At 38.5% G+C, this 124,820-nt stretch overlaps 2 protein-coding genes across 5 annotated transcripts; both read right to left on the bottom strand.

Moving 5' to 3' along the window:
* Positions 1-12,948: 12,948 nt before the first annotated feature.
* Positions 12,949-50,885, bottom strand: usp25 (ubiquitin specific peptidase 25). 3 transcript variants are annotated; one of them, XM_051684784.1, is made up of 26 exons: positions 50,522-50,885; positions 46,348-46,425; positions 43,721-43,865; positions 42,620-42,743; positions 41,975-42,137; positions 40,346-40,432; positions 37,238-37,375; positions 36,917-36,990; positions 36,580-36,653; positions 35,337-35,488; positions 34,517-34,644; positions 34,122-34,217; positions 33,669-33,833; positions 33,255-33,478; positions 30,553-30,623; positions 26,081-26,309; positions 24,725-24,949; positions 23,992-24,131; positions 23,108-23,281; positions 22,400-22,495; positions 21,033-21,211; positions 20,285-20,363; positions 19,506-19,585; positions 19,091-19,214; positions 15,458-15,653; positions 12,949-14,418 (listed from the first exon to the last, which is right to left on the bottom strand). In XM_051684784.1, the coding sequence occupies exons 1-26, from the start codon at positions 50,561-50,563 to the stop codon at positions 14,240-14,242; spliced, it is 3,462 nt and encodes a 1,153-aa protein (XP_051540744.1). In that variant the 5' UTR covers positions 50,564-50,885; the 3' UTR covers positions 12,949-14,239. The 3 variants fall into 3 exon arrangements, with proteins under 3 accessions (XP_051540744.1, XP_051540743.1, XP_051540745.1); XM_051684783.1 differs by having other exon boundaries at positions 36,917-36,993; positions 50,522-50,884; XM_051684785.1 differs by lacking the exons at positions 22,400-22,495; positions 23,108-23,281 and having other exon boundaries at positions 36,917-36,993; positions 50,522-50,875.
* Positions 50,886-63,945: 13,060 nt separating this feature from the next.
* Positions 63,946-99,320, bottom strand: LOC127433121 (nuclear receptor-interacting protein 1-like). 2 transcript variants are annotated; one of them, XM_051684788.1, is made up of 2 exons: positions 99,049-99,320; positions 63,946-68,221 (listed from the first exon to the last, which is right to left on the bottom strand). In XM_051684788.1, exon 2 carries the CDS (start codon positions 67,971-67,973, stop codon positions 64,761-64,763), a length of 3,213 nt encoding a protein of 1,070 aa, XP_051540748.1. In that variant the 5' UTR covers positions 67,974-68,221; positions 99,049-99,320; the 3' UTR covers positions 63,946-64,760. The 2 variants fall into 2 exon arrangements, with proteins under 2 accessions (XP_051540748.1, XP_051540747.1); XM_051684787.1 differs by lacking the exon at positions 99,049-99,320 and adding an exon at positions 91,366-91,615.
* Positions 99,321-124,820: the final 25,500 nt, after the last annotated feature.

Raw genomic sequence — 124,820 nt, 5'->3', positions numbered from 1 at the left:
ATGGGGCCTGGGTAGCTCAGCGAGTATGGATGCTGACTACCACCCCTGGAGTCGCGAGTTCGAATCCAGGGTGTGTTGAGTGACTCCAGCCAGGTCTCCTAAGCAACCAAATTGGCCCGGTTGCTAGGGAGGGTAGAGTCACATGGGGTAACCTCCTCGTGGTCACGATTAGTGGTTCTCGTTCTCAATGGGGTGCGTGGTAAGTTGTGCATGGATCGCGGAGAGTAGCATGAGCCTCCACATGCTGCGAGTCTCTGTGGTGTCATGCACAACGAGCCGTGTGATAAGATGTGCGGATTGACTGTCTCAGAAGTGGAGGCAACTGAGATTGTCCTCTGCCACCCAGACTGAGGTGAGTAACCACACCACCACGAGGACATACTTAGTGGTGGGATTTGGGCATTCCAAATTGGGGAGAAAATGGGATACAAATAAAAACAAAAATCCTGTTTTACTCACATTTCACAAGTAAAAAGGGTTGCAAACAGTTTCATGGCGACTAAGTAGGTAACTAATAAAAGTATTTATCAAAAATAAATGAAACAAAGGAGGAAATGTGTTCAGTGTTTCAGTCACCTTTAGAAGCTCTTTAAGTGTAGATATGAGTTCCTGTGCTGGCTGGGTTATCTGAGGAGAGCCAGTCTGAGAATGTGGAGATTTCAAATCATGTTTAATGAGACTGTGGGTCCTTTCACACACAACAACAAAAAAGCTGTTAAATTCCTGACCAAATACTAAGGTAGTATTTTATAACATTAAATAAATGCCAAAACATTATATAGGCACTGGATTTAATTTTAAACGTGTGGAATAACTTAAAGGAGTACTGTTGTGATATTAGTAAATATGGCCTCTTGCAGGCTTCTACAAAATATATGGTTAAGAGATAGTTCACCCAAAAACGTAACATTTCTGTAGTCATTATTCACCAATTATGTTGTTCCAAATCAATATTACTTTCTTTTTTTCTGTGGAACACAAAAGAAGATATTAGCCTCAATCACCATTCACTTTCATTGCATGGAAAAAAGAAGAGCAGCTTCAACATTCTTCATGTTGTTCTTCCTCTGTTTCTGTTCTTCTTGATCCTTTAGATCCTTCTTGTTGATATAAATTCCACCTAAACAATTCTCTACACTAAAATTATTTACATCTAATATAATGTTGAGCATGTGATACATTCATATTAAACCCTTTTAACATTACAGCAATATAATGCTGCACGAATTTTGGCCAAAACATTCTTAGAATGATTCCAAAATGTCAAACGTGAAACATTACAGGGAGGTGAATGAATATTCTGGCAGAAAATAGCTTGGAACTGATGGTCACTATTGATGTGGTTCAATTAAAGACACCCAATTCTTTGTTTTAAAGAGAAAAGCAGGTGCTTAAAAACACCATTAACTAATGCATGTAATGGTGTATTTTGGCACAAAAACAAGCACCATTATTCATATGGACATATTAAAACCATTTCCAAGACTACAAATGATTGAGTCCAACATGTACAGTGCATCCGGAAAGTATTCACAGCGCTTCACTTTTTCCACATTTTGTTATGTTACAGCCTTATTCCAAAATGGATTAGATTCATTATTTTCCTCAAAATTCTACAAACAATACCCCATAATGACAATGTGAAAGAAGTTTGTTTGAAATCTTTGCAAATTTATTAAAAATAAAAAATGAAAAAAATCACATGTACATAAGTATTCACAGCCTTTGCCATGACACTCAAAATTGAGCTCAGGTGCATCCTGTTTCCACTGATCATCCTTGAGATGTTTCTGCAACTTGATTGGAGTCCACCTGTGATAAATTCAGTTGATTGGACACGATTTGGAAAGGCACACACCTGTCTATATAAGGTCCCACAGTTAACAGTGCATGTCAGAGCACAAACCAAGCCATGAAGTCCAAGGAATTGCCTGTAGACCTCCGAGACAGGATTGTATAGAGGCACAGATCTGGGAAAGGGTACAGAAAAATATCTACAGCATTGAAGGTCCCAATGAGCACAGTGGCCTCCATCATCCATAAATGGAAGAAGTTTGGAACCACCAGGACTCTTCCTAGAGCTGGCCGCCTGGCCAAACTGAGCAATTGGGGGAGAAGGGCCTTAGTCAGGGAGGTGACCAAGAACCCGATGGTCACTATGACAGAGCTCCAGCATTTCTCTGTGGAGAGAGGAGAACCTTCCAGAAGAACAACCATCTCTGCAGCACTCCACCAATCAGGCCTGTATGGTAGAGTGGCCAGACGGAAGCCACTCCTCAGTAAAAGGCACAAGACAGCCTGCCTGAAGTTTGCCAAAAGGTACCTGAAGGACTCTCAGACCATGAGAAACAAAGATTGAACTCTTTGGCCTGAATGACAAGCGTCATGTCTGGAGGAAACCAGGCACCGCTCATCACCTGACCAAAACCATCCCTACAGTGAAGCATGGTGGTGGCAGCATAATGCTGTGGGGATGTTTTTCAGCAGCAGGATCTGGGAGACTAGTTAGGATTGAGTGAAAGATGAATGCAGCAATGTACAGAGACATCCTTGACGAAAACCTATTCCAGAGCGCTCTGGACCTCAGACTGGGGCGAAGGTTCATCTTCCAACAGGACAACGACCCTAAGCACACAACCAAGATAACAAAAGGAGTGGCTCTGGGACAACTCTGTGAATGTCCTTGAGTGGCCCAGCCAGAGCCCAGACTTGAACCCGATTGAACATCTCTGGAGAGATCTGAAAATGGCTGTGCACCAACGCTCCCCATCCAACTTGATGGAGCTTGAGAGGTCCTGCAAAGAAGAATGGGAGAAACTGCCCAAAAATATGTGTGCCAAGCTTGTAGCATCATACTCAAAAAGACTTGAGGCTGTAATTGGTGCCAAAGGTGCTTCAACAAAGTACTGAGCAAAGGCCATGAATACTTTGTACATGTGATTTTTTTTTTTTCCGTTTTTTACTTTTTATATATTTGCAAAGATTTCAAACAAACTTCTTTCACGTTGTCATTATGGGGTAATGTTTGTAGAATTTTGAGGAAAATAATGAATTTAATCCATTTTGGAATAAGGCTGTAACATAACAAAATGTGGAAAAAGTGAAGCGCTGTGAATACTTTCCGGATGCACTGTAAGCTGATTAAAAAAAAAAGAAAAGAAAAAAAAAGGGGTTTCAAGGATGACAAAATTACATTTATGCATTGTAAAATATTCAAGTGAAAAGGCTTCAAATTAAACCATAAAAACCAAGCATTAGGGTCCTTTGGGGATAAAAGAACTGAGGTAAGATGGGAAGAGAAATGAAGGAGTTTGTTTTTAAATTAGCAACTTTATCAATTCAAAACATTTTTTTTTTTTTTTTTGTCTGCATAGCTGATGGTACTCTTGAGTCAGCACCTGGAAAGCACAAAAGTGAAAAGCAAAAATCCACTAGTTACTTGCTGGCAGTTCATTCAATTTATCTAATCCGGTTCAAGGTTGCAATCGCAATTTACACAATACAGGATAAAGTCAGTGGTGAAGGAGATATTCTAATACTCTTCAACACATTTTCAGCTAACTGTTTTGTTTAAAAGATGGACATTGTCACCTTTGTCAAAGAACACCTTTGCCCTTGTTGAACACCTTCATACCAGCTTCTAAATTAAAGATGTTGAATTTTGTAACAAACTTTTGACAGGTTTGCTGTGCTTGAATTTAGCTTAGACTTTAGGCAAGACTTTCAAGCCTTTATTTATGATGTTCAATGAAGGACAAAATGTAGGAATTTTGGTTGTGGTCGACCGATATAGATTTTTCATCGGCTGATGCCAATGCTATATCTAGAGAGCATGGTGGTCTTCTGTAATAATAATGATTTACATAATACAACAATCCAAATATTTATTCAAAATTCAGAAACTTTTCTTTGACATGGCTGCTAAAAGATTTAGAAACTTCTGTTAACCTGCCAAATGGGTGCAGATATCGACGTCAATCTCAAAATATTTTTGAGACGCCAAATATCGGCCAATTAATCAGCCTCAACATATTATTTGTCTATCACTAATGTTCAGCATAGAATGTCTCGAAGTTCTCTAGTGTTATTTGGTGAAGAATCGATTGCCATACTGTATATGCATCTGAAAGAGAGAGAGGGAGGGAGGGAGGAGAGAGAGAGAGAGATTGACGGGATGTCAGAGGTAAGTGAAACACTGGAACACATCCAGGGTTGAAATGACCTAAGAGCAATTCATCCATCGCATGGCATATTTCCTGTAATCAGAGAATTACGGTGATTGAAAGTGATTGGCCAGGGTCGGCACAAATGCACAGTAAAATCAAATGCAGATCTGGGAAACAAGGGGCCGATCAAAAGGCCCCAACTGTGCAATCCCGTAACTCAGAAAGAGATCACCCTTCGTCAACAATGTCACTAATTTGGAGAGCCGATATGGCTGAGAGAAGCTTTTAACATTGAAAGAAATTGATTATTCCATGATGTCATAAAGGCCCCTGCACACTTCCAATGAAATCGAAGAATGAACGCATGTGACGTCGTTTAGAACAAAATCTGGCTAAAAATATGTTTTTGAGTTTGTTTCTGTTGGTTCGTAACAGCTCACCAAGGTGTATTTTAAAAATCATACCAGCTGCATCAGTAGGTGTGACACTGAGTTCCGCCTACAGTACTTCGTGGAGTCAGTTAAGATAAGTCAACATGAACACACTAGCATGCAGAGCTATTAGTGAGTTGGAGCAAACCTTCAACTTTACAATCGTTCAGGTAGAGACATTTTCCAAAAATAGATCTTGCGAATTTTCTGTTCAATTAATTTACAAAAGGAATCAAATATCCTCAAATACTCTTAAGTGCCCATTCTTTCATGTGCTTTATGCAGTGAAAGCCACTTATACATCTGCTCAAAGTAAGATATGCCTATCATCAGGGTTGGGGAGTAACGAAATACATGTAATGGGAATACGTATTTAAAATACAAAATATAAGTAACTGTATTCCACTACAGTTACAGTTTAAATCATTTGGTAATTAGAATACAGTTACATTCAAAAAGTATTTTGATTAATGAAGAGATTACTTTGCATTTTATTGTCATTTGTTTCATTTAATATTTAGTCCTTTCAGATGGAAAACATTTATACATATAAATGATGTGATCCAAAGTGCATTTGAACAGCAGTGAAACACTTTCTCATGATGTGTTACATTCATACGAGCAGACAGAGAAGTAAGTTTGAAGTAAGTTTGGAGCAGAAGAAATAGAAATAAACCTTGTGTAAATTGTCAGCTTTACGCTAAGCTAAAATGCTATTTCTAGCCATTTTACATGCACGTTACCAGGCACGATCATATTTTTTTTCAAGAAAATTCACGTTAGATCATAATTTCTTTTTTTCTAGTAAGACCTTTGATATTAGGGCATAAATCATATTCTTGATAATAATTTTTGTATTGTTTTCCTGTAAAAATATCTGAAAATCCTTAAAACAAGATCAGTTTGATTTGTCTTGTTTTAGAAACAACACTGCATAAGATATTTAAGTTTTTCAGAGAATGTATTTTTAATGTGTATTTTGTCTTACTGTACTGGCAGAGTTTTTATAGTCAAAACAAGTGAAAAAATCTACTAGTACTGAAGAAGTAATCCAAAGTATTTAGAATACATTACTGACCTTGAGTAATTTAACGAAATACATTACAAACAAATTTTACAGCATGTATTCTGTAATCTGTAGTGGAATACATTTCAAAAGTAACCCTCCCAACCCTGTATATCATAATACTTTTGTCTGTATTCTACCTATTAACACTCTTTTATATACTCATCTTTGCAGTTGTATTAGTGTCATCATAAATTACAATAACAGAAGGTAACCGGCGCATATTATGAATGCAGAAAGTTAACATGACAAATGACACATCATCTATACAGGTCTTGGGTTTCGGGCCGGGTTCGGGTTAGTTTTACAAGTATGATTCGGGTCGGGTTCAGGTTTGTAAATAATGAAACAATAAATCGGCCTACCATATTTCGCACATGCGCGAACAGAGTCACTGGCACATAGTCAGCAGAGCTGAGAAGATGTTTTTAATTCATTCCTGTGGGAGCTGAATGCCACGCTCATGAGGAGGATTGACAGAGAGGGAAGGATAAAGAGAGTGAGTGATTTCGTGTTCGGGTCGCGTTCAGGTTTAAAATCTTACGGTACCGATCAGGTCGTGTGATACTTTCTTGGGTATGGGTCAGTTTTGGGCCTCCTTTCAACACCTGTGCAGACCTCTAATTATCTAGGCCTACCACAAATATATTACTTTAAAAATTATTGAGTAGTTAAAACAGCTTCTTTTACTGATCTCATGTGAATTCTACTCATAGAATGAGGCATGAAGTCATTGATAACACATTTTAATGTCATATTAGTTGTTTTACATGTAGTCTTGAGTGTCCTCATATTTAAATATTCCTCTAAATGCCTCCCCCAGTGGTGTGGCCGGTGTCTGAATGTTCGCAAACAGTATGTCATTGCCCAGCTGTTTCAAACTTCTTTTTACCTCTGAACGAAGAACGAAGAAGAACTTCTATGTAAGTGTGCTGAGGCCTTAATGCTTCACATCACCGAAGCCGGTGATTGGTCGAAGGAAAGGGTCATTTATTGAACAGGGCGTTAGGGTGACGCAGTTGGCTGTGGGCTCCTAGCAACAGCAAAGCAAAGAGCCCGGTTTGTCGACTAATGGGAATCTTGTTCCACCAGCTATGTTTCCATGGAAGGGGCACCTTGAGAGGGTAACAGCTCCACCTACTTTGAGGCTGATAGCTAATTCCCGTTCAGTCAGTTAAGATAAGTCAACATGAACACACCGGCATGCGGAGTTAATTGTGAATTGGTGCAAACTTACCAATTGGCTGTGGGCTCCTAGTAACAGCAAAGCAAAGATAGAGCCCGGCTTGTCTCTTATTTGTCAGCTGATGGGAATCTTGTTCAACCAGCCGCGTTTCCATGGAAGGGGCACCTTGAGAGGGTCCCGAAGCCTCCCCAGCCCCCCCAAACTCTCGCAACATGACTCCCCCTGTTCTGACCCATCTCAATATAACTACACCCCGCTGGGCTGCAATGTCTGGACTAAAATCACAGTCTCTGACACCCAGATGTAACCCAACGAAACAGAATAATTAAACGTGAAGAAAACAGATGGCTGGCAATTTCAGCGTATTTTTCTCATTTTCTTTTTTTATTTTCATCTGGAGGTGGGGTGATTCTTTTCGCAAGCTTTAGCACACTAAAGAGACACCCGTTGATTGATATTCAGTTCAAGAAGAAAAAAAAAAACTCCTGAACCAAAAATATTTCCACTGAATAGCTTTGAACAGAATGTCCTCTGAAGCTTTTGCTCGCTGGGTTCTGAGAGAACAGCCATTGGCTGCCTCAAGGGACCAGGAATATGTTAGTAGCCAGTTTTGCTCTGTATCCGCTACTGGTCTTGCATACATCAGACAACATAATTCTGCATAGTTCTGAAAAGTTTTTATACAATGATAATGCCTCTAAATTTTTCGGTACCAAAATATAGACTTTACCAGTAAATCACGCAAACACCTCCAATCAAGTTCTGCACAAAGCGACCAAACACTGGGGACTCAATGCAGCACAGCAGCCATTTTTGTTCAGTTCTTGCTATTACAGCTGATTTAGAGCGAGATCATTCAGCAAAACTTAAGAAAATTCTACTTAAACAGTTCTTTTAGGTAAGAAAACAATAGATTTAGAGCAAGAGAGTGGAATAAACACAGTTGCTGGTTGAGTTACACCTATAGTAGTTAAAGGAATAGTTCACCCAAAAACACATTTGTTTAGTGAATATATTTGTTTTTGAACAAATATTAAGCGTAAACCAACCAAATTTGTTTCAAATACGCCATACAGAATTGTAGTTAAAATACAAGTGCTAATTTACACTCATTATGTCAAAATGAACCCTGACATGGTGATCTGAATGTGGAAGAGTCTATCACCTTAAAGGGTTAGTTGACCCAAAATTTACATTCTCCCATCATTTAATCACCCTCATGCCATCCCAGATGTGTATGCCTTTCTATCTTCCGCCGAACACAAATTAAGATTTTTAGAATATTATAGCTCTGTAGGTCCACACAATGCAAGTTAATGGGTGCCAAAATCTTGAAGCTCCAAAGTAACACATCATAAAAGTAATCCATAAGACTCCAGTGGTTAAATCCATATCTTCTAAAGTGATATGATAGGTGTGGGTGAAAAACAGTTCAATATTTAAGTAATTTTTTACTATTACTCTCCACTTTCACTTTTACATTCTTCCTCTTTTGTTTTTGGCGATTCACATTCATGCAGATCGCCACCTACTGGGCAGGGAGGAAAATTTATGGTAAAAACTAACTTAAATAATTAACTGTTTCATAAAAAACAATTACATCAAAATGTGTAGCCTATTAAGAAAAACTTGATTTTTAAATAGTCTACTTGGTAATGCAGCAGAAAAAATTAACAGTAAGTCAGTAAAAAAAAAGAAGTCAGTTCTTTTTAGACATTATTTCAACTTGTATCTGGACTTTTTTTTTTTTTTTTACTTCAATTTTAAAAAGATATCGGTCCACTTTTCAATCACACAATTATTTTTGGAACCCTGTCATGGTAAATATTATTGTAATTTAATATAAAATAAGAATAATAAAATAAGAATAAAAATAATTCTTAATAACAACAGCATCAATCATTATGATATTAATAATAATAATAATAACAATAAATAATTTTATTATACAATAGTATTGTATTACAGTTGTAATTTCTTAACTTTAAAATCCTGGGGCTTTTGTTTTGCCAGAACATTCCAGAAAGAGGGTTAGTCTGTTTGTGGGCTAGTTCAATGCATCTTATAAGCAAACCAAACTACTGAGCATATACATCTGAGATATTGTTCCTTTGTAGTGCTCACATGTTGCATGCCACTCTGAGAGCTGAAAATAGTAGTGCATTATCAGCCCACACATGCTATCTATGTGTGTGTGTGTGTGTGTGACACAACAGAGCACCGCTCATTTACTAAAGCGCGCTGTGCATGCAGACTATATATTTATTTATTAAACACAGTCTTTTGAGATTATTTAAGCTATCATATGTCTTCAAGAGACTTTAAATAAAATGCATGAGTCATATGGACTACTTTAATGGTGCTTTTTTGGTTGTTTTATACCATTTTTGGAGCTTGACAGTAACAACGATCACTAACATGCAGTACCGGATTTGGATTGGGCTTGTCGGACCAATAACTCATCCGGTTAAAAACATCAATATCAGAGCCGGTGCATCCCTACTAGTAGTCCATCCAAAAATGAAAATCATGTATTATTTAGTCCACGGAGGGATGCCAAAAGCTAGTTGTAAAGCAAGTTGTTTTCAGATATACAGGCTGTAATCCAGTGAAAAGGAATGCATATTTTATAAACTGTACCCCCCAACCCAAACCCAACCATCAGTGGAAAATGCATTGTGGAAAAATACAATGTCCGAATTGTGCTTGTTACTGATTATGCAAACTCCCTTTTTTCAATGTGGGATGTAATCGCGGGTCTCCCACGCTGATGGCGCAATGCACATCCCGTCTCGCCACAAGAGAAGGTAAACATGCTAGAACCGATGCAAAAATGTCTAATGGAAGATGCCGGTTGTCAGTGAGTCCGCATCTGGAACTGGAACTCTCAGAAACAACCTGCCGACTTCTTGTGTGATCATGCTAGTTTCATTCCAAAAGAACAAAAATGTAAGCAGTCCATATGACTCGTGCGCTATATTCCAGGTTTTCTCACACAATACAATAGCTTTGTAAAAAACCAGACCATTGTCAAACATTGTTGTTTCTTGCATGTCTTGTGACTAAACCTCCTTGATATCAATGGCACCATATTTGTTGTTGTAAAAGATGCCATCTGGCTTCAGAAGGCTTGGAATATAGTGCATGGATCATATAAACTTCTTTAAGCGTGCTTTTTGTGGTTTTTATGGTGTTTTTTCTGCTTTTGCTTGACAGACATGTTTAATGTGTCCTTGACATGGTCCACAACTACCTTTCCTTGTTTGGAAAAGAGCTGCATAAAAATTCTTCAAAAATCCTCTTTTGTGCTCCATGTTAAAAATAACAGCATATGGGTTTGGAACAATATGATGAGGCGTAAACAATGACAGAATTTTCATTTTTGGGTGAACTACTTTAACATTCAAACACTGACAAAGATTTGAGCTTCTGGTGAAATCCATTCAAATACAAGGGGACAACCATGTCCTTAAATAAAACTATCAAATTGTCCCCACATTATTTAAAGGAGTAATAATTTAAACAGACTCATCCATTTTGCAATATATTTGGTAATGTCTCTGTGGACCTACAAAAGCAATCAGAAGAGCAGACGCAGAGGGCAGCTGAGCCTTCGATTTTTGACTTGCACGGCCAACCGCGACCCCCGGGCTCGTGTCAGGTGTCACCAAGTGTCTAGACAGTCAGACAATGAAATATCACTAAGAAATGAGCAGGCTGTTATCAGTGGAGTGTGACAGTCAACAGTTGGGATGAGTCATGTTTAACAGATACTCCGTCTGACCTTTTGAAGACAAAACTAATAAAAAAGCCCCAACAGGCATCAGAAGGCAATGATTCATTGAAGTGAAGAAAAACGACAAAGACACAAAAGCTTAATAACTAGGCAAGTAGCAGTTTTGCTTGTTTGGACTGGTTAAATAATGACACTTAAGCAGATTAGAAGGTACCAGTAAAACTTCTCTGCAGGAAATGTATATTATAGACTAATCTACAGAGGAAAACACCACCTATTCATGCAGGATTGAGAGGAACAAATGTAATAACTCAAGAATCTACTGCTGAAAATGCCATATTTAATCTACAATGAATTTAATGAATATTGAGGGGGAACGTGTCTCTCTTGATGACGATGTCCATGGTGCTTACGGCCCTGGACTTCTATTTTTAAAAAGCCAATGCGGAAAAAAAAAAAAATACAACTTATAAATGTTGGTTTTTTCTTTGTTGTTGTCATTGTTAGAGGAGCAATATGTAACACTGACATCATGCATTTAAAATGGGTACTGCAGTCCAAATTCAAAATATCGGCCTCCTCCTCCCCAGACTCGAAGCTCACGTGGGTTGCCAAGTTGAGGACACGCAACAGGAACGAGCAAACTGACAATGGCAAGCGAGGAGCCTTACACTGTAAGCTGATCAGCTAATGTATTAGTTTGCAATGTTTTTATTGTTTGCAAATTATAAACCAGCTCATGTGGATTTTTTATAACTCTGTCAATGTTAGATACATGTATTTATTGCTGGCTTCCATGGCTGCAGCGCGCTGTGTTTGCCTGCTAACTTGTTTCATATCTGGCAACACGGAGTATCGAAATACTATTGGGAAATGGGCAGTGGGCGGGATCTCACAGGCCAAAACACAAACAGAAATTCCGGCCCGAACATTTCAAAGTAGAATATACTGGCTGTAGCATTGTTTTTGGAGAAGACAGTATTTCAACTTAGCAGGTTTGCTAAATCTCTGATAATATATGATATTTTTTATGCTTTAGTACAGTAAATATAGTACATATGGCACCTTTAAAGAATAACGCTTATTTGTTTGTGATTTAACGTCATGCCAGCTTCCATGGTTATTTTCATGACAAAACCAGGTTAAAATGCAATACAAGGTGTAGTAATTAAAAACCTACATACAGTTTTTAAAATAATGAAGGATCTTCACCTGATTGTCAAAATGTATATGAAGTGGCCAAATCATGCAAATAAATACTGGATAATAGAAATGCTTAATTTTCTTTAATAACATAAACAAACAGAATATAATGATTTAAAGAGTTTTTGCTAATGTACATTCAAATAGTCAGAAAGGACAATAGGCTAATCTCTGCTTAATGTTTTCATATTTATATTTGAATGTATTAAGCACTGATCTGTTAAGCATTATGACATGGGTTTTTATAGGCTATTTGTGAATATATATTTATAAGAGTTTGTATTTTAGAAGGCTTTTAAATGAAATGCATATTAAGTATTATAATCACATTTAAGTATGCAGTCACATGCAAGTATTTCTCTCAATTCAGATTGTAAACAAACGACAAATTTCGCTATTCACCTATTTGTACAAACCTTCATGACATGTGCAGGTCAGTCAGAGCAGGAATGTCCATCCATCACTACGACTAAATAGTGTTCAAACAAGGTAAACAACCAAATGTTGTTCTAAAAAATAATCACAAACCTCGTTAAAGGTGAAAATCAAGAACTATCGTGACTTTAGCGAGGTCAAAGCGCTGGCTTTTTCCGCGGCCCGCCGATTACAGTGTTTGGCACCAAAATGACGTCACTGGCAGCGTTCCCTACCTTCCAAATTTGAATGCCCATCTCTGGCAGCTAATGTTAATTTGATTATGTGGATATGTAATACCTCTTGTTCTTGTGGCATTGAATCAATAAAGCATTAAAAAAAAAAATAATAAAAAAAAATAATAATTTTTTTTTTTTGAATGCCCACAAAAAGGATCTTCAAAGCGTAGGAGCCCTGTATATTGCTTTACTAAAACAGATGAAGTTTATTCATCTCAAATTGTGCCTTCACATTAGTGAAGTAATCTGGGTTTTTCATGATGAATGGGAGTAATAGATTCCTGTAGGCAGCATCATTTTTTTGTTTAAAAACTATTATGACTTGTTTTCTAAAAGATGACTAAAAACTGTTAAGAGATTAACTGTATCATACACGTATTTGCAGAATGGGAAATTTGAATAAAGGAATGGGTGTGGTCAGAAGAGGAATGGGTGTGGCTGTTGTCAGACACACCTCCCCCAAAGTTCTCACTTGTGAAAGCGTTTTAATTCAAAGAGAATCATGCATTTATAGAGGGTTTTGTTTTCTTTATTTGTGTCAGCTTTAAGAGCTTTTTAAGTCAAATGCGCTGAACAAGCCGCTCTGACCAAAAACAGAAAATAAAATGATCACACTCTTTGACAAACATAAGGGTTTAGGTATGTAAAATGATAACACCCATCCAGGAAACTTCCACCAGTGTTGAAGCTAAAATCTCAGATCTAGTTGATGCGTGGCATCAAATCCCCCTTTTCCTATTACACTAGTGTGAACAGCTTGAACAAACTTAAAAACAAAGCATTTTAACTGCACATTATACAATGATTGCACAGCGATGGACTGTTAAATACAGATTTATATTACTGTATCCTAATCCATTTTCTTTGGGAAAGCAGTAGTTTTTGTGCCTTTTTACTTAACACCTGTCTATTTCTTTTTACATTAAATGTCTTATGGTAAACCAAACTCAGGAAGAATACATAAAGGATTTAGGTGCAACCAAATCTATCAAAATGTATGGAGAAAACATACTCTGTTCTCTTTGAGATACCAAAAGCAGCACAGTTTCATTCAATGCCAAGTTCAATAAAGATTAGGAACATTTAAAAAAATATATATCTGGCCTAAAAGAGCCATAAATAAAACTTTATTCTCTCAAAGTATTAACAAGCCACAGTATGTCCCATGGCCGGCAACCACAGCACTTAAAACTTGTATTGAAGTCCCAGTCATCAGATCAACAGACCTGTTTGAGAACCTCCAGCGTTTTGTTTCATCGTCCATAGGAAAAAACAGCAAAAAAAAAAAAAACAATGCAATAACACTGTAACAAAGTGAGGGCAGAGCAGTAAGTTGTTCAGCCCCTAATGTGAAAAGGATTGGTGGGGGGCAAAAATAATAACATTTAAATAAAACTAAATATTCAAATGAATCCTAAACCTCGTTTCACAAAGCTAAAGCTGCATGCTCCAATGTCACAATTTCAGTCTCCGCGTTAAATGGATAGTTCACCCAAAAATGAAAATTCTGCCATCATTTGCGAGTTAGGAACAACATGAGGATGAGTAAATGATGATAAAATTGTCATTTTTGGGTGAACTATACTTTAAATACTTTCTTCTTCCACTCTGCTCAATTTCACACCTTTATTTCTGTTGCATTAGCTTTAAAATATAACAAAATTCTCAAAATAATATTAACAATACAAGGAGTAAGATAAAATCTCTAGCAGCAAAAGATAGAGGACAGGTTGGTGGGTTTGGGAAAGCCCTGCTTTAAGGAAGGCATATTAGTGGAGGGAGAGGACAACAACACAGCTCATCTGCCATCTGCAGGGGTCCGACTCAGGGTGAGCGTCATCATGACCCGGCTGTAACGCTCACACAGCTCCAGCGTGGAGTAAGACGGCAGTTTGGGCGGGTCATGAAAGCTTTTGATCTCAGTTGAGCAGTCGAGCAGCTTGGGAAGAAAGTCGGTCAGCTTCTCCTGGAGATTAGCTGGGGGAGAGCGGGAAAACAGCAGGAGAGAGTTTGAGCCGATGTCACAGTGTGTGGTACAGTGTGGATAAACAAGCACCTGTTCTCTCTGCTGAGGCATCAAAAATAGCTCACATCCTTACATCTACTTAAAGGAATAGTTCACCCAAAAATGAAAATTTGCTGATAATTTACTCACCCTCAGGCCATCCAAGTTGTATCTGAGTTTATTTCTTCATCAAAACAGAATTTAAGACTTTTAGGATTTCATTTCAGTCCTCCTCCTCTAAACAATGCAAGTGAATGTACTCCATTTTTTGACGGTCCAAAATGCATATTTAGGGTGCATCAAAATAATCCACACGACTTAAACTCGAACAATGACGTGCTTCCTGACTCCTCCTCCACGTGATGCGTGACCTTAACAATGAGCTTAAGTCATCCCTCTCATGAGCGTGCGTCACAGAGATGTACAGAAGCGAACATTTGTAGTTAAAAAGTATGTAAGTATTGTTTTGTTTCTCAAAATAATCAATCGTTTGCGTTCAGAAGAACTTTATTTGTCGACTGGAGTCGTGTGGATTATTTTGATGCACCCTAGATATGCATTTTGGACTGTCAAAAAATGGAGTACATTCACTTGCATTGTTTAGAGGAGGAGGACTGAAATGAAATCCTAAAAGTCTTCAATTCTGTTTTGATGAAGAAATAAACTCAGATACAACTTGGATGGCCTGAGGGTGAGTAAATTATCAGCAAATTTTAATTTTTGGGTGAACTATTCCTTTAACATATCTTATCACTTAACATAAACTATCCTCTATGACATTCAAGTCTCTGTTTTATAGTCCGCTTTCCAAAAATCTGATCACTTAAACATGTAAAACACACCTCTCCTCATCAGACCCCATGATTTCAGGTAACATTCATGTCGGTAGTACAAATGAAGTAAAACCAATAGTATTAGTGACGCTTACCTTACAAAGCATTCTACGGAAGTGTGTTGTGAATGCTACTTTACATACCAGCTAGTCTATGCCTGTGATTAATGTAGACTTACGTTCCATTTCCTGGCCCAGATACGAACACCATCGGTTCCTCATATCCTCCACGGCCACCATGTCTTTCTCCTCCATTTCGTCCACCAGCAGCAGTGGAATACAGGCCACCACCAGCTCATTCATGATGGTAAGACCAGAGTTCACCTCACTCTCCTCGCCGGTCTCAAAGAGGGCGGCTGCATGCTCGTTCAACTTCTGCAGGACAAACACAAAAAGGAAACAAAAGTTACATTCACTTTAGACGTGGAAGGCGACATGGGAGAAGGAATTCTAAGCAGAGATCATTTTCACCGTTTGTTTATTTTAGTCATTTTTGGTCTTTTGATGAAAATGTCCTTTAAATTTAGTCAATATTTCATAATGTCATATTCATCAATTTTAGTCGAATTCACTTGTCATTTAATTTTAATCAACAAAAATCATATTTTAGTTGACAATAATGTGCAAAATGACAAATCAGTATCAAACTGTAACAGAACAAACATTAACAAAATATTCATTATAATTTTAATAAAATTTAAAAGATTAATATGTTAAATATGCAAGATTATACAACACAGGAAAACTGTCCTGAAAACATGTGCTCCTGAAATAAAAAGTATATAATTAATCTACTGAAGTATTAGCCACTTTTTAGAAATTGCTCTGAATTCCTCAGGTTAAAGGGATAGTTCACCCAAATATTTAAATTCTCTCATCATTTACTCACCCTCATGCCATCACAGATGTGTATGACTTTTTCTTCTTCTGCCAAACACAATGATTTTTAAAAAGAACATTTCAGCTCTGTAGGTACTCACAATGCAAGTGAATGGTGACAAGAACTTTGCAGGCCCAAAAGGCAGAATAAAAGTAATCCATAAGACTCCAGTGGTTAAATCCATTTCTTCTGAAGTGATATGATAGGTGTGGATGAGAAACAGATCAATATTTAAGTCCTTTTTCAACTGTAAATCTACACTTTCACTATTACATTCTGGTGTTTAAGTGACTTTCACTTTCACATTCAGCCACCAACTGGTTGGGGCTGGTCAAAGGTGAAGATTGATTGTAAAAAAGGACTTAAATATTGATCTGTTTCTCACCCACATCCATCATATTGCTTCAGAAGACATGGATTGAACCACTGGAGTCATATTGATTACTTTTATGCCTCCTTTCTGTCATTTTTGGACCTTCTGAGTTCTGGTCACCATTTACTTGCATTGTGTGGACCTTCAGAGCAGTGATATTCTACTAAAAAAAATCTTAATTTGTGTTCTGCAGAAGAAAGAATGTCATACACATCTGGGATGGCATGAGGGTGAGTAAATGATGAGGGAATTTACATTTTTGGGCGAACTATCCCTTTAAGGATATTGCGTTATGTGCGTTACGTGTAGCCTGTTTTTAAGGAAACAGCATTAAAACACAAGTTTCACATTCAGTAAATTTGCTTCATTCGTTTATGTTGTGGATATAGTGGATTAATCTCAGATATATAGGATGTGTTTGAGTAAGCTAATGAACCCTTTAGTCAAGTTCCTTGTACAGGTATTCAGCTCTTTCAGATCACGCAGCTCAAGCAGGGAAATCCCAAACATACTCTGACTGAATTCCTGAATCAATTCTTTCTAGATTTTTCTTACTTTAAAAGAAATTTAAAATGGTGTCAGTGCACTGTTAATATTTTGCAGTATTATTTTTTCTCATTTATTTCCTTCAACAGTAAGCTTTCATTTAAACCATGTATGTTTGTCGGGACCTGGGTAGCTCAGTGGTAAAGATGCTGGCTATCACTCCTGGAGTTCGCTAGTTCGAATCACGTGCTGAGTGACTCCAGCCAGGTTTCCTTAGCAACCAAATTGGCCCGGTTGCTAGGGAGGGTAGATTCACACGGGGTAACCTCCGCGTGATCGCTATAATGTGGGGCGCATGGTGAGTTGTGTGTGGATGCCGCGGTGGATGGCGTGAAGCCTCCGCGGTAACGTGCTCAACAAGCCACATGATAAGATGCGCGGATTGACGGTCTCAGACGCGGAGACAACTGAGATTTGTCCTCCGCCACCCGGATTGAGACGAGTCACTATGCCACCACAAGGACTTAAGAGTACATTGGGAATTGGGCAAATTGGGAGAAAAAAGGGGAGAAAAATCCCTTATATGTATATATGTTATCAAAAAATATCAATCAACAGCCACCACAAGCCCTTGTCTATTTAACAGTGTCATCCATGTACAAGACTGTTCCAGACCATTTTTACTCACATAAAAGCTGATGTTCTTGCTGAAGCACATAAACGCTCTGAGCTTAAAGAGCACCTATTATGGCTTTTCAAATATTACCTTTCATGTAGTGTGTTATATAGCTATTTGTGAATGTAAAGAAGTCTGCAAAGTTTCAAAAATCAAAGTGCACGACAAATGGAGTTATTGACTCCCAAAAGAAAGAACCGATTCTGAACACCTGAAATGAGTCGTTAGTAATTCCAGACTTACTTCCTGAACTAACCTATGTAATTTGCTAACAAAAAACCCACCTCTGGTCTTCATTGGCTGCTCGCGAACAGCTTTGACCTGCCCTCAAACACTACACTAAGCGGTAGACCAATCACAACAGACTGGGACATCTGACCAATCACAGCAGAGTAGGCTCTCTGAAAGGAGGAGTTTAGAATGAATCCTTTAGAACGGATCATTGAACGAGTCATTTTTGACACTGGGGGGAAAAAAGGTAATGCTGCAATTTAAATTATGAGCAAATTAAAGTGTTTTTTGACCTTGGATGCAATTTAATCTATTGTATGAGACCTTTAAAACAAAATTTGGCATGTTTAAAAACCATAATAGGTGATCTTTAAGAAGAAGCAGTAAACTCACTCACTAGCTACAATGCGCAAAAACATTGCAGTATATTAGCCATGTCAATGTTAGCAGTATTTTCAATTAAAAGCAAGCAGAGGGTAAACAGCACAGCTTGAGAAGTAGCCAAGGCCTCTGCAGTGCTCAGAAAAGGTGAATCAAGGACAGCGATGTGCTTCCCACTAATGTGTTTACACTCAGAGCGCTGCACGCTTCCTATTCCAGGACTGATGATTACATTATGAGCACAATGGCTGTGTGGGGGTCACTGGGTGCAGGGAAGAGGTACTAGACATAGACACTCATACAAGGAGAATGGCAGTAGATAGGAATCAAAACTTTGAAAATTGATTAATGTTGATTCTGTGACAGCAACAACTGGGGCTTTTAAAACCTTGACTTTTAGATTTTAAATCTGAAGTGAATCTGAATGGCATTATTCAAAAGCTTATGAAAAACATTTCCCACAATCGAATGTTTGGCTGGAAATGAAAAGTGTTTGGACTGGAAAGATAAAATATTTATTCATAGTTGCATTACAAAACTACACATATGCAAACTATTGCCTCTAATGAACACATTAGCTATCCAGATTTGTCACTGGTGCTGCATGAAAAACACTAGTGTTTACAGCAAAGTGAGTGCAGTGGTTGCAGAGATTATACTTTGTATTGTTTTAGCACTGATTTGAGTGCATTTTTATTGTTTCTCTAATAACTGTTGGGAACACAATTTGAGCTGAAACAGTTGGTCATAAATCAGGGCAAATATGGGGTGGATAATTCACTCACCAGCAGGCACTCTCTGCGGTAATGGGCGATCAGTTCCTCGTCATGGCCTCTGTATGGCCCTTTTGCCAGGAGCTCTTTGTTATACTGATAGGTGTAGATCAGGTACATCAACGCTTCCATGTAACTGCAGTGAACAGAACAAGAGCATCTTAATACTGCACAACACTGATTCGTAATTTAAATACAAACAATAAAAAGAGGCAATTCATTCTTTTCCAATAGAATAATGTATACCAATCATTAAAAGGTTAGTGTTGTAGGTTTCTTGAAGCAAAATATGCTTTGAAGTGAGGGTATATTGCCATCTAGTGGTGATATTACAGACAAACTGTGTTTGATTCTTCAGTTTACTCATTTTCAAAGAGAATGAATGTCTTCTAAGGCAAGTTTAAGAAATAAAAGACTAAAGCTTCACCTTTTCTTTAGGAATAATTCCAGCCCAATCAACAGGAAAACTGTCGTCTCACGGAAATTCCTGTAATCCTGATGCCACATCTGTTACCAAGAAAAGCGTAAATGATATGTTTAATTAAAAAGAAATTAAGAGGAAATCACTCACTGTCTCCCTCCCTCAAGTCAACATGAAACAACATTTGCAACCCATTTTTCTTACATAATGTGACATATTTCTCAGTTAAATGTATTCAACAAGAAAAATTGTCCTTGCAATAACATGCACCAATGAGTCCTTTACAATAAGATCAGGAACATGCATTGAAAAAGTAAATCAATTTTGGGTCAGTTTCGATTTTATGTTTATAATGTTTTTTAATATTATGTTTTTATTGCAAATTATATTGTCAGCAGAACAAATTTAAGTGCAATTTTTAAATGAAAAATGTAAAAAATGTGCTTTTTTTTTTTTTTTAATGACAGCAAGCACCCGAGCTAGTATGGACTCTGCAAACCTGATGATCCATATTATCCAGCACGATTTAAGAATGTCTCAAAGAGCATGTGTGCTTCAATGGAAGCAAGGAAATCTGACCTTTTGTATAAAGGATTTGATGTGCTCATTTGATTAGTGACCAAATAAAATCTTGTTCATTTTATCTGATAAAGTTTCTTTGTTTTAAACTGTTTAAAATCCTAAAACTTGCTTTATTTCCCAATTTAAATAAGATTTTCATTGTGGTCTCAGACTTTTGCATCCCACTGTTTGTAACCTCTAACCATCATTAACAAACTGCTCACCTCGTATTCCTCCATGTTCACTTCATCAGGCTTAATGAGCTCCAGTTTAGCACGTGCCACCTTCATGATGCTCTTACACCTGCAGGGAACAACAGGGCCACCACATTAGAGCTCTGGTGTGACTCATGAGCTGCTCTAAGAGACGAGACCCGGAGCTGCATCCTCACAGGCCATGGCCATGAATCATACTTTATTACCCAAAACAAAATGGAAAAACGCTCTCTGGAGCGTCACATCTGAAGTCGCTCTTGCATCAATCTAATTACGTTGCTCAAAATAGAGGAGAAAGAAATCAATGTGCTTATGAATATAGATCATGTCCCACACTGGGGCGTGCAGTCTGCTCTGGAGATGCACAAGACTGTGTACTGAGACAAAAGGCTGTCGGGTGAGCAGACAGGAACCTGTTCGGTAACACAATGATCAGAAACCGCAGCGGACGCTTTGACGAACTGATAATGACTGGGACTGTGTTTGTCTGGAAATTTCAACAACAGAATTGGCCTTTAGAAAAGGACACTGCTCAAAACAGGTTCCCTTTTAAGGTATAAGTAAGCTGTTCTGTCAAGCTATGGCATTATGTGTGGCTAATGCTTGCCAATGTGGTGCTCAGCTCAACTAGCCGACATTATGGTACAAATTCAGTTCATGAGCAGGCAATTAACGCAAATGTGACAATAGCCTCAAAACAACCATTTAATTTAGTTTTGACTTTGAGAGATGGTTTGTAGAGAGATATAATTTGTACCTCTCATCAAAGCCCAGGTTTCTGTCTGCAAACTGCATAAGCAGAGTTCTCTCCAGGATCTTTTTGGGTGCCTGGTTCTGTATGAAGTAAACAATGACGTGCTGTAGACGGTAGTCCTTCTCAGGGGGCGTGTCTTCCTGAGCCAACCTCAGTAAACGAGTGTACTCCACTTTCATTGCCTGTTAGAGACAGAGGGAAAGACAAAGAAAGCAAGAAAGAGATAAAGAGAGAATTAGAGATGTGGAGAGACAAAAACATTAAGTAGTGAACAGAACAGAGCAAGAAAATAAAAAACCTCATAAATTCAATCTCTTAATCCAGACAAGATCATCAGAAAACTACATTTAGTGCACCTCAAATGTACAAATGTGATTCAGACATGGTACCCATAATATGTGGTAATATTCAGCTAATATTCACAATTGTGGTGAGAAGAATAGCATCTCAGAATGCTATTCTGATATGCTGGTTTGCCCTGTTTTGGCAGCACGAGGGGGACATACACCATATTAGGCAGGTGGTTTTAATGTTGTGGCTGATCGGTGTATGTGTGTATATACATATGATTGATATATAATGATTTTGCCTGATAACCGATAGTTCTAAAAAGCAACTATCAGCACGATTACTCTGTAAAACCAATATATCTACCTCTAGTTTGTATATTGTGTAATATTGCATAGCCTACCAACCAATATTGGTTGATAAGTAAAAATACTTCATCTGATAGTGGATGGCGACAGTACTGCCCACAGCACCTTGAGGTGTGTTTGTCCTTTTCAGCAAAACATTATAAAGCATAACTCAAACACAACCCCACACACACACACACACACTCCAAAGTACTGTGGATAAAAAATAAATAAATAAAATCAAACCATTACTAAAATAATAAAACAAGACATGATGAGTTTTATGCAACCTGCAGACAACAAAACAAAAAACATAACAGGGTCAGAAGTGTTACATACAGTTTTTCAAACATAGTTTATTTGGTTGGCTGGTAAAGTTAAAAGATAACCTGGCATAAGACTGGAATATCTACTAGAATAGTTAGCCTGCAAGCAAGCAGATTTAAGAAGCTGGATATGTTGATAAAAAGCTGATAAACTGGGTTTAGGGCAAGTTATCCTGAATCCTATCCAGCTAACCAATTAATCCACGTTCGAATAAGTAGATTCTTGTGGATCTCTGGTGTTTATAAAAAAAAATACACATAAAAACATATTCTCCAACCTTCTTCAATCTGAAGAATAAAATAGTGTAAAGGTGAGCTCACAGATATAATGAGATGCTCAAAGGGAAGGGGTGTGGTCAAAGAGCTAATGAGATGCACAAGTGGGTGCGGCATGCAGCAGATCTTGTACCTTGAAGAAGGCTGCTTCAGGCCCACACTTGTCATAAACACTCCTGGATTTGCCAATGGCCATTATGACACCCTGCATGTTTGGGGTCATCATTGCCTGCCCAAGGAGGGAAGGATGTTACTACACCAACCACACCTCCAAAACTCTCACTGGGCAGTCCGCGGGCCAATCACACCACAGCTAAGCCACTAGTCAATAAATGCATCTCTCACGCATACGTAAGCCAACCCAGTGAAATTAAGGAATTAGCTTCCAATAGAAAGGCCAATTCTTCGTCATGCCCACAGCACTTAAATCTTCAAACAAACCTCAGAGAATCATGCTGCATTATTGTGCCTTGTGTTCCTTTAACACAGTTTTCAAAGTTATATTTAGCTGTGCAGTTGTGAAAATAATTAGTATAATGATCTGATGCTCATGCTACAAGCTAATGCTGTATGAAGGGGAAAAAACTAAATTAGGCAAAGAGAAAGGATGTTTCTTATTTTTAAAACATGGGGCTTCTCTTATCTTAAAGTCATTGACATGGCATGACTGCATGGAAAAAAGAAAGCACAGTTAGTAGTTTGGGAGCATCTTGCAAATATTGTTATTCTGAAATGGGTTTGGCGTGTCAAACCGGGTCATAAAGGTGATGCTGGGAGTTTTAGGGCTGCACAGAAACTCATGACCAAACACCCAGGGGCTTTGAGCCTCCAGGACATCTACCTCATCATCATAACCTCCCTCCTTCGACTGAATGACGAAGGTTCCTACATTAGGAATGGCCACCTCCACCACCCGCTGGGCTGCGGGCGGAGCAGAGGTGGAGTCCTCTTGCTCAAGGTCAGGGGGAGGGCAGGGCTCAGAGGACACCTGGTGGTCAGGATGAGATGACGGAGACTGAGAAAGACAGAGAGAGAAAAAGAGAGGGGGAGCTCGCCGGGAGAGAAAGTGGAGCAAAAGAACAGAGAGCAAGTGTGCGTTCTCATGGGGAAACAAATCCAGTTCATCTTCCTCAGCACAGAGTAAGCTTAACTTTATTATTATTTCAATTATATTATGACAAATATATATTTTTTTTATACCAGATAAACTAATTTGTTCTGGATCTGATTTGGTGCTATAAAGATAATAAATGAGTTTCATCCGGATGGAGAAAGGAAAGTGCAAATGTTGCTTGTGATAAACTCTCGGAACCACAACGTATCCAACAGAGGGGAAAATGATGACATGCTGCATGGACAGAGAGCTCCTTTTAACATCTCTAAGTGATCAGAATCGAATTTATCCAAAGACAAGGACGCTCAGTAGACAAATGAAAAAGCATGAACAGCGTGAGATGACAAGCAAAGTTCTTATTTCACATCCTGAAATCTAAAGAAACAATTTCTACTACCTGTAGACATAGAAATGTACCATATATTGCAAACTAATGAAGAGCAGAATGTTATAAAAACACCTCTAAAGACTCTCACAATTGAGAAAGTATGTTTTTATGCAAAACCATTCAAAGTGTTTTTGGGTCTTCCAACAGTGAAAGTGATCGCCAAAGAAATTGACCCAGACCTGGTTCTTCATACACACTGTAGAACAATGTGAGCGTGTCTTACTGTGTTGAGTAGTGCCTCTGGGCTCTTTTCATCATGTTCAGCTGCTGCCTTGGAGATGGCTCGCTCAGTGTCCTCCTGCAGGTGTTTGGAGTCTCCAGTGGGTGACTGCTGCTCCATGTACTCTGGGTCTTGCTGGATGGCTGTCAGGGAAAGCAAGGTATAAGTGAAAAGTGCATTTTATTTTTTACTACTTATAATTTTGGTCAAGGTTTCATGCACCAAAACCCATGACCATTTTCCCCTTAGAATTAAACAGGCTGCTTTTGCCACTCCTTTATGTAAAGACCTCTGTTATGATTGGCCAACCTCTTTGCATGTGAAATGACCTAGTTTTGTAGTAACAATGCCCACACCAAGTAATTGAATACTGAATAAGAGTTGATGTGCAAATGTCAGCAGAAATACGTTGATGTGTCATGGTTGTGACATATCACATGACGATTTAGGAATGATCAGTTTTTGCTGCTTAATTTCTATAAAATGTTTTGAGTGGACTGTAGAATCCTTTCATTGTGAACATTAGAATATGTCTACAGAGTACAAAGTTTCATTTTAAAACCCAAATTTCTATGAAATGTCTCCTTTAAAACCTGAGCTGCAAAATACACAGCTCATGAACACACTCTGAATACTGAGGATTCAGACACCCTACATGTTTGACATACTTCTTTTGGCATACTATATAATAGTGAGGTATGCATATTCGGACGTGGGGTGAGATTAAAAAGCTCACCTGTGTTTTCTGGAGGGCAGGGCTCTGTGCTCATGGGCTGGGCAGTCATACTGGAGGCTGCAGCTAGAGCCAGCTTCTCCTGCAGGAGTTTACGGGCCTGTAGAGCATCCCACTCCTCTATCTCCTTCTCAAAGAGCTTGTTATCTGCCTGCACATACTCCTTCAGGTCATGAGGGAGCTTGTCCAAACCGCTGAGCATCTGCCCTGTCTCTTTATCAAACTCCTCTGAGAAAACGTAAAAGGACAGTCAGCAATTCACACATGCACATTAACTGATAACTTAAAAACAAGAAAGATTCAATTAAAATGGACCCCATTTACATTCTTAATAAATGTCTCGTCTTACTGTGCATGATTCATCAAAAAAAGAAGAAAAAAGTTATTATAATCTTTCATCACAATGTAATAATCTTTTATGCCTCTGAAACAATTTTTATATTCTGCTGATGTAACCAAGGCCAAGTGGGCAGGGAAAAATAATATTAATAACCAATCCAATAAAGACCAATGGATATAATGAAGTCCCATACTGCATTAAGTCCCACTGAAAATTCTGTCACTTGGAAATGTGAAATAGCATGCATGATAGTTCACCCAAAAATGAAAATTCTCTCATGATTTAATCACCCTCATGCCATCCCAGATGTGTATGATTTTCTTTCTTCAGCAGAACACAAATGAAGATCTGTAGGTCTAGAAAGTGCAAGTGAATGGGTGCCAAAATTCTTAAGTACCAAAATCCACATAAAGGGAGCATAAAAGTAATCCATATGACTCCAGTGGTTAAATCCATGTTGTCATAAATTCTCTTCCCTGCCCAGCAGGGGGCGATATGCTCGAAGAATGTGAAACACCAAAAATAGAAGGAGAAAGTGAAAGTTACAGAAAAATGACTTAAATATTGATCTGTTTCTCACCAACAACTATTATTTAGCTTCAGAAGACATTGCTTTAACCATCAGAGTCATCTGTTGCCCTTATGTGGATTGTGGAGCTTCAAAATTTTGGCACCCATTCACTTGCATTGTATGGACCTATAGAGCTGAGATATTCTTCTAAAAATCTCTGTTTGTGTTCTGCTGAAGAAAGAAAGCCATACACATCTGGGATGGCATGAGGGTGAGAGTGATGAGAGAATTTTCATTTTTGGGTGAACAATCCCTATAAATGCATTGCCAATACAACTTCAAAATGTCTTTACACATTTCACATCAAACCCACTCAGCCCGAAATGTTCTGTAAACTGGCTCGAGGAAATAAAACTTGTACATTTCACTACTCGGCTCACTAGCTGTGCTGACATCGCAGAAGAGACAATAATTAAAAGAGCAAATTAGCATATGCAGATGAAGTTACCTTCGATGAGGAAGGGTTTTTTATCGTCAATGTACATGAGGCAGTACGCGCTGGCATTGCGATATCCACCAAACGAGTCTCTCACCAGCTCCTCCCAGGATGATTTTGTAACAGAGATGTCATTGTACTTCATCCATCGCCGGTGATGTGGGTCATAGATGTACGCCCAGTAGTGACCTGCGTTTGCCTGACCCTCATGGACCAAAACTGCATGCAACCGGTACGGCACCTGAAACAGAAAACTCAGAATGAAGAGAAATTTGTCATTTCTGTGGTGTAATTTCTAAAATGGTTGGGACTATATTGGGGATCTCATAATCAGAGTTGGGGTACTCGGACTCGAGTCCAATTTTGAAAGAACTCAGACTTGTCATGCACTCGGGTGAATTTGTACTCTGACTTGACACGGACTTAGACATTTTGGACTCGGAAAATATTCCGAGATCAGTCGAGTCCGCATCATGTGTAACATGAAAAGACGAAAAAACAGCAAAAAATTACCACAGCAGTAGCATCTTCTTATGCTTGCAGACAAAACACACACATCACACACTGGATCGCAATGCGTGGCTAGGACGATGTCTTCAAAGTCAGCGATAATTTGTTTTGCTTATGAAAATCATAAAGAATTTATTTGCAAGACATCCGGTAAAAAGAAGCACTCTGCGGATTGCAAATTTTGCAAATCAACTCTTACTGAAGTGTCTGGCACGACTTCAAATTTCTACCGACATGTTCAAAGAAAACATAAAGAAAGGTAAATTGCTTATTATAAACTTTAATACCAACTTAAATCCAAATAACATTATTAGGGCCGGGCGATATGACGATATATTGGCTTTCAGTGCACACACTTAAAGTGCGCGGACAGAAATGAGGCCGCCTCATCGTGCATCATCAGTAATGAATTATCTATTGGCTTATGCTTGGACGGTCAAATAAATTCACACACATCATGTCAAAATGCAAGTCTGGCCGAGTATTCATGTAAACACATATAAGGTTATGTCTTAAGTGAAAGTAAATAGTTGGGAAAAATCGTCAATACAGTATATTGCACCTGTGCATTAGGTCTTAAAGTGACAGCAGTCCAATAAACCTGCTGCCGTAATGTTAATCAAACAACAAAAGACAAAGAGAAAACCACCCACTCACTCACTCTACTGATTAACTTTAGTAAATGTAATAAGAATAACTGTATATGTCATACAGTGAAGTCTGTTTTTTACATTTAATTGCTTTATTCAATTTCTGTAGTATTTCTTCTTACTTGAATACTACTAACAGACCTACTTGAGAAAACGTATCGTTATGGTGAAATAAGATTTTCATATCGCCCACCCCTAAACATTAGCATTTGGTGATTCCAGTCTTGAATTTTTATTAAAATGTTAAATGTAGTTCTTAATGTGGTAAATATCATAAACCCTGTTGATTGGGACTTTTTTTTTTTTTTCATTTTAGTAAGGAAATTAACATATCACCACAGAAATGCAGTCCTTTTAAGTTTAAAATGTGATGTGCTCTAATGTAATGTAATTATTTTCATTTAATTACGTAATGTGTTCTGAATTGCAATAACTAGTTAAGTAGCTTATACAAAACTTTGGAAAAGTTTTAGGCACATTAGATTTGTTTTACATTTACCTTCTGTTTTTGAATTAGTAAGCATTGCTATTGTCAATTTTTTTGTCCACGAATAAGAGAGTACCAAAGACAGCAGCAACCAGCAGATGCTGCTCAGTCCAGCATAGCAGGATTTGCAAGACCCAAATTGGCAAAACAAGCAGTGCAACTTTATGATGCAAATTCTCCAAGACAACAAGAAATTCATAATGCCATCATTAAGGATCTGTTCATTGGCTGCACTTTACCTCTGTCAATTGTTGAAAATCAGCATTTCAGGCATTTCTTGAAAGTAATGGCTGACAAATACACTCCCATTGCAAGGAAACCAATCACTGAAAAACACATTCCCTTGTTGGTTGATCAGGTTAAGGATTCAATTAAAAGAAAGCTCCAGACCCAGTCATCTGTGTCCATAACAGCTGACATATGGTCTGATCGAACCATGCGGTCCTTCTTCGGTGTTACAGCCCATAGATTAAACCAAAAGGAAAATCAGCTGGAGTCCTTTCTTTTAGACTGTAGGAGGTTTTGTGGCAGACACCGTGGAGACAACATAGCCATGGCATTTGACGAGATCATTGATGAATATAACATAGCAAGTAAAGTCAGGTACATTATTACTGATAATGCAGCCAATATGACGTGTGCGTTCAAAGTCAAGCTACCACAAGAAGAGCAGCACAGTGATGGCAGTGATGCAGAAGATGGAAACTTAGATGATGAGAGTCTTTGGGAGGATGTGACCTGGGAAGACGAGACTATCCTGGTGAGAACAAGACAAAGGTTGTCATGTTTTGCACATTCTCTGCAATTAGTTGTGCATGATGGAATGAAAGAAGCCAAGGCCTTTTCTTCCGCACTTGTCAAAATTCACCTCATTACTTCACTCTAGTACTCAGTTTAAAGAGCGATTTGAGGCTGCATTTGGGACAGACAGATCAATTCCTGCAGCTACATCCACACGCTGGAACAGTACATTCAAGCAGATACAGGCCCTTACAGCATTTGACCATAGGACTCTCATACAAATTTGCAGTTCAGACTTTCAACATGTTCTTTTTTCAGTTCGTGAATGGAATCAACTGAAGGATTTAGGTTCTGTTCTCTTTTCTTTTGCGGAAGCAACAGACCTTACAGAGGGTGAGAAAATGGTCACTATTAGTATGGTGGTCCCCACTGTACTGAACTTAAACACTCATCTGCTCCAAATATCAGAGTCAAGAAGTCATTGCTGGCCATTAGCCACAGCCCTTCAGCAATCATTTTTAAAGAGATCTCAGAGATCTTTGTGAGAACCAAAATGGTTGAGCAAAATGGGAAAGAGGACCAGTTCAACCATAATGTCTATTTCTTGGCTACAATGCTTGATCCTCAGTTTGGCCTTAACTGGGTTGATCTAGATGTAGCCAATGGTGAGAATCCAGATTCGGTGAAGAAATTCAGAGAGGATCTGAAAAGATCACTTATAGGTAATGCATTTTATTTGCTTTAATAACTTAACCCAAAATTATTTGTCTGCATTTTATTCTGAAGCAATTTTCTTATTTGTCCACCATATATGCTGTATATTGCAGAGCATAAAAATATGCAGTAGGCTTACAATAATGGTCCTTAGGTCCCTAAATCCAAATAATGCATTTTAACGTGTTATTTGTGCATGTTTAATTTTTTTCAGATACTTTGAATGCAGAGGTTGAGGCTACAGCAGATGGAGACATGCTGCATTCTGAAGTTAACAGTGATGCTGATGCAACCACAGATTTTCCTCCTGGCAAATGCCCATGACTTCTAGCTCGCTATCGAGCCCACAAGCACCCGAGCCACTCAGCTAAGGACGCATGCATTTCAGCTCAGATACATAAGTACTTTGATGCCATTCAAGACACAGACACAAATACAGCACTTGAATTTTGGTCTACAAACAGGGAGAGATTCCCACAGCTCCACTCTCTGGCAGTAAAAGTACTATCTATACCAGCATCCTCTGCACAAGTAGAACGTGTCTTTAGCAAAGATGGCCTCATCATGAGACCACATTGTGCACGCTTAACTCATAAAATGGTCACAGCGCTTGTATTTTTGAAAAGCAATATGGTCCTGGTTTAGTGCTTGACTGTGTTCTACAGCACATTGCATTTTCAGTGTGATTACAGCTCATGTTACAAGATCAGAGCTGTGTTCAGAAATGAGTTTTTTGTCATTCATAGACAGATTAAGCACAGTAATAAAGATTGAAGCTCATTGTTATGACTAGCTGATAGATTTAACTACTCTGAGTACTCTCTCATCCTATATAAATGTGGGGGAGAGGCATTAAATAATTGAAATGTCAGCTTGAACTGGAGGACACAATATAGTGATACAATAACAAAACAGGTTAATTTGTATTTTCATACACTTGTAATATAATAAAAGTTCTGCATATACCTCTATATCCCTTCTTTTCTTTGAAACCATTTTTTGATAGGAAACTAGTTGAGGTTCTGTTGACATAAAATAAAAATATTAAATGGCAATGGCAAGATGTAATAGTGGTATTTTATGTTACATTTTTATATTGCCATTGGTTTAATGGGTTGAAAGGTTAAAATATTAATGGAAGGTTAAAATTTACAATAGCAATTTCAAATCATTTTTCAATTGAATTACTTTCTGGACTCAGGAGGACTCGACTCGGACGTTAAGAACTCGGACTTGAGTCCAACTCGGCCCCTTTTGGACTCGGACTTGATTTGTTAAGGACTTGGTCTTGACTCGAACTTGACAAAGGTGGACTCGGACCCAACACTACTCATAATATGTATAGTGTATTTCAGCAGTAATGCTACTCTAACATTTCTCACCTGCATCATGGACTTGTCAGAATACATGAGTTCGATAGTTCTGTGGATTCTGGATATACTAGCTTGCAGATCTGTAACAAACACACAAAAAGGGTGGCAATAAGTTAATGTACAATGCCTAAAATGATGGGAAAGAGAAAACAGGCTGTACTGCAGTTTAATTTTGTTTACATGATGAGCATGTGTTTTAGTTTGCATGCATGTGTAATGACATCTACAGGTGCATCTCAAATTAGAATGTTGTGGAAAAGTTCATTTATTTCAGTAATTCAACTCAAATTGTGAAACTCGTGTATTAAATAAATTCAATACACACAGACTGAAGTAGTTTAAGTCTTTGGTTCTTTTAATTGTGATGATTTTGGCTCACTTTAACAAAAACCCACCAATTCACTATCTCAAAAAATTAGAATATGGTGACATGCCAATCAGCTAATCAGCTCAAAACACCTGCAAAGGTTTCCTGAGCCTTCAAAATGGTCTCTCAGTTTGGTTCACTAGGCTACACAATCATGGGGAAGACTGCTGATCTGACAGTTGTCCAGAAGACAGTCATTGACACCCTTCACAAGGAGGGTAAGCCACAAACATTCATTGCCAAAGAAGCTGGCTGTTCACAGAGTGCTGTATCCAAGCATGTTAACAGAAAGTTGAGTGGAAGGAAAAAGTGTGGAAGAAAAAGATGAACAACCAACCGAGAGAACCGCAGCCTGATGATTGTCAAGCAAAATCGATTCAAGAATTTGGGTGAACTTCACAAGGAATGGACTGAGGCTGGGGTCAAGGCATCAAGAGCCACCATACACAGACATGTCAAGGAATTTGGCTACAGTTGTCGTATTCCTCTTGTTAAGCCACTCCTGAACCACAGACAACGTCAGAGGCGTCTTACCTGGGCTAAGGAGAAGAACAACTGGACTGTTGCCCAGTGTTCCAAAGTCTTCTTTTCAGATGAGATCAAGTTTTGTATTTCATTTGGAAACCAAGGTCCTAGAGTCTGGAGGAAGGGTGGAGAAGCTCATAGCCCAAGTTGCTTGAAGTCCAGTGTTAAGTTTCCACAGTCTGTGATGATTTGGGGTGCAATGTCATCTGCTGGTGTTGGTCCATTGTGTTTTTTGAAAACCAAAGTCACTGCACCCGTTTACCAAGAAATTTGGAGCACTTCATGCTTCCTTCTGCTGACCAGCTTTTTAAAGATGCTGATTTCATTTTCCAGCAGGATTTGGCACCTGCCCACACTGCCAAAAGCACCAACAGTTGGTTAAATGACCATGGTGTTGGTGTGCTTGACTGGCCAGCAAACTCACCAGACCTGAACCCCATAGAGAATCTATGGGGTATTGTCAAGAGGAAAATGAGAAACAAGAGACCAAAAAATGCAGATGAGCTGAAGGCCACTGTCAAAGAAACCTGGGCTTCCATACCACCTCAGCAGTGCCACAAACTGATCACCTCCATGCCACGCCGAATTGAGGCAGTAATTAAAGCAAAAGGAGCCCCTACCAAGTATTGAGTACATATACAGTAAATGAACATACTTTCCTGAAGGCCAACAATTCACTAAAAATGTTTTTTTTTTATTGGTCTTATGATGTATTCTAATTTTTTGAGATAGTGAATTGGTGGGTTTTTGTTAAATGTGAGCCAAAATCATCACAATTAAAAGAACCAAAGACTTAAACTACTTCAGTCTGTGTGCACTGAATTTATTTAATACACGAGTTTCACAATTTGAGTTGAATTACTGAAATAAATGAACTTTTCCACGACATTCTAATTTATTGAGATGCACCTGTATATGCCTCTATGTGCAAGTCTAAAATGGAAGTTGTATGAGTCTAAATCAGGGGTTCTCAATGGGAGCATTCAAAGGATGCCAGGGGGCGCTGAGAGCAAATTAGTAGAGAGGGGGGCATTAGGTTACAAATGGGGGGCGTTTATCAGTCATAATAATCAAACCTCTCATCAAGTTCCTCTTCGCATTAAAATGTTTATCTAGACTTGGAGTATATCAGTTGGTTCTCAATTATACGGGTTGGTACGCATTTGTACCGCGGTTCATCTGATTTTGAAGTCTAGCTACGCATCTGAAGTATCTGGTTTAGCAGTGTCAAATACACAGGTGGAGGCAGAACCTCGGCTAATGCACCTGTATGGCTCTGTAGATGGATACGGCTCAATGGACAGAGCAGCGCGAGCGCAAAGCTCTTAAAGCTCGAGCTCTTAAACTCGCAGCTTTGTGAGAATCAGTGAGAAGGCGTGAGAAGCGGAAACCATTTGAAATCGGCACCGAATTCTACATCACCACCCTTGAATTTACTATAGTAACAATAACTGTACTTTAGGTAGAAATAGATTGATAATAAATATTATGATATCACTACTTAAGCTCTATTAAATTTGTCATAGGCTACATTATGGGAGTGAGGGAATATCAATACTTTTTGTTAAAACTTTATATATGTTTATATTTTGTATTTATTGTTTTTACATGTGTTTAGAGTAGTTTTGTGTTTTATGTTTTTTTGGTACAACAAAGTCTCCGCTCTCAAATTAAGTCACATAACTGGGGGGCTGGGGTAAGGGAATGAAGTAAGGGGGCGTTCATCAAAAAAAGGTTGTGAACCACTGGTCTAAATAAACAAAAGTGTTTGTATATATACACCAATCAGATGTGTATATGTGCATGTGTGTGTTTGTACCCCTGGTGTCATTCTCCACTTCGCTCCGCCAACGGTGCAGACAGCCCTCCAGCACCCTCAGCTCCTCCTCTGTGATGTTTCGTGGGGCTGGGTGCATGGGCAGGTCCGGCGGGACACGGGACTGAGTGAAGGGTTTATGGATTGGCACCCGCTGCTGCTGCTGTGTCTGTGGACCGGTACCAGAGACCTCGGCAGAGGCACACCCATCCGGTTGCTCCCCTGTGCTGTTAAATCCAAACAGAAAAACTCATGTAAGCACTACGATATTTCAAAAAGGTCAAAGGCAACAGAAGTAGTATAATTGGGCTTTGTTTTTTTTTATGAATTTCATTTAGTAGATACTTTAGTAGAAAAGCAACAGTGTAGAGGGCTCAACGGATATTGGAGATATTGAAAAAATTAGCTGGTTCTTGCCTTGCTGCAGGTGGCAGCTGAGCAGTTGTGCCGCCAGGTGGTGCTGTTGTATCAATGTCTTCTACAGGCGACGTGCATACAGGCTTGCTGGATGCAAACTCCATGGCATACTGGAGAACATCAGCCAGAGGAAAACGCTTGGGCCCTGAGCCATAGCTGAGATACCTACAGAAGTATCACAAAGAATATTTTAGGAAATACTGATTTCAACTAAGACAGAGGACTAGCTGGCAATAGACCAAATGCACAGAAATGAAAGAGTCAGCCAGTCTCAGTTTTAGTCAATCTTTAGGCAAATTACAGCCAAATTCCAGACAGAAAACGCAGCATGCGACTTTCACCTTTCCATTAAAAATATAAAAACTTCTTTCATGTCTAAAGCTGAGACATTCCTGTTATGTTAGTTGAAAGCAAGGTCAGCAAAGATCTGAGCTGAGGATAGAGTTAACAAACCTCTCCAGTCGCTGCTGGAAGACAGTCAGGTGCTCCTTAAGTCTTCTGATCTCCTCTCGTTTTATCCGGGTGATATCTCTGTTTTTGTCCATGTACCTGAAATCAATTGAATTCTTATGGTTTGATGTTAAAACAACTTGATTATACTACAGACAAAACAAAAGACAAAACAAAAAATAAACAAAACCACAACAAATACAAAACAAACACAAAAAAATATATATATATATATAAAAACAAACTTGATTGAACAACAAACAATATGAAAAAAAAAAAAACATTTTTACTTTTATTTTCATAATAGACTTGCACTGGCTTTTTTACTGTGAGATTCCATAAGAAACCTTTCACCAAGAACACATTTACAAATGCAAACAAAAGCGGACCACACCAACCTGTCCATGTAGAGCATTGAGGGAAACTCCAGCTTGTTGTGGATCTTCTCAGGTCGGCCTAAGGCTTGATTAAACTCAAACCTAGACAGTTCAAATGTTAAAACCGGTGGGAGTTCTGTAAACCAGTGCTGAAAAATAAATAATAATGACAAATGTCTCATTGGCTTGGCAAACCCTAATGTGCACACAGAGTCATAGAGTTAAGACTCAGGGTTAGGGGTTTGTTCAAATCCCTAACCCTAAGTTTGAGCAATTAGTAATAAGGATGCTTAGCTTAGCCATATCACATAAGTCAACCTGTTTTAAAGTGGCACCTGAATTTCCCAAGGCATTTGTTTTATTCCACAAATCCTTCTTTAGTAATGTTTTTTCCCCAACATGCTTCATGAGAAGCCCGTCCATGTGACCCATCCCAGCTCCGCCAACTTTGCCGACAGCTGGAATGAATGCTGGTGACCTGCCTCTGTTGAGCAGCTCACTTTCAGAGCCCTGAGAGAGGCTTTCATTAAAACCGCAGGCTGACTGGGGCGGCTGGTGCTCAGAATAATCTACACCAGAGAATCTCCTTCTTTATTTGCACTCAACCGAAGTAATTAGCAGGAAGCAGCTGCGTAGGGACCTGCCCAGGGCAGCACTGATGAGTGAAAAGCCATTATGTAAAACCTTGGTCAGAGGTCACATGTATTTTTTTCCCCTCCCTTAAAGATTGTGATTGGCTGGCAAAGAAAGGATGATCTTAAAGAAGGGACATGTTTTAGATGTTTGAGGTTCAAATTGTGGTGCAGTGGGGTGGAAATAGAGAAATGACTTCACTACAAACCTCCTGCCCTGATTTGGCAGAATTCTCAGCAGAATGCAACGACTCAATCTCGCCCTCTATCATAGCTGCCTCTAAACACTCGTGTAGATCTTTGAAGCTGTTCACCTGAAGAGGGTACTGCCCAAACATCTCAGTGTTCTCAAATTTCTTTCCTGTGAAAAAACAGTGACACACACATTCACTTATGTATTCTTTAAATACTCTCTATAATGTGCTCCGTACAGTGACAATCTTGTTTTATGAGTGTAATCTCTAATTTAGTAAGCACCATATGTAAGCAGCAAAGTGAAAGTGAGTCATGCACACTAAATCTGACCAGCAGACTTGGACCAGAAACAAACTCCATGAAAGTATACAGAACAAATGCAGATTTGCTTGACCAAAACATCTCCACTAAACCAGATGTATTATTATTCAGGTAGCTAAACTGCAAAACTGTTGTTACACCATTACAATAGTTGACCTGATAGAAACACAAATTTCCCATAATAGACAACAGTTTAAACTATTGCCCACTATGGCGCCCCTTGAGGCAAAGTTGAGAATGCAATATGTACTTACATTGTTTTGAACTTTATTCTAATACATTTCCGAATGCAAAGACATATGAAATGGAACTTGCGTAGCTTGTCCATGTACTTGGATAGAGTATGTTTAGGCCGAGGCTTTAGACTCAGTGACGTATTTCAGAGATAACAGGCTATTCAACAACAAAATAACATGTATGGAGGGAACTGCTCTTATCTACTGGGCATTGATGGGATTGTGAAAAGTTGTTTCAATATGACAGGTGCTGTCAAAGGGAAATTTAAGTCATTTTAGGACAGAGCAAGTTAGCAAGTTTTAATGAAAATTTACAAAGACAATATTTGGGGGGGTGGGGGGTTATGCGGAGCAAGGAATAGTTCACAATAAGTTGAGGAACATGTACTGGAATTAAGAAAGTAAATAAGGTCAATTTAGATTTTATGTTTACTAAAAAATTTAACAAAACAAGAACATACAAAAGGAATCATCTAAAGAACGTAGAAAGGTCACCAACTAACAGTATCTACCCAGCAAGCATCTAACCAGTTATGATCAGTGCTGTCATATTTAATAAGCACATCATCACTCCAACATCAAGGTCTGGGTAGATCAATCAGAACCCCAGTTCTCCACATTACATTAACGCAAAGTTACTTTTCATTAACTGGGGGAAAGACTCTCGCTGCAAGTGGACAACCCTCCCCAATCTACTCACCCTCCAGAACGCCTACAGCCAGAAACCGCCCATAGAACAGCTCAACCATAGGGTTCTTTGGATTCTCTCCCTCCCTGTGTGGAACAAGAGCAAACATGTGAGTCACACCAGCATGGAACCACTCTGAACTAGAGGAGTCAGTGTCCTTTGGCTATTCGAGTCACACTGGGACTGTCTTCAGTGGGTGTTTCACCCACTAAACACCACTAACCATTAATCATTGTTAATGTTGTTCCAACTGAATATCTGGTGTGGTCATACATAATTCTATCTGACAGAGAAAAAAAACACAGAAACAGAGGAAGGCCATGCGAAATGGCTGTGTTTAAGGTCTCACCTGTCCTCCTCTGCCTTAATCTGAAATGCATCTTCCAGCCAGTCCAAGAGTTTGTGAGTGAACTCGCTCACATCCTGCTGTACATACAAACACATACCTATTCAGATTATGAACAAATGTGCTCTTTTTTTTCTTCTTTTTTTTTTTTAAACAGGTCTCAACTTGTCTTGTTTTCATTCTTTCTAAAAGCAAAGTCAATACTTTGATTAGAATATAAAACAAATATTGTCTATAAATATGGAGTGTAACAGATTTACCCTTGGCACAAATATCCAGAGTTAGCTTTTCTATAAATAACAGCAGTGAGGTCCAGAAGCTTACCTGTTGAGACTCACTGGACTTGAAGGCATCCTTTAGGATCTCCACAGCTCTGGATGGGTCCACATACTTCCGCTTGGAACCTACCAACAACGAGAAGAGGCGCCTCAGCTCCTGCATGAAGGGGAGGTTCCTGTGCTCCTGCAAAAATGCGGATGGAGACTAAATTGAAATACTATTAAAACCAGAAAAAAAAAAAAAATACTGTGTGAAATAGCAATTATTAAATAATCGTCTGATCGCGGTTATTTGAGATAACCGTGATTATTGTGCACTTTAAAGTCCAATCACATTTTATTGCCCAAATAAGGGAATTTTAGAGGCTTGTGTCTCTGCAGAACAAAAATAGGTGTTTTCCAATCAATGGGCGTTTTTAAACCGGGATGGGCGTTTTTCAACTGCTTTAGACAATTTGCCTACTACACTAAGATTCCTAGTTTCATTTGATAGTTCAGAAACACCCATCCTGGTTTGGCAAAGCCCACTGATTACTACACTGAGATTCCCTACTTTCATTGGATAGTTGAAAAAACGCCCATCCAAATTTGATAACACCCACAGATCGAGAAACGCCCATTATTGTTCCGCTGAGACCTATATTTCAGATTTTAAGCAAATATATAAATGCCATCAACGGCACGTTTGTGTTTCATTCAGTTAAACTCCGAGCGTCACCGAGCCGCAACGTGGATGTCAAACAGAGCAACTCTGTCTGGAAGAGCACGTGAAATGCTTTTCAAGTGCTGATGTGCGCGCCGTCAGCAGAAGCTCGCGCCAAGCTCCCGCAAAATTATAAACGAAGAAATATAAATGTTGATAGTGAACACAAAGCGCTCCAGCTTCAATTTAAACTATCGTCTAATGAATAGCCTGATTCATACACTTTAAATGCGTTAACGTTTTATAAATGCGACCAAAATGTTTTATAATTTTTGGTTTTAAATGATATGTTTAAGTTCACACAGTACAAGACAAACACTATGTCTGCATTGCTAGCGATTTACCAGTTTCAGTCATCTTTTCTTTCTTGTTTGTGCTGTATCGAAGAAAATACTATAATTTGAATCATCACTGATATATCTGTAAAATGACATGACATAAGCTGGCTAGCAAAAAGAAAATGCACAAAATTATTTACTGTCATTAAGTTGTCCCTCATTGTTTATTTCCCCTCACAGAATCTTAAAACAATCTTTTCTTCAAGAATCCTAATGCTGCTCTTTTCCATACAAAAACAGTTCATATGGACCACTGTTGTCAAGGTCCAAAGAGAAAATAATCATCATGAAAATAACATAAAAGTAGTCCATATAACACAAAGCTGTTGTATGGCCCCAGAATGCTTGGAATAAAGTGCACAGGTCATATGGACTACTGTTATGATGTCTTTATACTGAACATTTAATAGTGCTTTATAGCATTTCTCCTTTATGAAGCTTGACAGCTCCTGCTCACTATAAACTGTTATACTGAATAGAGCTGCTTAAAATATCTATTTTTATGTTCCAAGAAAAAGTAACAGCGTATGGGTTTTGAACAGCATAAGCGTCAGTAAATGAGTGAATAAAAGTAAATTTCCCATTTTCAGGCGAACTACTCATTTAACTGGTGGCTCATCCTCAAAATAAAAGGGTCTCTTTTAAAACTAAAAGTAAACTTTTGCATATTTAGTTAGATACATCTTACATGACACTAACATTCTAAATGTGAACTGCTTGCTGATGCGCGGCGCTGGGATAATCCACGAGGTTCCCACTTAGCATCTTAAACTTGAGTCCCGCCTTCATGATTGGCTCTCTCAAATGACACTTACGAGCACGCTAAAAATTTGTTATTCCTGCAACAACTTAATGACAATTATACAGCAGCACATAATGGACTGCAGCAGAACAGCAACAAGGATATCAATTATTGAGGGGGACAAATTGGCCATATCTGATTATTGGGGGGCTTTCCCCCCTCAATGTATATTGCGGTTACGGCCCTGGCAGTGTTAATAACACGCAGTGACACAGAGGAAGATATGAACTCTTACTCTATATCTGTGGAGTGATAAAATGATTAAATGAAATCTCAAAGGTTTTTCTTCATGAGAAGTAAGGGCTTGTGGGTTTAATCAAATAGCACTAAAATAACGTATGAACGTGAAGAAATTAGGACAGAAATATTTTACTATTGCATAAATAAAGCCCTAGAAAGACGTCATAATCACAATTATTTGTTTGACAATTAATCGTCATAATCACAATTATTTGTTTGACAATTAATCGTCAGCCAAATATCTTAATCGTGACAGCCCTAGTGTGAAACGACAAAATCATAGCCAATCAGAACATATTTAATGTTTAAATACAAATGTAGAGATTTCACTGTGAGTAAAGCAACCCAGCATAACGCAACAAAAATAGAAACAACTGACAAAATGTCTAGTTGCATAACATTTTATTAGATGGAGATTGGCTGGATCTGTCCCCTTTCAGGTAAGGAGATCTTTGCCAACACACTGTGGGTCCGAGACTTTCATCAGCTTACTTCGGCTAGATTTTCTTCCTCATAGGAGCTTTAATTGACAATCGATTAAAATCTAAATCCTGCAAAAGTTCCAGAGAGGAAGAGAAAGACTGATTAAGAGAAAGAAAGAGAGGGAGTTTAGATGAATCCAGGGCTCTGCGGTCATCTAACAGCAGATGAGGTTAAGCTCAGATTATCGCCATGTCTGCTGACCCCATTCACAAACTCAGGACCCAAAAGAGATAGACCCAAAAAAAGAAATCATAGAGATCGCAGCTGGCCTGCTGAGCCACCGTCCAGTAAGCTCTCACTCTCAAACCAGGTCTGTAGGAAAAGGTGCCAATGTCACAAATTTAACAACCAGAATAAAAAAAACCTTGAAAAAGCACTTCATCTGGTTCACCTCCCCTGGCCTCAGGCCAATGAGATGGGTGAAAATCACTGCTCTCAACAGCAGGATGATGTCACAGCATGCAACTTTGGCTTTAACAGTTCCAACAAGGTCACTGCAGCTGAAAGTGTGTCTCTGAGAAATTGAAGCTATTATGGCATGTTGAGTGTTGGTGAAAGTCAGTGGAGGCATTTGAGGGGTGATCTTACCTTCTGATTGCGGGGCAAGTCCTGCATTCGGGCAGGGGGCGAATAATGCAACACCAGCCTCTGGAACTCCAGCAGGTTAAAAAGAGACTGAAATAAAAAATAAATAAATAATAATAAATAAATAAAAATCACTATGAGAACGGTGTACCAACTCTGGATGTCAACCCAGCCTTGCCTGATACATGAGAAACAGCTCTCAAATGTTTTTGGCCTTTTTTTGTGCTTAGCCAGTATCACTATAGCGTCATAACAGTTTGTTTTGGTGACAGAATCACACATTTAGAGCCTCTTCCAAATCTATAAACCCACATAGATCAGCGTGCCTGCGGTTCTCACTTGAGCAGGGGCTTCTTCAGGAGTCAGATTACACACATGGAAGTAAACAGCATGTGACAGAGTGCTCAGCGATCATTATTCAGGTGTCTACATGGTTCATGTTCTCACACCGTGTAGGAGAAACAAACAATCAGCTTGCAGTAAGTCCTGAACACCACTGACTGACTGCAGTTCCTCTCTCTCAGTATTATGCTTATAAAATTATTATTCATGCATTTTGAATGGTTTGAGCATTATAAAAACAAGTAATAAGAGTGTTTAATAAGCTATACAAAATTTAGGGATGCACTGATACAAAAATTGTGGCCTATACTGATATACAGATACTTACAATTAAAAGGTCCAAACATTTTGAAGTTCCAAATATCCCACAAGTCAGCATAAAAGTAATCCATAAGACTCCATTGTTTAAATCATTGTCTTCAGAAGCAATATGATAGGTGTGGGTAAGAAACAGATCACTTTCACATTCTTCTTTTCGTGTTTTTGGTGATTCACATTCTTCATGCATATCGCACCCTACTGGGCAGGGAGAAGAATTTCTACCAGAAAAGGACTTGTTTCTCGCCCACACCTATCAGATCACTTCTGAAGATATGGATTAAAACACTAAAGTTGTACTGATTACTTTTATGATGCCTTTATCTGCTTTATGGAGCATCAAAATGTTGGCACCCATTCACTTGCATTGTATGGACCTACAGAGCAGATGTATATTTTTCTAAAAATCTTAATTTGTGTTCTGCAGAAGAAAGTCGTGCACATCTGGGATGGAATAAGGGTAAGTAAATGATGAGAGAATCTTAATTTTTGGGTGAACTATCCCATTAAAGGAACATACCAAGTCGAATACAATTTAAGCTCATCGACAGCATTTGTGGCATAATGTTGATTAACTCATACAATTTTTTCGAATCATCCCTCATTTATAAAAATAAAAAAAATAGCACAGTAAGACACTTACAATAGAATTAAATGGGGTCAGTCCATAAACATTCATATACACACTGTCAAAATGTGATAAAAATGCCTACTAACCTTATGTGTGTAAAGTATCCAATACCAGGAGTATTGTTGAAATTGTTTTTGTGGTAATCAACATTATGCCACAAATGGTGTTGATTGAGCTTACCTTTTATTTAACATAGAACATTCCTTTAAACTGTAATATTGACTGATACCAATTACAGTGTACCCTGAACAAAGGTCCAATGCAATTTAACTGCCATTTGTGGTTGTATTAATATTTTGAATTCATAATATTGCAAAGCAGTCACAGTGACTGATACTGACCTGTATAACTGCACTGAACCAACATGTGTTGCCCACGTTCTTCAGCCCTACGGGACAGTTCTCCTGCCTCTTCCTGTCATAAGGATTGGCCGAATCGCTCCATACTTCTGTGTGAGTCCGCTTCAGGCTGGCCTTGTTCTCTGCAATGCTGGCCTCTAGGACTCTACAGCAGAAAAACACCAAACTTCAGTCTGGTCAATCCATTATGAAAAGATTCCAAAACAACTCAACTGGTCAATGTAATGAATTAAATAATCTGCCTGCCATACAATAACAAAAAACAGACAATAACATAGATATATTATAATGCATCTCAAGCTTTTCATCATGATGTCCAGAATACTCTAAATAAAACCCAGCAGCCTAAAGGTCAAAGTACACTTTGGTTGTCAGTGTTGCTGATCGGAACACATACAGTTTGCACAATACAAATTCCGTCATCAGCACAGTCTGCACGGACTGGCTGCAGAGTACCACAAACCAGTCGAAGTGTGCATATGTCAAACACGTTTGTATTCGCTCGCGGTCAAAAGACTTTTAAAGGCTGAGCGCTCAGCTGAGTGCAAGGCGACCCAGAACACGGAAACACAAAGTATACCTGAGCCTTAAGGGCTAAAAGGCAGTCCAGAGAGCAGCAGACCCCACCTGCTAATGGCTTGCTCTTCATCAGTGATTCCAGTCTCCCTGAAGGCCCTGTTCGACTCCTCCAGACTGAGAGCGATGGCACGCTGAAGGTCATCTTTATCATCTCCAGTGAGATCAATTACATCTGAAACAACAAGTCACTTTCATATATCGGGTACTGACAAATGACAACTGTCTTTTGAACTACCACAACACACTTACAATATGGCATTTTTGGGCCATAAATTATGAGACCATATGCATCAACTATGATGCCCAAAAGTGTTGACCAGATAGGCAGCTCGCTATGTTTTGAAACAGCCATAGTGACAAATACTAAATATCTCTTACTAAAATCATAAATATACATTTTATGCTCATGCCAAGAGCAAAAAATTAAAACATGGGGCAGCATGCCAAACTAACTTTCTCAGCATTTTCTCAGCACTAGATTTAGAGTTTGAGTCATCATCATTAAAACAAGCTGGGAGGACAGGCAGGAGCTTTCAGATGAGTGTGCGTGAATATGTGTGTGCACGTATTTATCAGAGTGCTGCCAGAACTCTACTGTTGCGAGTTACATGATGCTTCATTTGAGTATCTCTTTCCTAAATAGGAATTTCAGGACGACTTATGCCATGCTTTTTCATTCTCAGATTTGACACAGCAGTGGCTAGTTCACTCCATTTGTGTTTAAGGCATTTAGAAATTAATGAATCAGCCCTTTAATCCCTCTTATCAAAGTATAGGCACTAAAATCCATGGTGAAATTTAAAAAAAATAAATTATATATATATATATATATATATATATATATATATATATATATATATATATATATATATATATATATATATATAGTTACTTCCAGAAATTACTTAAAACATTAATAAGCATATCAGGAAATCTCAGCACAATTAAAATAAAGTCTTCCCTACATCCTTTAAAATTGCTCAGAAAACAGTATGACTCAGTTTCCTGGCTGGAGTTAACAGAGCATGTGCACCTGGTTCTACAATCTGTTTTCATTTACGTCATGGCATTTCATTGCACTGCGTCACAGACCAGTGTAACCTTCCCCTATATTCCAGCCAATCATTTTTCTGAGATTTAAATACATACTTGTGTCAGCCTGGCTGCCCACGCTGATGTATCTATCATTGGTGATCTGGGCTGTCTGGTAATATGTGGCTTCATCTTGCTGTGGGACCTTGGCATTCTTCTCCGTGAGATAGGCAACCGCCTCAGCTAGGTCACCGTTACTAACCTGGACACACACAGATCACACAGCAATCAGCGAACAAACATCTTTTACATGCACAAAAAACTAAACTACAAACATTCGTTTAGTGAATATATTTGTTTTTGAACAAATATTAAGAGTAAACCAACCAAATTTGCTTAAAATACGCCATACAGAATTGTAGTTAAAATACAAGTGCTAATTTACACTCATTATGTTAAAATGAACCCTGACATGGTGATCTGAATGTGGAAGAGTCTTGTATTACCTTAAAGGGTTAGTTCACCCAAAAATTTTTATTCTCTCATCATTACTCACCCTCATGCCATCCCAGAAGTGTATGACTTTCTTTCTTCTGCTGAACACAATCAATGATTTTTAGAAGAATTTCTCAGCTCATTAGACCCATACAATGTAAGTAAATGGGTGCCAAAATTTTGAAGCTCCAAAATCCACATAAGGGCAAAATAAAAGTACTCCGGATGACTTGATAGGTGTGGGAGAGAAACAGATCAATATTTAAGTCCTTTTTTTTACTATAAATTCTCCTCCCTGCTCAGTTAACTTCCACTTTACTTTCACTTTCTCATTCTTCTTCTGTTTTTGGTAATTCACATATTTTGTGCCTATCGCCCCCTGCTCGGCAGGGAGGAGAATTTATGACAAAAAATGACAAATATTGAACTGTTTCTCACCTACACCTAACATAACGTGTCTGAACACATGGATTTAACCATTGGAGTCATATGGATTACTTTTGGCACCCATTCACTTGCATTGTATGGACCTACAGAGCTGAAATATTCTTCTAAAAATCTTAATTTGTGTTCTGCAGAAGGAAGAAAGTCATACACATCTGGGATGGCATGGGGGTAAGTAAACGATGAGAGAACTTTCATTTTTGGGTAAAGGGGTTTATTTTGCAAAAATGAGCGACAGACTGTACATTATCTAGCTTATTACACTGCTAATTACAAAATACTTAAACAATTGGACATCATGAGTTTCAATTATTTTATTACGTGAGAAGAAACAGACTGTCAAGTGCTACGAGAGACAATTAACATAAATAAGTACATTATAGGGCCACTATAGCGGTCATTACCTGAAAGTATTTGACCGTATTCAGAATCAAGTATTCCAGAGAGCTGTGTAGTAGTGCCTGACCGAGTGTGCAACGAGCTTACAGCTAACTAGCTAATCACGTTGCTACTTTCATACCTAGTTAGCGTGTAAATACGTATTCACCAAACTGTTTTGTTCAGGTTTCACAGTTTGGTACCCCCTTCAACCGAACAATTCCAGTCGTTGCATTTATAAAATGTAATATTTAAAAGTCTGGTTTTCCAGACATTAAAATAGGATATGTAATAAAAGTGGATTTAATAAATAGTATATTTGCCCTGTGTAAATAATAATATATAGGAACTGTACCTAAAGTAAATGAGGGGTGATAAATACTAATACAACAGGCTGGAAAAATAGACATTTATTAATTTTAATATCCTATATATATATCTTTTGAATGTGTTGAAACTTGACACCGGGCGACACACCCTAAAAACGGCACCGTTTCATGGTTTCATGCTGAAGAGCCACTTATAAGTAAGTTTTTTCTTCTCTCTCGTAAATATAAATGAGTGTAAATGCCAACATCATCATATATGTCGAAAGGACTGAAGCCTGTCAACCAAAACATGAGCTCATTGATGTCATTAAGTGATTCTGCTTTTTTATTCCATCAGTTACTCCTGATCGGAGGCTGCCATATATATTTAGTTTATATGTAGGGTTACGTCCTACCTAAATTTATTGGAGCAACGCTCATATAATTAGTAGAGCGTAAATTGTGACTTAGTGCCCATTTACGCCACAACTAGGCTAAGTTGTAACGTACGTATAGCTGGTGCAACCGGCCCCTGATATTTATTTAGTTATTTATTGTATTTTTATTTATTCTTTATTTTAATGGTGGGCAACTGACTTATACTAAACATACAGTACTGATGTTTATTTAGCTATTTATTGTATTTTTATTTATTCTTTATTTAAATGGTCAACACTTGACTGATACTAAACATACAGTACTGATGTTTATTTAGCTATTTATTGTATTTTTATTTATTCTTTATTTAAATGGTCAGCAATTGACTTATACTAACAGTACTGATGTTTATTAAGTTATTTATTGTATTTCTATTTATTCTTTATTTTCTCAGTGTTCATTTCTAGAATTTGTTGACAATGTATAATAATAATGTCAAATGTTCTTTGATAAAAACTTTTAAGAAAGCAGACTTCTGAGTACCTTTGCATAGTCATATCGGTGCAAAATCGGTGCACAATCCACATCGAAAAGGTCTGTTTTCATTCCAGCTCAAAAATTAGCTATATCGGTCACCATATCGGTAATCGGTATTGGTCTCAAAAATCCCATATCGGTCGGGTTCTACTGTGTAGTAAAGCTCAATTTTAGCTGGATAGCTAGTTAATGAAACTGATTCACCTGCAGTGCCTGCTGTAACAGCTGAACATCTGTAGTTCCAGTGACTTCCCTCAACTGGTTTAGTAATGTCTGCTGGTGCTGTGGAAAGAACACATGACTAGTTACACAACAGAAAGCACATTTTTAAATGCAACAGAAAGCAATGGCAGAAAGCCATTTCAAAATGTTCAAAAAAGTGTCAAGAGCTTTCTAAAAAGCACAAATTACAATCTGATTAGCTGGCTTTGCACTATTTCCGGGAGTCAAGGTGAACAGGTTTTCATCGGTCTGCCGGAAACAAAACTGACAGGCTGCTACAATGAGCATAAAATTAAGAGCAAGTCACATAATTTGCCAAAGTGTATGAGGCTGAGTTATTTAAGCTTTGAAAGACATTTAAGAGTTTTGTTTGGGGCAGTTAGCAACAAGGAAACAAGATACCCTAGTTGGCACAACAGAAAGAGAGAAATATCTCACACCTCTGGGTGGGAAAGCACAGAGTACAGCCCTTTATCTCATTCCTGGCTGTGATCAGGCACGGCATGAGTCAAAACACAGACTGTTCCAAACTTAAGAGGGTGGAACAGCAACTCCTCCCAAGACTGAATTCCAGGCTGAAATTATGGCTGATCTGTTTCTACTCATCTGACCATTTCAGTCTGAACATTGTGTGGAAGTCGTAAACTTCTGCCATCCATGTTCCATGCTGTCCTGTGCAAACATTCTTCTCCTTGCCTCATATGTTTTGAGCAGTCAGCACCAAATTCCAAGACTGAGTTACATCATTACATAACTAAATTGTTGCTGGGGGGAGAAGATGCTCTGCATTTCTTTTCTTTCCGTCCATGATATGAGAAGAAACACTCACTGAGGCGGCGTCCCCTCCCTCCCTGCCTCTGATATGGATGCACTCAGCTAATGTAATGCACATTTCACAACAGAAATATAAAAAAGTAACACAAACTCAGGGCTGATAAAAGCCAAACTTGTGGTGTACTGCCTGTTCACTTTCAATTCATTTGAAACACATAGCTTTCGGTTCCCATCTATCTGCTGTAACTCTCAGCAAAATATCAGGCTCGAAACTCACCCTGTTTCTCTAAGTTAACAAAGCCACTTTGTTTGTTACTTTTAATGCATAATCAATATATTTAATTGAATAATTGGTCAGACTGTATAACAAGCCAAATGACCCCTCAGTGTTTACTAAAGCTGTATTACATTAAACAACCACTGCAAAAAAGACTCATGTACACTGGCGGCCAAAAGTTTGGAATAATGTACAGATTTTGTTGTTTCAGAAGGAAATTGGTACTTTAATTCACCAATGTGGCATTCAACTGATCACAAAGTATAGTCAGAACATTACTGATGTAAAAAACAGCACCATCACTATTTGAAAAAAGTCATTTTTGATCAAATCTAGATGGGCCCCATTTCCGGCAGCTATCACTCCAACACCTTATCCTTGAGTAATCATGCTAAATTGCTAATTTAGTACTAGAAAATCACTTGCCGTTATATCAAACACAGTTGAAAGCTATTTGGTTTGTTAAATGAAGCTTAACATTGTCTTTGTGTTTGTTTTTGAGTTGCCACAGTATGCAATAGACTGGTATGTCTTAAGGTCAATATTAGGTCAATAATGGCAAAAAAGAAACAGTTTTCTCTAGACCAGGGGTCGGCAACCTATACAGATCTGGCACGCGGAGGGGTAATCACTGGCACGCCAGCAACAGGGAGAGAGGAGTAGACTGTTTTATTTAAATGAAATTCCGCACCTGCATTCCAATCTACATCTTGATGTAATCCTTCCGCATGTTTTCATGAGCTGAATTGGAGACTAAACAAAAAGTTAAAATGTGACGAGACTGCAGTGTACCCAACAGACTCGTGCAGCGCATGCAAATCATTCGCACATCACGAGCCGGCAGCGCTTCACGGTTAATCACGCGAGTAAACGCGCCCACTTCGACAGCCTACATTCCATGTTTCATTTGTTTCTTTTTGCTTTCAGAACAACACGTAATGTAATAAGGAAAAAACCTCTATTAATCCTTGAGATTTCCAACCCAGCATCAGGTACACCCTCCTAAAACCAATCACACTCAAAATTACATTAAAAGATTAAAAGAGAAAACATAAAAATCTGAGTCTAATCAAAATATAAATTAAACCTGGAAATAAAGTTTTAGAATTTTGGAAGTGTGATTTCACTGAAAATGGCTAAATAGCTGATCGGCTTGTGATGCGCCAATGGCTTGCACGTGCAGCTCGAGTCTTGTCACACTTTAATAGTGTTTAGTCTCCCATTCAGCTGATGAAAACACACTATGTGATCATGAGGAAGGATTACATCAAGATGTATATTGGAATGCAGGTGCGAAAAACTTCATACAAGTAAAATAGCCTGCTCCACTCTCGCTGTTGATTGCGTGCTAGTAATTACCCCTCTGTGTGATTTTGAAAAAAGTCGGCACGGCCATTAACCAGGAAAATTAAAAAATGGCACTCCATGTCAAAAAGGTTGCCAACCCCTGCTCTAGAGCCTCGTCAGTCAATCATTGTTTTGAGGAATAAAGGCTATACAATGCTTGTAATTGCCAAAAAACTGAAGATTTCATACAAAAGGTGTACACTACAGTCTTCAAAGACAAAGGGCAACTGGCCCTAACAAGGACAGAAAGAGATGTGGAAGGTCAGATGTACAACTAAACAAGAGGATAAGTACATCAGAGTCTCTAGTTTGAGAAATAGATGCCTCACATGTCCTCAGCTGACAGCTTCATTGAATTCTACCTGCTCAACACCAGTTTCATGTACAACAGTAAAGAGAGGATGCAGGCCTTAAGGGAAGAATTGCAAAGAAAAAGCCACGTTTGAAACAGAAAAACAAAAAGAAAAGGTTAGAGTGAGCAAAGAAACACAGACATTGGACAACAGATAATTGGAAAAGAGTGTTATGGATCTTAACCCCATTGAGCTTTTGTGGGATCAGCTAGACTGTAAGGTGCGTGAGAAGTGCCCGACAAGACAAACACATCTATGGCAAGTGCTACAGGAAGCGTGGGGTGAAATGTCACCTGAGTATCTGGACAAACTGACAGCTAGAATGCCAAGGATCTGCAAAGCTTTTTTTGATGAGAACACTTTGAAGTAGTTTAAGAAGTTCTGAATTTTTTTTGTCAAATTGTAATTGTAATTTTTCACGTTATTAATGTCCTGACTATACATCGTAATCAGTTGAATGCCACTTTGGTGAATAAAAGTACCAATTTCTTTCCATAAGAGCAAAATCTGTACATTATTCCAAACTTTTGGCCACCAGTTTAAATAAACAGCTTAAAACTCTTTGATGATCCAAACAAAAAAAGAAAAACCTTTTGCTTAAAAACAGATAAAAACAAACCCGCAAAACACAAATGACGCGAATAATCAAGCAAAATGTAATGTTTACAACAAACCAACAAGCCAGTTTACAAACTGATTAAAGTATATATGAAAAAACACAAGTGTGACACATACTACCAAGAAAAGCCTGATGTTTACAGAAACATAAACGACACACACCACCATGAAAGTGAAGTGCAAACACTCAATAACACAAATATGCGGCACGAATAACAAGAAAACCCTAATGTTTACGAACAAAATGGCACAACAGCGTGAATACTTAACAATAATAAAGCTGCGGAGTGTCAAAACATAAACAAACCCACTAAACCGAACAAAAACTCACCACGAGTAACCATAATACTTATTACCACTCAAACAGAGACTTTGCTGAGGATTTACTGAGATTTCCGTAAGATATGAGTGATAACTGAGTGATAATTTCAGTGTGTTTTGCAAGGGAAGTTTAGTAGCTCTGTTAGCACACACGCGACAGTTTTAGTCGCACTCGCAGCTTTAGTTTAGCTTTACGAGCGCGTGCCGTTTTATTTTACACTGTTTGTGATCCTAACCCTTTAAAACTCTTTCGTGAACTAAAAACTAATAAAGAATAATTTATAGAAAAACAAACACCGAAACGTGTGACGCGGCTAATGTGATGCTAACACAAGGCCGCAACAATCAAACTGACCTACAGAAACTTATAACGCGCCCGAAAACCTCCTCACGACACCGACCGAACCGAGTCCAGCCGAACAGGACCGAACTGGGTCTGTGTGTTCAGGCAGTGAGCGTGCGTTACCTTCTGAGAGTGCTGCTGCAGGACATTCTGCTCTACGGTCATGGCCGGTTCCGATCCAGGCGAGATGGACTCAGATTTGCGGGTAAAACACGGAGCAGATAGGAGTTAAAAGAGTTTCAGACGTGAGAGGTTAAAAAATCTCATCCGTGCTGCAACGGCGCCATAACGAACAAGAGCAACACAGACACATCTGACATCCATTAGCTGGGTCTGGATCACACACACCCTCACATACACAAGCGCATACGTCACAGTCGATGAAGTAAACACACACAACATAAAACATGCGCAAACAAAACAATACACACACTCTCTTACATAGCCTATAAAGACACATACAACAAACAAAACAATACACACACAAAGGTGCTTGTCCATACTAAAAACAAAACAACAAAAACAACACAGCTAAAACAAGCCTATGGTTGTCTGGTCTTAGCCGGTTTAAGTTGGTCTCAAAACCTGACCAGCAAAAATGACCCAACCCCCTCTAAAATCAGCCAACAGTGCAATCAGCTTAGTCACGATCACCAAATGTTTAAATGCAAAATGTTTAAATTCAAGTGAAACATATTTGTCTATCAATACATTTTGGGGGGAACGGCCCTGCAACCACATAGACACATGCATATGGTTATATAACACCTGCGAGCACACAACACACACACACACACACACACACACATACATGTTGGTGCAGTTATCCTTATGAGGACTCTCCATAGACATAATGATTTTTATACTGTACGAACTATAGTCTATCCCCTAACCCTAACCCTAAACCTAACTTTCTTTTTATATAAAAAAAAAAAAAAACATAGTTTAGCATGTTTTTTTAAGCAATTTGAATCATGGGGACACTAGAAATGTCCTCATAAACCACATTTATAGCATAATACCCTTGTAATTACCAGTTTGTAACCTAAAAAAAATGTCCTCATAAACCACATAAACCACATAAACCCTAACCCTAACCCTAAACCTAACTTTCTTTTTACATTTAAAAAAAAACATAGTTTAGCATGTTTTTTTAAGCAATTTGAATCATGGGGACACTAGAAATGTCCTCATAAACCACATTTATAGCATAATACCCTTGTAATTACCAGTTTGTAACCTAAAAAAAATGTCCTCATAAACCACATAAACCACATAAACCCTAACCCTAACCCTAAACCTAACTTTCTTTTTACATTTAAAAAAAAACATAGTTTAGCATGTTTTTTTAAGCAATTTGAATCATGGGGACACTAGAAATGTCCTCATAAACCACATTTATAGCATAATACCCTTGTAATTACCAGTTTGTAACCTAAAAAAATGTCCTCATAAACCACTTAAACCTGCCCCCCCCCCCCCACCACCCCAACCACACACACACACACAAATAGGATAAAGTCATCTGACTTTGAGTTCTGTAACATCAGTGAAACGAAAATGAAAGTTAACAGTCACAATAATGATTTTTTTCTGTTTCTATTGTGAGTGACAACAAAATTATGACCAGGCCAGATGGAATTTTCCCTCAAAATCAGTGCAGAAAATGAAAAAAACAAAAACCCAGCTGACTGTTTATGTTTTGGTGGTGGGCAGTCTGGCTTGTTCATTTTTATATTCATCCTTATTGTTTCTTTTTGATTAATATGAAATAGACATATAGATGTTCACCAATTAAATACTGGCATGATATAGTATCAGAAATTAATTGCCCCCTGTGTTTTATTTTTTTTATTTTTTTTTGGACTTTTGTTTATATTTATGAGGTCATATGTTTTCTAATCATATAAAATATATTTTAAATACTTCAATGCAATACATTTATTTAGAAATTATATCTTATATTTTAAGCAATACTATGCATACTTATGCCTAGAATATAATATTATATGTCACATATAAAACACACACAAAAAAAAAAAAAAAAATCCATGAGACCCCGTTAATTTCTGACCCTGGAATGATATAAAAGAGTTTTGTCAGCCCATTTAAAACAGTTTGGTAGAGGTGGTGGGGGTTGTGCTATAGTTTTAAAAGAATAACTTTTTCTTAGAATATACTGAATTGTAATGTAAAAACATCTGAAATACATTTTCACACAAGATTTATTCTCAACCTCAGGACATTTATCTGAGAGGTACAACCACACACACAATAGAGAAAGAGAGAGGAAAAGGTGATGTATTTCAAAGAAAGTGTTTTGAAGATGATGTGGTTATTTTTAATATATATATATACAGTTGTGCTCAAAAGTTTGCATACCCTTGGAGAATTGGTAATATACAGGTGCATCTCAATAAATTAGAATGTCATGGAAAAGTTCATTTATTTCAGTAATTCAACTCAAATTGTGAAACTCGTGTATTAAATAAATTCAGTGCACACAGACTGAAGTAGTTTAAGTCTTTGGTTCTTTTAATTGTGATGATTTTGGCTCACATTTAACAAAAACCCACCAATAAAAAAAACATTTTTAGTGAATTGTTGGCCTTCTGGAAAGTATGTTCATTTACTGTATATGTACTCAATACTTGGTAGGGGCTCCTTTTGCTTTAATTACTGCCTCAATTCGGCGTGGCATGGAGGTGATCAGTTTGTGGCACTGCTGTGGTGGTATGGAAGCCCAGGTTTCTTTGACAGTGGCCTTCAGCTCATCTGCATTTTTTGGTCTCTTGTTTCTCATTTTCCTCTTGACAATACCCCATAGATTCTCTATGGGGTTCAGGTCTGGTGAGTTTGCTGGCCAGTCAAGCACACCAACACCATGGTCATTTAACCAACTGTTGGTGCTTTTGGCAGTGTGGGCAGGTGCCAAATCCTGCTGGAAAATGAAATCAGCATCTTTAAAAAGCTGGTCAGCAGAAGGAAGCATGAAGTGCTCCAAAATTTCTTGGTAAACGGGTGCAGTGACTTTGGTTTTCAAAAAACACAATGGACCAACACCAGCAGATGACATTGCACCCCAAATCATCACAGACTGTGGAAACTTAACACTGGACTTCAAGCAACTTGGGCTATGAGCTTCTCCACCCTTCCTCCAGACTCTAGGACCTTGGTTTCCAAATGAAATACAAAACTTGCTCTCATCTGAAAAGAGGACTTTGGACCACTGGGCAACAGTCCAGTTCTTCTTCTCCTTAGCCCAGGTGAGACGCCTCTGACGTTGTCTGTGGTTCAGGAGTGGAATACGACAACTGTAGCCAAATTCCTTGACACTTCTGTTTGTGGTGGCTCTTGATGCCTTGACCCCAGCCTCAGTCCATTCCTTGTGAAGTTCACCCAAATTCTTGAATCGATTTTGCTGGACAATCATAAGGCTGCGGTTCTCTCGGTTGGTTGTGCATCTTTTTCTTCAACACTTTTTCCTTCCACTCAACTTTCTGTTAACATGCTTGGATACAGCACTCTGTGAACAGCCAGCTTCTTTGGCAATGAATGTTTGTGGCTTACCCTCCTTGTGAAGGGTGTCAATGATTGTCTTCTGGACAACTGTCAGATCAGCAGTCTTCCCCATGATTGTGTAGCCTAGTGAACCAAACTGAGAGACCATTTTGAAGGCTCAGGAAAACTTTGCAGCTGTTTTGAGTTGATTAGCTGATTGGCATGTCAAAATATTCAAATTTTTTGAGATAGTGAATTGGTGGGTTTTTGTTAAATGTGAGCCAAAATCATCACAATTAAAAGAACCAAAGACTTAAACTACTTCAGTCTGCGTGCATTGAATTTATTTAATACACGAGTTTAACAATTTGAGTTGAATTACTGAAATAAATGAACTTTTCCATGACATTCTAATTTATTGAGATGCACCTGTATGTACCATTTTTAAAGAAAACATGAGTGAGCAGGCAAACACATTTCTTTTATTTCTTATGGGATTCATATTCAACTGTAGGTTATAACAGAATGGCACAATCATAAAACAATACATGGCAACAAAGAAAAAAATGAAATGACCCCTGTTCAAAAGTCTGCATACCCTTAGTTCTTAATACTGTGTATTGCCCCCTTTAGCATCAATGACAGCGTGCAGTCTTTTGTAATAGTTGTATATGAGGCCCCAAATTCTTGCAGGTGGTATAGCTGCCCATTCGTCTTGGCAAAATGCCTCCAGGTCATGCAAAGTCTTTGGTTGTCTTGCATGAACCGCACGTTTGAGATCTCCCCAGAGTGGCTCGATGATACTAAGGTCAGGAGACTGTGATGGCCACTCCAGAACCTTCACCTTTTTCTGCTGTAACCACTGGAGGATCAACTTGGCCTTGTGCTTAGGGTCACTGTCATGCTGGAAAGTCCAAGAGCATCCCATGCGCAGCTTTCGTGCAGAAGAATGCAAATTGTCTGCCGGTATTTTCTGATAACATGCTGCATTCATCTTGCCATCAATTTTCACAAGATTCCCCGTGCCTTTAGAGCTCGCACACCCCCAAAACATCAGTGAGCCACCACCATGCTTCACAGTGGGGATGGTATTCTTTTCACTATAGGCCTTGTTGACCCCTCTCTAAACATAGCGCTTATGGTTGTGACCATAAAGCTCTGTTTTGATCTCGTCACTCCAAATTACAGTGTGCCAGAAGCTGTGAGGCGTGTCAAGGTGTTGTCAGCCATATTGTAACTGGGCTTTTTTGTGGCATTGGCGCAGTAAAGGCTTCTTTCTGTCAACTCGACCATGCAGCTCATTTTTGTTCAAGTATCGTCGTATTGTGCTCCTTGAAACAACCACACTGTCTTTTTCCAGAGCAGCCTGTATTTCTCCTGAGGTTACCTGTGGGTTTTTCTTTGTATCCCGAACAATTCTTCTGGCAGTTGTGGCTGAAATCTTTCTTGGTCTACCTGAACTTGGCTTGGTATCAAGAGATGCCCGAATTTTCCACTTCTTAATAAGTGATTGAACAGTACTGACTGGCATTTTCAAGGCTTTGTAAAATCTTTATAAAGTTCCATTACCTTGATACGCAGGTCTTTTGACAGTTCTTTTCTGCTCCCCATGGCTCAGTATCTAGCCTGCTCAGTGCATCCACGTGAGAGCTAACAAACTCATTGACTATTTATACACAGACACTAATTGCAATTTAAAAAGCCACAGGTGTGGGAAATTAACCTTTAATTGCCATTTAAACCTGTGTGTGTCACCTTGTGTGTCTGTAACAAGGCCAAACATTCAAGGGTATGTAAACTTTTGATCAGGGCCATTTGGGTGATTTCTGTTATCATTATAATTTAAAAAGGATCCAAACAACTATGTGATAATAAATGGCTTCATATGATCACTATCCTTAAATAAAAGACATGATCAGTCATATTTTCAAAATCAATGCTAAAATTTCACAATTTCTGCCAGGGTATGCAAACTTTTGAGCACAATTATATATATACATACACAGAGATAACAACAACCCCCCCCCCCCAAAAAGGGTTGTTGTTATCTCTGTTTGCTGTGGACACGGTTTCATTGAAAGTGAGGTGACAATCCATGAACATACCATCTTTGTCTCAATCACCAGTAATAAATAAATAAATAAGTAAATAAACAAACAGACAGATAGATAGATAGATAGATACCACATTACATCTGTCAGGGTCAGTGTGCAGTATCCAGGTTCACATGTGAAACCTGAACGCTGCCAGCAGATGGCACTTTTGTAATATTTTCATATTTTCAGTCAATAGATAGTTGCATAAGCTCTGTGAAAGGGGCCAAGAGGACACCATAGAAGTCAACAGAGAAGGTCAGAATGTTTGTACGACTTTTTCTTTTTTTTAATCACTTCTTATTTACTATTTATAGCAAGCTATGAATAATTGTGTATCTGAGAGTTACTATTCATATTCATTCTTTTTAAATGTATCATATTCTCAGTTGTGGGAAACGCTGAACACTGAACCAGTGATACAAATGAGAGCATGTTTTAAACAGGAGTGTCTTCATCAACAGTTTTATTTCAGGTGTCATTTTACTAACAACATGACACTGAATGAGGTTTTTTGTAGCCTTGTTCAAATTTTTCTGTGTAAATATGTTGTGTGGGATGTGATGTTTTAAAGTGTGTGCATATATACAACAATAATGCAAGGAATTTGAAAACGGTTTCTTGTGCAGTAGCCTAAATAAACACAGCTCTCTCAGGTTACATATGACTGCTCTACTTTACATTTACAGGTTAGAGGTCAGGCAAATCTAATCATGAGACCATCCAGCCCTACCAGAGGCACCCACATGTGAGTTCACGTAACAGATGTAACATCAAGACAGAAAGCAGATTTGATAAGGTTAAATAAAAAACAACACACTTAATACACATGCCATATTATACATAGATAATGCACTGAGAACTTATTGTCTTTATTCTTAAATGAACTAAATCCTAGAACATAAGAAAAAGCTGCCCCTTGCCCCCCATATCATCTCCCAGCTCTCTTAGCATTTATCTGAAGTGTAATCCAAAGGTTTCATGGGTAAGTCCAGGGAATTCTCCACAATATCCTGTTCAAATGCATTGGGTACAGGGGCCATTTGCTGACCTTTGGCCTTAGAACCAATAGTTCTAATCTCAGTGAGAGTGCTTGACACTAAAGCGCCCTTTCACATTTAAGAGTGGTTTGAAATGTTTGCACTGAAAGTCCATGACCCATAAAGTTGGCTTTGAGCTGCTCATGTGTAGAATATATTCAAAGAAAAACATCAGGTTTTATTAGCACTTTACAATAAGGTTTAATGCTTTAACAATCAACAGTCATATTTTATACCATTTTATATCCTTGGTTAATGTTAATTTATAAATATACAGTGCTATTATTAATTGTTTATTTATAATGCCTTAACCAATGTAAACATATACAATTTTAATATTTAAAATGTATTAGTATATGTAGAAAATATCACAAACCAAGATATTGACCATTTTAGTTAACTATTAACTAATGTTAACCAACACAACTTTACTGTAGTGTTGCAAAAAATCTTAAAAATCTGTAACCACAAATTTGTTTTTAATGTTTAATACACTGCATAATATTAATTATATATATATATATATTAATTATTTAAGATTTTATTCATTTATTACTGAATATATATGTAATACAAAAATATAATTCAAATAATGAAATGCTCAGTTTTCAGTTAACCTTAAAATACAATGACAATGCAATATCTTGTTAAAAACTGCATTCATTTTAAAATACAAAAATTTCTTCCATGAAAATTAGGAAATGACAATTTGAATTAGTGAAAGTAGGAACTTAAACAAGAACTAGTAGCCTGCATCAGATCAAATCTAAGTTTTCTCATATACTGTAATACAAAACCTCATATTATCAGAGGTCAGAAGGCCACATTGGTTACAGCATTGAACTTGGAATATCAGCTCATTCATTGTTCCATTAACCCATGAAATGTTAACTCCTAATATAAGTTAACTGTGAATCTTTTTAAAGCTCTTTTATGTTCAGTGGCAAGAGGTCAACACATTACCAGTTGCCCGTGATCAACAACAGGGCTCAGTGAGTGCTCTCAATGAAAAGAAAAGTTCTTCTGCCAGCTGTCACGTTTCACGTTTCTGGTGGCCTTTGAAAAAGGGGTTACCGGGAAATGGAAGAGAGGTGGGGTCACAGCTGCAGGGCAACTGCAGATCAACCACAGTGAGTTGAGCTGGAGATGTCAGAGGGAGGCAAATGTCACAACCCCTGAGGCACTGGCACAGACTTCAAGAAGCTCACCTTTTCAAGCATCGATCAGAGGAGTGGGTCTAACAATAAAGAAAAACAAAGAATACCTTAAGCATGCAGCACTGATTAAAGCAATACACCACTCGAGGCTGTGCGTTAAAGAGATTTTATCACTGTTAAAGGGTGTTGTTATGCACAACAAAAAACAAAGTGCCTAAAAACCCCTTTAACCGTGGGTCATACCTTAAAGGGTTAGTTCACCAAAAAATGAAAATTCTCTCATCATTTACACACCCTCATTCCATCCCAGATGTGTATGGCTTTCTTTCATCTGCTGAACACAAACAAAGGTTTTTAGAAGAATTTCTCAGCTCTGTAGGGCCATGCAATGGGTGCCAAAAATTTGAAGCTCCAAAATCCACATAAGGGCAACATAAAAGTACTCCAGACGACTGGTGGTTAAATCCATATCTTCTGAAGCGATATGATAGGTGTGGATCAGAAACAGGTCAGTATTTAAGTCCTTTTTTTACTATAAATTCTCGTCACTGCTCAGTCAATCTCTACTTCACTTTCACTTTCTCCTTCTTCTGTTTTTGGTGATTCACATTCTTTGTGCCTATCGCCCCCTACTGGGCAGGGAGGAGTATTTATGGTAAAAACTGACTTAAATATTGATTTGTTTCTCACCCACACCTAACATATTGTGTCTGAACACATGGATTTAACCACTGGAGTCATATGGGTTACTTTTATGCTCCTTTTATGTGGATTTTGGAGCTTAAAATTTTTGGCACCCATTCACGTGCATTGTGAGGACCAAGAGAGCTGAAATATTCTTCTAAAAATCTTAATTTGTGTTCTGCAGAAGAAAGAAAGTCATACACATCTGGGATGCCAGGAGGGTGAGTAAATAATGAGAGAGTTTTCATTTTTGGGTGAACTATCCCTTTAAATGCATATGTGGATCGAAAAAGACCCAGGTGAAATCTAGATGCTTATTAATTATAAAACCATTAATTTTTAAGGAAAATCAACTTTAAAGATAATTTAATTTATTATTTACATTTTTACAAGGTTTATATACTTTGAAACTCTGAAGAGTTTCACATACATTGATCATGAAATAGGAGTTTTGGGTGATAGCGTAAAAAAGGCTGTAAAACAGAAAATTGGACTATTTCCATGTTTGGTGATAAAATATATAATGTCTCAACAACCCTTTTCATATTGGATTCATTATGTTTATGTCTTGTAGCTATACTTTTGAAACAGTGAACAGGCCCCATTCACTTTCATTGTAAGTGCCTAACTGTAACAGCAATTTTTGCAGCTTCTTACACAATTATTTCCTTGTCAAAGAACAATTTTGACACCAGCCGGTGAGAGTCATTATGCCAGATAAGCACTAAGATGTAGTTAAGCACCTGTGAATGAGTGTTTTCTAAACCAACTGCTGTGGATGGTGATGAAGTTGAGTTAAACATTGACCCACGAGACTGTGCTTAATGCAGGAAATACACAATGCAACTTCAACTCTCCATCTCAACCTGCTGAACCTTGCTGACCTGAGTCCTTTGTCTTCCTGGAAGGACATTACTTTTGTGTAGTGGTCTGTAGTGAAATTGTAAGTAGCTTTCTGGGCTGCCTCCAAACCCCCTCTTTCCACAATCAAAGTCCAGGATATCGGAGGATATAAGACAGACAAATGTCCGTTTGTGCGCTCTAAAATGCTGTCCTCGGGTTAGACGTGTGACTTGTGCATTTGCCCTCTTCTCTGTATTGAAGTCATAAAGAAATCAGAGGTTATTGGCAGTTCAAGCATGATAAGAATCTCTGGATGGAGAAGTTCACATGGAGGAAAGGTTATTGGAAGTTGAAGGAAAGAAACCTCATTAGAGGATTAATAAGGGGGGAGCTGGGAACTGAAACAGCACTCTGTGAGACGAGGAAAAACCCTCTCCTTCGAAAAGCCTGGAATTAGACACATGCAGCTAAAGAAAAAAAAAATCACATTTGTTAACTTTAAAGGAACATTCTGGGTTCAATACAAGTTAAAGGGTTAGTTCACCCAAAAATGAAAATTCTCTCATTATTTACTCACCCTCATGATATCTCAGGCGTGTATGACTTTCTTTCTTTACCAGAACACATTTGAAGAAAAACTGAAAAATTTCTTAGCTCAGTAGGTCTTTAAAGTGCAAGTGAATGGCAATTTCTATTTTGAAGCTCCAAAAATCACAGACAGGCAGTAAAAACTTCATCCATACGACTCCTGCTGTTAAATTAATGTCTTCTAAAGCGATACGATTGCTTTTGGTGCAAAAAAAAAAAAATATATAAGTACTTTTTTACTCTCTCGTGTGACGTATTCATGTTGCCAAGATACAGAGGTAATCTCACGTTCTCCACTCGGTTGAGACATCCAGGATAAGCTCACAAACGCACCATTGTGAGTAAAGAAACAGATCAATACAGATCTAAACCAAAACCAACTAAGCTACTGTACAGCATTCCTCCACCTCATTTGAAAACAGCGCTGCTCTTCCGGCTGTGACGCACGTGCGTCACTCACGTGTTTCAAATGCCATTGCGATTACGTCTCACGTGCATACCACTGCAGAACGGAAGCATGATTTAGAGTTAATAAAAGTACTTATATATATTTTTTGCACCAAAAGCAATCATATCGCTTTAGAAGACAATAACCGCTGGAGTCGTATGGATGATGTTTATGCTGATTGTCTGTGATTTTTGGACCTTCAAAAGAGAAATTGCCATTCATTTGCATTTTAAGGACCTACTGAGCTAAGCCATTTTTCTATTTTTCTTCAAATGTGTTCTTGTGTAAGAAAGAAAGTCATACACACCTGGGATATCATGAGGGTGAGTAAATAATGAGAGAATTTTCATTTTTGGGTGATCTATCCCTTTAAGCTCTATAACCATCATTTGTGGCGTAATGCTGATTACCACCAAAAATTATTTAGACTTGTCCCTCCTTTTCTTTAAAAAGGTTACAGTGAGGCACTTACAATGGAAGTGAATGAAGCCAATTTTTGGAGGGTTTAAAGGCAGAAATGTGTAGCTTATAATTTTATAAAAGCACTTACATTACATCTTTGGTAAAACTTGTGTATTATTTGAGCTGAAAAGTTGCTTAAATTGTAATTTGTACGGTCATATTAGTGTTTTAGGTTTTAAAGTGTTACGTTTAAAGTGTAAATCATGTTAACACTCATATTGTTTAAGTATTGTGGCTATACTTATGAAACAGGGAGTGTTTTAACATGTACAGATTAGCCTACAGAATCTCAAATGAAGTGGTCAATGTTTCTTGGCCACTTTTGAAATCAGTAGTCAAAACTGGTCCAAAGATTATTTTAATGGATATTTTAAGTCAGTTTCACTCAGTCGCACAGGTATGTTCAAGCAGAGTAACTTCCAGTGTAGCTGATAACACTGATTATGTACATATCCCAATAACAATCAGACAGTGTCCAAATATTTTTTGCCTTAATATTAAACAGTCTATCTATTGTTTCATATTGTACCATTCAAAATCTAACAAACTTCTTTTTGTGAAATATCTTTCCTTAAAATAAATGCCACTTGGTTTCATATTTTGTAATGATATTCACACATTAAGCTTGGTTAATTGTCTGTCCAATTGGTGGTTTTAATTAAATTCTTTGGGCCACTGTACATGTGAGAACAGGGAAATGTTATGTAGTCCTTTGGAACATGCAATCCAACAATTGTCTAGATTCTAAGATGAAATGTTTATTCTGGTTGTTTTAAGTGGCCAAGAGGAAGTTCAGATTTGAAATCAATGTGTTTCTCTCACAATGGCTGGATAAGCCACTTTTCAAATGGAAGCCAACAACCTGTTTTCCCATAATTATAAGACAATGTTTTCCAAATCCTCCTTACCATCTCTTTCCTGCCATTGTTGAAAATGGGCAGAAATGCACATACCAGATTAGAAATTTGGAATCGGTTCACGATTGGAATCTAAGACACAAAGTCGATTTTGGGGGGGATGGATGCACATGAAAGCTGGCAGTTAAGTATTAGTTAACTTTCACAGGTGTAACCATCTCAAACTAAGCTACCTATAGATGCTCTATGTATATAGTAAGCAGGGTTTCCACATCTTTTGACAGACACTTAAAAAAATCCGTCTATTCAAGTTTTCATAATTGAAATTTGTTAAAGATAACTCAATTCAGTGTGATGGAAATTTGTTAAACAATTGAAATGTGTAAATCTTAAAAATAGACAAAAATTTTTGAGTGACTTTTTTTTTAGTTGTTTGTGGTTAAGGATTTTTTAAAGATTGAGGACAACATTTGTTTGTCCAACCTGGAATTAAACGATGTAGATAACTATAATTTTAAATGTAGAAATGTCTCAAATTAAAGAACTTGGATTCGAATGTGAAAAATATGCATATTCTCTCCAGAAATGCTCATGACATTTGCATGACTTTAAAGCCTTGACTTTTAAGATTTAATAAATTTCCATTACTTTTCCAGACCTGGAAATCATAATTTAAAAATTCCCTGAATTTTCCAGGTTTTCCATGACTGTAGGAACCCAATAAGTAACCCTTATAAGGTTAAAGGAACCTTGTAAGGTTTTTAATTTTGCAAGCTTTCCCACCACATTTTAAACTTCGATGCATAAACTAAGTAAAAGGAAAAATGGCAGATATTATGTTTTGTGTTTAAATATTTTATTATGCCATCAGTGCAAATGAACACCAAAGACAGAACATAAGAAAACCAAAAAGCTCTGAAAATAACAGGTGTTTATGAAAAGTTTTTGCCACAAATGTGTCTCTTAGACTCACAATTGCAGAGTGACTCTAAATTAAACTTGGAACAATGATTTTTTAATTATTATTATTTAGCTGCTTTTTTTAAACAAGAGAAACATAAAACCATTCAGAAAATGAACATATGTCCTTAAGATTTGAGCACTGGCTCAACAGTCTAGGACTGCATTTGCACAGATTATGGTTTAAGTACCCATCTCTCCATGATAAAACATCTATTTTAAGACTTGACATTTCCCCATACACAGGGACTTCCCATGCGTTTGCATGCTACAGGCTCTGCAGAGCCTCAGACAGAGCAGTAGTTGTGAACAAATATTATCATTAGCCCATGACAAAGACATGCAGAAAAGTGTGTACTCCAGTACCTCATGTACATTACATATTTTATATATACAATGCAATACAATGTTAAAAACTATTTTTCTGTTTTGAACAATACAAAATAGTCATCTTTCATCATGAAAGCAATATTTACATAAATGTATCTACTCATTGTCAAAACATATGCATTGTATACAGAGAATGCGGAATAAATTCTGACATTTTCTAGGATCCTTTAAGACTTGAGAGTGATGGGCCTTTATCAGAATAAAAACAAAACAGACTTTTCTTTTTTTATTTGAGTTTTTTAAATAAGATGAACTTCAATTAAACTAATAAAAAAATCAAACTGGATTGCAATCGCTTCCCACAGTAGAGCATAGGATTCACACAGCATCCTGAACAGGGATGTGTTTCCCCTGTAAAGACATCTTTGTATTTTATCTTAATTCATAATACTTAACCTGCGTGACTTTGGTGGACAAACTGCATCATCTCTTTCAAAATGTTCTATTCAACATAATTCTGGACACCATAAACCTGTAAAATGCTACATATAGAATATCTGGACAAAGTAAAAAACAAATTATACAAAACTGTAAAAAGATCAGTTTTATTGGCTAAAAATATGACACTCGGGTTTGTTTGGATTTATTTTTTGTCATGCCATTATCACCACATAACACCTACAGTACAGTTTCATTCCAGATTAAATTTAAGCAATGTAGATCTGACTAAGCTACAATTATAGAGCATTCCAGTAAATGCCCTTTGAGCACTCATTCATGAACATGTGAAAAACTCTCTTGACCTCAACAAGCTTTATATGAAAGATAGTTGATAACTTGCACTGTCATTCCTTCAAATTCTGCTATTAGAAAATATACTTTATTCCCGTTATAATTAGACTTTCAATGCCACAAATCCATTATCCGTTATGGTATTGTGCTTAGACCATAACATTTTCTTTGAATCAAAAAACAGAAAGGGTCCTGATTTGGCTGTAGATAAGTACAGAGTAAAATTAACAGTAACATTTCTGGATTCATCAATAATAAACGTAATTGGATGTTCATCATAAATATTTCAGGTACGGGAGGAGGAAGAGCTTTTTCATGGTGAAAAGTTTACATTGTGCTGGACAGTTAGCTCAGCATACACACTACATATCCATTCATTAGAGATGCTGAACGAAAGACGTGTATGCAAAATAATTAAATCATGGAGGGCCAAGTGACCATCTCATTCTGACATAAAAACAAACAAACAAATGAATCCATCAAATATACAAACAAAATAATTTAAAACAGTGGAAAACAACCAAATAGTCTTGGTTTCATAATATTAAGGAAAAAGAAAAAAAAGAAACGCATGACCATGCATCTTGCTGTTTTTGATAGTAAAGATCTACCATTTCTCCACTGAGCCATTCAGATTCTCCTCTCTCTGGCTGCTAGTCTGTCTGTGGGCCAGAGAGTTTATCCTGTGCTCATAGTCATGGTTATCACGACAAGGTTCCACATTTGCACTTATTGCACAGTGGGCTGGCTGTACCTGATCCCGTATCTCAGTTCTGAGCTGGCCATTTCCTCGCTGGAGCATGTAGTACAGAATTGGATTAGACCTGGTAAAAGGGGGTGTGTCTGGACTGGATCTCTTCTCCCTGCTAAAAGTTTCTCCAGGTGACCCCTCAGGTTCTTTTTTAACAGGTTTAGAACTGGCTATGGGAGAGCCCTTAGCCCAAAGTAGGGACCCCCCATTGCTATCACGAGATGTTGGAGTGGACACTGATTTGGGGACATCAGGGCCTGTACTGAGAGAATAGGGGTACCATGGCAAGTTCGATAACTCATGAGAGAAACCAGACTGAGTTAGGTTCCCATTGGCTGCAGGGAGGAAGGTATTCGGGGTACCTCTGGGTTGGGATAACTTCTTCAGACAGTTTTCTGAGAGGAGGAGTTGCTTGAGAACATTGAATCCTTGGCTTTCTCTGGACGGAGGAGCTTTGCTCCTTGGACTCCCAAATAAAGTTTCCTCCCTTGGTCTTGTCAGCCTTCTACCACTGTATTCAGGTGTTCCGGACACCAGATTGTCACTAGTTGTATCTCCTGATCTTTGACAGAGCTCATTACTCAGATGCTCTGCCAGCTCAATGCACAGTTTTCTTTTTTTAGGAACAGGGCTGTGAAAATCCAGAGACTCCTCTTTAACAGAGTTTACGAGGAGCTCAGTGTGTGGCTTTGAAAGGTAGGTAGTGTTCTGCTGTTTCAAAAGCTTGCTGAGAAGTCCAAATTTAGCAGCTGTTTCTTTAGGACATAGCTCAGATTTGATCTTGTCCTGTGCTTCAGAAATGGGCGAGTGTTGCTCTGATTGTCTCTGATGCGACACAACATCAACAGAGCCGTCTGATGAAAGATGCTCTACTGGTTCCATTTTTATCTTTAGGTCCAGTGAAGACCCGTTTAAGTTATTACAGTTGGCTGAGGTCCAGTGAGGCTTCTCCAGCCCCCCTGATGTAACTTCCGAGACTCTGTGCACACTGGGTCTTTCCTTGTGGGAAGCAGTTCCCAGCAGATGCTGCAGTACAGTGCGCTTCTCTAGAAGGTTTTCTATCTGTGTTGATGCCAAGGGTGACAGCTCATGTTTGTGAGGTGTGAGAGTCACAGGGGGTCTATCCAGCATGGAGATTCTGTTCTGTTTGACTGGAGCGACAAGCCGATTCAGAAGAGCCTGTGACTTGTCAAGCTCAAGTTCTGGGCTTTGCCTTCTCCTAGTTGACTTTTGAGTGTGTAATAGAGGAGGAGAGGGGGACAAGAGTTTTACACCACTCTGTGCCAGATTCTGTAGCAGTTTGCTGGCACTGAATGAAGGCTCCGCTGTCTTCTCACTAGAGTGAGCTTTAGACTTGCACAGATCAAGAGGGCTAGACTGGGCACGGGGAGATAGGTAGGAGTATGAAGGAGAGACTGAGCTGAATGTAGGTAAACCTCCACCTGGCTGCCAGTCCAGAGGGCTCCATGTCCTGCTGTCCTCCAGCATGCCAATCTGTCTAAATGGGCTTGCAGTCAAGCTGCTGATGGCTGCGTCAGGCCACAAACCAGGATTATCTGGATTTTTGTTTACCTTCTCGTTATTTCTGTGCTCCAGCAGTAACTGCATTAGGGTGACCTTATCATGGGATTTCACGTCTGGGCTGGCATCCAGATCTGTGACCTCATGGACCTTTGGCGTAGAAGGTTCTGGCTTCCATTTGTTTATGAGAGACTCTGTGAGCTTGTCCAAAGAGGAGGTTATGGAAGAGCAGGCCTCTGATTTTTGGTTAGACACTCTGCCTCTCATGGAGAGGTCGATGGGGGAACAGCTGGAGAAGCTCTCAGTATCACTGCTGTCTTTGGTTAGACTATTCTTGTGGTTGGAGTAGTCACTGTCAGACTCTAGGGAGGAGGCCCGGTTTGGGAGGATGTCGCGATCGTCCTCTAGGTGTCCGTTCATGGTGAGCTGCTGCTGGGCATTGTGGTTGTTGAGAAGCAGGAGTAGCAGGCTGCTGCAGTTCTGTGGAGGTCGACTGTGTCTGTCGAAGGGCCGTCTCTCTTTTGGGGATTTTGGGGAGGAAGAGGGAAGGCAAGGGCTTTTCTTGCTGGAGTTTAATGCTGGTGGGGGGAGTGTTCCATTTTGAACATTTAAGGAGCTTAGCATGTCTGGGGAAGTTGACGGCTGCCCCATGCTGGGAGGCCTCTTATCCTGTGTTTGCTGTGTGGCCATGGCAGCTAGCTTCTCGCTCGCTGATCGACTGATTAATTGTGCTTTTAAGGCCTGCTCTCTGGAGTACTGCTGTAGATGAACCTCGCTGGACAACAGTAAAGCCAGCTGACTGCAGGCTACACTGGGCTTAGGGGAAGTGGCGGGACTGGACCTGGTCCGAACTATGTTAGCCACAGCCTTTAGCCGCTGGGTGCAGGGCATGGATTCTGATCCTGTGGGATGGGCAGAGCTTTGAGTGGAACGAGGGGACTCCGAACTTCGGTTCTGGTTGCTTTGACGACAATAAGGCACAGTGTTATGGTTCTGCTGCTTGCTTTTCCTCATGAGGCTTTTGAGGCGGCCTGACGCTGTGCCGTAACTCTTGTGGGTTTCCTTATCAACAGGAGCACTTTCACTACTCTTCCTGTTGAGCGGTTTGTGGCTCTGAGAAATGTGCTGTGACAAGGCGACACTCTGTAGCTGAGAGCTGAAGGACTGCAGCAGAGAGGACAGCAATGTGCTCTCCCCCTGCCCAGAGCCATCCAGGCCTCGTCCATTAACTTCCACCACATCTCCAGCCTGTTTCTTGCTGTCATCTTCACTCCATGCCCCTGAGCGAAGCAGTCTGGCCTTTTTAAGGTGCTGCGAGGTTGCACTAGGTGGGCTGCCCTTGTCTGGTGAGGGGGAGCCATGGTTGGGTAGTGGAAATGTCCTAGTCACCTTGTTGGCATTTTCCCCGCCATTGTGGTCAGACTCTGATCTCTGTGTGGCAGTGGCAGCTGGCCCAGTTGTGACCGGATGCATTAGCAAACCCTCCAGATATGTTAAAGCAGTGGAATCCTGTTGAGTTTCAGGGCCAGACTCTACCCCATGAGTCATGTTCAACAGTAAGACACCCTGATGTGTTTTTTAAAACTACTGAAAATGTTTTAGTAGAATCTGTGCCATGAATGAGGAGAGCAGCAGGGGTTTGGATTGTCCTCCTTTTCCCATCAAAGAGTTTTATATACAAGACCACAATGCATTTGTAAAGTCAATGAAAGTTTGACTCAATCCACACTAATTTAGATTGATGCTGTGAGCACTGTCAGAGGAATTAGGAGGTTTCTCTGTGGCCACATAGGAACCTGCAACACAGGTAAAGAAGGCACTACATGAGTGACATGTGTTAACATCAGAGCATCACCACCACAACCACGGGACCTTTCTTTAAGTCTCTGTCAAAGCTAATTATCACAAAATAACAAGAATGAAATTTAGCAAAAGTAACAAGTTCTCAGTAGTCAGGCAAGCAAAAAACCACAAAAAAAAAAAAAAAACCTGAAACCACAAAAACCTCTTTTTGATGTTCAACTCCTAATAGTTTTAAATCCAGTGGAAACACAAGGCTGTTGAAAGCAATTGCCAATCAAACTGTACTGACACCCTGTTAGGATTTTGCTTTAAGGCTTGTCAATGTTTGCTCTCAAATGTAAAAAGGCCTTTAAATGTCCATCACTCCCCATGCGGCCAAGCACTTCTGAGAATAATCACCACAGATCACAGCAAATGGAGTGTAAATGGACAGCTTAAGGGTTCCTAAGTCTAAGGAACTTACTGTATAGGCAGCAGAGGTGGGTAGCAACGCACTACATTTTCTCCATTACATTTATTTGAGTAACTTAAAAATAAAAATAAAAAACACTGTTAGAGTAGGTTCAAAAGTGGGTACTTTTTACTCTCACTCAAGTACATTTCTAATGAAATTTTTTACTTTTACTTCGTTACAATGGGCAGTGTTCCTGTCGTTACATTACTGGGTTTAATTTTAATTAATGTGTAACTTATTGAGAGATTATTGAATGGGACTTTTACGACAGAGGAAGTTCACATAGCTGTGTGCGCTGTCACAGACTGTCACTCAAGCCAAGTCTATCACTGTAGCATCAAGCTCTTCAAAGTGAAACACTTTCTTCGCTCCGCACAGCGAAAAAATAATAGTTTTGTCATGCAATGCCTTCTTTTAACACCATGACAAGATTAAAATTGAAGCTCCAACTTAAGGTAGCACTCTGAGGTAAGTTGTGGCTCTAATGATAATGCGGGCTTTTCTGTGACATGGTGATGATAATTTTCAGGGTTATTCTATAAATATTGGCTCTTGAGACATCAGTTTTTAAGTGTAAATTTTTAAATCAGTGCAGCAATATATCAGTGCGCTTTGTCCCGCGTGTCATAAGCAGTATTTACGCATTTACCCCACGCCCTCGCAGCAACCCTGGCAACTATCACAGCTACTTCAGGCTGATTAACTGAATAAATCCATGTAAACATCCAAGTTAAGTGTAAATAAATGCCTTCTGCTCTGCCGTTCATGTGACTGACAACTGGAGTGCGAACATACAGCATTTCTGCGCATGCACAGCGAGGTGCGTAGGGCGCATGCGTGAGAGATGTATGGGCGCAAGGCAATCGTATGGCGAAGAGAGTAGCTGTGTCTGAAATCGTTCACTCAATCACTCATTCACTATTTCCTATATAGTGAATGGCAGTGAGTGCACTATATCTCAGCAGTGAGTGAACGAAATGAGTGAATTCGGACACTGACGTATATACTAAGCGTCAGAGCAGAAACAACGTCACATATGAACTTTTAAAATACTTGGACCTTACTTGTTATTCTTATTAAATAATATTTTAAAACAATAAATCTTCATTCTGTTTGTCATTTTTAATATATATATGTTAATATAAAGAGTAAACACATTTTATCACATGTACATTATTGTATTTATTTGTTATACTTAAGTATCTTTAAACTCCAATACAAGCTGGATAGGGTTTCTGGGTGCATAGCGCCCTCATCTGACCACACACAGCATCAAAGTTATCATAACCTACATGTTATAACCAAATATTTAAATCATCCACAGAATTATAACCTCAGTGAATTATTTAGTAAATAAAGAATTCTTCAGCTTAATGACAAAATTCTGTATAAATATAAATAGAGTACATTTTAAAATGTGTCTATGTTTTGCCTCTCTTTACGTTGTTATTTTAAGCAAGTAATGATTTGTCAAAAAGTAATACATTCAGTATGAAATACAACATTGCAGGACTGAATGAAGCAATAAATTGGCATCTCTCTCTTTTGCCCGCTCACGCTCACATTTTCACCATAATAATTACGAGACAGAGAGGTTTGGAAACCTTCTTATTGACAAATTCATCCAGATCTGGCAAGAGCCCTAAACGGAATAGTTCACCTAAAAATTGCCATTACAGATGTACAGTTGAAGTCAGAAATTTACATACACCTTACCCAAATACATTTAAACACAGTTTTGGTTTTTTTTTTTTTTTTTTTCACAATTCCTGACATTTAATTGTAGAAAACATTCCCTGTCTTAGGTCAGTTAGTATCACTACTTTATTTTAAGAATGTGAAATGTCAGAATAATAGTAAAGAGAATTATTTATTTCAGCTTTTATTACTTTCATCACATTCCCAGTGGGTCAGAAATTTACATACACTTTGTTAGTATTTGGTAGCAATGCCTTTAAATTGTTTAACTTGGGTCAAACGTTTTGAGTAGCCTTCCACAAGCTTCTTAAAAGTTGCTGGAATTCTGGCCCATTCCTCCAGACAGAACTGGTGTAACTGAGTCAGGTTTGTAGGCCTCCTTGTTCACACACGGTTTTTCAGTTCTGCCCACAAATTTTCTATCAAATTTTCTATCACAAAGCCCTGAGGTCAGGGCTTTGTGATGGCCACTTCAATACCCTGACTTTGTTGTCCTTAAGCCATATTGCCACAACTTTGGAGGTATGCTTGGGGTCAATTTGGAAGACCCTTTTTCCTCCAAACATAACGATGGTCATTATGGACAAACAGTTCAAATTTTGTTTTGACATTACTCCAAAAAGTAAGATCTTTGTCCCCATGTGCACTTGCAAACTGTAGTCTGTCTATTTTATGGTGGTTTTGTAGCAGTGGCTTCTTCCTTGCTGAGCAGCCTTTCAGGTTATGTCGATATAGGACTCGTTTTACTGTGGATAGAGATACTAGTCTACCCGTTTCCTCCAGCATCTTCACAAGGTCCTTTGCTGTTGTTTTGGGATTGATTTGCACTTTTTGCACCAAACTACATTCATCTCTAGGAGACAGAATGCATCTCCTTCCTTAGCGGTATGATGGCTGCATTGTCCCATGGTGTTTATACTGGCCTACTATTGTTTGTACAGATGAACATGGTACCTTCAAGCATTTGGAAATTGCTCCCAAGGATGAACCAGACTTTTGGAGGTCCACAATTTGTTTTCGGAGGTCTTTGTGGATTTCTTATGATTTTCCCATGATGTCAAGCAAAGAGGCACTGAGTTTGAAGGTAGGTCTTAAAATACATCCACAGGTGCACCTCCAATTCAGTACACCTCCTATCAGAAACTAATTGGCTAATTGTCTAAAGGCTTGACATCATTTTATGGAATTTTCCAAGCTGCTTAAAGGCACAGTTAACTTAGTGCATGTAAACTTCTGACCCACTAGAATTGTGATATAGTCAACTAAAAGTGAAACAAACTGTCTGTAAACAATTGTTGGAAAAATTACTCATGTCATGCACAAAGGTGGTGTCCTAAACGACTTGCCAAAACTATAGTTTGCTAATATGAAATGGTTAAAAAATTAGTTTTAATGACTTCAACCTAAGATTATGTAAACTTCTGACTTCAACTGTATATGACATTCTTTCATCTGCTGAATACAAATAAAGATTTTTAGAAGAATTCGAAATCTCTTTTGGTCCATACAAATCAAATGAATGGGTGCCAACATATTAAAGCTAAAAAAAAAAAAAAAAAAAAATAATCACACAAATCAGCATAAAAGTAATCCATAAGACTCCAGTGGTTAAATCAATATTTTCAGAAGCGATGTGATAGGTGTGGATGAGAAACAGATCACTTTCACATTCTTTTTGTGTTTTTGTTGATTCACATTCTTCTCTGCATATCGCCCCCTGCTAAGCAGGGAGAAGAATGTCTAGCAAAAATTGACAAACATTGTTCTCTTTCTCACCCACACCTATCAGATCACTTCTGAAGATATGGATTTAACTACTAGAGTCATATGGATTACTTTTATGATTCCTTTATTTGCTTTTTGGGGCATCAACATTTTGGCACCCATTCACTTGCTTTGTATTGACCTACAGAGGTGAAATATTCTTCTAAAAATCACAATTTGTGTTCTGCAGAAGAAAAGAAGTCATACATATCTGGGATGACATGAGGGTGAGTAAATGATGAGAGAATTTTCATTTTTGGGTAAACTATTCCTTTAAAGTGATAGCTCAGCCATAATTTAATATTCCGTTATCATTTCCCTACCCTCATGTTGTTCCAAACAAGTGTGACCTTATGTATTCTGTGGAACACAAAAGATGTTTGACAGAATGTTAGAGACTGACAGTCTCAATCACCATTCACTTTATAAAAAAAAAAATAAATAAAAAATAAAAAAAAATTCACTTAAGTAAAAATCTCCTTATTGTGTTGCATGGAAGAAAGAAAGTCATACGGGTTTGGAACAACATGATGGTGAAATATGTTAATATAATAATAATAATTCTGTAATACATGTTCAATTTTTATTATGTAATGGAATATAGGGGAGTTAACATCCATTATGTAATTTGTGAAAGTAACAAGTTACTCACTATCTGAGCACTCTTTTAATTGGATACTTTCTTACTCAAGTATTTATGATAGTGCTTTTTCTCCTACTTAAGTAATTTTTATTTTATTATTATTATTATTATTTTTTAAGTAATTGTACTTTTACTTGAGTACAGTTTTTGGCTACTCTACCCACTTCTAATAGGCAGGGCCTGATCATAGTCTGACATCCAAAGAAAGATTTTTGCCTAAACTTTGTTAGTAAGATGAAGGACAACTTTTTGCTTGCTGTGCTCAAGCATCTTAAAACAAATTGAAGATTAAAATATCTTTGCTAGAATAGAAACTAGATGCTTTGTTGTAGAATATGTTAAACGTGAATATCAGAGACAGCACAGACCACGGCTGAAGCTGTTTACTAGGTTCCAGAGAAGAAAAATGAGGGACAAGTGAGTAAAAAAATTGCAATATACACAAAGCATAAATACTGCGAGAAAAATATAGCCAGATCCCTTCTGATTCCCAACCCTTCATGCGAGTAAGTATCTACTCATAATATGGTATGAAAAGGATTACAACATAAATAAAACATCTTCCTTGTCCTCAGATTTGACAGTTTCCCTAGTGTAATAAGACTATACGAAGATATGAATCCTTTACAAAAATGGCTGTCAACGGCCTCTTATACTTGGGCCAGCAGTGGCTTGGCAGTCCTGGCAGGTGTGGAGGGGCACACATGGCACACACCTGACAGACTGCACCTCCACAGAGTCACAGCATCAGATAACATGACAGCACTGCAAGCTTCTCGCTTGACGGGCCTGAACCCTGTCACAACTGCCTCCATAAACACTCCTGATTTCACACTGTCAGGGCCGCCACCACAAAGGTTAATTAATACAGGAATCTCTAGCTTCCCCAAAGCAGTTTTCAGCTGCCAGAAAGCATCTTAACCCTCCATGTCCTGCCTCTTCAGCAGTGTGGTAACTTGTACAGTGGTTTGCCAAAGAGTAAAGCTTGACCTTGAGTTGGGGACACTTACAGTGACAGTGATTCACCCACGCTCATGCCTGGAATATTCAAAGTGTGGCACTGTAACTATCCTAAAGATCCTCAAGATGACCTGACAAGAAGATACTTTGAGAATAATTACTAGAGAATAAGGTCAGGCACATTTAAATTTGATGCAAACTACATTAAATTGAAAAGGTCAAACAAAACAAGTTGCAACAGAGGAAGTGCAAGGACACCGAAGAGGGAAAATAATTCATTAACTAATTCAGTCTCAGTTACCTGATCAGCCTGAGCCACTGACCCAAATTTAACAACAAAGAGGGCAACCTGCCAGAATGGGGCCATCTGACAACTTGCACTAATCTTAATGGGCCAGATTAAGATTATTTACCCTCCAATGCACCAAACTTGGAAGTGTTTCTTCTTCTTCTCTTCTCAAATAAAAACCTCAAACGTGGGATAGTCTGAGAAACAAAGATAAACGAACAAAAGGAAAAACTGGACAGTAAAAGAAAAAAGTAAAGCAAACATACTGTATTTCAAGATGAATAAAAACTAGATTAAAACTAGACCAAACAAGATCACAGCATGATACCTGTTTTGACTAGACAAAGAGTACATTTAAAGTCTCACACGAAGAACTCAATAAATATAGAGAATGTTTACAAACAGAAAGTTGGGATAGGAGAAAGTAACCTTAGAGAATAAAATTGCAAGTCTTCCTCATAAATGACCCTGCTGAACAACAAAAACAAAATATGCTTTAACTTACCATCTCTCTCTCCCTCCCTCCAGCCGCCCACACACAGTCTATTATTGTAGTAACACAATGGCACGTAACAACAAAATAAACTGTGAGTGGTCGTTAACATGTCTCAGTCGCTTCACATGCAAGCAGCCGATTCTCAAAGGGGAACATTTATTGGCCGATGCAAATAATGAAAAAAATCAGAATATCAGCCGATTTATCATCCTCTGTAATATATCGGTCGACCACCACTGACAATGTCAAACATTCACACCCAACAGCATTTTAAGTGACTTCACTAGCCAGTGGTGAAGGGAACAGAGGCAGACAGGAATCTTTATCATGGCAGGATGTCTTTCTTTGCTCAGCCAAACACCACGAGCAGTAAGGTCAAACCATCAGTGGCTGAAAGGCAATTTTCCTTGAGGAGCTGGACAAAGAAAAAAAAAAAATGGCCTTAAGTGTGACTTCTTAATGCAAATGTCAAATAGAAATGTAAATTTCCAAAGCCAATTCCACCAGTCCTCACATGTAAGGTACGAAATTAATTGGAATCTGACCCTTCCCAAAAAGTAGCCACACAAAAAAGGCTAATGAATGATCCCCACTGAAAGGAACTGTAATCTATTTGCACCATTTAAAATACGCGATTGCCACAGGAATTGTGCTGCAATTCAAGGACAAGTATGTCACAGTCTTATGCCGTGCAACAGCTGGAGTCCAAGCAAAGTGCTCAGCATTAATAAAAAGTGACAATGTAGTCATTGCTGAGTGTATCACTAATATCTGACACCAGGCTGGCAGATGCTTCCCCGGTGTTAAAGGTAAGCCAAGGTTAAAGAAATTTTAAAGAAAGTAGAGCTGTGTAAACTGCTTTCCATCCTGTTATCAAAGGCAGCTGGGCTACAGGCACTCACTCAGATATGCAGGACAGAATTTGTAAATTCAATATGGCTCAAGAAAATTAAATAAGGGAAGCGACACGCTGCTACCTAAACAAACACGACTGTAACGTCCACAACAGTGAACCTTTGCTCCGGAGAAAACCGTAGAGCAAATAAACAACTGTTGTGATCCCATGGAGCTCTGAAAACGGAGTCTGCAATCAATCTAAAAAGCAGTCAATCAGAACAAACAAACTTTCAAAGAAACAAATCAAATAAAAATCTAGGGCACGGTGACCTTATTTTAAAAAGGCCAATGACCAATTTTTGTAAACACTAGGGGTGGGTAAAAATATAGTTTTTCCGATTAATCGCAATCTTCATTTGAACGATCTCGATTCTTAAATCCCAAGACCGATCTTTCACTCAATGCACAACCCACTACTACAATGAGAGGAAATCAGTCGCATTTACAACCAAATTTCGAGCTATGTGACTAAAGTGAATATGTTTGTCAACTGGCTGGTAAATGTTTACATTTCACTCACCATTAATTGTGTAGTTTAGTCGTGAAGCGTTCAGCAGCGAGATCCATTCAAAGCATGTTGAGAGTAAAAGTTGTTCCAACACACTCTCATGGCGAAATCATCAGGATTCAAATGACTTTTTTAAATTTGTCTAATTCGTATGATATCGTGCGACTGCACTCATTTGAATTCCTACGACTTTCATTACAGCCAATGACGTTGCTGGACATCGTTTCCATCTAATATGCGACAATTACTTGCTTCTGTCACACACAACAGCTTCCTATCATGTTTACAAACCCTACTGATCCGTTGGGTTTAGATAAGGGCATAATATTAATAAGTATGTCCTTAACGCCTCGTGTGTGGAACTCGCGCTTCTGCATTAGACATCCGGGAATTTGCATGTGATGAAGTCGTATGAGTTTATGCGAACAACATCGTGCAACATCACACGAAACAGCCAACTTGTAATATATATACACGACTTTCCATGAGATCGGGTTGGTTGTTCCGTGTAATGAGTGTCTAAGGCGAGATCCACGCAACCCATTTGTCATTGAATAAGGTCTCTTAATACCGTTTCTGTTCTTTACAGTCAGTGGTTGATCAAAATCAACCACATAACATTTAATTCTAATCATGCATCGCACAGATTAGGTAAAGCAATTCGATAGGTAAAGCTGTTTACAGAAATGCCATTTTTTGTTAAAGAGACAGTACCGGTTTTAGCAAGTGTTCAACAAAATCAATGTAAATACTAGTAAATAGAACAAATTATGCAATTTAACAAATATGAAACAAAAATAATATATGAAATATCTTATTTATTAATTGAATACATTTATTTGTTCATTTTTAAAAAGCAAAATGTGACAAAAATAATGAAAAAGTAATAAAATATAATTAGTAATATTTATATTTTCCTAATGTACCTAGTTAAAAGGTCCCCTGTATAATTAAGATCATTTCTTTGATATGTACGCAAAAGGGACATTATAACTGAAATAAACCCAAATGAATCAATATTGAATCGAAAGCTTGTGAATCAGAATTGAATCGCGGAATCTGTATCAATACCCAGCCCTAGTAAACACACACACACACACACACACGTTGGTGCAGCTATCATTATGAGGACTCTCCATAGACATAATGATTTTTATTCTGTACGAACTATAGATTCTATCCCCTAACCCTACCCCTAAACCTAACCCTCACAGAAAACTTTCTGCATTTTTACATTTAAAAAAAAACATACTAAATGATGTTTTATTGAAGTGATTTAAATTATGGGGACACTAGAAATGTCCTCATAAACCACATTTATAGCATAATACCCTTGTAATTACCAGTTTGTAACCTAAAAAAAGTCCTCGTAAACCACTTAAACCTGCACACACACAAAAGCCTAAACATGCTATTTTCCACACATTTCTCAAGTTAAAACAAAGAAAATGCAACAAAAGAGAGAAAAGGGGTGGACTGGCCATAGGGAGAACCAGGACTTTTCCTGGTGGGCCGGCCATGAAACGGGGTTGAACGGGCTGCGATAAGCTGAAACGGGTTCTCAGCGATATGCCGAAGGGGGCCGTGATATGCAGAAAAGGACAGCGACCCCCCTCCCCCATTTTTTTACCAGGCTTTCTTCATTTATTTTTGGTACTTTTCAAATACGTTATATATGCATATTGTATATACATATTCCAGCTGGCATGGATGCTGGCAAAACATGCCAATGAAATGCCACCTGAGTATGATTTCATTTCATTTCATTCACTCTCCACTCTTATCACTGGAGTTGCAGCACACACACAGCCACACAAACTCCTGCTACTCGGAGAAACACTTGCCAACTCCTCCATGTCTACACACCCACAGTCTCCTTAATCACAACACTGCCATTTCCATTGATCAAAGCCTCCTTTTCCACCCTCTAAAGTTACTCTTACTACAAAGAAGATCTCTTCCTACACCTCTTAGTCCTACACCTCCTTCTGCACCTCCTCATGTTAAGTGGACAGAAATAAGTGAGTCTAACTAATGTTTCGTTCCCTGGAATTGCCAGACCACCCGTAACTGTTTGCATTCATGTTTATTCCTTGGCACTCAACTTCAAATTTTATTAGCTTAGATATGAATTCCCATGCTACTGCAGTTTACTTTATTGCCACCTGCTTGGATGCATGAGTAAATTTAAATCACACATGCAAATATACAAACTACAATCCACTGTCCTCCCAACTAGCTCCTTTTACTACCATGAGAAATGATCTCTGGGAAGATCCATATTAAGAAACCCCCCAGGACTTCCATCAGCAATCTTCACACCCGCTCTCGAAAAGGTGTGAAACTACGCAAAACAACAGTGTCCTGACTATAAGCTTTTTTTAAATGATGCCTAATGAGAGAGGCCCTTCGTTACAGAGGCGACAGGAGCTCTGACACAGAGCAGGCGTCTTCGCTGCAGATCATGAGTCTCAGACAGGTGAAGTGTGGTAATCAATTTGCTCTACCGGCAGGACGCCTCAGCAGAATACTAATGAATTGCTCTCTCTTCCCTCCACACACACAAATATTCCTACTCTCACACACTCACTCAAACACACATTTCCCCAGGCTGATCGGGCTGCAGGGAATGAGAAAGCAGCCAGACTGATCACTGCCGCCCTCAATGCTGCGCGCATGTGTGTGTGTGTCAAGGTACAGATTACACTGCCGTTCTACTCTACACTTCAAAACATCTACGGGGAAACAAGGTTAGAGTCAAACCCAGTATACAGCCACAGCTGCATGGCCCCTTTTCAACACAAGCACATGTGGACACACTTGCAGCCTGATATATAGTATACTAAACAAAACCACAAGCACCTGGGTCGCCACACACACGAACAGACATGTTAGAGATGCACATAAAGAACACACATGTGCAGTCACTTGTTTAAAAACACACTCAGACACTCGTAAAAGGTATGTCATAAGAGGACACTAATTCATCACAATTTACAGTTGAAGTTAGAAGTTTACATACACCTTAGCCAAATACATTTAAATTCAGTTTTTTACAATTCCTGACATTTAATCGTAGAAAACATTCCCGGTCTTATGATCACTACTTTATTTTAAGAATGTGAAATTTCAGAATAATAGTAGAGAGAATGATTTATTTCAGCTTTTATTTCTTTCATCACATTCCCAGTGGGTCAGAAGTTTACATACACTTTGTAAGTATTTGGTAGCATTGCCTTTAAATTGTTTAACTTGGGTCAAACATTTTGGGTAGCCTTCCACAAGCTTCTCACAATTAGTTGCTGGAATTTTGTCCCATTCCTCCAGACAGAACTGGTGTAACTGAGTCAGGTTTGTAGGCCTCCTTGTTCACACACGGTTTTTCAGTTCTGCCCACAAATTTTCTATCACAAAGCCCTGAGGTCAGGGCTTTGTGATGGCCACTTCAATACCCTGACTTTGTTGTCCTTAAGCCATATTGCCACAACTTGAGGTTTGCTTGGTCATTTTCCATTTGGAAGACCCATTTGCGACCACGTTTAACTTCCTGGCTGATGTCTTGAGATGTTACTTCAATATATGCACATAATTTTCCTTCTTCATGATGCCATTTATTTTGTGAAGTGCACCAGTCCCTCCTGCAGCAAAACACCCCCACAACATGATGATGCCAATCCCATGATTCACGGTTGGGATGGTGTTCTTCGGCTTGCAAAACAGTTCAATTTTTGTTTCATTAGACCAGAATACATTTCTCCAAAAATTAAGATCTCTGTCCCCATGTGCACTTGCAAACTGTAGTCTGGATTTTTTTTATGGTGGTTTTTGAGCAGTGGCTTCTTCCTTGCTAAGCAGTCTTTCAGGTTATGTCGATATAGGACTCGTTTTACTGTGGATATACACTACCGGTCAAAAGTTTTGAAACACTTGACTGAAATGTTTCTCATGATCTTAAAAATCTTTTGATCTGAAGGCGTATGCTTAAATGTTTGAAATTAGTTTTGTAGACAAAAATATAATTGTGCCACCATATAAATTAATTTCATTATAAAACTAAAATTTAATAAAAAAAAAAAAAAAAGTTTTTGAAATTTATGACTTGGACCAAATAATAAAGAAAAGCAGCCAATAAGTGCCCAACATAGATGGAAACTCTTTGGAAAATGGAAATTGTTTAAAAAGCATCCCAGGGTGATACCTCAAGAAGCTGGTTAAGAAAATGTCAAGAGTACATGTCTGCAAATTCTAGGCAAAGGGTGACTACTTTGAAGATGCCAAAATATAACACAGTTTTGATTTATTTTGGATTTTGTTTAGTCACAACATAATTCCCATAGTTCCATTTATGTTATTCCATAGTTTTTATGGCTTTTATTGATGGACTATTATTCTAAAATGTGAGAAAAAAAAATTATAATAAAGAATGAGTGTTACAAAACTTTTTACTGGTAGTGTAGATACTTGTCTACCTGTTTCCTCCAGCATGCCCACAAGGTCCTTTGCTGTTGTTCTGGGATTGATTTGCACTTTTCGCACCAAACTACGATCATCTCTAGGAGACAGAATGTGTCTCCTTCCCGAGTGGTATGATGGCTGCGTGGTCCCATGGTGCTTATACTTGCGTACTGTTATTTGTACAGATGAATATGGTACCTTCAGGCATTTGGAAATTGCTCCCAAGGATGGGGGGGGGGGGGGGGGGGGGGGCAGAGGGGTTTGGTTGTACTTGCTTGTTTTGATTATTGGGTGGGTTACCTCCCCCCCATCCCCCCTGGAAACTATGCCCCTAGTGGTGCCCATGTAGACAACACAAGTTTGAATCCAGCCATTACTGAACAGCAGAACCGTTATAAGCTAAAGACAATAGTGACCTTATGTGAGAATTTAATTCTTAATAAGATGTCATTCTATGATACTAGCATCTACTCAATTAAAGACAGTGTGCCCAACATTTCACTATTGTATCAGTAAAAGTGGCAAAAGGAACACTCAAACCATCTGGTTAAATCCAGACACTAACAGAGCACTGACTTTTTCTTGTTAACATGTCTTCACTCTAGAGTGACTGTCATGCTCTAATAAACAAAATACAGTCCCATTGGAATTCATTATTTAACCCTTCTAATAAAATCCCTGCTTGACATGGACACTGAAAAACTATGTTTTTGTTTTGTTTTGTTTTTTTTTGGCACTTTTATTGACAGTGGACAGAAGACAGGAAATGATTCGGAGACAAGATTGGGAAATGCCACGAGCTGGATTCGAATTTGAATTACCTGCCTGAGCGCCATGGCTCTAGGCCAGGATTCTGACAGAAAACCTATTCTCAAAGTGGCAAAAACGGTTGCATCTGCTTTAAAGCTTTTGTATGTTCTGGTGCGCTGTTAAGGCCGAAACATACTTTATGCAATCGGTTGTAGCTACGTAAGCTCAATTTCGTACGTTGTTGTGTTTTAAAATGTATTGCATCACAGTTCAAAACTCAAAGCAAGTACTATACATGTTGCATTCTCACCGTTGCCACAAGGGGCGCTCTCAGACATTAGTGTAAACAGTCCACTTCAACAGCCAGTTTTCTCTTTCAAGCCAACTACATTGATGGCAGAGCAACAGTTTCAAAAGAATCTTTCTGAGCAAGTAAGTTAATATATTTTAAAGCAACTTAGCTGAATAACAACACATTCAGTTTTAAATGGCACAGACATTTGAAGCTAACTCTACAGAGTGCAACAGTGCCCTGCCCACTCATTCAGCGTCTGAGTTTCAGGAAGAATTTTCACTTTCATTTTTTGCATAGGTTATGAGCCATGAACCAAACCTACCAGCTCCAAGGTGAATCACAACATCACAAACTTTGTTTTGAGGCAAAAAAGTATTTGAAAATCAGACAAAAAGACAAAAGGTACAAGGCTGTGTACTTACCGTCATTCACGAGGGTACAAAATACAATCCCATGAAGCACTGTGAATGATGTAATTGAATAAAAAAACTATGGGAATATATCAAACTAATGATTTTAGGTTGTTGATTCCAAGTATAGAAACAATATATATTAAGTTTATTGCAATATATCCATATATGTACCGTTAGATAAGTAGTTTAAGGGTAAAGGGAGACAGACTTGATTACGTCTCTCACAGTGCATCATGGGAGTGGGTGGTCGCTCCGAGGCAAATTTATCATCGATAAACAACTTTGGAGCTCACGGTATGTCTGTCTTGAAAAGTTTGCAAGTAATCGTTCATCTATGGAAACATTTAATGGGATTTTTACTTCAGGGACCAGACTGTTGCGCTCTATTGCCCCCTTGAGTACTGAGGTTTGTTGTCACAACAGTAACACAAGAATGCATATTAAGCATGTTCAACCAGACCACACATTGGTAATGCGTTGGCCAAGGACTCACATCTGCGTATGCTGAAAGTATGTTTCTGGCCTTAGTCCTCTCCACTCTGTAGTCAACAAGGCAGCAGCGGAGGAGGTACAGTAACACATTTTACATAAGCAGAATATTTCATTTTTAATATAACAAGTGTAATTAATTGCCTCTAACAAGAGGACACAACCTCACCATGGCAGTTTCACATACAGCTGGAGAGCAGTGCGATGACACTCTGGAAGCTGCCATCTTTTGCTCTGTCTTAGCTGAGGTGCAAAGAAAGCCAGGAGCTATAAATCTGGAGCGAACAACTCAAAATTACCTAACGAAAAAAAAAACCACATTGTTCTACTGGTGTCTGCGCCCTTGACATACTGACACTGTCATGTGACACTGTCAACTGCCACCTGGCAAAACCCCACCCTCTCACTTCCTCCTGGTAAACCAGTGGCGTTGAACTACACCATACCGTCCACCTACCCCACCTCACGTGCCAATGGCAGAGGCGCAGGAAGGTAGAGAGGGTCACCATGTCCTCATCTGTTTTCCGCTACCATTCGTCAGCAGCCCAGCTGGAGGAGGCTGCACCTGCCACAAGGGTAGAATGCCCAATTAGGCAGCTGTCACGCAAGGCAGAGGCTCCAAACTCATCCCTGTCAAACTGGAGAGCAGCTGCGAGTGCCAATTACAGCAAAACATAAACCACTTCAGCTATAGGACAAGGCAAGTGCATGGGCAGCACATGATTTTCAACATTACCAGCTCTCTGGCTGCAGGAACTGGAACCCTAGAGCAGACACCAAGACCAACATTCAATCTAAAAAAACCTGAGAGACAGTTTAGGATCAGACAGGTCACTGTCATACATTTGAATGGGAGAAATCGTACCGCTGAACATGGTGCCTGTTGAAGTCTCGCCTTAGCAGTTTTAGCTGGACCAGCCAGAAAAATAGCATTTTTTACATGATCTAAGCTAAAGAAGCACAATTTATGATAAGATTGTTGTCAGATTTTACTACTGCCTTGACATATTTTACTTGCTCGTAATCGTGACCAACTGTTTTTGAGATTTTGGTCTTTCCCCATTCAAGTAGATAAGAGCTACGCTTGTATCCATAGAAAATATCATATTCGGAAAGCTGTTTAAAAACAATATTTATTTTTTTGCAATTCTGATGGTGGCACAGAAATTACACTCTTCAGCTTTAATACAACAAAAACACCACATATGTCTATCCACCTGGAGTTCAGGAGTCAAAAAAACTTCCTAGATTAATTTACATCAGCAAAGATGAATTGAATCATGACATATGTATCTTGATGTGTATTGTATTGTATTGTATACTGTAAGGTAGTTGTAGATACTCATGCCCTAATGGAGAATGTTCCTGCGAGGACTGATGGACCGGAAATATTGTTTCCCCACTTTCTATTCTATCTTCTCCAACCTTTTTCCGCCAACAGGGTGACAGTAATGTAACATTTCCGCATTTAAATCAGATCTACACATGCCTGGGGCCTCCATAATCTCCCTACTGTTAATTAAATGATGAGGGGACGTAGGCGAGCCGAGAGGAGAGAGAGACAAAGCTGCTAAGTCTCCTGCCACAGAGAGACTCGTTAATATTGAAGATTTATGCTCATCCCCTGCCATTGCTACAGACCTTTCAGTGCTACATGTGCGAGTGTGTTTTTTTGAGTGTGTTTTTAGGACAACGCACTGCAATGCAAACTAGAGAATTGCTTTGGCCTCAGCAAGGCGTCAGGGAGAGCGGAAATTGTTGACAAATTTGTTATGATCGTATAATTTATCATCTCAAAACACTTCTGTTTCGAGTACGATGAAAACTAATCTGCAACAGCGGAATGAAATGAGCTGGACGCCAGCCAGTGGAAGATTTAAGGCGGAGAAATTCGAGAATCATGACAGAGGTTATTGATCATTTAGTCTCCATGTTTTCTCTGTATAATCGAAAAAATTCAAAAAAAGTTGATAGCGGATGCTTGAGGGCAGATTAGATTAGCACAGATAGCTCATACACGTGACCGTTGCATTTCTGATGGGCTCTTTTCAGTTCAAACATTGGGTCAACTGGGTTCACACTGCTAAATCCAGCTATAAGTGGTTAGCGTGCTGATGCTGCCTCACAAAGAATAATTTAACCCACAAATCCTTTCTGAGTAAGACGTTTTGTTGTGAAGGCAACAAATTCGACTCACCTGAATTTAAGTTTATCTAAGACCTTATTCTCCAGATTCATTCAGACAAAACTGTTCAAACAAACTGCCGTGTGACACCAAAAAAGGGGATTTTACACTAAGCTTGAGTGTGACCGCAGGGCTAACTAACGGAGGGTTAACTGTTAATTATCAGAGAAAAATTGTTAATTGACTCAGAAAAGTTAGTTTTGAGAAAAGGTCTAGCATCATTTGTTTGCAGATGCCACTTGGTTTGAAATTGTTATGTAATGCATTGAAGTTCAGATTTTTAAGTGTGACTTTAGCACCCAAAATTGTTCAAATACTTTTTGGAGCTACTGTAAAATACATTTAGACCTCTCTTGCTATATTTTCATCCTTATGCCTATTTAAAAACCACAAACACGCACGTTCTCCAGGCTCTGCTGGAATATGTGTCACAACAGAGTAGTTTCAAAGCCTCTCGGCTGTGCTGAGCATAATCGAAGACAGCCCTCCACTGGCGTTGTGGCTGCAGGAAGACATTGAGGGGTTAATGACAGCTCTCTATATGCATGGAGGAGGGAGATGATGCATTTTACAGTGCCCTCCCCCCCCTTCCTATTGTTGCTGAGAGTCATAGGGTGAGAGCATGTGACCTTGAGATGCATCACTGGCACAGTCAGGGCTGCCTTGCCTGCAGGCGTCCTTGAACTGGATCTGCAAGACAAAAATCTTCACACTGCCAGATAGACATCTCAAATCTTCCCCCTCCAATGTCTCTCTCTCTCTCTTTTCAATCTGCGTGGCTGTTATCTCCTGCCCAGTGGGGAAGTCTTATCTGAATGCTGGATCTTTAACCTTAACACTGAACTCAGACAGAGGCGGAATTTAAAAATATCTCGCTGGTGTATTTTTACTCTCTGCGGCACCTGAACCACTAGCCTGGTTGACTTCTCTGTTGACAAGGGTTTCTATAGCTCAACTGGTTGAGCATGTTGCTAGAAATGCCAAGGTTGTGGGTTTAAATCCCAGGGAACATGTTAAGTGATAAAATTGTATTGTAAAATATAGATTTTCTTTTTTTTTTTTTTTTTTTTGGTCCTTATGACAATAGGATTATTGAACTGTTTTTTCCTTACATTTTAGTGACAAACAATGCAGTTAATTGTCACTTGCAGAGAAAATGCACCTTTAAACATGAAGACATGATTTTGTTCCTAATCTTTTAATTTTGGTGGCTTAATGTGAGGATTACTTCAAAAATGTCTTACAACTTGGAGTTCTGGAGAAAAAAAAAACAAAAAACTAAAACTTTAGGCTGCCTAAATACACTTCTGATGGTAAATTTTCCACTGAGGTAAAGTTGTCCAAACATGCACGAGTCGTGACTGATGTTTTCTTAGCAAACGATTTGTATGTCTTTGATTTGAATTGCTCATGTCACTTACATCAGTTAGGGCCAGACTTTCAAATACGATTTCAACCATTTATTTTGTTGCAATACCTAATACATTTATTGGGCAAATTTTAGCCATCAATTTTTACTTACTTTTACGGGTCACTTGGCTTGTGCTTATTCTAGAACCTGTCCCTATCATTCACTTTTTTTTTTTCTTAAGTGGAACTTACACAGTAGTTTTGGCCCCATATCTTTCATTAAGTGCCCTTCCGAACAAGGGTGATTCTCCAAAGAGAGCAAGCTATGCACGACAAGTGTTACAGGAGGGGATAGAGTGCCTTTTATCATCATGCAAATGCAGTGCCTTTGGTTGCACAAGGTTCATTACTTTAAACAAATATTTGGACTGTCCTCTGTGCACTGACACCGAGGTGAGGATAGAGGGGAGAAATGTCATGTTTAAACACTAACCCTGCCTCACAGCAAACAGGAATACAACACGCACGCATGCAGCTCACTCGGGAACGTGTGGATCCTTCGCGGGAGACTTTGCAGTGCCATGCGGACTGACCTTTCCTGACTGTAACGTTATACCATGTCATATGTGATCCTGCTGGAAGCCATCTGCCACGGCCTCCTCTAGCAACACGCAGGGGTTCGAGAGATCACAGCTTTCCTCACCTTCACTGGAATTTATCAGATTACTGGAGGAACACCCACCGCGCCAGGTTTGGGGCACGGTTCTCAAGCCACATGATATACTCAATTAGACCAAAGGTCTTTCGCAGTCACCGACACATCACGTCTGTATGTTTTTAGTATCTAACCCAAACCAATGTAGGAAATCTTTGCCTGGGACAACGGTCAATAATACGGTTTAGCAGTCATAAAAAATATCAAACTACAAAATACCATGGCTGATCATTCAGAATCAAGCATTCCAGAGAGATGTGTAATAATGACAAATATACTGCACTACACTGAAGTTGTGCTGGACTGCGTGCCATTCGCAGAGGCCTGCTCACTTCAGTACACTTTCTGTGCAACCTGCCTTCCATTAGTCAGAGTATTCATGATAAGAGCCTTGGCCTGTGCACACTCAAAAACTCAAATAGTGAAACACCTTGGTCAGGTCAAAGTCTTTCTCAGCTGGTTAGATTCAGAACAGTGGTTCACTGTAGCAGAACTCTCTAGATCAAATACTGAATAGTGCAATAAACGGGCACTATTCCAAAAAATGCTTTTTGGGGTCCAAAGTCTTGTCGTTGATTAGTCTGCTCTCTCCTCCAGGCCTGATGGTCTGGCTGTGCCTTACTTGGTATGCAGGGTGTTCACCTGACCTTTTGCGTTTGACAAAAACAACAACCCATCATAAAAGGCCACGCCCACTGTGATCTGTCTTCAAGGGCATAAGGATGAAGCACAATTTCCCATGACTACTGGCTTTCGTCCGTACAGTGATCCTGATGTCATCTCAATTACCCTGAGCTACGGAAAAAGCTTGAGCTGTGTGTAAATGGTGTGTCATCTTTTAAATTAAGTGACTTGGCTGTGATTGGATTAGAAATTCAGCAGAGTTCAAAATCTAAGACCACTTGTAAAAATGCTTCTTTTTTTAAATTATTTTCTCATTTAACACAAACCGTTTCATTACATTTACTGTATATCAGTCAGGGTTCAATGTTAAGGATTTTTTTTTTCTGCTGGACCAGTCAGGCCAATGGTTTGGCTTTTTCTTTGCCATGCCAACATTTTTACTGGCCCCAAAAAGAAAATTAGATTTTATTATTACAATGTGTTTTTGTATCTACAGTATATGTGCCAGACACAATTTTGATATTTAATAAAAATATATTATATTTATACTATAATTTATATAAATGACTTTTTTTAAATTAATAAAAAAAATAGCTTTGCTGGAAAGCAAGGGATATGATGCAAAACCTCACTGGTTTTAAATTTTCAACCCAATCAAAAGTCATTCTCAATATTTCTGCAAAACCTCATCTGTTAGCCAGCTAGATTATTTTAGATGCAGATCTGAATGGGTGTGAAGGTCCGAAAAGACCACAGACCTCCATGGACAGTTTTGAGCATCCGTGTTTCACTTGCAGCATTTGCTAACATTCGACAAGCCGTTTAAAAGACACAGCACTTTCCGTTGACCCACTTCTGTGTGGTTGCGTCTGGCAACAGCCCCTGCACCCCATTTGACTGACTGCAGCACTCGCAACCCTCGGCCTCCCTGAACTGTGAGAAAAATAGGTCACCATGGCCAACTTTCTCTCTTTCTATTTCCCCCCAAATAGAATGTGTGAAGATTGCTGCATTTAGTTTGATCTTTTGCTCTGCAAAAGAAAGTGAAAACACAAACACAGCAGAGAGAGAAAGAGAGTCTACCTTCATTAACCCCCATTTTTCAGAGTGCACACTCTCCTCGCACCAGTGGCGTATGAGGGTCTTATCAGATGCCAGGAAAGCGCGCAGCACATGCCTTAATCAAACACGGCTCACGACCCATATGTGGCCGCCTGAACTGCAAACATCACATACAAGTCCTCATTCACTACCGAAAAAGTGACCTCATCAGTAAAATAAGATGTCAACTTTTTGACAATTAATGTATTTGCATATACAAAAACCTCCTGAGAAATTATACCCACTTAAACAGAGCTTTGATAATTATATAAAATTATTACATGGTTCTCTGGAATACTTGATTCCGACTGGTCAATTGGGGCATTCTGCAGTAAATGGTTTTGTTATAAAGACCACTAAACTGTATAATTGATTGTTGTGCCAGAATTTACCACATAACTGTGTCTTCACAAGTCTTGTATCTCAGCAAATTGCGTTTTTCTCACATTAACAAGCTTGCCAAGTACTGCCTATTGAGAAATCTTTAAGACAATCTAATTGAAGCAAGCTTATAAAGTCAAATCAATGTTTCATTAGTCCATTTATTTATTTATTTCGTAGATAGCCATATAATAAGTAATATAGTGTTCAGTCAGCCAGTCATTATTACAAAATACTTTGGTTTCTATATTAAAATGTCAATTTTATTTTGGAATAATGACATGTAACTGTAATAACTCTATGTTATCCCTTACTTCACATGCTTTAACACTGAATTCTTCAGAGATTTCCAGAAATGCCTGTGTTTCCTTGTATTTTGCTGACAGTGATGCAAGCTGTTGATGTGTGTTGCCTCTCTCAGATCTGTGAAAGTCTTCTGTATGATGGCTGTAAGGTGAGAACATATTCCCAAACACCACCACCAGACACATATGATGAGATATTGATCACTTTCACAATGCCAACAACACAAGCTCTCGTATGTCTGCCTCTGACACAAACAAAATGGGATGTGAGAATTTCATCAGCTTCAAACATGGACATTTGGCACATTTGAGTTAAATTAATGTGTTTTAGATTTTATCTCAGCGAAAACTGTGGTCATAAAATGTGTCAATTACAACAGACAGTAAAAATAAAGACAACTAACAGTCAAACGATTTCAGTTTTTAAATGGCAGATGCTGATATCTAGAGATCAGAATGACTGATCACAGATACAACTCTGATATATGCATAATATAACGTAATATATCTATCACGATGACAAGAGATGTAAACTAAATTTCTGAAATAAAACAAACACTTATTTTATACAATAATCACTCAAGTCACACAAAAAAAACATTGAAAACAGATTTCAAAATCAGTAGATTGAAAAGAGGGACTACCATTTTTATTTGATGAGCCAATTATCGGCAAATGCTGATCATTTCAAATGAGCCAAAAATGACCTTTATATACTGTCCAGGCCTGTTACTACAAACCACAAAAAACAAAAAAACAAAAAATAGGTACCCATAAGAATCACTCTGTACAGCTTCTAGTCATTATAAAGTGTTTAAGTAACAACTCATGAGCTTAAATGAAAATCTATGCATATATTAAATTGTATCTATTTTCATCAACACCCATTCACTTCCCTGGCAATTCTGCTCAACATCTGATCTCCACACAAACACATCTGAAGGACAACAAGAAGCCACTGAATCAAACTGATCGTTGACCTTATTAAACCTGTTTAAGTGTATTTAGGGCAATCCATACCTTAATATAACGGGCGAGGGCAGCCCTGGACACAGACAGGTGGCTTAGAGAAGAGATCTGCTCTGTTTGAGCCGTCTGGTGTCTGTGACCAAATCAGACATGTAAACGCACTTATACAAGTACAGCAACAACATGTAAACAACCACCAAAGGTCAGTGGCCACAGGTGAACCAGATTCTACACAGCCAGTATTTTGCTGTGACAGACACATAGGGAGTCATCCAGTCCAGTCTCATAAGAGTGCAAATGTACAACATTAGCTCCCCGAAATACTCACTGAAAGTTTGGCTTCAACTCAAGGTTCAGTGGGGCAGAACTTAAAAATACCAATTCACACCACAGTGGCTTCATGAAAAAGACTAACTTTATTCGTCACAGTATTCTGGGTGTAATGCACATCGGATAGTGCCTTTTGTCAGGGCTGAGCAATATATAGAAAAATTATAATATATATTCACAATACTTTTGATGGCCCTGAAAAAACAAAACAAAAACATAAGCAACATTGTGCATATTGTGATCATTTTAATGATAATTTAATGCACTCATCAAATTAGTTTTTAATGGTAGAGTCATTATTCTTTTTTAAATAAAAGGAAGTTGGCCATAGGAATGTAAAATTTCTTTAACTGGTTCAAAGTAGGCTACATTTGGTAAATGATTTAAAAGTTTAAAATTTTTCTTGCAGGTTCCCCGTTTTATGCAATTGAAGTGGTTTTAAAATAAAAACGATAATCCAATTTACATGATTGATTTCATTAGAAGTGCTCCATATGTGGCTTTATAGGTGTTGTTTTTGTAATCAGACACACAAAATTTAGATTTATATCCAGATATAGATTTATTGGCAAATATATTGGTTATCGGCCTCCAAATACACTGAATTATCAGTTATCGTATTGGCCCAAATTTCCATATCGGTGCATCCCTAAACAACATCATTATTAAAGTTAAGCTCAATTAGTTTCTGCTACTCAAGTTCAATCAGTTCATTTCAAAGAATCAATCCAAAACTCTGATTCAATGATTAATTCACATCATCACTCGTGACTGTGTGCCATTTTTCAAATATTAAAATGTTTGTCAAAATATTTGATGGTAAATATTGCAGTTTACTGTATGAAAAAGCTGAAAATTGAAACTGAATTTTTTTCCTTATCACCCAACCCTAAACTGAATTCTGTCAAATACCACTTTTTCCCACCAGACCAAACTGAAGCCAGGCAAAGTCGCTTTCTACTTTCATTTTTCATTTCTGTGGTGCACAAAATCAATCACGAATCAATGTTCATAATGCACAGCACTAAAGCTGTTAATTCCTAAAATTAATGAATAAAACACTCACCCACACCTTCAGTCAAGTGTGACACATAAGCCCTTCTCATCCGCATGGTGTCACATGACTGAATCCTGTTTTAGAGAGTTACTTAAAAGCTTTCATGTCGGGTCAGTCAGGTCAAGGTCACAGTGTTGCATTAATGCCAGGAAAACAGGCGCTACCTCCATAAGTAGGACACAAGGACGTCTGTCCAAGGACATCTCCCAAAGTACTGAAGGAGAACAGGCAGGCCCCCTCTCAACTATTCAACGACCCACAACTGATTGGAATGAGGAATGTGACTACACACTAGGTATGTTCATAACCACACATTTTCAAAATCAACTAGTCGGTGGTGTCAAAATTTTACCACCTTTCCTTCCTCTTTCACTCTTGTGTAACTTCCTGTGACAGGGGTGCATACAAACAGCAGTCCATAATAATATATCCCAGCAGGCCACGCTGCATGAGACATTAGAGAGTGTTATGAGAGCGGGGACATGCGGTTGTGTGTCTTTCTCAGCAGCTGAGGTGTCCCCTGTTGCCTGGCAACAGCTCAGCATGTTTTAACCCTTTAAGTAAGTCCTAAGTGATTCAGCAGTCCAGAGATGGGCGGTCTGCTCCAAAAAGTGAAATGGCTTGATTACTCACCATGGTTTTGGTTTGCAGCTGTGTGTCCAAAAACACAAGGCAACACAAACCTGTTGCACTGAGCTGTCCCCTGACCTCTGCATGCAGTCTTGAGTCTTAGCTGAAACAGCCTCATGACAGAGGTGGCGGTCACATCAACAAGAGCAGGAAATACTTAAGTGCACAGGCCATGTTTACACCTGGTATTGATATCAGTCTCAGGTAATCCGATCACAAGTGGCCAGGCAAGACAGATCGTCGTTACACCTGGTATTTACATGCATCTCATATGACCACCTGTGATCGGATTTCAGGAGGGTCGAATGCAATGTGGTCACTTTTCTGACAACACCCCATGTGGTTGTGATCAGATCACCAGAGACGGATTTTGTAAACATTGCAAAAGATTTTACCAGGGAATCCCACTTTGGTTACCAGACAGCATATTTGAGATATACAAAATTTTCAGTTCAATCCACATAACCTCTGTAGGCCTGGAACACTAAACTGAACTTCTTAGTCACTTTCTCATATTTAATTAAGAAAACAATGTCCATGAGTAATGGAAAACAAAACCAAATATTGACCAGTATTACTGTGTAATATGAAGGGAAAGCTTTTAGATGTGAGAAAGTCATTATTCCTGTCTCCTGCTCTGTGAATGTTGTACAGATGTTGCACACATTAATTTTTTGCTTAAAGAGAGAAGCGACAACCCTTACAACTCTAGAAGAATCACTGGGAAAGACTGGAATTTCACTTAGCAAAGCATATTTTCTGCTCTACTAATGTAACTTGCTTCAAATGAGATAAAATTTACTAATTGCACCCAGAAGCAGTAAAATCCTCTTGAACCCGTTTGCCGGGATCCCCTGACCTCCAGGTCCATCTTACCTCAGGGCACAGTTGGATACAAAAAGTACAGCTGGCAGTTATAGGTCAGCCTGGTAGTAATTATATTAAATTAAACTGGTGTTATACAAGTTGTTCAGAACATGTTTCTCAGGATCAGCAACTCTCTTACTGTTTTACCAGGCCAAAACTTTTTTAGAAGTGACCTATGAGCTTTTGATGCCCTATTTCTTTGCAGAAAGTTTTCTAACTCAACATCTTACAATAAAATAGCAAAAAAGCAAAAGGAGTGTTTACTTTTAACTAGACTTAGGATCAATGCCTTTTTCACACATCGATAATCAGAACATTTATACTGGCACTTTTCCCCCCCAATATAAATAGGGCTACTCGTTGCCCAATAGTCTTTGTCACTTCAAGACACAGACAATATTTCAAACATATGATTCTCACAACTTTGGTAAAGTGTGAGTGTCAGGGTAACTTAAAGGGGTTTGCACAAGGGACGCATCTGGTGGACGACATAGCATGTTCTAAAATCTGAAACAATTACTTTCTATGAAGGTACGCACATCGCCGCCATTGCTCTGTGCCTGCCAGTGGCGCCTAGTGCAACTCGCATAGTTTTACATTAAATTAGACCAAAATCATTATCAAAGGACATAGTTTATTTACTCTAGCCATCACTGGATGATATATTGTGTATTTGTATCTTTCATATAGCCTGCACAATGTGTTTTCAGTTACAAGTATGTCTTTTTGTAGTTTGACACCTTGAATGAAACCTATTCAAGGCTACATACAATGTCATTTCTAATCGTTCAGTTTGCACAGTTACACAATACGATACGCATCATGATATATATGTCACAATACGATATATTGCGATACATCACAATATCATGGTTTGATTTCCTTATGATTCACATGATCTCAATTTCATTCCAATAAATATAGGTATATTTCAGTTATGTCCATTTTGCTTACAAATGAAAAATTATCTTTCAGTTAATGCTTTTTATCAGTAGCTTTTCATCATTTTGGTCACATTTTTGCTTCAATAAATATGAAGTCAAAAAATTGTGTGCGTGTATGTCTGTGTGTGTGTGTGTGGGGGGGTATTGTTTAGATGCCTAATTTGCCCTATTTACAAGTATTTACAACATTATGTAGAACACCTATTAAAACCCAGTACTGTCTCTTTAAGGACAGGGACTTTAACGCAAATGGAGTCAAATGTCCGATAAGAATTAAATATTTATTTTTGTCATTTTAATCAACATCTATCTATAAAGACCAAAGAGGGAATTATAAGAGACATCAATGACAAATGGATTACGTGGATCTCATCTTTGAACACACATTACAAAAGAAACCAAACTTTTACTCTCAACACACCGTGTAAAGATGCTGAACTTGGTGCTGAACTGGCGAAATCTGAAATATTACCAGGCAATCGTTAATTCCAGACATTTTAAGTCACGTATGTGAGTGATATGCTCTCATTTTAAAGTGCTGCACATAGAGTAAAAGATCGCTTTTGGGATTTTAAGAATCAATATCGATGTAATCAAATGAAGATCGCGGTTAGTCTTAAAATCAATATTTTTGCACGGCCCTGGTGTTAAACATTTGAGACAGGATCAGCGTGTCCGCAAGAGTCTCTCTCGCGCCTCATAGAAGCATCTCTGACTGCACGGAGAAATGCCGCTCTTAGTTTGCACTTATTTAGATGACCTGCTTCGTCTTTATTGAACTGTTGGACATGATATGAACACAGAAATAGTTTAATAAAAATACTGATACAGGGATCTAATGTATCGATACAATATTGTGAGGAAAAGTATCGTGATATATCGATATTTGATAGTATTGGCACAGCCCTAGTATTAAGTACAGTAAATGTTATGTCACCCCCTTGTGGTCTCCCAAAGCTATTACACCAAACTACATTAAACGGAAGGCCAGCTGACAGTGAATTGGAAAGCTCACAAATTAGGCTTCTAATTTAAAATGTCAGCTAATGTTAATATATCGATGCCTTAAAAAAACGTATCAAGAAAATAACAATCAATAATCTATGTATCAATATTTTATGACATTCCTAGTTCTAATGTAGTCCAGACTGTATTTGCAGACTTTTTTTTTTTTTTTTTTTTGCATGTTCTGCATTGATTTTGGAATGGATATACTGAATCTGAAAATATGGAAACAAGGCAAAATGTTTCTGTAAAGTGGGTGAGAGTATAACGCTCTCATTTGAAGCTAACAGCACAATCAAATTCAGCAAAAATTTGATTGTTTGTTTAAAATAAGACCCTGCTACCACCCCTGGAGTTCGCTAGCTCACTAGTTCGAATCCCAGGGTGTGCTGAGTGACTCCAGCCAGGTCTCCTAAGCAACCAAATTGGCCCGGTTGCTAGGGAGGGTGGAGTCACATGGGGTAACCTCCTCATGGTCGCTACAATGTGGTTCATTCTCGGTGGGGCGTGTGGGGAGTTGAGCGTGGATGCCGCGGTGGGTGGCGCTGTCTCCACCACCCGGATTGAGGCGAATCACTACGCGACCACAAGGACTTAAAAGTGCATTGGGAATTGGGCATTCCAAACTGGGTGAAAATGAGGGAAAAAAAAATAAAAATAAATAAATAAATAAATAAACAAATGCGGAAAGGGGACAGTGGTGAATAACTTTGAACACCACGAAAATCTGCAGAGATTTTTGTGAAGTTCTGAGGCCACAGATTCAGCATGGGCCAGGTTATATCTTTAGTAATCATGGAACTTCATTTCATACAACTGGATTTTTTTGTAATTGTGTGGACTGTTCGATTGGCGGGAGTGTAAAGGGTCACTGCTTGTGATGTTTGATTTATCAGAGTTGCACGTTCCAGCAATACTGCTCCGCAAATTCAGCAAACTATAAATCGCTTGCAATAAATCAATCAGCAAAAATCAATCAATCGCTATAAATGAAAGCCCTGTCTCTAGCTCAAGGCTGGGGGGATGAAGAATCTGTATGTGCCTTGTATTTCATACTTTGTCAGTGTTTCAGCACCCTGCTTTACCCCTACAGACCAAAATTACAGTCTTCATTCCTTTTTTTGATTAACAAAACTCTCATAGTTTCAGCACCAACGCTCACTGTTCTTCAGGCTGATATATAAAACAAAGATTCACAGCACAAGGAACAAACATACACCCACTGTGTCCCTGAGCTATCATCTGACCTGTTAATGAGTGTAAAGCGCCTGTGGCTTCTATGGATTTACAACATGTTACACCATGCAAGTTTCTGTTACATGTGCTAAAACCATGTGCTTTTATCCACACTGAGTGTGTGCACCGAAAACTCAACATTTTGATTTGGTATTCATGACAAACATTAAATATGACATGCTTTGTAATTCTAACCACTTTTCAGCCAGAAGGCAATGAAAGCACAGAGTTGAGGTTAATATTTAGTGAACTATTTTAAGGTGACGCCAGCATTGTTTTAACCACTTTCAGTTTATATTATTGACATCCCCTCAGAGAAATAGGTTCATTTAAATTTCTCTAGCAACAATAATATCATAAACAAGTCAGTACTGCTCTAAAACATGCCAAGTAGAGCTGTCTGCTTGCATTTCTCTCAACTGTTCAGATTTATCTAAATACTCTCGTAACATTGCAAAGGGAATAATTTTACACCTGTACTGTAGATCTAACAGACAAAAAAAGATCTTTGAAACTGATTTTAGATGTCTTCGATAAAGCTGAGTATCTACATTTGCACACAATCCTTGTTTTTATCAAAAATGAAAATTCTCTCAACATTTACTCACCCTCAGGCCATCCCAGATGTGTATGACTTTCTTCTGCAGAACACAAAATATGTTTTTAGATAAATATTTCAGCTCTGTTGGTCCATACAATGCAAGTGAATGTGTGCCAAAATTCTTAAGCTCCAAAAAGCACATAAAAGCAGCATAAAAGTAGTCCATATGACTCCAGTGTTTTAATCAATGTCTTCAGAAGGGATATGATAAGTGTGGGTGAGAACCAGATTAATATTTAAGTCCTTTTTTGCAATAAATTCTTCTTTCTGCCAAGTAGGGGGCGATATGCATGAAGAATGTGAATCACCAAAAATACAAGAAGAAGAATGTGAAAGTTAGTGGAGATTGACTGAGCAGGGAGGAGAATTTATAGTAAAAAAAAAAAAAAAAAAGGACTTAAATATTGATCTGTATATCACCCACACCTATCATATCACTTCTGAAGACATGGATTTAATCACTGGAGTCATATGGATTACTTAAATGCTGACTTATGTGATTTTTGGAGTTTCAAAATTTTGGCACCCATTCACTTGCATTGTATGGACCTACAGAGCTGAGAAATTCTTCTAAAAATCATAATTTGTGTTCTGCAAAAGAAAGAAAGTCTGGGATGGCATAAGAGTGAGTAAATGATGAGAGAATTTTCATTTTTGGGTGAATTATTCCTTTAATGACAGATTTTCCATCAACTAAACCAATACTGTATTAATAACATACAATAATATGCACTTTATTCAATATTAAGTGCCAAAATCTAATTTAAACCTGAGAATAATGAGACTGAAAAAAGGTCAGATATCCTTTCTTCCACTGAAGCATTCAAAGTGATCTTTGGAACATTCTTAAATCATGCTGGGATAACATGGATCATCAAGTCCATGCCAGCTTGAGCACATGCTATCACTAAAGCAAAAGGGGGACATAACAAATACTGCAAATTGTAATTAAAATGTTTTTATTAAATTAGAAAAATGCTAAATAGATGCATTTTCACTGTATGTGGGTCAGCTAAACAAACTCTTCTTAGTAATTCATCAGCGATGGAATTCATAAACTCATTTAACCTACATTCAACCCTCTATCCACTGAGAAATCAAATAAGGCTGAGAGAATGGCAGGTCTAGTACAAAACAACTCATATGAAGTCTAAAACATGCAAACTAAGCCTCGATCTCTTTAAACACATGCATACCATGTCTCTTTGCAGTTATGTGACAAATATAGAGCTTTTCTGTAATTGTTTGGTCTTTTCTTGATGGATGAAGGTTTTTGAAAGCACCTGGACCAACAACCACCCCACACTATGGCCTCTGCTAGATGACCTTTAAACTTTAACCCTTTACCTCCTCAGTCCCATTTTTATTGACTAAAGCCACAGGAAACCATATGAAACTATGAAAAATGCAAAGTCCAAAATCTACGTCATTATCCCGTCCTTAATGAATAAAAGCATCATAGTGACAAGCTAACTAAGCAGGTGTGGTCTTGTCCTAAACAGATTAACCCAAGTATTTATGTTTATGTTTTACAACTCTTAACCTTTGTGTCGGACACTTTAATAAGACAGGGGAATCTGAGAAAGAATATGCATACAGATTTCTTAGTAATAACCTCATGACTGAGAAATTAATGAAAGCTTTTTACTGTCCATAAGCAAAAGATGATTGCAAAAGCTGTGCTAAGACTATCCAAGATAAATTGGGCGGGAAAATACAACACAGCGAACTTGCTCCATATCCTTACTATATAAATATCAGATGATTATGTCTATTAGATCATACCTTAGGAAAAAGTACTGATCACTAATCATGCAGTACTGATCAAAAAAGTACTGATCACTAAAAACTTACAATACAGTCTTACATAATAAAATACCTCATGTCCATGTGGCTTGGAAAAATGCTAAATAAGTAAATAAATAATAATAATAATAATAATAAACAGAAATAAAAATGTAGTACTACAGTACGTCTATGGATAACGAACGAGAAGTGAGAAATAAAGCTGCAACATGACAGATATACAAAATGGAAACTAAACAACAGTAGTGAAAACTGCGATCCGGGGCCGTTCACATAGGACACGTTCTTGCGTTCCCTTTGCGCTGTTTTTAGGTCTGTGTACAGATGCGTCTGACGGACGTCTTTGGCCGTTGCGTCGCGTTTAAAGACGCCGTGTTAGTTAAAAACAGTTCAACTTTTATAAACGCGCGTCTTCCAGCGTCTTTGCACTCTAGCCGTTTTTAACGCAAAACGCGTCCTGTGTGAACGTCTCCTTTACCGTCTCTAAGCGTCGTTTTATCCCTTATCCGAATATACATAAAATAAAGCTAAACCTATCATGGTCTAATACATCAGGGTCTTTCAAACTGCTAGGCTGGCATCAAATCGGCTCGACACACGTACCTGATTCCGCTATCCGAGCGCTGAAAGACCGCTTGGCTTTTGGAAACGCGAGTGTTTCCTCCGCGTGGACGTGCGCTCTGAGGCTCCCCGAATGGTAGTAGTAGAGTCCAAAAACTCATTGGGCAGTCAGGGCTCCGGGAACGACAGTCGGGTCTGAGTGTGAACCGTGTATTCTCGGAATCCCCGAGAACTCCGCAATGTTCACACTCGTCCGCTCTCACCCTCCCTGACTGATGAAGTGAGCGCAGCTTAAAGCAACAGGAGGGTTTTGCGTGTGCGCATTCGCAGAGGGAGAAGTGCGTCATCTCACACTCGATGATCTGCACAGTTTGAGGAATGAAGAGACTTAAAGGCTTCTGATATACTGTGTTATATAAGCAACACTGTAGATTGGAAAGATTTAAAATATTTTGTAAATAAAAACATATTTACATTTAGACTATGATATTATTCATTACTCTTAATAATAATAATAATAATAATAATTTGTTTTGTAATGAAGCATGGGGTTAGTTTGGATTAATTCATGACTGATGTAGGCACTGATGTCGGCATTTACTGAAATGCATATCAGTTTAATTTATTTACTGTTATTATCTATATTTTGATGTTATCTTCTGTATTTACTATAAGCTTTAGTATATTTTCTTTGTATTGTATAGTATTTGTAATTTATTTTTTCACTTAAAAAATTAAAGCAACTCTAATATAACAGAGCTGAAATTTTAACTTTAGCAAGCAGATTATATAGGCAGGAGGCTTAAAACTAAGCTCTCTTTGAGGAATTTGTGTCAGTTGTCTTAAATTTTCACCCAAAAATGAAAATTCACTCAAGATTTATTCAACCTGAGGCCATCCCAGATGTGTATGACTTTCTTTCTCCTCTTAACACAAATGAAGATTTTTAGAAGAATATCTTTGCTCTGTAGGTCCATACAATGCAAGTGAATGGTGGCCAGAACTTTGAATCTCCAAAGAGCAAATAAAGGCAGTTAAATCCATTTAAATCCACTTACAGGTCAGGGCTGGTCAAAGGTGGAGATTTATAGTAAAAAAGGACTTAAATATTGATCTGTTTCTCACCCACAGAAGAATGAATGAAATGCACATCTGGGATGGCATGAGGATGGGTAGATTATTAGATAATTTTCATTTTTGGGTGAACTATTCCTTTTAGCAGCTTTAAGGATTTGTGTGACGAGAAGGAGATTATTTTAATTCCTGGAAAGGTCTACAGTATTTCAAGTAGACAGGTTCAGCCTTTGGCCTTGAGCAAATGTCATCAGACTTTATTTGCTTCTCCCATGACTTCACTAATGCCCTATTGCTTTCATCACCTCTTCTCTATGCAAGGACCTGCAGGACTGTCATCTTGGTGTCTGTTGGCTGTCATGAGGTAATTAAAACTTTAAATGCACTGGGCAAACATCAGTTACATCACTTACTCTATGTCAGTACTATACACACTCCCTTAAGTGGGAGAATATTTAATGCAAATATAATAGTTTAGAAAAAGCTATTAGTATGAAATTGATCTACATTAAGCATCATATTGTTCTTTATGAGTTTGATTCAGCTACTGGTTCAGTGTAACTGTGCGATATATTCACAGTGCCTAACATCCAGGATCTCAAAGACACATCTGATCAGAAGTTTCAAAATCAGTGCTATCACACACCAAGTCGACCTTTGAACTTAGAAGACCTTTCATCTTTGAACTTTGACCTCAAATGCCACATGATTAGAGATGTAATATCCTCCCTTCATTCAAACCCCTGCTCGAGCTGCCTGACCTGTGCCCTAAAGCTTTTCACAGAACTGTGGTTCAGGGAACTTCATTCTTTGACCTCAGAACACAGACGCATGTGTATAAGCAGAGACTATTTAGCCCGAGACAGAGCACTGGTATTAAAATGAATAGAAGAAACTGGAATGCCCAATAAGGCAGGTGTTGAAAAGGAAGTCCCACCTTACAGGTAAAAGAGCCAATCACCATTTAGATACAGACATCGTCTGTCAGTCAACTCAAGAACGCGCATGGGCATTAGCTGGACCGGCCTGAAAATTTGTGTTTTTTAGCGTGATCTGAGCTAAAGAAGCACATTTTATAATAGCATTGTTGTCAGAATTTACTGCTGATTTGAAATATGTTCTTTGATTGTTATATTGACCAACCATTTTGGAGATTTCTGTCTTTCCCCATTAAAGCAGACAGGAGCTGTACTTTTATGCCACTAGTATCCATACAAAATAGCTGTTAGAAGGATTTCCAAGATGGACTGAATTGCTTTGAAAGGGACTTTGATATAAGTACAGTATGTTTTTTCTTCAGTCATTCTATACATTGACCACCAAGCTTAACATATTTTTTAAAGAATTAAAACATTAGAGCAGGGACTAAAAATGAAATGTTTCTCATTTTGGTTCATTCTGAGCAAAAACAGTATTTTTTCGTTCTGGTTCTGAAGTTCCACAGCCTCTTTTCCAAATGGTTACCGGTTAGAACAAAAGAAAAGAATGGTTAATAATGTTCTTTTTAAAATGACAGTACTCTGTGCTAAGGAGTGGGTGAAATACAAATTGCAGTGTTGCCAGATCTCAAAAGATTAACAAGTGACCTGGTTTGGAAAAACAAGCCCAAAATAAGCCACTTGCCTAACCAAAATAAGCAAAAATAAGCAATCATTTTTTTTTTTTCCTGTGTGGTGGATAGAAATCATAAAAAGCATACAGTTCATTATAATAAAGAATAATTTAATTACAGATCTGTTTCTCAGTCCAAACCCAGCAGCATCAAATCTGTATGTATGTGTAACCCAACCCGCTCCGAGTGGGATTCGAACTGGCATCAGCCGGCATGGGAGGCGGGCGTGCTAATGAGAAAGCTAAAGTCTACAGCCCCTAATATAAGTCGCTAGTGTGCATCCTGAGGCCAGAGGAGTGATGTTTACACATACCGCACAGCTATCACGTACCAGCTGGCTCCCGTTACAAATGCATCATATCTAACAATAATATAGTGAAGACTTTGAATCAGCTGAGAAATGTACTTTTAACCTCTAATAATGTTATCCTTGTTTCTGGATTAGCAGTGCATACAGTGTATGTAGTAATTATACATAGTTGTTAAAAAGGTCTTCATTCAAAGAATACAACATCTACAACGGGTAATTAGGCAAAGAAATGTGTGATACAGCAGTTTCCTTCTGGATAAAAGCACATTTTTCATTTTTTCGGGCAGCATGAAGTGGTGTAGTTCCAAAAATGTAGTGATAAACCCTTTGGCCTTTGGTTTCATGAAAAAATTATTGGAACGCAACTAACTGGTAACAGTTTCTTGCATTTAAAAATAACGTTTTCACTCCAGAACAACTGAAAATCACATTGTCCCCATTTTCGGTTAATTCTGAAACAAAATTTGTTCGCTTTCTGTTTTCGTTTTTGTTCCTTGAACCGTTTTTAGTCCCTGCATGAAAGACAATTTAACATGAACAGCATCAACTGCAACTCAGCCTGTTGATGACTATTTTCAAAGTATCACAGGTATTTTAACAGATATTTGAGATTTAGCAGACCTGTACTGGCAGGTTCTGAAGATGCATCCAGTATCAACTAATTTTTCTTTTGCTTTTCCAAACAAAAATGTTTACATTTGTTATTTGTTAGTATGCAAAACTTGTTAGAACCTGTAACCTAAAAGATATATATATATACACATCTCTTTAATATCTCAATTGTAACTCGTAGACAGCAGTTAGATGGAATGGAGAGCAAACAGAGACTTTCGCATATGTCTCCTGTTCTCAGTTTTTGGATTGAGAAAACCCCTAATGGGGTTTTAAGAAGAGATCCCAATGTCTCAAACTGTGCTCAGATTTGCCAAGATATATGAACTCAAATATTTAGCATCAAAATCTTCCAAATCTGCTATCCATGTTCAATTTATAGCTCTATATTATTACTGTATATGATAACAACTGTCTCATTTGTGTCTGTTTTTATTTCTCCTATAATATATTTTAAAAGAAACATCTGAGACAAAGTTGATACTTTAATAAAACTGAGAACTCTTAAATCTCCTGTGATATCAAAGAGCAATAAAATGTCCTTTGGGAATAGCCACAGATCAATGCTATATCTATGATCGTGTTAACAAACAAAAATTGTTGATGTTTAACATCATCAGATCATCATCAGATGTTTTTTCAACCATCATTAGCAGAATATTTCTGGATAATATTTTCACCTAATAAACCCTCTACAAACAGGACTCTGTCTAATGGTGTCTCACACTCTTATCCCAAACCTTGAATGATGTTCACAGATTTTCTATGATTCATGAATTTACTAATCCAGCTCTACTGTATAAAATATCAGATTGTGTGCAGTTTAATTCTCTTTGATGTCGTTGTTGAGCTGGGAATAAGACAAACCTTTGGCAGGATTTTTCCCTGGGTCTACAGGTCCAGCAGGGTGTTTGCGGCATTTGAACTCAGACGCCTGACTGTCTCAAGGGCAACAGACCTCTGTGTCAGATGACATTAACCTTTGACCTCTTGCCCCATCCAGGCTCTGAGTATCTACCAGCTAGAGCAGGAGAGAGACCAGCGAGAGCAAAAGAGTTGATTGAGATATGTTGTGTTTTAAATGTTGGTCCCCAGCAGAAGATCCTGGTGTTTCGGTGTCCCCACTAGTTTAAAGGGATGGTTCACCCAAAAATGAAAATTCATTATTTACTCACCCTCATGTCGTTCCAATCTCATATGACTTTCTTTCCTCCATGAAACACAAAAGAACATGTTAGGCAGAATGTTGTCTTCAGTCACCATTCACTTTCACTTTTTAAAGTGAATGCTCATTTTAATTGATAAAACTCACTAGATCTTTTGAAATTCAAATTACCTTTGACTTTAGAAACATAAGAGACTAAATAACGAGTGTAATTCTGTTCTGAAGACATTTGTAACAGCAGTTCTAATAACTGAAGGGACAAATCTACTCTCTATCTTAGATTTGTAAAACTCAGTTTGTGCCAAACAGACAAGGTCAAGAAAGGGTAGCAAGTCAAGGAGCTGAGATGTAAAATAAACAAAGTGTCAAGATTCTCCCTTGGGAGCTTTTCACAAAACATTCATTCAAATCATATGCTGAATGCATTCTAAACTATTACACACAAATTTGATTTTGATCTGCTCTTAATGTGCTGTAAACTGCTTGAATAACACCCAAGGGAATGCTGTAATTCTAACATTTCTTTTTGATGTTTTTGGGTGAGATTTTGAGGTTTTGATTGATATTTTTTTTTTTTGGAAAGAAAAGGAAGAAAAACATGCAAGATGACCTTTTTTGCTGCTCTTATTTGTAGAGAAAGTGCAGAAATTATGGAAAGAAGAGGCAGAATGGAATTGGGGAAAGCCGCAATCAGAGCCGTTTCTGAGCATATCTAGGCACTAGCGAAATCCTTCTTGGAGGCCCCCTGCAATCTCCCTTCAATCCAGGGCCACAAGGGGGCCCCCTTTACCTCACTAGTATATATATATATATATATATTTATATAAATACCTTGCTTTGTGGGGCCCTCTGGTGACTCGGGGGTCCTAAGTGCCTTCTTACACCAGTTATAGCTAGAAACAGCTCTGGCCGCAAGCCATATTTGAACTTGGATCACTCACATAAGCACCACAGCTCCGAAAATGTTAGGCTTCCAAAGGAAATATGGCATGGGTGAGGATCTTCAAAGAGAAGCTTTCATTGAACAAGTTTGTGTCTCTTTATCATAATTAGTGGTACTTGCTAGTGCATTTCAGTAAACAATGTATGAAAACAACAACAATAAAAAACTTTTTAAAAACATTCTGTTAAACTATCAGTAATTGACGCAGGTGATCCCCACAGCTGCCAGTATCATGCATGATAACACAGGAAGTCAGAATGTTGTTTCAGAGGGATCTTATGCCGATCTCCTATCAGACATTTTTGCATTGGCTCCAATGTGTTTACCTTTCTCTGTGGCGTGACCGGTAATGCATTGCTTCAGAAGCATTGGAGACACGGGTTTGGATTCTGGGTTAAAACCAGGAAGTAATCGCCTTTGCATAATCAGTGACGAGCATTATTCAGAGGTTGCATTTTTCCTTCTAACATGAAATTGTTACTCCCAATGATGTTTAGGTTTAGTTTTGGGTTTTGGGTTGGGGGAGGAGTACAGTTTATAAAACATGCAATACTCATCACTGTATTACATCCTGTACAGCTGAAAACAACTCGCTTTACAACTCGCTTTTGGTGCCTCTCTGTGGACAATACACCAGGAAAATGGAGCTCACACGTGCCCATATGCCCAACAACAATTTCGGTAAGCACAGACCATTTTCATCTAAAGAAAATCAACCTAGTGATTTCTGATTTCAGTGTGAGATCAGTCTGAATCATGACCTAGATAAAGATGTATTCATAAATGATCAGGGTGGCATGAAAGCATAAGATTTGATATTATGTTTTTGCACGGCTCCAAATATACTTCTAAAAATAGCCCTCACAGGATTATATCTTGAACAGGAAGCTGTCAGAGCACTTAGTAACTGATCATTCCAGGTATTAATGTGAGTGTCACATTCTCTGGGGTTCAAAGTCCATCTGAACAGCTGTTTGTATGGAAGTAAATTCATGACTAAAGTCTTTGAAGCGTAAAAGTATGCTGAATTGCTCTAATTGCAAAAATTAAATGCAGTGTATTATCAGTGCTTGCATTTAAATGCAAGTGACACGGTGAACCTAGTAATATTCAATGAATGCTTGTCATTAGCAGGACCATACACAGGGTCTCCGCTGTCTTCACTGATCCTGGAAGATTTAATCTCACCCACAGAGCAATTTTTTAAAACGAAATATTTCATTTTTCATGAAATATTTCATCATTCTCTTTGCAAGCCAGGATAGTGTGCGGGATTTTTTCCATTCCATTGACTTTGCTACAGCTTCTGTTCGACACACCTATCAGTTACTTTTCAGGTGTGCGAGGTTAGTTGTTCATTGATTAAAATGAAATATTAAAATGCACTTATCTTATGAATGAAGCAGTGATTGTGTAAAAGAAAGAAATCGTTCTGCACCAAATGACTGCAAAACAAAATTGAATTTTGTAGTGAATTAAGCTGTACATTTAAGAAAATATTTTTTTAAATATTTCCAGTGAGGTAAATTACAAACGTTTTTAAAGTTACACACAAATATAATGAAGTTGCAATGACGAATAGCACTATACAGTCACATTTCAGCACTTCATGTTTATGGACAGCGTCTCTCTTAAGTAGCACTTTAAGTGCATCCTCGTATGTTCATGCTAAGTGCAGTTTTGGGAAACGCACGTAAAAAATAATGAACGTTCGTAAAATCGCTGGTAGAAAACGCTCTTAACTGCAAAGATCAGTTGTTATCGGGAAATGCAGCCTAGAACGTTAGTATCACTAAAGTAGTACTTAATCTCTACAGCGCGTTTCCCAAAAAGCATCAAAGTAGTAAAGTAAAAACTTAATAAATTAACAAGGGTTTAGAACCACTCTAAAGTCATAAGTGCAACTTGTAATGTATCTTTTTCGCATTTTCACAGTTTATCAGAGAATAAGGAACATATAATAACTTGTATTGATATATTTGGATAATAGGAATGCCATAGCCAGAAACTAGGCTTTGGGTGTGCCAAGGGAAAATTGTGTTTAAGAACTGAAGCACAAAAAAGTATTATAATTTTATTATATTAATTATACATAATCTGTAATCTACTAATATGAATAGTCTATTAGAGGAACACATGGCATGGTGTTTCTACAAGAAACATGTTGAATTCAGTGTTACTGTGTCAAAGTTTAACATCTTTAAGCTTGTTCTCTTCAAGTCACGCATCTAGCATTGCAGCGTGAATCATCTACATGTTTCCAATGATCACAATATAAATATGGGGGGGGGTGAGGGGGACTTGCTTTTTTTATTTATTGGGGGCATTACCTCCCCCCCATCCCCCTGGAAACTATGACCCTGGCTAAGAGCATCTTAATAGACAAGATAACATTGCAACATTGCAGTTTTAATGATCATCTTAACTAAGGTTGCTTGTTATTTTACGATAGATTAACGCCTGTTTCCCAAACCAGTACGTAGATCTCTCGTTATTAAGTTGAATTTAAGTGCTTTGTTATGGGAGCTGTCCAGTCCAAAGGTGCTGATCACTTTGGCCAGTATGTCCAGGTGTTTGTCTTCTCAAAATGAAAATAAGGTGGAAATATTGACAAACATGGATGTTGTTTGAGTGTTGACATGGCACTTCTCCTTGAGGTAAGGTAAAACAGATCCAAAACGACTTTGTATAACAACATTTTTGTTTAATTACTTTGGTTTTAGTAAATAAAAATATGTGTGTGTATGTGACTTGGCACAATGGAGTTCTTGTTCATTGTAAATATGGCAATGGCCGCCCCTGATTCCGCAACGCGAGCACCGCCTACACTGCACAAAACGCATGTGTAATGAGGGAGCGAGAGCTTTAAATCTCTTGACTTTTCTTAATTTATGTAGCCTATGTTGTTTTGCACTATTTTCTTTGCATGCCACTTCTTTCTAAGCTGCCATTGCTTCTAAGCACTTAAAACTGAAATGGTGAGTGCTCCCAGGCAAGTTCATTGATCATGAGAAACAAAGAATTTGTGCTTAGCTCTTAAGAGCATTCTCTACATGTGAAGTTGCCAATGTTGTTTCCTTTTTTCTAATGCGTTTCCCAAACCTGCATTTAACACGATCGTGAGACACACTTTTAAGTGCTTCTTTGCTATCCTTGTGAAGTGCTGAAATCTGATCTTATAGGGTCACTCATTCATAGATTTGTGTACAACTTTATAAATACTTGTAATTTAGCTTGCTGAGAAATTTTCAAAGTTATTTTCTTAAATAATGAAACTAATTAACTACATTAGTTAATAGGGTGAATAACAGCGCCCTTCAGTGTCAGAGAGGAAGATGAGAGTTTGTAAAGAGAAGGAATGTGTGAAGACGGGCCATGATGGACAATTTCCCCGTAGATACAGTATAACATCTACATCATTCCTTCTGAATTTAATACGGCCACTTTGAACAAACTCGTGCACAAAGGTAGGCCTATTGTTTATTGATTTAGGCCTAATACATTTTTCATTCATTTATTTTTATTGTAATATATTCTTTTATTCAATGTTCTCATTTTCTTGTTTCTGTTCATTTCTTTTCAAATTGAAAAACAAACTATTAAAACGTACATGGCTGTTCTCCCTACCTGTATCTTTGGTCTTCAGCAGTCAACAGCCGATTGCATTGCACCACCTACTGGTGAGAACGAATAGCATCGGATGGAGATTGTGCATCGATGCTCTGCTGGTCTTCCTGTAGTTCCCGGCTGTGGAAGGTTGAATTTCCAACTGAATTTGAACCACTGAATTTGAGGAAGCGAATTTTGTTAAGCGAAATAGAAAGGGCTGAATTTTACCTGTTTGATTTTTTTGGCTGAAAAATCTAGATGGTATTTTCAAATGAACTGAATATTTTGGAAATTAACTTTGGAGGGTGAATATTTATTATTGAATTTTAAATAATGAAATTAGTTGTGAAATATTCAATGCTTAAAAATCAACCATGTTAAATTTCAGCCTCCCAAAATGCAAGCACTCTAAATGTGACAAATTTAAATGCAGGCAATGATAATATAATGCATTCAGAACTTCTACCTTATGATGGCGCCGCGGATGGCTGCCTCAGTGTGGAGCGCTTCTATTGTTTTGTTGTTTTTGATTGTTTGTCCTATGTTTAGTAATCTTTTTCCAGTCAGTTTTACCAGAGACGAACTGCCGAACATTCAACAGCTTATACCAGACAGTCTTTTCCCTGTTTTTGAATATTCAGACGTTTTGCTAGACATTTAAGTTGGAGGCCTGTGTTATTCAGAAGACGCAGGCGAGGAAGACGAGCCAGTGCGCTGGTCAAACTCGGCGGGGCTTTCGAACAATACTGCCAAGCATTCATCTTGCGAATCTCTGCTCTCTTCCTAACAAAACGGACGAACTACATCTCCTCACCTGCACAAACAAGGACTTTTCAAACTCTGCTGCCTTGTGTTTCACAGAAACCTGGCTGAGTGAAGCCATTCTGGACAGCGCGTTACATCTGCCAGGCTTTCAGCTGTTCAGAGCGGATCACATCGCAGACTTAACGGGGAAAACGAGAGGGTGTGGAACATTCATTTACATCAATGAAAGTTGGTATACAGATGTAACAACGTTAAAGAGGATGTGCTGTCCTAATTTGGAAGCGCTCTTTATTAACTGTAAGCCTTTCTACTCGCCGCGGGAGTTTTCTTAGTTTATTCTAGGGAGTGTGTATATCGTGCCAAATGCGTGTTTGAATGCGGCGCTGCAACAGCTGGCTGATCAAATCACAGACACAGAACAACAATACCCGTACTGAGTTATTATTATTCTTGGGGATTTTAACAAAGCAAATCTCACACGTGAACTGCTCAAATACAAACAGCACATTACATGCCCCACCAGAGACAGGAACATACTGGATCATTGCTACACAACAATAAAGGATGCATATCGCTCTGTCCCTAGAGCAGCTTTGGGACTCTCTGATCACTGTCTGGTTCATCTTCCAACTTACAGGCAGAAATTAAAATCAACCAAGCCAGTAGTAAGGACTGTAAAGAGATGGACCAATGAAGCAGAGCGGGAACTACAAGCCTGCTTTGACTGCACTGATTGGAGTGTTTTTGAGGCTGCAGCCACAGACCTGGACGAGCTCACAGATACTGTTACATCATATATCAGTTTCTGTAAGGATATGTGCATTCCTACTAGGACTTATTTAAAGTTCAACAATGACAAACCGTGGTTTACAGCAGAGCTCAGGCAGCTTCGTCAGGCCAAAGAGGATGCTTACAGGGGTGGGGATAAAGTCTTTTACAATCAGGCCAGGAACACATTGAACAAGGAAATCAGAGTGGCTAAAAGAAGATACTCTGAGAAGCTGAAAAACAAGTTTTCAGCTAATGACCCTGCATCAGTGTGGAGTGGCATGAAACAACTCACAAATTACAGGACTCCTACCCCCAACCCTGTGGTGTACCAACAACTGGCTGACAACCCTGAATGTGTTCTACAGCAGATTTGAAAGGCCCAGTCTCATACCCCACATCCACTCTGACCTTCACTTCACACAAACATCAACACCTCCTGCAACCCCCCTCCTCCCCCTCCTGCTACTCAACCTGCACTTAAGATCTGTGAAGATGATGTGAGTCGCGTCTTTCGGAAACAAAAGACGAGGAAAGCTTCAGGCCCAGATGGCGTCTCACCAGTGTGTATTTGATCCTGCACTAACCAGCTGGCCCCCATCTTCACACAGATCTTCAATAGATCACTGGAGCAGTGTGAAGTCCCATGCTGCTTCAAATGCTCAATCATTATTCCTGTCCCAAAGAAACCAAAAGTCACAGGAATTAATGAATACAGACCTGTCACCTTGACGTCTGTGGTCATGAAATCATTTGAGAGACTGGTGTTGGCCCACTTTAAAAACATCACTGGACCCTTTCTAGATCCCCTTCAATTTGCTTATCGAGCAAACAGGTCTGTGGATGATGCAGTCAACATGGGATTGCATCATATCCTACAACATCTGGACAGACCAGGGACATATGCAAGGATCCTTTTTGTGGACTTCAGTTCGGCTTTCAACACCATCATCCCAGCTATACTCCAGAATAAATTACACCAACTCTCTGTTCCCATGTCTATCTGTCAGTGGATTACCAGCTTTCTGACGGACAGGCAGCAGCTCGTGAGACAGGGGAAACTCACTTCCAGCACCTGTACAATCAGCACTGGTGCCCCCCAGGGATGTGTGCTCTCCTCACTTCTCTTCTCCCTCTACACCAATGACTGCATTGCCAAGGACCCCTCTGTCAAGCTCCTGAAGTTTGCAGATGACACCACTGTCATCGGCCTCATCTGAGATGACGATGATTCTGCATACAGAAGGGAGGTTGAACAGCTGGCTGTCTGGTGCAGTCAAAACAACCTTGAGCTGAACACGCTCAAAACGGTGGAGATGATTGTGGACTTTAGGAGGAACATCCCAACACTTCCCCCCTCACCATTCTAAACAGCACAATGGCAGCAGTGGAGCCATTCAGGATCCTGGGCACTACCATCTCACAGGACCTGAAGTGGGAGATACACATTGACTCCATTGTGAAAAAGGCCCAGCAGAGGTTGTACTTCCTTCGCCTGCTGAGTAAGTTCAACCTGCCACAGGCGCTGCTGATACAGTTGTACTCAGTGGTCATTGCGTCTGTCCTCTGCACTTCAATAACTGTCTGGTTTGGTTCAGCTACGAAATCAGACATCAGAAGACTACAAAGGACATTTCGGACTGCTGAGAGGATTATTGGTTGCCCCCTGCCCCCCCTTCAAGAACTGAAAAAAAAAAACTGCACTGTACATAACAGATTTGTATTTGCACTGTACATAACAGATAACAGATTTGTATTAGATTGCACTACGTATGTGTCTGTGTGTGTATGTACGTATGTATATAACTATTTTCTATTTTTTATTATTATCTATGTCTTGCTGCTGTTTTTGTATTGTTTTTTTATTGTTGTACACTGAAAGCTCCTGTCACCAAGACAAATTACTTGTATGTGTAAGCATACTTTGCAATAAAGCTGATTCTGATTTATTTTTTCGAGTAGAGCAATTCAACATGCTTTTATGCTTCAAAGACTTTAGTCATGAATTTACCTCCATACCCATTAGCCTCTTTCAGCTCCATGAAATGTGTCAGAAAGTGGGTGGGTGGTGATTTCATTGCATTTTATCGCTTTTTAAAGTCTTTTTTTGTTCCGAAAGCTCAGGCATGGAAAGTTGAGAGACACATTTCAGAACAGATCTTAAGAATTTCTAAAACTGAGCTCAAATTTGCCAAGATACTGCAAAGTCTTCAATCAAAAGTCAGAGATTTCAATATGAACTCAAACATTTCTCAACCGAGTTTTGCTACCCACAATTATTTTATAGCTCTATACTCATATTATTCTTGTTTGTGTCTATTTTTTATTCTAAGGGTTTTTAGGAGAAATATCTAAGATGAAGTTGATGCTTCAGTGAAACTGAGATCTCCATTATGTCTCTAAACTTCATCTTTGGTGCATTCATTTTGATTGGCGTAAATCAAAACTGATGAGTGATTTGAGCTTGTTGTTTCATGAGTAAATCAATTTAAAAGCTCCCCAGTGACTGATGGCGAAGACAGTATTTACTCAAGGTATCCCAGTTTACATCTTCAGTATTCAACCTACATTCACAGGCCTCTCAAACACTTTGGCTGTCACTTTGGTGTCTTTACTCAATTTTGAAATCTAGGTTGCCGCTGGTATGTGCGTATGCGTGTGTGTGTGTACAGCTGAATAAGTGTGCTGAACACTAGCAGAAGGACAAGTCCCGGCCTGTCACAGAGAGGTGGTTTGTGGTTTATCCTTTCCTTGTGCTTTCCAAGCGTGTCTTCTTGACCTACTTTGTGGTCTTTGGTTAATCCCTGGGTATGGGAGAGAGTGGTCTGGGAGGGGCTGCTTTGCTTTTCGTCTGCCTCATTTGACTATCAGATGGAAAGGACAGAACCCTTTGAAAAAACATTTCCAAGCAGACAGGGGATTTGAATGTGCCATCACAGCAATCTTTGTCATTGTTATTCTTGCTTGCTATGATCTTTGCCTACTGTGATCCTAGCACCAGTGTAATACCAGATTCTATACCCCCGCAGAATCCTTTCCGCTCTTGGACCCCAAAACAGTTCTAGTGGCTGAAAGAACTTTTAATGGGTACTCAGTTCGGAACCAGTCCTTAAATTGCTTTATAATGTATTGTATAATCAAAAGAACTTTGTCAGTGTAAACTGGTTCTTTTTTATTCTATGAATGTCTAAATGTTCTAGATCATTTCTAAATATCACAACCTAAGTTTTCCTATATTATATGTCAAACAATATACAGTGTGTGTGTATATAATATATATATATATATATATATATATATATATATATATATATATATATATATATATATATATATATACACAGTTGTGCTCAAAAGTTTGCATACCCTGGCAGAAATGGTGAAATTTTGGCATGGATTTTGATTTAAGGATCGTGATCATATGAAGCCATTTATTATCACATAGTTGTTTGGCTCCTTTTTAAATCATAATGATAACAGAAATCTGTTATCCCCAAATGGCCCTGATCAAAAGATTGCAATTAGTGTCTGTGTATAAATAGTCAATGAGTTTGTTAGCTCTCATGTGGATGCACTGATCAGGCTAGATGCTGAGCCTTGGGGAGCAGAAAAGAACTGACAAAAGACCTGCGTGACAAGGTAATGGAAATTTATAAAGATGGAAAAGGATATAAAAAGATATCCAAAGCCTTGAAAATGCCAGTCAGTACTGTTCAATCACTTAATAAGAAGTGGAAAATTCGGGGATCTCTTGATACCAAGCCAAGGTCAGGTAGACCAAGAAAGATTTCAGCCACAACTGCCAGAAGATTTGTTCGGGATACAAATAAAAACCCACAAGTAACCTCAGGAGAAATACAGGCTGCTCTGGAAAAAGACATTGTGGTTGTTTCAAGGAGCACAATATGATGATACTTGAACAAAAATGAGTTGCATGGTCGAATTGCCAGAAAGAAGCCTTTACTGCACCAGTGCCACAAAAAAGCCCGGTTACAATATGCCCGACAACACCTTGACATGCCTCACAGCTTCTGGCACACTGTAATTTGGCTTGACGAGACTAAAATAGAGCTTTATGGTCACAACCATAAGCGCTATGTTTGGAGAGGGGTCAACAAGGCCTATAGTGAAAAGAATACCATCCCCACTGTGAAGCATGGTGGTGGCTCACTGATGTTTTGGGGGTGTGTGAGCTCTAAAGGCATTCGGAATCTTATGAAAATTGATGGGAAGATGAATGCAGCATGTTATCAGAAAATACCAGCAGACAATTTGCGTTCTTCTGCACGAAAGCTGCGCATGGGACGCTCTTGGACTTTCCAGCATGACAGTGACCCTAAGCACAAGTCCAAGTTGACCCTCGAGTGGTTACAGCAGAAAAAGGTGAAGGTTCTGGAGTGGCCATCACAGTCTCCTGACCTTAATATCATCGAGCCACTCTGGGGAGATCTCAAACTTGTGGTTCATGCAAGATGACCAAAGACTTTGCATGACCTGGAGGCATTTTGCCAAGACGAATGGGCAGCTATACCACCTGCAAGAATTTGGGGCCTCATAGACAACTATTACTAAAGCCTGCGCGCTGTCATTGATGCTAAAGGGGGCAATACACAGTATTAAGAACTAAGGGTATGCAGACTTTTGAACAGGGGTCATTTCATTTTTTTCTTTGTTGCCATGTTTTATTTTATGATTGTGCCATTCTGTTATAACCTACAGTTGAATATGAATCCCATAAGAAATAAAAGAAATGTGTTTTGCCTGCTCACTAATGTTTTCTTTAAAAATGGTACATATATTACCAATTCTCCAAGGGTATGCAAACTTTTGAGCACAATATTTTTGTACACACGATATTTTTGCAAATGGACATTACGTGGTTCCTTGCATTGCGGCAGTTTCGAGGTGAAATGTCCACTGTGTGGTGCTAAAAGAGAGTAAAACATTTTCTCAAACAGATAAGGTTTTAAAGGTTAATGCTCCATCAAGTATTAAATCAACAAAAAACAACCTCCCAACCTTACACCTTGAACCTAACCAAAAGTGTCATAAAAAACAAATTTGTAGTGTTTCTATGACACAACGCTTTATCAGCTGAGAGCAAATTGATCACGCTTGAACAAGCTAGTAAATGTAGTTTGTTATGCAATGCAAACTTTAAAATGTAAGTCATGCACTATAGTAAAAGTGTTTAGAAGTCATAATAGCATTGTGTGAGGAACAGGGTGGAAAGTGTTTATTAATTTATAATCTGCCGTTTTACCCGTAATTTGTGTGAAAGGGAATAGCAGTTGTTGTAGTGCCTCTAGTCACTAGGAAAGTGCTGCGATACGTACAACAAGCCACATAAAAGTCATTTTGCAAAAATGTAGTTATAGTAACGTGATTTCTGTTTACACCTGGTATTAAGATGCATCTCGGGTGATCAGATCACATGTGGTCAGGCCTGGTCGCTTAAATGCGTCTCCTGCGACCACTTGTGTTCGGATTTGGAGGAAAGAATCTCTGATTTCATGACAACATACATCAATCACTATGTTACTGTGTTTCTGCATGATATTGAAGCACAACAAAATCAGAAAAGACAAAGAATGCGTGAAAAATAATAATAATGGTGGGGTGTTTCTTCCAGATACAGCTAAAATTTAATCGAAGCAGAAGCGCAACATTCCAAGCAGAATTATACATTATTTTAGTGGAGGAGCTTCAGAAGTTTGTGCTTCTCATCTGTGTCCGAAGATCTGTGAGGTTCTCGTGCTTGTGTACTGTATGTATCCACTTTTATTTCCCAATCGACCGGTTATTTTCTTTTAAAGCCGTACGTAACAGCAAAGTTTAAACTCTTGTTTTAGCGCAGCGGTTAATTGACAGGGGAGGGTTGACGCCTAAAATGCAATGTGGTCACATGCGTTTTTGACTACCTCCACATGTGGTTTTTGTGATGCAATCACAAAACGTTTTAGACCCCATTTAGACCTGTATTTAGCACTGACCACATGTGATCGGATCTCCAAAAATGCATCTTAATACCTGGTGTAAACGGGGTATATAAGACCAGGTTGGTTTCGTCAGCTACACGATCAACACCACAGTATAAACAAGGTATAAACATACAACCCATTGAATAGTCTGTAGCTTTAAACCCTACAGCCTTTTTTTTGTACACCCTGAAAAAGTGATTTCAAATGCATTTTATTTTAGCACTTAATTCAGTCAAAGAGTGATTATTCAATCATTTTTTCATCTACACATATATATCTGCAGGCATAAACGACTGTTCAGCATTTCATTTTTTGTTTACAATATGGTCAATTTTCACCTGACACCAATGGTGTACTTATATCTCAAGAGGCAAATGTTTAAAAATTAAAATGAGTGGGATTTCTGAAAAAACAAAACAAAAAAACACTGAGAATGCCCTTATGTTCTTTTGCTGAAAGTGGCAACCCTAGTTAAATATCGCAATAACTTGATACATTTTGCAGAGGAATTATTAATATTACGCATGGAGATCTAAGGAGGATAAAAAGCTCTGTAAGGGGACAGAATCTTGCACGATAATGGAATCATTCGTAAGATCTTTTCTCGGAGGAACCATTGCATGCCTTGGAGTTGTTCCTGACACTGAGACACTGTTCTCATCAGGTGACAAACAAACTGTGACATCTTCCTTGTCATGTTGCGTCTGGCCTTGTTTCTAACTTAACACGGCATTCTCTTGAGATCACACTGATAAGATTTTGTAGGGCAGCCTTTTGTATTGAAAGCACGCATTTCCATGTGGACTTTGTCATGCATCAGAATCTTTCCAGATCACGATAAATAGGTTACAAAAAAACTTGTATCGGCTTACGAGAATAAACATGGTTTTCAAAGTGACACAGCTGAGAAAGCATCCTGGGTGAGATTTTATTACGGCATGTTAAAAGGATTCAGTTATTTTGTCTCTCTTGTTGAAGCCTTTTCAACATCCTCATCCGTGTCAGATTGCTGATTCTGAGGTTGATAACGGATCTTATTTGTGTTTAGAGCATGTGTTACAGAACTCTGAATCAGTGTGGATGAAAAAGAGGTAAGTTTAACTCTATATAGAGGTCCCTACTTTTAAAGTGATAGTTCACTCATAAAACACAATAACTTACTCACCCTCATTTTGTACCGAACCTGTTTGGATTTATTTTATTTTTTTTTTCATAAAACAGCAGTTCATAATGACTTATCTATGAACAGTCTACCAAGCTCCAAAAAGGACAATAAAACACCAAAGAAACCACCATAAAAATAGTCAATTTTACTTGTGCGCTATATTCAAAGTCTTCTGAAGCCAAGCAATAGCTTTTTGTGACAAACTGAAAAATCACTATTCACCTAAATGTTCCCTCTGCTGTAGCTTGCATAACAAAATATGGCACTTTTTGACACATTAGGTTGGTCATTTCGTCAGTGATTTCATCAAACATTATTGGTTCTCAGGTTTACTACTTCATTAACACTCCTTTAAAAAAAAGAAAGAGAAAGATGAATTACTGACAAATGTTTAACAAGAAAAGTACATTCAAAGGCCATGTCCTCTTGAAGCTCTGATAGGTCAAAATCAGCCTTTGACTTTAAAACAGCCCAATCTGCATTGTTAGAGTGAGGCCCACCTGTGGGGAAACTCAGCTGTCAGTGAGACCCCCAAAACCCCCAGTGAACTGATCAAAGGACAAAGAGAGACAACTCTACAAGGTGACACGGTCTCTCTCTCCCTCTCTAGACTCGCACACTCAGGGGGAGGAGGGGGAAGGAGAGCAGCCATGCCCCCCCCCCCCCCACGGGCACGTTTCCTCTGTTCCCACGGGGGCATTGACATTCAATTGCCCCTGTTTGCTCATTATCAGAGCAGCATTGAGCAGTCTGAGGCTGTTTTAACAGGCTGTCCACAGCACTGATAAAAAACCCTTTTCAAGGGGGGAGTGGAGTTCAGTCTGCAGTCCACAACAACCATTTCGCTCTATTTATCTCTATCTCCCTCTCGTCATGTCTATACTGCACACAAGCACTGCAACACAACAAACATAGCTCTTGCTATAAAGGGGCATTCACTGTCAGTCCATTTACATGCACTTTAAAAGTTCAATTAATCTTTTTAGAACGTCATGTAAACACTTTAGTACGACTGAAATCGTACCACTACTATTTTTGCAAAGTCAGACTAATAGACATATATAAAGTGATTGTAGCACAGCCTCATCCAGCATGCTTGGTAATTGGACCACAGTTGCCCTTCTGCTCATGCTCCGAAAAACATTTATTTTTAGTACTTTTCACAGACATTATTGTTTGAGCTCTGTCCCAGACCCAGACTTTTAATATTAAAGTATAAAAATTTATTATAAAAATACAAATTATGACATGTTTTAAACTAAGCATCTAAACAGTTTCAAGAGAAAGGAAGATAAAGACAATATACTTATAGCAACTTACCTGAATAATTACGCAGACTTCTACTGCCCCGTTGAGTACTGAGTTTTGTACATTACATTAGTTGGCCAAGCGTTCACATCTGTGTATGTGTACTTGTGTAAAGTATGTTCCTGGCCTTAAAGGGATAGTTCACCCCAAAATGAAAATTCTCTCATAATTTACTCAACCTCATGCCAACCCAGATGTGTATGACTTTCTTTCTTCTGCAGAACACAAATAAAGATTTTAGAAGAATATCTCAGCTCTGTAGGTCCATACAATGCAAGTGAACGGGTGGCAAAATTTTAATGCTCCAAAAAGCACATAAAGGCATCATAAAAGTAATCCATACAACTCCAGTGTTTTAATCCATATCTTCAGAAGTTATATGCTAGGTCTGTGTGAGAAACAGATAAATATTTAAGTCCTTTTTTTTCTAGAAATTATTTTCCCTGCCCAGTAGGGGGCGATATGCATGAAGAATGTGAACCACCAAAAATACAAGAAGAAGAATGTTAAAGTGATCTGTTTCTCACCCACACCTATCATACCGCTTCTGAAGATTTTGACTTAAACATTGGAGTCTTATGGATTACTTTTATGCTGACTTACGTGATTTTTGGAGCTTCAAAATTGTGGCACATTTTCACTTGCATTGTATGGACCAAAAGAGCTGAGAAATTCTTCTAAAAATCTTCATTTAAGTTCAGCAGATGAAAGAAGGTCATACAAATCTGGGATGGCAGAAGGGTGAGTAAATGATGAGAGAATTTTCATTTTTAGGTGAACTATTCCTTTAAAGCATGTACAGGTGCATCTCAATAAATTAGAATGTCGTGGAAAAGTTCATTTATTTCAGTAATTCAACTCAAATTGTGAAACTCGTGTATTAAATAAATTCAATGCACACAAACTGAAGTAGTTTAAGTCTTTGGTTCTTTTAATTGTGATGATTTTGGCTCACATTTAACAAAAACCCACCAATTCACTATCTCAAAAAATTAGAATATGGTGACATGCCAATCAGCTAATCAACTCAAAACACCTGCAAAGATTTCCTGAGCCTTCAAAATGGTCTCTCAGTTTGGTTCACTAGGCTACACAATCATGGGGAAGACTGCTGAGCTGACAGTTGTCCAGAAGACAATCATTGACACCCTTCACAAGGAGGGTAAGCCTCAAACATTCATTGCCAAAGAAGCTGGCTGTTCAGAGAGTGCTGTATCCAAGCATGTTAACAGAAAGTTGAGTGGAAGGAAAAAGTGTGGAAGAAAAAGATGAACAACCAACTGAGAGAACCGCAGCCTTATGAGGATTGTCAAGCAAAATCGATTCAAGAATTTGGGTGAACTTCACAAGGAATGGACTGAGGCTGGGGTCAAGGCATCAAGAGCCACCACACACAGACGTGTCAAGGAATTTGGCTACAGTTGTCTTATTCCTCTTGTTAAGCCACTCCTGAACCACAGACAACGTCAGAGGCGTCTTACCTGGGCTAAGGAGAAGAAGAACTGGACTGCTGCCCAGTGGTCCAAAGTCCTCTTTTCAGATGAGAGCAAGTTTTGTATTTCATTTGGAAACCAAGGTCCTAGAGTCTGGAGGAAGGGTGGAGAAGCTCATAGCCCAAGTTGCCTGAAGTCCAGTGTTAAGTTTCCATAGTCTGTGATGATTTGGGGTGCAATGTCATCTGCTGGTGTTGGTCCATTGTGTTTTTTTGAAAACCAAAGTCACTGCACCCATTTACCAAGAAAATTTGGAGCACTTCATCCTTCCTTCTGCTGACCAGTTTTTAAAGATGCTGATTTCATTTTCCAGCAGGATTTGGCACCTGCCCACACTGCCAAAAGCACCAAAAGTTGGTTAAATGACCATGGTGTTGGTGTGCTTGACTGGCCAGCAAACTCACCAGACCTGAACCCCATAGAGAATCTATGGGGTATTGTCAAGAGGAAACTGAGAAACAAGAGACCAAAAAATGCAGATGAGCTGAAGGCCACTGTCAAAGAAACCTGGGCTTCCATACCACCTCAGCAGTGCCACAAACTGATCACCTCCATGCCACGCCGAATTGAGGCAGTAATTAAAGCAATAGGAGCCTCTACCAAGTATTGAGTACATATACAGTAAATGAACATACTTTCCAGAAGGCCAACAATTCACTAAAAATGTTTTTTTTATTGGTCTTATGATGTATTCTAATTTTTTGAGATAGTGAATTGGTGGGTTTTTGTTAAATGTGAGCCAAAATCATCACAATTAAAAGAACCAAAGACTTAAACTACTTCAGTCTGTGTGCATTGAATTTATTTAATACACGAGTTTCACAATTTGAGTTGAATTACTGAAATAAATGAACTTTTCCATGACATTCTAATTTATTGAGATGCACCTGTATGTAACTTTTTCAGTGTTAGAAGGAATTGTTTTATCTTAGCTTAATATGCAGAGACAACTAAAGTACAAGTAAGTCATTCAGAGGTTCATTTTCTTGAAAACTGTAAACGCTTTGTCACTGTGGCACTAGGCTCTAAAATTTCTGTGTTTGTTTAGGGCGATCCTCCTGGGACTATCTGACAGTTCGAACAACAGCAGACGGGTGTATTCGGAAAGTTGTTTTGAAAACATTGTTTATTTTTTGCAATTCAGATAGGTGGCGCTAGTGTCCCAGAAATTACATCCCTCTGATTTAAAATGCTTGTAAATGTACTGAGAGTGAAGACCCCTTAATGGTAAGGTTCTAAATTTGTTGCTTAGTGTCGTGTCAAATCAGACCCTTGCAGTGTATACTCCTGCGTTTGCACAGAACTGCAGTTCCTGCTGTATTTCCAGTCCCTCTGGGACACTCACAGGGTTGATCCACTCCGGGAAAATCACTCAGTATATGACACTGCAGATCAATGACTGCTGACTACACTGCTACACCAAGACCACTTCCATGACACTATGAGATCACTGATGGCATATTGTATTTATGTATGCCTGAGTTTGTTGGTTAAAGTCATCATATTTCCATATATTAAGCATTCTAGATTATTATAATCAAAATTATTAATGTTACAACTAAATATATTTTAAAAGAATCATATGAGATGGAATGCATTGACGGGTCAGATACAAATGGAGTTTAAATGAGACAAATCAACCATGTGCTCCAGTCAATAGCAGCCAGGACCCTACATAGTGTTAAAACGATGTCCTTGGACCCCCGAGTTGTCCCACAGTTATCTGCATCCTGGAAACAAATTTGGCCTCTGCTGCGGAGTCCATGTGCAAAGCTTTTCATAAAATGTCAGTAACCAAGGTTATGCTTGCAAAATGCCTGCAACATCTAGCTTAATACAAATATTTTTATTTTAAAAAGGGAAGTTTGTAACTCCCCAATAATTTATGCTGCTTCGGAGCTAACAGATCAAATGTTGATGTAAGAATGACCTACTCTCAACCTCTACGTGGCCGTCTGTGATTAAACAGCTCCCAACTGCTGAAAGCAAATTATGGAGAGCAGAGAGATAAAATATTCAGTCTGACCTTGAGATGGCCCTGCAACACAATCTCCTCAGAATAATCTACGGGTCACTAACTTTGTCCTTCACACAATGAAAATTTCACCCACCGCTCAGTCCTCCCTAATTGTCTCGCTCTGCCTCTCTGTCTGTGTTTATCTCAGTGTACTGTATCTCCTCTGCTTTTAAAGGAATAGTTGACCCCAGAATCAAAATTCTGCCATCATTTACCTAACTTCATGTTGTTCCAAACCTGTATGCCTTTCTTTCCTCTGTGAAACCAGAAAGAAGAAATTCTGAAGAATGTTCATTCTGCTCTTTTCAACACAGTGACAGAATATAGGGACAGCAGGGACTGTAAAGTTTGAAAGCAGGACAAAAAAGAATGTGATATGACTTAAGTACCATATTTCAAGTGCCAAGTCTTCTGAAGCCATATGATAGTTTATGTGATGAACAAACCAAAATTACCACTGATAATCACCCAGCAGATGTTGCTCTAAAATCGTATCTGCATATGCACATATTACAACAGAATATGTTTACAAAATTAACAGCTAATAACGACTTAAAGGAACAGTTCATCCCAAAATGAAAATTCTCTCATCATTTACTCACTCTCATGCCATCCCAGATGTGCACGACTTTCTTTCTTCTGCAAAACACAAACGAAGATTTTTAGAAGAATATCTCATTTAGCGAGTCTCGTTGCCATATGGAAGCCAGCATCTGTCCTCTAATATACAGACAAACCCCACCTGTTGGGGTCTGTGTGGGTGATTCGATCATAGGGCTATAGAACTAGTGATCCTACAGTATAAGAGGATAGAAAAGAAGCAGATGGTTAAGACACCAGTTGGCTAGTAGTAAAACCAATTATTGGCAGTTTACACCAGCGAATGCATTTTCTGTCCTAGTGTGGATTCCTGGCAGGATTTCATATCATTGGCTGCAACTGTTGATGTTTCCATTCATAACTGTGACTTTTAAGCACAATTTTGACACTCTTACCTCAAGCAGACAGGAACTGTGTGATCTGGAGAGGTTCATGGCTTTAAACTGATTTAAAGATCATAAATGGTTAGCACATATATGTGTCCCAAGAATCATATCATCTCTGCCAATATTTTGATGTCCGTATCAATCATAAACGGCATGCGTCATCAAACGCCACAAAGTGTTTACCATCACATCAAAGTCATTGAATAATTCATGATCTTTATGGGGTGTTTATGTGTGTTGTCTGAGAGGACAAATAATTGAAACATATGTCCTGTATCATGGAGTGACAAATGTGAGTGAAACTGGATCAGCATAGCGAACAGTGTTGGGGTAGTGACAAGAAACTGTAGCTTCCCAAACTACAAGCTACTCATAAGCAGGCCCAGATAGAATCTGCTGACTTTTATGGCATTGGCTGTGCTGATTTAGTTGGAAAATCTGCCCAATTTTGTGGAATGGATTTAAACATGGTAAAATGTCTGAGTTGAATGCGACGTTCTTAGTGACTGCTAGAAAAAAAAGCATTATCAAACAGGCTAAAAATATTTAATAAACAAACACGCAAGGGAGAGAGGATATGTGGAAATTTGTGTCCCAAATCCCAAAGTTTTCTGCGCACACAGATTCCGTGTGGGCCTGCTGATAAATAGTTCAAATGACAAAGTTCAGGCATGAAACTCTAATAGAGCGCAACAGTGCCCCGCCCACTTATTCAGCATCTGGGTTCCGGAAGTATTTTTCCCATTCATTTGTTCCATAGACTTTTCAAAAAACCCTTCATTAAAGAGTTGTAAATCATGAACCAAACCAACCAGCTCCGAGGTAAATCGCAACATTATATTACTTTATTTTAAGACAAAAATATATTTGATAATCCGACAAAAAGTCAAAGGTACAAGTCAGTGTACTTACCGTCTTTCACAAGGGCACGAACTACAATTGCATAAACATTGCAAATTACATGATTGAATATAAAACTATGGAAATATATAAATAAATGAATTTTAGGTTGTGATTATAAGTATAAAAACAATATAGTTTGTTTATTGCAAATTATTATGATATACACAAATATCAGAGTCCAGGGAGACTGACTGTTTTGCGTCACTCAGAGTGCATCATTGAAGTAGGCGGTTGCTTCCGGTTTTATTTCACTGGCTTTATTGGCCGCGGTTCTCTGATTGGTGGATCTTTCACTGCTGTACCATGGGTACTGTAGTTGTTCACCGGGAATTACGCTATTAAACGGGATTTTTAAACAATGATGTTAAATAAAGCAGGCGGATGGCTTCAACAGAAGCATATACCACAGATTATCAACCTCGGAGCTTACGGTAGGTCTGTCTTTAAGGGTTTATAAGTTATTGTTAAAAATCTATTCGTCTATGGGAAAAATGAATGGGATTTTTACTTCCGGAACCAGACTGTTGCGCTCTGTTGTGTTCTCTCTTTGCCTAACATTTAAACTTGCTCAGTAAGCCAGTTTCACTGTAGCGTTCTGCGAGAGTTTTCTCTGAAACCATTCACCTTCCCAGCACGACCTGCCTAGATCTGCTATTTGGTAATTAATTTATATCTAATTGTACAGCATCATGTTATTCATGCTTGATGCAGCATGTCTTGTGTTTTTCTAACTGTGCAGCAGCAACAGGTGCAGCAGCATCACTCAGTATGTCTTTGTATGATTTAGCATAGCAAGTCTCCATACTTGCTCTGCAGCAGTAGCAGCAGCGTAGCAGATGTAGTCGGCCAAGACCAATATATTTTCAATATTTCCTACCCACATTAATATGCTAAATCTTTCCTATAGTTGATTTGACTAAACCACATTCAAGCTACTCTTTTGAACAAGTAGTTGTTCTGGCAAGTATTCTTCTGGCAAGAAAACAATAAGGGTTTTTAATGACTGAGTGACTCATATACAGATTCACTCAGTAACCCTAACCATAATTTATAAATTAATTTATAACTGACTAAACAATATGGTAATGAACAGCAGCATTTAA

The sequence above is a fragment of the Myxocyprinus asiaticus genome, chromosome 42 (assembly GCF_019703515.2).
Source record: "Myxocyprinus asiaticus isolate MX2 ecotype Aquarium Trade chromosome 42, UBuf_Myxa_2, whole genome shotgun sequence".
NCBI lineage: Eukaryota > Metazoa > Chordata > Actinopteri > Cypriniformes > Catostomidae > Myxocyprinus > Myxocyprinus asiaticus.
This window is presented reverse-complemented; position numbering and strand designations above follow the sequence as displayed.

Excerpts from the sequence above, each read along its gene's own strand:
- LOC127433121 (XM_051684788.1), bottom strand. The coding sequence starts at position 67,973 with ATGACTCATGGGGTAGAGTCTGGCCCTGAAACTCAACAGGATTCCACT.
- usp25 (XM_051684783.1), bottom strand. The coding sequence starts at position 50,563 with ATGACCGTAGAGCAGAATGTCCTGCAGCAGCACTCTCAGAAG. Across the intron at positions 46,426-50,521 it reads TGCAGCAGCACTCTCAGAAG|CACCAGCAGACATTACTAAA; the intron begins GTAACGCACGCT and ends TTCTTTCCACAG. Across the intron at positions 43,866-46,347 it reads TGTTACAGCAGGCACTGCAG|GTTAGTAACGGTGACCTAGC; the intron begins GTGAATCAGTTT and ends GTGTGTGTCCAG.